The sequence below is a fragment of the Peromyscus eremicus genome, unplaced genomic scaffold, assembly GCF_949786415.1.
Source record: "Peromyscus eremicus unplaced genomic scaffold, PerEre_H2_v1 PerEre#2#chr22_unloc_1, whole genome shotgun sequence".
In the NCBI taxonomy this organism is placed as follows: Eukaryota; Metazoa; Chordata; class Mammalia; order Rodentia; family Cricetidae; genus Peromyscus; species Peromyscus eremicus.
The window spans coordinates 7712306-7856484 of NW_026734286.1; the positions used below are offsets into that span (position 1 = coordinate 7712306).

The 144179-nt window shown below is 40.8% G+C and overlaps 2 protein-coding genes and 2 long non-coding RNA genes across 4 annotated transcripts; all 4 read left to right on the top strand.

The window, feature by feature from the left end:
- The first annotated feature begins 6165 nt into the window (after positions 1–6165).
- Positions 6166–88467, top strand: LOC131900713 (uncharacterized). The gene is made up of 3 exons (XR_009376270.1): positions 6166–6243; positions 87223–87326; positions 87446–88467. It is a non-coding gene; the product is annotated as an uncharacterized LOC131900713 (long non-coding RNA).
- LOC131900712 (zinc finger protein 260-like) lies at positions 16079–19781 on the top strand. The gene is given in 4 exon segments (XM_059252029.1): positions 16079–16206; positions 16385–16445; positions 16998–17872; positions 17875–19781. Coding segments are annotated over 4 exon segments (2277 nt in total). The 5' UTR covers positions 16079–16172; the 3' UTR covers positions 19182–19781.
- LOC131900714 (uncharacterized) lies at positions 77103–85816 on the top strand. The gene is made up of 3 exons (XR_009376271.1): positions 77103–77144; positions 85094–85154; positions 85764–85816. It is a non-coding gene; the product is annotated as an uncharacterized LOC131900714 (long non-coding RNA).
- A 3107-nt stretch (positions 88468–91574) lies between the features above and the next one.
- LOC131900444 (gastrula zinc finger protein XlCGF57.1-like) lies at positions 91575–97116 on the top strand. Its single transcript, XM_059251656.1, has 4 exons — positions 91575–91595; positions 93662–93788; positions 93995–94055; positions 94809–97116. Exons 1-4 carry the CDS (start codon positions 91575–91577, stop codon positions 96433–96435), a joined length of 1836 nt encoding a protein of 611 aa, XP_059107639.1. The 3' UTR covers positions 96436–97116.
- The last annotated feature ends 47063 nt before the right edge of the window (positions 97117–144179 follow it).

The following is a 144179-nucleotide window of genomic DNA, read 5'->3' on the forward strand; positions in this document are numbered from 1 at the left end:
TAGCCCAGACCTGTTAGGTTTCCTTTGTCCTTTCTCAGTTTCATAGCAAAACCTCATTAGTGCCCCAGAAAAGATTCCTACTGAGTGCAGGAATAGTTCAGGGAAGACTTTGCAGTCCAGCTCCAAGTTCTGCTGCAATGCCAATCTCTGCAGGTCTGGGGCGGTTCTGTACCTGGGGTGGAAGCCGCCTGCCAATCATTGTGCTTCCTCACTTAGGGACAGCACTCTGTCCCTAAGGGAGCTGCTTATATGACTGAGGCCTCAGTAGCCAATCAGGACTGCCAGTCAGATGGGGAGGGCACTTCCGGTCTGCAATGCTGCCCGCTAAGCGGCTCTGCGACTGAGTGAGTGGGTACTGTTCTGTGTCCTACGCTGTGACCGGCTGCAGGAACTGTGAGGAGAGCGGGTGAGCTCCATATCCGCCATGGTGAGTGAGGGGCCACCGTCCCCATGTAGGGAGGAGTCACGGGAGCCGGTGCGGGGTTGTGGGAACTGGTTGCTGAATGCTGGATGCTGTTGCTTTGGTCCCCTGAGGTCCCTGCACATCCCAGGCAGAAGCGGGACCTCTAAATGACTTTGCTCTGCACCATGCACCTGCGGCAGAGTACGAGGGCTTCTCAGCCCTTGTGTGGAAACATCCTTGTCACCTTGCAGCGCATGCACATGCGCTGTTTTTACTGTCGTCAGGGAAGGCACATTTGCTACCTCGCAGAGCCCTGGTCACTTTAGTATCTTCTAGAGGTTCTGCACTTGGCACTGAACATTCTTAGAAGGGTTATGGAAGGTTATATTAAGGAGGCCTGTAATACAGCCAGAGGAGTTGGCTCCCCTTATTTGAAGGAAATAAATTTTCTCTGTCTTACCCTCTTCCTTTCCCTGTTTGCCTTAATATCATTCACACTTTTCCTTTAAAGCTCTTTCTTCTTAGATTGTATTCCTGTCGTGGTTTATATTTGCTCACAGCTCAGGCTCTAAGGTTTGGTCCCCAATTAGTGGAAGTAATTGTGTAAAATAAAGGAGGTATGCCCTTGTGGGAGTAGGTGTGTCAATGTGGGTTGGCTTTGAGGTTTCAAAAGCCCAGTGCAAGGCAAGTGTTTCTTTCTGCCTGCGTATATATCAGGATGTAACACTCAGCCCCATGCCTGCCCACTCTGATTCTTCCTTTCAAGATGATAACGGACTAACCCTCTGTCACTATGATCAATCCGCGAATTAAAAGCCTTCCATTATAAGAATTGCCTTAGTCATAGTGCGTCCTCACAGTAAGAGAAGAGTCCGTAAGACAGGTTGTGTAGTAATTTGTTGTATTATATGGTTTGGATTCTCTGTATGTCCTGGGAAATCAAATAAGGCTAAATGAAAGAGTAATGGACTGATCTTACTTTGGGGGATTCTTGGTTTCAAGAAACAGTTATTTCTTTATAGATTAGTTATTTATTTTATGCACATGAGTGCTCTATCTGCATGTATGCCTTTATTCTAGACCAGGGCATCAGATCTCACTCCAGATGATTGTGAATCACCATGGGGTTGCTGGGAATGGCACTCAGGATCTCTGGAAGAGCTGCCAGTGCTCTTAACTGTTGAGCCATCTCTCCAGCTCCATGGACTGATTCCTTGAGAAAGCTTTCAGTCTTTGGAATGGTTATAACTAGAGAGTCTTTTATTTCTTGATCCATTCTTCATCATTAGAGAGATGTTCAGAGTTTGTAAGCTTTGTGATGCTTCTGCTGTTGTTGATGTCCTGCTTTAATCTGTGGTGGTCTGATAGGATGCAGGGAGTTATTTCAATTTTCTTGTATCTGTTGAGATTTTTTTTTGTTTTGTTTTGTTTTGTTTTTCGAGACAGGGTTTCTCTGTGTAGCTTTGCGCCTTTCCTGGAACTCACTTGGTAGCCCAGGCTGGCCTTGAACTCACAGAGATCCGCCTGGCTCTGCCTCCTGAGTGCTGGGATTAAAGGCGTGCGCCACCACCGCCCGGCCTGTTGAGATTTTGTGTCTGAGCGTGTGGTCAATTATGGAGAAAGTTCTGTGAGGTGCTTGTTGTGGGGTATTGACCAGAGAAGACTGCTTAGACATGGGTTTAAGCCAATAGAAAGTCTTTATTATCTGTCTACAAGTACACTGGATGTTCTGGATCCCAGTGTAGCCCTGAGCCTATTTCACAATGAGCTTTTTTTTTGGAGCTGAGGCTTGAACCCAGGGCCTTGCACTTGCTAGACAAGCGCTCTACCACTGAGCTAAATCCTCAACCAAGATTTTTTTTTTTTGGTTTTTTTTTTTTTTGAGACAGGGTTTCTCTGTGTAGCTTTGTGCCTTTCCTGGCTCTCGCTCTGTATCTCAGGCTGGCCTCGAACTCACAGAGATCCGCCTGGCTCTGCCTCCTGACTGTACCACCACCGCCCGGCTCACAATGAGCTTTTAAGTGTGTTCTGGGTTGACATACTTCAGATAACAAAAACAGTTTGCCAGATGCAGAACTACAGTCTAAAAAGCAAGGTGAGTACCTTTAGAGACTTCCTTTTAATATGCACTTGATGGATTAGATACTATTTTCCTTTTAGCTGGTGGTACTTTCTACATGCTGAGTTTTACCATCCTGAATGGCACTTCCATCTTGGAGTCAGTTGTGCTAAAGACTTGAGCCTGTTACATTCCCCCTGGACTTAGTGAATGAGTCACATCATGGGCTCATGCTGTTTTAGTTAAGATGCAGGGCCCCACCATTAATCCAATCAGAATGAGAATTAATGGCTCAGTTAGTGCTGATAGCAGAGTAGTTAGGTAGTGGGACAAGGAGAACAGAAACTGGAATCAATTATTTCCCCAACCATGACAATAATTTTTTTAAAATTACTCCTGATAAATTAGCATATGACCAACAAGTTTTTTTCCCAAAGCCATACATAGTTTCTTTTATCTCATGAGAAGTAAGTCTGAGCCTTTTCAGTTTTGTAGGACATTTTTGTAAGGGAATCTAATTGTTGTTTTAATTCAGAAATGGAACATTTTATTACCATCAGGTCCTGATCAACCTGTCTGCCTAGTTTGGAAAGCATCAGAAGAGACACATTTAGTCAAACCATTGTTACATGCCCACCACATAGTCTCAGGGATTCAGAAATATTATTATTCTGATGAATTAACCCATAAAGCAGAACATTAATTTGGGCTGACCCCTAGTCACAGCAAGTTTTGTCAGTCAATAGGCTGACAGTCTGATTAGTGTAATATGACAGGGGGCAGGTGTTTAAACATAACCAGCAATCCTGGCCTATTTCTGGCTGGGAATAATTAAGTCCATCCTCAGTGTTCCTTCCTGTAGCATAGGGTCTGATTCTGCAAGGATTTCCTGTTTCCCATAGACCAGAATCTTTTTAATGAAGTTTTCTAGGAAGCCTCAGTTTCACAAACCCAGTTTTTGTAATGTAAAACTCCCTTGTTCCTGGCAACCAGGGGGCCCAGCCACAGGGTATACAGAGAATTGTAAACTCTGTATTTCTATATCAAAAGATAAATCTCCATACCTTTCCTGTCTCTAATACAATCAGACATTTAAAGTGGGCATCAGTGAGCAGAGGTCAAATGAATATGGGTTGCTGCTCTGTACTTACATTAGGTAATACCTTCCCTGTCTTGCTTAGTTCCCAGGTCCAGGCCTAAGGGAAGTGGGGGTTGCAGCATGACCCTGTATTCATACCAAATGTAAGGCTCAGGAGGAGGTAGAGGGAGAGCGAGTGGAAGGGCTTGGAGATCAATGAAACCTAATTTTAATGGGTCCATAGTCCAGAGACAGTCCCATTTCGCAGCAAATGTGGCTTCTGCTTTCTTGATCTGGGTATTGTGGATCCAGAGTGTACTGCTAGCTACCTTCACTGCTTTAAGAGTAGAGAGAGTCACCATTTAGGGTTCATTCCAGGGTGGTTCCCGTGTCCCTTGGCTACTTTTTTGACCCAGACAGTATCATTGGACTGGTAGAAAAGGAAACAGGTATTGGACTTGGAGGTCAGCTGGGTTTCTAAGATAGTCAAATGAGTAGCCATTATGAAGAACTGGAGTGTCTGGAGTGACTTGAAAAAGTAGTGATTGGACTGTTCTGCAAACTGTTGATTGTTGAGCATGGGAATCAGTGGGGGAGGTTTTTCAAACACAATCACATAATGGAGTAAATCTCTCCTTATGTTTTGTGCAGCTGGAATCAAAGCAAAGGAAAGAGGTCTGTCCATTCTTTGGTAGACTTTTTTGAGCATTTTGTTAAAGTTTTTTTTTTTTTTTTTTTTTTTTTTTATGTCCTGTTTATTCTTTTTTACTTGTCCAGAACGCTGAGGTTTGTATGCACAATGAAGTTTTCAATGTGTGTGTAAAGTTTTGTCTATTAATTGAGAGATTTTTGGCAATGAAAGCCAGGGCATTGTTGGTCCCCATTGCTAGGAGGGCCCAAATCATGGGACCAGTTCCTGGAGGAGGTTTTTAAGCTACTGCTTGAGTTGTTATAGTCTGGGTGGGAAACACTTTTACTGACCAGGAAGGGGTATCTATAAAAACTAGCAAGTACTGTTATCTTCCCTGGGCAGGGTGGATCTTGGTGAAGTCATTTTCCCAGAGTTCTTGCTCTGTTATTTGGATGCTTTCCTGGGTAAGGCCTCTCTGTTTTGGATTGACTTGAGTACAAACCTGGCATCTGGCTGAGACATCCCTTGCTAGGCTGTCCCATCTAGGTATAATATACCTTGGTCTGATTCAACTCTGAAAGTTTTGTGAACCCACATAAGTAGCCTTTGAAGTTAGTTACCAAGAGTCCAGTCAGTTGTTTTGGGGAGAATGATCTTTCCCTCTGGTGTCCTCCATCACCCTGTGGTTTTGAACTTGAACTGTCCATTTCATTTTACCATGGAGTGTCAGGCAGTAAAGGGTCACGGTATATCATCAGAATATCATACCCCCCCCCCAATGCCCCATTCCAGAATATTAAGTACCTCCAACTGGTTTGTTCGGCAGCCAGGTCAGAAGCCCAGTAGTCGAGGATGGCAATTTGTAGGGGAAGCCAAATAGCTTCTAGAATGGCCAAGATTTTTTAAAGTCCCTTTTTCTATGTGATGAAAAGCCCTCTTTCTCTACAGATCATACTGTAGACATGCCTGACAGTATAAACATAGTGACTGTCATGTGTATGGTGGAGGACTTTCCTTTTTTCCCACTTGAGAACTTAGGTCAGATCAATCAGTTCTGCTCTCTGGGCTGAGATACCTGGCATGGGTCCTAATGTTTTCAATTAATGGAACTGCTACAGCTCCCATGTACCTGGTTTCATCTTTCATCTCTTGACAGTCATGGATGAGCACCTGTGTCAACACAGAAAAGGGTAGCCTCAACCATGTCATGGCATGCCACGAATATAAGATCTTGACCCAAAGTTAACTTGTTTGTTTTCTTTCATTAAACTAGCATTAGCCTGGATTCCCATTAGACAGATGGGACAACCTGTAGCTACAGGGTCCCACCATGTAGAGAGGTACATCACAGGACATTTCCATGGCTCCAAAGCTTGGGTTGAAACCCATTTTGTCTTGTTTTTTTTTTTTTTTTTTTTTTTTTTTGGTTTTTCAAGACAGGGTTTCTCTGTGTAGCTTTGCGCCTTTCCTGGAACTCGCTTTGGAGACCAGGCTGGCCTCGAACTCACAGAAATCCGCCTGGCTCTGCCTCCCGAGTGCTGGGATTAAAGGCGTGCGCCACCACCGCCCGGCTTGTCTTGTGTTTTGTGGACAAACATTTGAAATTTTTTTGAGACATCTGGAAATTCTATGGCTGGAGCAGAAATCATAGCTGTTTTTAAAGCCTTAAATGGTTTTTGTTCAGTCTCAGTCCATATTAGGGGCTCAGGGCCCCCTTTGTGCTGGTGTATAGAGGGCTTGCCATTTCCAGAAAGACTGGTATTCAGTGATATCAATATCCAGCTGCACCCAGGAACTCTTGAACCTGTCTCTTTGTCTTTTGAGTTGGGATCTGAAGGATGGCAGCAATGTTATTCTGAGACAGGCTCCTTTGCCTCCCTTCAGCTGGTAGTTAAGATAGGTAGGCTTCTACACAGGTGGACTTTCTTAGCCCACAGTTTGTGGCCAAAGGTCTGTAAACTTCCAGGGGACCATCAGTGGTCCTTTTATAATCTGTTTTCTCAGGAAACCTGTGAAGGAAGGGCAGGAACTCTACATTTAATGTCTTTGACTCCTGGGGCAACCTGGTCCAGGTTAGTTGCCCACTGTAACCCCCCACTGGGTCTGTCCATTTAAAAGCAAAGGTGGTTGACTCACCACTGTCAGTGGGAGGCTGAAGAATGCATCTTTCATGTCCGGACAGTGCACACCTGTTTCTCTGGGAGAACCAGACTCATGAGAATTAGAGGTCCCAGGTTTCTTCACAGGCAGGAGAGGCATATTCCAGGGTGACTGGCAGGGCAGCAGGATGCCTGTCTCATTAAGCCAGGCAATATGAACTTCATCCCCCCCTTTCCCCAGGGTCATTTGGTATTATTTATCTTTTCATTGGAGGAATAACTTTCATATATTCTTCTGATAGAGGGTAAAATACCAAAATTTTTCTGTGTATCTGTAAGTCTGTGTCTCATTATCAGAGAAGATGAAGATGGATTTGAGTTTGTGCAGAAGTTCTTATCCCGATCAGTTTTTTGTTGTTAGCAAACACCTTTTTAACTACCTTCAGCAACTGGAAACTTCTTTTACCATTAAAATATTTTTAAACTTTTATAACAGTTTTCTAATACTCTGGCTGACTGGGTGACAAAGAAAATCTTTTTAGCAGCTGCCTTTAATCTTTCTAAAAAGTACTTAGTGAAATTCCTTAAAGTGCCCTTGGTCAGTGTTGGGCAGAAGGGAATATCTGTTCCTTCCTGGCTGCGTTGCCTGGCAGCAATTCCCTTGTCCAGCCAGGGGCAGTGTTTTCACATTTTCCAAAGAGATTGTTGAAGAGAGACACAAATTATGAAAGAGAAAGTAGTAGAACTTCCTCTTTTTCTTACAACTCAGTCTAGGGGATCTTTTCCATTTCCCTGGAACTGCTTAGAGCAGGCAAAAGTAGATGGAATGCTCACCTAAGGAAATTATTTCTCCTTGTCTTGTGTGCATTTTGCCTAGATGGCCTTGGGGTTCGGGCCTGGACTAGAGGCCTGCCTTCAAGGGTTGCAGCTCTGGAGGGAAAGATTTTCTGACTTTCCAGAAAGTCAGGCTATTCCTGCAGCTGTGAAGGGAAAGCATGCTGGATACTTACAGCTGTGAGGAGAAAGATATCCTGACTTCTCAGGGAAGTCAAGCTATACCTGAAGCTGGGGTCCGGTGGGTTATGGTCTCCTCTCAGCATGTAGCAATCCTGCTCCTCTCTGAGAGAGAGCCTGCTGAGTTCTGCTCTGCCCTCCCAAGGGAGTTTTGCATTAGAGGTATCCATTTCTTTTTCTATCTACCCCCCCAAGGGAGCTTCCCAGCAGAGGTATCCATTTCTTCTTAGCTACTACCTCTTTTGATTCACTCTGATGAGGGGAAAACCCTACAGAAATTTATCAATCTGCTCTGGTTCCAGCTAAAAGTTGTTACTTCTGGTCCAGCAGAGGTATCTGTTTCTTCTTCTGCTGTGCCCCCCTAAGGGAACTTCCTAGCAGAGACTCTGCTCCTTGCCAGTGAAAGATCTTCACCCAGAACTCTTTCAAGAAAGAGATGTACTTGGGAAGGAGGAATCCAGGAGAGTGGCTGCCTCTGCCAGTGTGGAGAAGGACAGCTGATAACTGAGCAGGCAGAGGGCCTTATAGGCTTCTTAGGGGCAGAGTTTTTCCAGGGAGAAGATTTTCAGGGAAGCAATTGGTCAGATTTTGATCCCCTTGAGCTTGGACAAGCTCAGATTGGATAGATTTTGTGCTCAGGTTGTTTTTCTGTTCAACGATTGGTTGGTTTTATGTTCAGTTGGTCGGGGCAGATTTGGCTCTGGTTTTAGGGCCAAAGTGTTTTTAGAGACCTGTGGGAGCCCATTTTCAGGTTCCTCGTGGCTTTATCTAGCAGGTCCTCATAGGGAGGATGATTAGGACCATGGGTCTGAGTGCAGGTGTCTGAGATCGTCTGTACTTGGGTGGGCTGGGGGGAAGTCTTTTGCTTCACCCCTTGGCATTTCTATAAATATCCTAGGACAGAGACAGTCAGGGCTCATTGGAATAGGTTCTAGGCCCTCTCAAGGCAATCCTTTATTTTCTATCTTTTTATCTCCACAATCTAAACCCTTCTATCTCATATTTCCTGCTGCTCACACTCAAGAAAACTCTGGGGAACTGTGGGGTTGGTGGGTAAACACCCCGCAGAATGGCGCCACAAACAGGGAATAAAAAAAAAAGGGGGTGGACTAAAGATAAATAAACAGGGACTAAAGACAAAGTAATAGGAACCAAAGACAAAGGAAAATAATAGTTTTATTACAGAGTTTTTGGTGAAAGTGTGTTGTCAGGTCCTGCCAGTGGGGAAAAAAAGGGGGACATGTCTGGTGTTGTAATGGAATATGAATATTAATAAGGGCAGGGGTTTTATCCTCAAGAGAAAAGGAAAAAATGGACTGGAAGGATGTCCGATGCTGCAGCGCAAAAATCTCTTCTATCAAATTTTCTATCTTCTATCTCTTTATCAATTTCTATCTGTGAAAAATAAGTATAAGGTGTAGTGTAGTAATATAGTGTAGGAAAAACTTAGAAGCGTAAGATTGTGTAGAAAAAATTTAAAATAACTAAAAGCAACTAGACAGGAAAACTCTTCAGTTTTCTAACTTTGGGGGCTATGAATGCAAACTGGGGGGGGGGATCTTTCTTTGAGCTTTACAGGTAGTAAAAAAGCTCTTCTTTGAGCTTATTGGGCAGAAAAAAGTTTCCTATGGAAGCTTTTGGCCTGGGGACAGCTGAAATGCTAAGTCCAAGTGGCAGGAGAAAGTGTTTTCTCCCTGAGGCAAAAATGGTGTAAGAAGCAAAAAAGTTTAAAGTTCAGAAGTTTTGGGAAAAGTTGATCTTTCTCTCTTGGGGAAAAAAAAAAATCTTTCTCTTAAACTAAAAAGCTTTTCTTGAAAAATTTGGGGGAAAAAATATCTCCGAAAAGCCTTAATCTTTCTCTCTCAAACTAAAAGCTCTCTTAAACTCAAAAACTAAAGCCTTTAACTTTCTCTCTCAGAAGGACAAAAATTAGAATCACCTGAAGATGTTAGTATGGGAATCACTTGTGATTAGCTCTAAGGGAAAACAAACCTCTTAAGAGAGCAAAACCTAAGTTCTTTTTTTCAAGCTTTAAAAATCCTCCCTGCAATGCAGGAGGCAGTGATGGAGTTCCTAAAAACCTCTTCTAAGCTCTGTTTCTTCAAGCTAGTAAAAGACAGTGGGTCAAAGTCCCCTGAGATAATTGCTTGGGAGAGTAAATGAGAGAAAGATCTATCAGGGGGAGAAAAATCTCTCTGAAGGAGCTGTGGGAAAGCTCTGTTGTAAATGCTTTTGTTTTTCACTGACTGGCCAAGGCAAACAAAAGCCCAAAGGAAAGTTGCAATAAGAAATGCCAGGCTCAATGCGTGCTAACGAGGCAGGTGCAGTTCTGATTCCGGGCTGGTGTCCGATAGAGCAGAGACACCTGTTGAAGCCAGCTCAGAACAGAAATCTCCTAATGTCCTGTAATTGAAAACATAAAACGCTTGGTTCAAACCTCCTGGCAAGAACTTTGAAAACCCAGTAAAAGAGAACCAGAAGTTGACTCTCAGACCCGAAAAGAACTATGGGAAATGAAGTCCATAAGGTAACTTACAACATATAAGAGAAATGCATTCTGGGAAAGGTAGTTTTTCCACTAAAGATGGTGACAGTGCCTGAAAAAAACTTTTCAGCTCAAAAAGACATCCATTAGTAAACTTTAAAGTACAGCTTTGAAAATGAAAAGGAAAATCATCTAAGAGTTTGTGAATGTCAGTTCCAATGAAAAATTGAAAGGATACGGAACTAGGAGCTTTGCAGTTTGGGGCTCCATTGATAAAATACTTATTTTCCCTAATAGCTGTACAAAGTTTTTGCGGTAGTTGGATGACAAAAAGCTACCTATAAGAGCAAACAAGCCACTTTAAAATCCTCAAGAAAGCAAGAGAAAGCAGTTTATAGACTGAACATTGTCTTAGATATGAAGAAACTTATGGGAAAATAAAAAAAGTTTTATTTTTATTTATTTATTATTAAGAAGCCTCTTAAACAAACAACCTGCAATGAATGATTCCTTTGCAAATCTAATCAGTAGATAAGAAAACAGACATTCAAAAAGAAATGACTGCTTTATAGATGGGAAACAAACTTCAGAAAATCTATCTCAAAAAAAGAGTTGCTTCACACCTGAAAGTTCCTTATAAGAAATCCATGCTAAATATCACAGCTCCTAACATCAGGGGTTAAAGCTAATGAAGTGAAAATACTAAATCCTGAAAATGCTTTTCCTCAGAGTAAGCTAATGAAGGATGTGTTTCATGAAAGAACATCTATGTTCTTGACTCCTTTGAATAGTAACAGTTTTGGTGAAAATATTTGGTTAATAAAAATCTATCAGAAACATCAGCATGGTTAAAGAACTCATGGCAAATACAGCTTTAAAAAATTAATAAGGGGGGAATTGTATCAGAGTTTGAGTGTAAAAAGCAGCTAAATCAATTTTCATGATATTAAGGTTCCATCTTGCAGTCTGGGGATAGTAGAATAAAGAGGCTTCCAGACTGCTGAGGAGTTTTATACAATTGTAACTAAGTTTCAGCAATGTTTTCAGACCTGCTGAAAGCTGCAGGTCTGAAACCCCACTCCAATTTAGATAACTATCTTCTCCTGTTGGAAAATTGTCTGTTGGAACAGCATATTCCTTACAAGGTGTTTCTTCTCTTCTCTTTTCTTTCTTTTTGGGTTTGCTGTAAACTGAGATAGCTCTTAATAGAGTTGTTATAAAACATCTGAATTGTTTAACAACACTCACTAAATCCCAGAGTTAAGAAAGCCATTAAAGAAATAGATTCTTGTTTCAAAAGAACTCTCAGAACTATCAAAGCTGATTGTGAGCTCTGAACTTTGGAAATACTTTGCGTACTTCCTGTCTAGTTAAGAGAATCTTTCTAATAGAGATAGTGATAATAATTAAGAGTAAGAAGTAGAAAATTGGGGCTGGAGAGATGGCTCAGTGCTTAAGAGCACCGACTGCTTTTCCAGAGGTCCTGAGTTCAATTCCCAGCAACCACATGGTGGCTCACAACCACTTGTAATGAGATCTGGTGCCCTATTCTGGCCTGCAGGGATATGTGCAGGCAGATCACTGTGTACATAATAAATAAATAAATAAATAAATCTTAAAAAAACAAAACAAAAAAAAAAAAGAAGTAGAAAATTATTCTGTCTTGTTAGAAAATGTTAAATCTCCTCTAAGTGTTAAGAAATCTTTAGGTGTTTGCTAATGGTAGCCCTATGTAAGTTTGTAAAATAGATCTGTAGAGTTTCTATAAGAATATAAGCTTGCAAGAAGTATCTAAGGTAGTCTTAAGACATGTAGTAATAAGCTTGTAAGAAGTAAAGATGCTAGTTGTAGATGTAAGTTTAAATAAGAAATAAGAAGTAAATAAGAAATAGATTTGCTAAAGTAGTTCTATAGTTTCCTTAAGGAGTATAAATAAGTAGATGTTAATATGTTATCTGTGAGTTTGTAAAAAGTGTAAATGTTGAATGTGAGTCTAAATGCTTTGTAAGATATGTTATATGTGAGTTTGTAAAAAAAAGTGTAAATGTTAAGCATGAGTCTATTCTTAATGTATATGGTGAAAAACCTGAAACACAGAAGATACTGTCATAGTTAGACTGCAAAGCAGGCAGTCTGAGTTGTTTTCAAAAGCTCCAGAAGCCGCTAAGAAGCTATGAATGGTGGACACCAGAACCAGCATAAGGCATCCACAGCTGAGATCCATGGAAAAATGAACGCAACACAGAAAAACCTGAGCTAACATAAAAAACGGTGCAGTTTAAAATATTACTGTAACTAAAAAGGTCTCTGACTTGAGAATGAAAATTGCAGAGACACTTGTTTGAGCTAAAATGGTTAACTGCAAAACGTTTTGGTTGTAAAACATCTTTTCATGTTTGGAAGTGAAAATCTGATACCAGAATTTAATTTCTTTGAACTTTTTGAACTTAAAGAGATAAAACTACAAAAAGATTTTGGTTATGGATTTATTCATATTTGGAAGGCTAGTACCAGAATTATTTGAATTTTGGGACTTAAGAAATGAACAATAGTGATTTCATTGCAATGGGACAATTTTGAATTTACCTATAGTAATGACCTAGAAACTGTTTTCTGGAATTATTTGTGTTAAAAATGAAACTGTTTAAATGAAGAAATTTATTGTTTCTACCTAGACCCAAGATGCAGTTTTGTGTATGCGTATATGCTGGTGATTCATGACTTGTTTTGTGTTAAAACAGAACTGTTTTATGGAACTGTTTATGTAAAAATGGAATTACTTATGTAACTGGTTTTGTGTTACAAATGGAACTGTTTAAACGGAAAAGTTTGGGTTTTCTAACTAGGCTTGAGATTTTGCTTAAAAAAAAATAAAGAAAAGGGAGAGTTAATATTCCTTAGTCTATTTAATTTAAAAATATTTTCTTGTTATTTGAGTGGATTAATGTTATGTTTTGTTAGTTAAGAACACCAAGAGATTCCTTTAAAGTGTAAAGAGTTTTATTAAGAAACTGCTTTTGGATGTTTTGTTAAAAGTTTTCCAAGTATTAATGGTTAGACTGAGAATATTGCTTTTCAATATGGGTTTGTAGGAATTTAAATTTGGGTTTTTCTAACTAGGTTCGAGGTTTTGTTTAAAAAAGTTTATAAAGAAAAAAAGGAATTATGAATGAATTAAGGTTGAATGTGTGTTTCCAGAAATTATGTTAACCTGCTGATAGTAATGCACCCTGGTTTTGTGAAGTTAAGGAAAGATTTAAGTTTGATGTGGAAACATCAGAAGTTTTTCCTATGTTTTGTTAGCAAGAAAATTCAAATGGTTCTATTAAGACGGAGAAAATTATTAACTATATATAGCACCATTTATGTTAATTCAAATGGTTCTGTTAAGAGTTTGCTTTGAGTTGTAAGACTGAGAGAATTGTGACTATGTATAGCAATATTTATGTTAACCTGTTAATGGTAATGATGAAGCTAAGGGATTCTTTAAGTTTGCAATTACATTAAGTTTTTTGGTTCAGAAAGGGCTTGATGCAGCTAAAGACTGCTATAGTCAGTCACCTTGGACCTAATCCAAAAGAGAAATGTCATCTTTATCATCTTCTACTCCCATACTGGGAAGTTTAACGGCTATGGAGATTGCTGTAAGCTATTAATAATGAGTTAATTTTTATATATTAAGAAAGGGGGACCTGTGGGAGCCCATTTTCAGATTCTTCGTGGCTTTACCCAACAGGTCTGCATAGAGAGGATGATTAGAACCATGGGCCTGAGTGCAGGTGTCTGAGATGGTCTGCACTTGGCTGGACTGGGGGGGGTCGTTTGCTTCACCCCTTGGCATTTCTATAAATATACCCTAGGGCAGAGACAGTCAGAGCTCATTGGAATAGGTTCCAGGCCCTCTCGAGGCAATCCTTTATTTTCTATCTTTTTATCTCCACAATCTAAATCCTTCTATCTAATATTTCCTGCTGCTTGCACTCAAGAAAACTCTGGGGAACTGTGGGGTTGGTGGGTAAATGCCCCTCAGGGACCAACACTGAATGTGAGCAGGAATCAAGCACAATTCAAGCAAGTGCTTCTGCTCCTAAAGTTGAACAGGTGGAGGATATTTTTTCACCTCTGGGAAACCGGGATGAGCCAAAAGCATTTGGGTCCACAACAGGAGGGAGCACATGGGTAGAGGAGTGTTTCACACCAGACAAAGCCACTGGTCAATACAGGGAAACAATACTAATAGAAACATATAGAAAGACATGTAGAGACACATATACAGAGAGACATACATACAATAAAATCAACCAAGGTGGCCATCACGTATTCATACACCTGAACAGAGATATCCAGTTGTGTATGATATAGTTCTCAGACACTGACCTCTGCTATGTGTCTAAACAGAAGGCACCTCAAAAAGGCTTACCTCCAGAAGTGACAGAACAGGTGATTTTGTAATATTTTCCTTTGGGATTGGAGGTGTCAGATCCCCTCTGAAGCACTAGGCAGTAAGTAGTCAAAGGTAGCCCTGGTGAGGTTTGAATAGGAATGGCCTTATAGACTCATGTGTTTGAAGACTTGGCCTATGGGAAGGGGCACTATTAGGAGTTATGGTCTTGTTGGAATATATGTGGCCTTTTGGAGGAAGTGAGTCCTGTGGCTGTGGGCTTTGGGGTCTCAAATGCTCAAGCTAGGACAAGTGTGCCTCAGTCTCCTTCTGCTGCCTGCTGGTCAAGATGTAGAACTCTCAGCTTCTCCAGCCTTACCTCTGCCTACTGGCTGCCATGCTTCTTCCCATGATGATCATGGACTGAAACATTATCATTAGATGTTTGGTGTTTGCCCTGCATGGTTTCAGACTTGCCTTGGTCCAATCTTTCCTTAATTCCTTGAAAGGAAAGTGTATATTCTGTGCCATTGTGTTTGAGTTGATATGACTCATGATTTGATATTGCATGAGGTCATAGTCAAAAGACTTCCTTGCATGTTAGAAGAAACTGTGAACATTCAAGCAGTATTGGGACCATTACATAAAATGGGAATCTTTGAAATCAGACTAAATACATTTTGCATCATGATTTGACTGTGAGCTTGTCATGACCTGTGTCAAAATGTTGAGGGTTGAATGAAAAATCTTCCAGGTAGTGTGCTGAGTTGGAGCATTTGTCTTTGGTGTGAGCCTTCATTGGTGACTTATAAAACCCTTAGGAGGAAGAAGTTTTCTGGAGGAATATAGTCTCACCACGTTTCTTTGTTTTGTTGAAAGTGAACAGCCCCTTTCCTTCTCATGTAGGCATGCCATCACCACCAGTAGAGACTCCAAATAATGTAAGATATAGTAAAAACAAGAATGCGTACATTCATTATATTAATAGTGATCTCCTGAATTACTTGATTGCAGGTGTGTAATATTGTCACTACCTTTGTGTTTTTACATTTTTTGTTTATATTGTTTTTAAATGTCTGAAAATTTTGACTCTGTGTGTGTGTGTGTGTGTGTGTGTGTGTGTGTACCACTTGTCTTCCTGGCCCTTACTGAAGCCAGAAGAGAGCATTGGATTCTCTTGACCTGGAATTGGTAATAGTTGCTAACCTCCAGTCAGTGTTGGGAACTGATCTAGAACCTCTTGAAAAGCAACAAGTGATTTTTTTATTTGATTTTTAGAGACAGGGTTTCTCTGTGTAACAGTCCTAGCTGTCCTGGAACTCGCTTTGTAGACCAGGCTGGCCTTAAACTCACAGAGATCCACCTACCTGCCTCTGTCTCCTAAGTTCTATGATTAAAAGCATGCACTACCACCAGACACAACAGATGATCTTGTCTGTTGACCCAAATTCACATACTCCCTCCCTTTTGTTATTGTTGTTTGTTTTACTGTTTTAGGATCAGCATTTACTTTACTAATGTTCTTGAGAATTCATTGATCTGTCAGTCAGTAACTTCTTAAAAATGCTTTCCTTCCTGGGAATTATTAGCCTTACAGTTCAATAGGGGTCATTCCAGTTTATGATAGACAGGTGCAGAACTGGAGTGAATATTTAACTCTATGAAGGAATTTTGAGTGAGCCCTGAATGCTTTCCATTTTTTTGTTAGAGACAGGGTCTCACTATGTACCTTCTGCACAGGAATAGAAGGTGTCATCCTCTTTTTCTGTTTCCTTTTAAAATGAGTTGGTGACTGCATTTGATATTTACTGACCTATGTCATAGAATGTTTTGAACACAGAATTGTATAAATATGTTCTCAATGAAGTGTATATTTGGAATTCAGTCAGTTTCATGATTTCAATTATGAACATATATGGGACATTTTAGGATGCAGTGACCTATGAGGATGTGCATGTGAACTTCACTCATGAAGAGTGGGCTTTGCTGGATCCTTCCCAGAAGAGTCTCTACAAAGATGTGATGCTGGAAACCTACTGGAACCTCACTTGTATAGGTAAGAATATGAGCTTTCTGTCACTTGTTAACTTAAGGGGACAAGCTTTTCTTGGAGATTGGTGCTCTTCTCTGGTGAATAAAGTAGGCATTGTACTAAGCTTCATGAAAGATAGTAATTTCAAGTGTGCCTAATTTCCAGTAATATACCATGTATATTTTCTGCTACTGTATTTTAGGGTACAAATGGGAAGACTGTAATATTGAAGAACATTGTCAGAGCTCTAGAAGAAATGGAAGGTAATTTTCATGTGCAAGCTGATATATATGTATGTTTAAAGAAATGTTAATGTACTCTGAACTTTTAATGAAATGCAACTGTGTAAAAAGCATAGCTTTGTGATAATTATTAAATTTACAGAACACCATGTTCTCCAATGTGAGGTAGCTGATCACTGTTTGCAAAGCATTCCATTAAGGACAAGACAAGGAAACAATGCCATGATAGATGTCATAGTTTCAATCACAGCCATGTGTGAGGCATCGTGTAGGACTGTCCATCCACTTACTGTCATGCCTTCCATTTATCACATAAGGTATACACATTGATGAGAGGATTAGAGAATGTCCAAGACCTTTTATAAGCAAAGCTTCCATACTAAAGCTCGTGTTCTCCATATATGTGAAATGAGTGATTTATTTAGCATAGTTTAGTAAGAGGAGCATTTTTATGAGAGACCAGGAGGTTGTCTTGGTGTAGAAACATGAAGCCCTATTCCACATCTGTATGACACACGTTCAACTATGGGAATGCAATGTGAAAACCCTTTATTTGTTATCTTCCTTTACCAGGTGTGTCATCTGTCACTCTGGATACAATCCATGTGAGCATAAGGGACATGGAAAGAAGCATTGTAGTTCTGTCTCTCTCAGAGCAACTGGAAGATATGTGGTAGTTCCCACTATGAGAAGACTTGATGACTGTGATACAAGTTTACAATTAATTGGTTTTCCAACTTCAGTGGGAATTTATCAGCAAACTCATATTGGAGAAAAACCTTATGAGTACCAGGAATATGGAAATCCATCTCTTTCAATTGGTTCACTGTGCACGTGTAGTGTGCCTCACAGTATAAGAAAATGTTATGAATGCAATCAGTGTGGTCAAACTCTTAGTTCTTCAAGTTCTCTTCAAAGATGTGAAAAAGTTCATGTGGGAAGAAAATATAATAAATGTGAGTCATCTACTAAAGGCTTTAGCCATTACAAGCATCATCAAACACATCAAACACCTGATAATGAAGAGGCTCTTTATGAATGTAATCAACATCATAAAGCCTTTACATATGATTCCTCATTAAAAGGACACCAAAGAACTCATTTAGAAGGAAAACCCTATGAGTCTAATCAGAGTTATAAAGTCTTTGCATGTCACAATCTTCATCAAGTACATAGAATACAAACTAGACAGAAAAGGTATGAATATCATCAATGTGATAAAGCATTTGCATGCCCCACTTATCTTCAGATACATAATAGAAATAATACTGTAGAGAAACCCTATGAATGTAAGCAATGTGGCAAAGCCTTTGCATATAACAGTTATCTTCTCATTCATCTAAGAAGTCATACTTTAGAGAAACCCTATGAATGTAATGAATGTGGTAAAGCCTTTGCACAGAAGAGAAGTCTTCACAGTCATGAAAGATTTCACAGTGGAGAGAAATCCTATGTGGCAAAACCTTTACACGTAACAGTCATCTTCTCACACATCTAAGATGTCACACTGGAGAGAAACCCTATGGATGTAATCAGTGTGGTAAAGCCTTTGCACAGAAAAGTAGTCTTCATAGTCATGAAAGAAGTCATAGTGGAGAGAAACCCTATGAATGTAATCAATGTGATAAAGCCTTTGCACGGAAGAATAATCTTCTCAGTCATGAAAGAATTCATACTGGAGAGAAACCCTATAAATGTAATGAATGTGGTAAAGCCTTTGCAGAGAAATATAAGCTATTCATTCATGAAAGAATTCATACAGGAGAGAGACCCTATGAATGTAATGAATGTGGGAAAGCTTTTGCAGAGAAGAGTCATCTTCTTGGTCATGAAAGAATTCATACTGGAGAGAAACCCTATGAATGTAATGAATGTGGTAAAGCCTTTGCAAGGAAGTGTCATCTTCTCAGTCATGAAAGAATTCATACCGGAGAGAAACCCTATGAATGTAATGAATGTGGTAAAGCCTTTGCACAGAAGAGTCATCTTCTCACTCATGAAAGAAGTCACAATGGAGAGAAACCCTATGAATGCAATGAATGTGGTAAAGCCTTTGCACAGAAGAGGAATCTTCTCAATCATGAAAGAAGTCATAATGGAGAGAAACCCTATGAATGTAATGAATGTGGTAAAGCTTTTACAGGGAAAAGTACTCTTCACAGTCATAAAAGAAGTCATAGTGGAGAGAAACCCTATGAATGTAATCAATGTGGTAAAGCCTTTGCACTGAGGAAGAATCTTCTCAGTCATGAAAGAATTCATGCTGGAGAGAAACCCTATGAATGTAAACAATGTGGTAAAGCCTTTACACGGAAGAGTCATCTTGAAAGTCATGAAAGAAGTCACAATGGTGAGAAACCTTATGAATGTAATGAATGTGGTAAAGCCTTTGCACAGAAGAAGTATCTTCTCAGTCATGAAAGAATTCATACTGGAGAGAAACCTTATGAATGTATTCAATGTGGTAAAACCTTTACACAAAAGAGTAGTCTTCATATTCATGAAAGAGTTCATAGTGGAGAGAAACCCTATGAATGTAATCAATGTGGCAAAGCCTTTACACAGAAGGGTAGTCTTCATAGTCATGAAAGAATTCATGCTGGACAGAAACCCTATGAATGTAGGCAGTGTGGCAAAGCCTTTGCAATGAAGAATCATCATCATAATCATGAAAGAATTAATTCTGGACAGTACCATAAGGATGTAATCAATGTGGTAGTTTCAGATGTGAGTGGCCATGTGGGTGCTGGAAACTGAACTGTGTTTTCTACAAGAGGTACTTGCTGGAGTTCAGCTTTATAGGTGTTCAGATCCCAAAGCGATTGAGTTATCAGCAAAGGAAGGAGACTGCTGTGATCTGAGAGTAAATGAGGATAGCTGTTGCTTTATTGAAAAAGGACTATACCCTTTATACTCTATAACTGAACATTAAACTCAAGCAAAATTGAAAACAGACTTAAAGATTCTTTGATGAAAGCAGCCATCAACCTCATCACAGCAATTTCCCTGAGGCAAAAAGCGATAAATTCAGCAAGTATCAAAATGCCTTTGTGGATGTGAGCCCATTGTTTCCTTTATCCTTGGGACCAGGTGTATCCAGTTAGTACATCTTTAAGTTCTTTATTCTTGGTGTAATCAGGAGACACAATGGGGATTCTTGTGTGGGATTAGGCATAATTATCACACTATGTAATTCCACGGTGTTGGAGATTTTTTTCCAAGAATTTTGTTTAAAGAGACTGCCATTGTATACATCCTCATCCTCCACTGAACCCACAAATTATTTCCCACAGGAAAAAGCATAAGGAAACTTCAAAACATGTAGTGAGAATTATTAACACTGTAAATAAAAAGATGCTGGAGAATTAAGATCTACAATGTCGAAAAGCTAGAACTTTGTCAATCAGCAGTAGTCATGGTGCAGTCCATGCCAGGTACTAAGCTGCTAAACCATCTCTCATCCCTTTGTATTTTTTTTAAAGATTTAACTTATTATTCTTGTGTTTGTGAGTACACATGCATAGCAGAGCTTGAAATCAGATGACAGCCTGTAGGACCCTTCCTCCCTTCTTACCATTTGGGTCCTGAAGACCAAATCATCTGTCTTGGCTTTAAGCACCTTTACCTGCTGAGCCATGCCATGAGGACCATTGAGCCATGATTTTTTTTTTAATCATTTTTTTTGTGTTTTTTTTTTTTTAAACAGGCTCATGAAATTCAGGCTGACCTTGAACTCATGACCTTTCTGCTTCCACCTCCAATTCCTGGGATGACAAGTTTCACGACCATGCCCTGTTTATGCAGAGCTTGTATATGCTGAGCCAACATTCTATCCAAAGAAAGCCATCTGATATGAAAACATTGATGTATCCAGGTTGTTCATACACAGGTCCACACTGAGACCCTGTCCCAAAAGTAAACAAAAAGTGCAGACAAAAACTCTTGTTAAAAGAAAAATTGTGTGTGTTTTGCGACAGAGTCTGTCTCAGTTGCCTAGACTGGTCTAGAACTCACACTGTAGCCCTTGAATCCTGCCCCTTGGCCTTAGTACCTGGGGAACTGGGCTTGACTAGTGATTGAGGAAGCCAGAGCACAGAGAGTCTTAACTATGTGTCTGGGGACATACAGCTAATAGCCGGAGGTGCATGAGAAGATCATAATGTTCCTGGGGTCAGGTTGGAGTCCAGAACCTTCGTTGAGGTAGAATGCCATCAGTTCAGCATGGAAGGATGGAACAAGGCCCAGGATCTAATCTGCTTTGGAGTCTAAATGTCCTGAGAGTCTTACATGGGCTAGGGTAACAAATTCAGTATGAGGCATTGTTTATGAAGAGATATATAGTACCAAGGCCCCTCTGTTCATGGCTAAACTGCAGTTTCAGTGGCCTCATATAGAGGGTAAGTGAGCACACCAGGGCCAGAGCTGTGCCCAGGAGTCCCTGGAACAGGACAAGGAGAATGACAAAAAAGAGGCTTCCCTGTTTACTGTGGAGGCACACTAAGCTGAGATTACACAAAACCAAAGAACCTCTTAGAAGGCAAGATTTTGCAAAGACCTTCCACTTCTCACATGGGAATCTGAGGCACAGACAAGAAAGACCATCTTGGCCAGAAAAATTCTGGATGTTGATGCTCCATCTGGTTATTGTATCCATGGTAACAAGTGTAGTGCATTTACATCTCTCTAAATAACAGGCACAGGGAGGTGAAGCCACTTAGAAAGTCACAAGGCAGTAAATGGATCATAAGCCAGGATTCCCATGTATACCCTTATAAACTTTTTAAGATTGCATGTATTTGTTAATGTAGGGGTGATGGCATGCATGTGTGGAGGTGAGAGGACAAACTTACCTGAATCCACTTTCTCCTTCAACCATGTGGGTCCCAGGGATGGAACTCAGGTTAAAAAAACAAAAAAAAAACAAACAAACCAGGCTTGGTAGCATGTGTCTTTACCACCAGAATCATCTCACTGGCCCCCAGTTGTATCATTTTGTGTGTGTACTCTGTGTGAATGTGCATGTATGGAGCTCACAGGTCACAGTTGGGCATCCCATAAATTGATATTATCCAAGTTGACTTTATGGGTTATCGAGCATGGCAAGGCAACTCCAGACTCTGGTGTTCTCCAAGATGTACCAACAGAGACCTAAGGACAGGGCAGGCATGGTGGCTTTCTGTGAATGGCCAAATAGACAAAATATTTGCTGACCTATAGGCCAGACAGTGTCTTGTTTCTCTGTGCTGTGAGTAGACAGGGCCTTGAGTCATTAAAACATAATCTGTGTTTTTCATTGCTGCAACAAATCACATCCCCATAAATTCATCATTATATTATCCACACACTGCTTTAATTTTCCTGTTTGTCATTCTGGCCCTATACACTTGTCCCCCTTTGCAGTTTATTTTACCCGAGATCAAGTTTGAATCCCTAGAAGCTGAATATTTCCCTCCTCAAGAGTCCAACCTGGATGTCAAGATTTGATGAACATCAAAATATGATCTGAAATCCTTTCAAGGGTCACAAAATAATTCTATCTTTGAATTTTTTTTCTTTCCAAACATTTTAATTTCTGAGGAACATTTTCAGCACCTGTGGTATACAAATACAAATTCTGTGTTGGGTCAGCTCCTGTCCTGAATCTAAGACCTGTACCAAGTGAAGAGGTCCTCCTGGTTTCTCCCTGGCTCAGGATGGCTGGTCATGAATCCCCTGCCCCCTCCAGATTACAGTACTTGCCAAAGAAGTCTTTATGTCAAAGGAGGGTTTGAAGGTGTAGCAGGTTATCCTGGCTACCTCTGAGGAGGAGGAGGCACTGAGATGCCAAATGACAGTCTTGCAGAGAATCTAGTTACTACTGGCTCTGTGGAACACGGTCAAGTGATGGGACATAGAGCAGGTACTGTACAGAGAGGGATAGCTTGCTGGATCCAGTGTCGGCATGGTGGCTCAGGGACATGTCCCTGCTTCAGCCATCTATGACCACAGAAGGTGTAGTTTGGTTTAGGTGCAGAGGTGTGTGGTTGTGTCTTGCTATAGATGCAGCTGATGTAAGCCCTCAGCTGTTGAGGACAGCGCAGCCATTCAGTCTCCATCATTCACCTCTGCAAGCTGAAGCTCAGGGACTACCTTCCATAGCCTGTAGGATGCTGACCTGGACTCACCATACACTGAGAAACCAGCCTGGACAGTACCAATGGTGCTCAGCCAACCCCATCACACCATGACTCTGTACACTCTTCCTGTGATTCCCATTACTCTGCAACACCTCACATGTTACAACTTCTGATATGCCACCTACCTCACAAGTATCCACCAGGGAGTGTAAGCTTGCTGTGAAAGGGAAACATAACTAGTGGGGAACATGGGGTGATGGGAGGAATGGGGCAGATGGGCTCAATATAGGTTGAGCTTCTGGACCCAAAATTAAGTTATGGCAATAAACACGAGTACAATGCAATATTTAAATAATCCCAGGAATGTGGCTCAGGGGTATAGCCCCTGCATAGAAAAGCCCATGGTTTTTTCTGGAGATAGTTCAAAAATAAGGTCTCAGCCTTCTGGAGTATGCAGAAGGTGTGGCCAAGGCTGGGATTGAACTGATGAATGTAGATTATCAAGGGACAGACAAGGTAACCCTTTGTCACTGGGAAATGCCCTGAGTGGCCCTGCCTGAGGCCCCAATATCAAATTTTTTTTTTTTTTTTTTTTTTTTTTGGTTTTTCGAGACAGGGTTTCTCTGTAGCTTTGCGCCTGTCCTGGAACTCACTCGGTAGCCCAGGCTGGCCTCGAACTCACAGAGATCCGCCTGGCTCTGCCTCCCGAGTGCTGGGACTAAAGGCGTGCGCCACCACCGCCCGGCCCCAATATCAAATTTAATACAGTCATTCCCTGTCAGCATCAAGACCCCCAGAGTTAGATTACACAATGCTTTATTAATTTAAATTTTAAATGCTAATGAGAATGAATAATAACTGCAGAGAGACATTGTATAGTACAAAAAACTCCTGAATTAAATCAGTTTGTATATTTTAAATGTGTTAACCTCAGAATGGAAACTAGGATATGTGTTCCATTGGGGAAGAGATTTTTGCCTCTGTTTTCACAGGAGAAGAAAAGCAGTGGATATCATTGAGATTGATAAAAGATTACATTTGAACAGGAGGGACCTGCTTATCAAGGAGAGGTGATCGTTCATCAGACAGCTTGGTCATTCAATCCAAACTAACCTATAAACACAAACAAATGTCTTTCAATTGATCTGGCAAGAAAAAAAGATAGTAAAAATTTTCTAAGAATTTACCAAAGGCACACTTGCCTTGCTAGCATGGAATGAAACGTTGGTTTTCTTATACCACAAGTCTTAATTCCACATTCCAGTGTTAGACTGTAGATTGTCATGTGGCCTACAACATTTTGGACACCAGCTTTTGAGTTTTCTTCTTAAATAAAAAGGATATTTTTATTGTTTGCTGTTAAAATCACAGTTAAGAGATTTAAATTTTTAAAAGTAAACTCAAGTGGTTACTACAGTTCAAACTTGTTTTCTAAATCTGTAAGAATTGGAGTGACTTGGAACAGAGTGATTGTAGCCATACTTTTCATCCCTGCTGAGACAGACTTCCATAACTTTCTAAATTCTATATGTGGTGGTGGTTCACACCTTTAATCCCATTACCCAGGGACAAAACACAGCTACCGCTCCTAATTGGTATGTTTGTACACTAGAGAAATCAGATACCATATTTACAGAATATTGTAATAAACCCTCTGTAGAATTACTGGAAAGGTAGCTAATTTCCAGTGGGGACAGGAGGAACAGCAGCTTTTGCAGCAGCCATTAAGCTCTTCTCTGTGCATGCAACTCTGACCTTTATTGAACCAGATGATGCCCTAATGATAGATATCATATTTATTGGTGAATTGGCATCTAGGGACTCTTCATAAAGCCTATATTTACCTTTTGGATTCTATTGCAAATACTTTCCGTATAAGTAGAGTAAATATCTTTTCTTTGAGAAACAAATCTGGACATTTTATGAGGCATGGAGAACCTGATAGTGAAGGCCAACTTTCCTATGGTGATCTGGGCACCCCTTACAATGATGGATTGGATCTCTTCAAAGACAGAGTCCTTAGCATGGATGGAAAGGCATTGCATTGGAACCGGTATATATCAGAATTCCTTAGTGACTGGGATATGGAGCACCAAGGGGTCTGTGTCTTCCCGCAGTGAAGAAATATTTCCATTGCCTAAAGTGCTCACCCCTCCTCCAAGAGAAGCAACTATTGAACTGCAGGGACCAACAGAATGGTCACATCACTTGGCTAAGTCATGGTTTACTGATGGTTCATCAATCATTGAGGGATTCCAAACTAATGGAAAAATGGCAGCCTCTAGTCTTGGGATGGAATGGCCAAGTCTGAGGAATGCACCACAAAATCAGTGAACCACAATTGGATATAAGACTAACAGCTGAGGAAGACAAAAGGAACATTTATCTTCTCCAATTCATGGTGCATGTGCAGTATATGGTAATAAAAATGGAAAACCACTAACTGGTCAGATAAATGGCAAAGAGATCAGGTCATGGGAGGCAGAATGGAAATGGCAACACCCAGCAAAACTTAGCAAAGACATGAAATTTTATGTATCCCATGCAGGCAAGACAGATAAAACATCTGAAAGTAATGAAATAGGGACAAATTGGCATAATGTTTAATTAAGACTAGAAAATTAAAATTTTCCAGGTAACAAATTCAGAATAAATAATCAAAAATGATAGATTACACATTTGAAAAAATTTGAACATTTACCCTTAACATTAAAATATAAGGAAAATGTAGGACCAAATTAAGCCAGTACAGCCCTATGAGAATAACTATTATAAGAAATCCATAGTGAGGTGGTGATTTACAACTTTAATCCTAACACTTGGGAGGCAAAGGCAGGCACATAAGAATTACAGTGATTTAAATGTAGAAGCTGCTTGCAAAATGCAGGCTGAAATTCAAAGTGAATGTTGTTGCAGAATATTCCTTTACTGTGAAGATGTGTCACCATGACTGGTTTAATAAAGAGCTGAATGGCCCTTAGATAGAAAGGAAGAAGTTAGGCAGGATGTCTGGGACAGAGAGGTCTCTAGGAAAAAGAAAGGTGGGATCACCAGCCTGTCAAAGAGGGAGCAAGACATGCAGGAGGAGAGGTAAAAGCCAGAAGTGGTGTGGTAGCAACACACAGATGAATAAATATGGGTTAAGGTAAGCTATAAGAGTTAGTTAGGAGCCTAAGAAGTCTCTATCAGTTTTTGTGAGCTAGTAGCCGAACAAAAAATCTGGCAACTGAACATCTTTTGTGATCTAAAAATAAATACACTTAAACTTTGAATTCATATAAAAAGAGAGATGAGAATATAGATAGGTATATTTATCCACACATACTAATAAGGTATATTAATTTCAAAAATATTTTCAATTGAAAGATAATACTTTTTTTTTTTTTTTTTTTGCCTGAAACCATTTTGCCCTAGGAACGATATAAGCTGTTGAAAAGGGAATCCCCCAGAGTTAGATTTGGGGCACGGCTTTGCTTTTATCTTTCCAGGAGAAGAAAAGCATCCAACTAGGGAAACCAGAGACCACTAGACAAGTGAAACATCTGAAGAAAAGATGTCCCATGCAAAAGAGTCAATTGTCCAAGTGATGGATGGACCAGGTGCCCTTTCCACCATGAGGCAGATGGATAACTCCGCATACACAGTAATGGTCTGTGCATGCTAGAGACAATGTTATCAGGAGGAAGAAGCTGAAGCATCTACTGAGTGCAGGAAAACTGCAGGGCTAACTTTTGGAGGCCAGGTACAAGATCTAGCACAATGCTGATCCCTGCAGGTCTGGGAGAGTCCTGTGGCTGGGGTGGAAGTGCTGTGTCCCTTCACAGCACTCTTGTCTCTAAGGAAGCTGCTCCTGTCACTTAGTTCTCACTAGCCAAGTAGAGCTTCCTGTCAGAATGTTGGAGGGCAATTTTGACCTGACATGCTATAGTCTGGGATCTCTGGTTGAGGGGGGCACTAGTGGTCCTTTGTGCAGCTCTATAACCACTGCAGGGAGCTGGAAGTATGGTTTCTTTTGCTGCAATGAAACTTGTAACCAAAAGCAAGTTGGGGAGGAAATGCTTTATTTGGCTTATACTTCCATATCACTGTTCCTCATCAAAAGAATCAGAACATGAGCTCAAATAGGGCAGGAACCTACAGAAAGGAGCTGATGCAGAGGCCATAGAGGGATACTTCTTACTGTACTGCTCCCCATGGTCTACAAAGCCTACTTTCATACAGAACCCAGACCACTGACCCTGAGATGGCTCCACTTGAATGGACTGAGTCTTCCCTCATCATTCACTAATAATGGAAATGTCTTCCAATCCTGCTTACAACCTGGTCATATTCAAGCATTTTTTCTCTATTGAGATTTCCTCTTCTCAGATGATTTCAGCCTGTATCAAGTTGACACCAAACAACCCAGCCCAATAGACTGGACATGCTTTATACTAAGTTATTGAGAATTGCTTCGAACACCTAAAACTGCCTGTGTCACTCAGTGCTGGGAACACAGGAATGCAGGTCAGCAAGGAGAATGAGATAAGGGAATGAATGTCCTCATAAAGCCCTGACTTTTGTTGTGAAGTTGCAAATGCATAGGGACTTGTGTAAAAATCAGAGTCCACTGGTAGAGTCAAGAAAATTAATTTTTGATGAAAAACTTTAAAATGATCCAATTTTATTGATTTTATTTTTGGCTTAACTCCTTTTGACATACCAGGAGATTTAAGACACACAGAATTATGCTTTCATTTTTTGACCCTCATATTAGCCAGAAGAACTTTCTTGATTCCTATTTAGTCCTATTTTTGAAATCCATCCTAAGCCTGTTTATGTTGTTATTATTAATTTTTGGTTATGTTTTAAAAAATATAAATTTTAAAACTATGTTTTATTAACAAAAGACATGATAAAATTTCTTTTTCTTAAGTATTTATTTAGATGACATTTGTTATTTTGGTAATGATCCCATGAATTATTGGATAGATGCATAATTTGATTAAGCAGTCAACTATTAAGTATACTTGATTTTAGGTAACCTTTTTGTGTTTTTAGTTAATTGCTTTAGGCTTAATTTTGACAGCATATATAGAAAGGCAAAACTTGTCTTTTAAAAATGAATCATAGTTGTATTCAGGATGACTGCAAACTTAATTTTGAGCATATTAGAGAATTTGATCATTTATATTGTAGAGAAAAGGGGCTAGCTAAAGAAACCCACTCTGACCCTGGAGCCCAGAACTAGGAAAAGATGGCTCAGATCAGGGCTGAGAGAAACACAGTTTGGCTCAGTCAGATCAGAGCCATCTCTGCCCCTGGCCAACTGACTTGTGAAACCAACCAATCACAGAGCAGGACAGTAGAACCCCGTCCCCAAGTCAACCCTTGGTTGACTCCACCCCTAAGACTTCCTGTGAAAACTGCCCTGCCTGGTCAGTTAGAAAAAAGGCTGTTCTCTCCACCCTGGTAGAGGCAGCTGCTCTCCTGTACTCCTCCTTCCCAAATAAATCTCTTTCTCAAGAGTTTTGGGTATGAAGATCTTCATTCACTGGCATAGAAAAGATCCTTGCTGAGACGTCTCAGTGGACAAAACAAAGGAGAGCTAAAAGAGCAGATCAAGGAGGAGCTGAACAGAACATCTTTGCTGAGAGGTCCCTCAGTGGACAGTGCAGAGTGAAGCAAAAGAAGCAACATCATTTGCTGGAGAAGCAAAGCTCTGCTAGGAAGCCCCCTTAAGTGGGGGCTGAGCAGAGCTCAGCTGTAGCAACCCTCCAGGATAGGAGCAGGATTGCTATATCCTGCAGGGAGACCATCCCCCATCACACCAGGTATACCCTGACGTTCCCGAACAGTCAGGATACCCTTCCCTGCTGAAGCAGTTCCATGCCTGACTTTCCCAAGAAGTCAGAAAAATTTCCCTCCTTGGGTTGGGCTGCTTCTTTGCAGTTCTAGCCATCAAAGCTGTGCTAAACAGCTCCAGGTGTCTGGGACACCTTCAGGGCAGAGCTGTTGTTCTGAGTAGCTGGAGGTGTCCAGGATACCTCGCCCTCCAGGGCTGAACTGTGTCCTTGCAGCTTCAGCCATCAAGAGCTGTCCCCAGAATTGTTGCAACAAATTTACTTACAATGTTGGTACTGAAACCCAGGACCAAACCCACAGAGTTGCAACCAATTTACTTACATATATCATGATTGGCCATTAATTTACATGTCTTAATTATCTTTAACAATTTATAATAAGCTAGTAGCTTTTAAAAGATTAGGATTTTACAGTTGTAGACATACAGCTCTAAGTTAATTTTTGTTAGCTTGAATATAACTTTGTTTTTTTTGTTTTTTTTTTTTGTTTTTGTTTGGTTTTTCGAGACAGGGTTTCTCTGTGTAGCTTTGCGCCTTTCCTGGGACTCACTTGGTAGTCCAGGCTGGCCTCGAACTCACAGAGATCCGCCTGGCTCTGCCTCCCGAGTGCTGGGATTAAAGGCGTGCGCCACCACCGCCCGGCGAATATAACTTTGTATCATTAGGAATTTACCTTTGTACAAAAATCCATTCTAATCTAAAATATTTTGGAGATTTGCTGTTGCTTCTAAAGCTTGAAAAGAAAATACAATAATAAACAGAGGATTCATTAGGACTAAGAAATGTCACAGGTACCACCCTTTACCAATGATAGTCATAGCTGCTCCTGGCTTTTCTCCTGTATAGGTTTCTCCTGCTAGTGTTTTCTGGAGATGGAGGTACCAGTGGTTTTATTGTCATGCTTCAATAAAGTTGGATTTATTTATTTATTTATCTATCTATTTATCTATTTATTTATTTGTTATTGTTTTGAAAGCAAGGGAATGAGGTGAAGGAGTGCATTAGGTTTACTTTTCCATTTCTTGTGAGTTATTCTTATTAGGGGAAAATAAAAATCATTTCCCATTAAGGGACCTTTAATATTGAGTTATTCCCACTATGAGGGCAAAACAACAGCAAACATTTAAACAAATATTCAGTGAACACACAAAAAAAATTCTAAGTTCTGGACCATTTGAGCTACTATTAATTCCACTAATTGAGAATAAGACCACTACCTCAATTTAAAGCCAAATTTGAAGCAAGCTTAATTTTTATTGGGGTGTACCCAAGAGCTGGCCAGTGACTGTCTGCTAAGTTGAGTTAAAGAGAGCAGTCATGAATCCACCTCTCAGGCCCCCTTTGAGTAGTTTTACAGAAGGGAGATAACGGGGCAATAGGGAAATTAAAAAAAAACAAAACTTTAAAAAAAATCATGTGGTCACCCACCATGTGATTATCGAGGGCTCAGGGAGAGTCTGGGAAAGTCAGGGTGTTCTGATGGAAGCTCCACCTCAGCTCCCACCATCCATATACCCAAACAGTCTGGAATGTTTTTGTGGAAACTCCACCTCAACACCCCTCTTTCATCTCTGTCTTCACAAACCTTACCTCATCTCAGAAAGCCCTCCAAACACAGCTCCTCCCCCAGAGATGCTCAAGACCACTCCCACAGGATACTTAACCTGACCCCCCCCCCAAAACAGACATGTGGTTTTTCAGTCTCTCTTCCCCATCTCCTCTCTGGGGGGGGGGGGCAGAAAATCATCCTGGAACATTTCGCCCATTAAATCTGGGCTTTTTCCTTAATTTGGTTTGATTCAGTCTGATTTGGATTGCTGCATCAGTGGAGAGGTTCATCAGGGGGTGGGAGCTTTTCATACAGTATTCTTAAAAACAAATCAAGGTCATGGGTTGGGGAAGGTTAGGTTCCAAGAAACAGAAAGCAATTCAACTCTCATTCAAATGGAGTCAGGCAGGTTCCTCACTAAGCTCATGCTGCAGCAGTGGGGCCCTCCATGCTCTGGTAGCCCTGGGCAGAAAGGGGTGACAGGCAGCTTACAGCCTGAGAGCTCTGAGTTCCAGTCAGATCCTATGTGAGGGCAAGTCCCAAACATGCATGACTGGCCTCGAAGCCTAAAGGCTCTGGAGTCCATTCTGCCAGCAGAAAATTCTCTCTTTTTATTAAGAAAAAACTATTTGACAAGAACTTTATCGCCAGAGTCCAGTTTCAGCAGAGTTCTGTTCCAAAAGAGGTGAATCAGATGGCTGCTGATTTATAATAGAAGGGTACACATTTTATACTCTACCACTGCACAAAGGAGTAAATGGGAGTGTGAGAAAGGGGGCTTGTGCACAGGGGTGGGGCTTGTGAGCAGAGATTGAGGGAGCCAGCATTGACAAGTTAATAGGCATCGCAGTCATATGTTAATGGAGGGGCCATAAGCTCTTCTTTCCAGAGATAAGGAGAATGATTGCCTTTTTTAGCAAGCAGGAAGCTTCTCAAAGCCCTTGTGGAAATGGGGGCTATTGTTTAAATGAATGATCATGGGAAAAGAACTTTCTTGAGGGACCAGACACTCCATTATAGAATATTGCTTAGTTTATCCAAATAGCTAATGCTTAAAGTGAGCAAAGAGGAAGCTAGAGAAATATTACTGTGAACCTGAGTAGACCTTAGGACTTTACAAATATTGATTATCATAAATTCATAAATATACCCTATATATGAAACAAATCTTTTGTAAATTTTCTAGCAGCTTGGTGTTAACTTGTGTGGGAGTAGTTAGAGTTTCATGGTATATGGTTGCACAGTGGCTGGGATTTATCCAAAGAATTATTTTGTTTAAAGTGGCTCCCATTGTATACATCTTCTTCCTCCACTCAATCCCACACAAAATTTCCCAAAGAAAAAGGCATAAGGGAACTCCCATAACACACAGTGAGAATTATTAAAAATAAAAGTCAAAAGGTGCTGGAGAATTGTGATCCACAATCAAAATGCTGGAACTCCATCAAGCAGCAGCAGCAGTGGCCATGCAGTCCATGCCACTTTATTACCCCCCACCCCCACCTTTTCTATCATTTTTTCTTTTGGTTTTTCAAGACAGGGTTTCTCTGTGTAGTTTTGGTGCCTGTCCTGGATCTCACTCTGTAGACCAGGTTGGCCTCATACTCACCGATATGGTGATATTTTAATTGTACTGAAATGTGATTTTATTTGTATGTTAATAAATAAAGTTGCCTGGGGGTCAGAGCTAATAGCAAGCCATAGCAGAAACTGGGCGGTGGAGGTGCATGCCTTTAATCCCAGCTCTTGGGAGGCAGAGCTAGGCAGATCTCTGCATGTTCAAGGATACAGCCAGCATGGAGACACACGCCTTTAATCTCAATACCAACCATAGAAGACCTGGAGGTCTGTACAGACAGGCAGTGATGAGGAAGCCATGTGGTTGGGTTTACAACCAATGAGAAGGCAGAATAGAAAGTCTATAAAAAAGACAAACAGACAGGAAGTAGGTCTCTTGCTGAGGAAGATAGCAGTGGAAGTGAAGGGTAAGGTTTTTAGCTCTTAGCTATCGCTCTGACCTCTTGGGCTTTCATCTTTGCATTGGCTCTGTGTTTCTTATTTAATAAGACAGTTACATCTACACATGGAGATCCACCTGGCTCTGCCTCCTAAGTGCTGGGATTAAAGGTGTGCACCACCACCACCACCCAGCTTTATTATCCCCCCTTTTGATGGGCTCTTATTGCTTTAGTTCCTATGCATTCTAAAGTTTGTAGACTTGTAGCTCTGAATATTTTGTTCCTCTGGACCCTAACAAATATTTCAATAATTGCACAAAATGCTTTGTCTCAGAAAACTGAGAAGAACCCATATTTAGTCCTACTCTCTCACTTAAAGGTCACGACTTCTTACCAGGGAAAGGACCCCTTATTTCTATTCATGGTAAACTCTTCTTACCTTTTCCAATGGTCATGTGCCCCACATTGGGCACCAGTTGTGGGGTTCCTTCAGGATGAGAAGGAAAACCTAGAGTGACTGACTTTGTCAACCTGGAATAGATGTTGGGAGACTATTACCAACTGGATCATTGTCAGCATATTTAAAACATAGTACAATTTAGGAAAAGGTTTCCAGGCAACAGTCTAATTTCAGGTACATAAAGCTTAAGGTGTGATTACATAGGGACTCCTTTACAAAGTACATGTGACCATGAGGGTGGGTTCTGTTGGGTTATTTGTGGCGCTCTTACCCTGTGAGGAAATGTCACAAAACATGACAGAATCCACTAACAAGAATTTTATTAGGATGAGGGAGAGAGACAGATGTGCACAGGCCTGTGGAAAGACATGTGAGTAAAGTGGGTCTGAGAATCATGGCGCCGGCTTATAAAAGCTGGGCAGCGCCTGTGCACATAGGCCAATATGGCTATTCCACACATGCGCATAGGTCACATGGTTACGCTGTGTGCTTTACACAACCACACAAAACCATGGGGTCCTGGTCACACGAGATGTTTTGACCCAGAAATGACTAGGTGGAAGTGACTAGGTCCCGATGGGCATGCATGACCATGCCCAACCATGGGGGTGTGTTGTGAATCCATATCATCCCAGACTTTTTTTTTTTTTAATGGCGGATGAGTGGGTATAGGGCGTTGTTTCTCTTGAAGACTGCTTCTGGCTGAATGGTGAATGTCGGTTGGCTCTTGGGAAATGGGGAGGGTAGGTTCTGAAGTCCTGAGATGATGGTGGGAGTCCTGGGATGAAGTTCTGCCATCCCTTGTTCTGCCGCTGTCCATCCTTTATGGTGTGGCTGGGAACCTTTTGTCTGACAAGATACTGGTGACATAGAAAAAGCTTAGAGAGAAAAGAATCAATATTATTTTATTTTTTGGAGTTGACATTTATCTGAGGTAGATCCGTCCTGTCCAGATGGAGACATGTTAAGAAGTGGCTGTGAGAGAATTAGTGATTATTATGGTGTTTTAGTACTCTGCTTAATTTTTTACTTGAGGCAAGCTTTATTAGAGGTAGTTCATTTAAGGCACCTGTTTCCTTCATTAGTTTAGCATTCAGGAAACACAGATGATCAGTTGCTGAGTATTTAACAATGGTAGACTGTTACATTACATTTTTTCCTTACCACCTGGATATTTTTGATGGTCCTTCTGCCTCCAGCTCTATGTGGCCCTAGTTGGGAAAGGAAGGGGTGATACCTTATTCCTCTGGAATTGGTGACAAGGCAGTGGATCCTGATGTCCTCTGGAGCTTGAGAGAACAAGGCCCTGTTTGTTTTACTGTATGTGAAGAGAGATTTTTCTGGAATGGAGGTGAGATAAAAAGTTTTAGATGAGATAGGTGGACCCAGTGGTGAAAGCCCTTGAGTTTAGCAGCTGTAGGAGTCACAAGAATTACCTTGAAGGGTCCTTGCCACTTAGGGCAAGGGGTGAAGGGTGATGGCCTGGAAGGGAAAGAAGAACCTGAACCCCAATGTGGATTGGAGGTGGGCAAGGATTGTCACATGGCTGCGGTAAGGAATGGTCTGCAAAGCTCCATAAGATAGACCTTAGGTCACATAGCAGGGGAGTTAACAGGCTATCTGGAACAGTTGGAGGGTTGGATAGAAGACCTGTTGTTAGAACTGGCCTTCCATACATTAGTTCAAATGGAGAAATTGAAAGAGGCTTTTAGGAAGAGCCCTGAGCCTGAGAAGAGCTAGAGGCAATAATCTTATCCAGTCAAGGTGAAGTTCCTTGACATCTTAGTAAGAATAGTTTTTAAAGACCGGTTGGTACACTCCACCTTTCCTGAGGATTGAGGATGGTATGGGATAAGAAAATGCCAAGGGATGTTAAGAGCCTTAGCAAGTGTCTGAGAAATATGAGAGGTGAATTCTGGGCCATTGTTAGACTGAAGAGAAGCAAGAAACCCAAACCAAATAATTTATCCAAGAAGGAGGTCTGCAACTGTCTGAGCCCACTTATTAGAAACCAGGTATGCCTCCACCCAATTTGAAAATGAGTCCACCATCATAAGGAGATATTTAACTTTCCTGATGGTGGGCATATGGGTAAAATCAAGCTGCCAGTTAGTCCCTGGAAGGGAACCTTTAGCCTGGTGGGTGGGAAAAGGCTGACTCCTGTACTTGGTATTGGGATCTGTTTTTTGGCAGATCTCATAAGAGGCAGTAATAGTTCTTAAGAACTGTAAGTCCTCAGAGGTGGGCTGCAGGTGGACTTTTACATATTGAGACAGAGCAAGATTATTAGAATGAAAGAGCTGGTGTAGATAGGAAAGAATTTGTCTAGTGTAAGGAGTTCCCTGTGAGGGTGTAAGCTATAACTGGATTCCCTGTGGTGGGTGAGGTGAGACTTGGCCCTGGAGGGCCACTGTTCTGGCTACCTAGTCAGCCTGGTTGTTTCCCTTAGAGATGATAGAGCTATCGGTCTGATGAGACCAGCAGTGGACAATTCCTATAGCCTTGGGGAGGTGGGAAGCCTCCAGCATGGCCATTATTTGGCCTCAGTTAGATATGGACCCCCCTTTTGCTGTGAGAAGGCCATGTTCCCTCCAAATAGCAGCATGAGACAGGAGGATATGAAAAGCATATTTGGAGTTTGTGTAAATATTTAGAGATTGTCCCTGTGCCAATTGGAAGGCACGGGTGAGAGCTATCAGCTCAGCCTGTTGGTTAGGGGTGTGTGTGGGTAATGCCTGTGCCTCTATTATCTCAGTATCTGACACTATGGCATAACCCGCTTTATGGGTCCCTTCATAGAAAAAGGAGCTGCCATCTGTGTACCAGGTATAAGTAGCCTGAGGTAATGTGCCCTCCTGTATGGGTGAAGAGTAACAGTTCCTCTAAGGTTTCAGTGCAGGAATGAGAAGGAGAGTTGTCAGCATTAGGTTGAGAGAGGAGGTCTGAAATATTAAGAGGTGGACAGGTCTAGATAGTAAGTGTGGCATCCTCTAGTAATGCCACCTGGAGAGAAAGAACCCAGGAAGGAGATAAAGTTTGTAAGCCTTTATAAGTTAAGACATGGGACAGATTATGGTGAGAGAAGACAGTAATGGGTGACTCAAAGCTTAGCTTCTTTGATTCCCGAATAAGGAGCTCTGCAGCTGCTAAGGCACGGATGCAAGGGACCCAGCCCTGACTGGTAAGGTCTAACTTCTTTGACAGCTATGCTACAGGTGCAAAGGAGGGTCCCAGCTGATGCCCTAAAGTTCCCAGGGCAAATCCCTCTTTCTCTGCTACATAGAGGGAGAAGGGACGGGTTAAGTCTGGAAGATGAAGCACTGGGGCCTGGAGAAGAGCCTGTTGGAGCTTTTGGAAAGGTTTAGTGACAGGATGGAGGAGGGGCTCATGTGGCAAGCCCTGAGCTGCCTTGTATAAGGGGTGAGCAAGGAGAGAAAAAGATGGAACCCAAGACTGTAGAAAGCCAGCTATTCCTAGGAAAGACAGAATCTCCTGTTTAGTAGAAGGGACTGTAAGAGACTGGATTAGATGCTTTCTGTCTACAGTAATAGCTTTGTGGGTTGGAGTAATAGTTAGACCCAAATAGGCAACCTGGGGAGTGGACAGCTGAAGTTTAGAAGGAGATACCCTGTAACCTCGGCTGGATAAGAAATTTAGGAGAGCAGAGGTGTTAGTTTGGCTAACCTGTAAGGATGGGCTACAGAGTAAAATGTCATCTACATACTGTATTAGTTTAGAGGCAGGGAGAGACAGAGAAAACAGGTTAGAGGCCAGAACCTGGCCAAATAGTTGTGGACTGTCCCTGAATCCCTGTGGCAGAACAATCCAGGTCAGCTGTGTGGACAGGTGAGTGTCAGGGTCAGTCCACGTGAAAGTACAGATATTTAGAGACTGAGGACTGAGAGAAATAGAAAAGAAGGCATCTTTGAGATCTAGAACTGAGAAGTGAGAGGTTCCTGAGGGGAGAGTGGACAGGAGAGTATAAAGGTTAGGCACTACAGGATGAAGGTGGACCACTGCAGAGTTAATGAGCCAGAGGTCTTGAACCAGGCAGTAGGTTCCATTAGACTTTTTAACTGCAAGTATGGGAGTGTTAAAAGGTGAAGAGGTTGGGTGGAGCAGCTTTTTCCTGAGAAGGTCAGAAATGAGGTTCTAGAGTGAGAGAGGGTACTGAGCTTGGGTGATATATCTGGTAGGGTCCTGTAGCTAGATAGTGATAGACTGATGGTGCCTAGTGTTAGAGGGGTTCTGGGTATCCCAGACTTTTGGATTTACCTGAGAGGGAAAAGAACTGATAGAGTCAGTAGAGTGAGTGGTTAGGAGAAGGAGAGGAGCTGCTGGCGTGTCTGGGGTGAGGCGAATGTGGGGAGCGAAGGAAATGGATGCTTCTACCTTAGCTAGAAGGTCCCTTCCCTTTAGAGGTACAGGGCAGCTTGACACTGTAGCGATAATGCCCGCACTACCACCACCCGTTCACCATATCCGAGCGAGGGGCTGTGGATCAAAGAACAGAGACAAAAGACAGCAGGTCATTCGCCTCAGCAGAATGCCAAATGCCGTTTATTGAAAGAGGGAGGAAACCTTAAATACAGGCTTACAGCACAATGGGAGAACCCCAGAGGGCAGAAGTTCGCTACTGATGTTTACAATCTTGCATCTAAGCTGTTAACACCCAATATGCAGGATACACAAACAAGGAACTTCCCTGAAGCACTCAGGAGGGTAGAAACCGGCAGGGAATTAGCATAGGGAGGACATCTGGTCAAGGTCGGCAAGCAGGTAACAGCTTATTCAAACAGGGGCCAGGGCCCTACAGGTCCCCCCTTTTTACTAAAAAATGAGCTTCTGACTTAGGTTGCATGGGATGTCAGCAGGTCACCTTACCCGTCATGGAGACACCTGCCCAGGCCACGCAAGTGCTCTGTCTTAGGTTGGTGAGCGCCCCCCAAGTACTACCTTTCTCTAAATATTCATTATCATACAGGCTCAACTACGTGAGCTCTAGAGTTAACTGCTGCCAAAGATCTCAAAGTGGCACTGGACTTGCAATCTGTGCGTTTGACACAGAAAAGACCAACAGAAGTCCTAACCTACCATAGCCAGCAGGCTAAAGGCAATTGAACCATTTCCTTCCTTCAAGCCCTACTGCAAATTGGAGTCCTCATAGGATGGTATCCCAAAAGCAAATGGAACTTGAGTTTTATAAATTTTATAACTTTCAAAGCCAATCGAAATGTATATAACTACTGAATTAAATTTATCATGCCCAATAGAATGAAAGAGTAATTAACTGTGGTAGCTACTTTTGCTGCTAATTATGAAATAGCAATCCCAGAAACAGTAGCAGCAGTGGCCACCACTGCTATAACAGCAACAAAGCAGCAGCAATGTCAAGTTCTCTTCTGGAGCATGTGAGCATCCACTGGCATGCACACAACTCCAGGAACACGAACCACCAAGGCCCATATTTCTTGATCCCAGCACAACTTAAGCTGGCAGCTCTGCAAAAGAACAACTAAGAACCATAAAGAAAAAACAGACAGCACACAAGGAGCAGAACTAATGGTTTCAATAATGGCTACATTCAGGCTCACAAATTTTAAAGGTATCTTCAAAGGAGGCTAGATGAATTTCGGGAGGCCAATAGATGTTGCACAGAGCCATTCCTGAAAAGTAGGTACTACACCAGCTTGAAGAGGGTTGCAAAATGTGAAAAGGCTTAGCTGGCATGCTACTGTTAACAAATGGAGGTCAGTGACCTTCAGGGTTATCCTTAATCTCCAAGGTGTCTGGGTGACACATTCTCAAACATACTTGAAAGAGCAGTTACTATACATTACCTTCTGGAGAATCCAACCACATGGCTACAGTTCCTAGGCTTACATTAATGCTTGCCAAGGCTAGCCGTATTGGGCTCTCAATCCCCATTGGCATCAGAAGGGGAGAGTTCTTCATGAAGGCCCAATAAGTCTCTGCCATGTTGGGATTCAGCAGCAGCCACAGGGCACACAGCACTCAGGAACCCAAAGAGGAACCTCATTGTCCTGTGGACAGACACAAACAGATACCCAGGCCCACACCAACACTAGATCGGGTCCCCTCCAAGTGCCAGTAGAAATATCCTTCCATCGCACCAGAGGATGATTTGCAACAGGAGCCCTCCAGTGTTTATCTGCAGCAGATACTCCAGCAGAATCCACCAAAAAACAATTTAAAATATATAAAACAAGGGAAAGAATAGAATGTGGAGAGGAGAGATGAACCCCTAGCTCCCCCTTTTTTACTTTAGCAAAATATGTTTTTAAGGTATGATAGCAGCATTCTACTATAGCCTGTCCTTGAGGATTATAAGGAATACCAGTCTTATTAACAATAGAGAAGTCTTGGCAGAATTTTGAAATCTCGTACTGCTGTAGGTGGGACTATTATCAGTCTTTATGCGTTTTGGCACTTCCATATAAGCAAAGGCATGAAGACAATGATTCTTTACATCTTTAACCTTTCCCCCTGAATGGGCAGAAGCAAAAATTAGAGAGGAATATGTATCCATAGACACATGGACATATTGTAATTTTCCAAAGAAAGGCACGTGTGTGATGTCCATTTGCCACACATGATTAGGTAAAAGTCCTCGGGGATTAACTTCCAAATGAGGAACAGGTTAAAAATTCAGCACAAATAGGACATGATTTAATTGTCTGGATGGCTTGTTCCTGGGTTATGGCCGTATGATGACGAAGAGATCCAGCATTAAGATGATAATGTTGATGCAACTAAGTAGCCTTTTCAAAGGCAGAACAAACTAATATGACAGCCATACGAGTGAGTAATGGTGTCAGCCCTCTGATTACCTTCACTTAGAGGTCCAGGCAATTGAGTATGAGCTCTAATATGGCCCACATAAAGGTTATGTGAGCGGGACCATATAAGTTCTTGCACTTGCAATAAATATTCATGAATGGGAGAAATGGATGGTATGTAGGCTGCTGTCTCCAAAGGCATAACTGCATGTGCCATATATTGGCTATCTGCAAAGCAAGCAACAGTGCCTGTACCTCTACCATCTGGGCAGAAGTGCCCTGGACTTTCATTCTCTTACCAGAAACTACCACAGCAAAACCACATGAAGTGCCATCAGTAAATACCACATGGGCCTGAGGAATAGGATTCATCTGTACTATCTTGGGAAATATAACAGGATGCAATTTAAAAAATTGACACACATCATTGGAGGGGTAGTGAGTATCAAACTGACCCTGCATGGAGCATGTCAATATGGCCCAATCATTATCATTAGCTTGCAACCATGCTATTTGAGACTGGGTGTATGGGGTCACCACAATATCTGGCTCCTTACCAAAATTTTGAACACTGATCTTGATTCCCTTAAATATAATCTGAGCAACAGCCTGAGGATAAGAAGTAATGGTTTTCGCTGGAGAAGCTGGGGAATGTACCCATAGAATAGGACCTGTTTGCCAAAACACTCCAGTAGGTGAATGAGAAAAACAAAATATCAAATACAATAAGGAAAAAGAAAGATCTATATATTGCACGTGAGCCTGCTCCAGGGCCTCTTGCACACATTGTAGGGCTGTACGCCCTTCAGTTGTTAATTCATGGGGAGATAAAGGGTCAGGGTTGCCCTTTAAGACTTTGTACAAAGGACGAAGTTGACCTGTTGGAATCTTTAAAGTGGACCGAAGTTATTGAATATCTCCCAGAAAGGTTTGGAAATCATGAAGCGTGTGTAGCTGATCTGTATGCAGAGTAATCTTTTGTGGACATATGCCTGTGCGTAACAATTCATGACCTAAATAATGATAGGGAAAGGATACCTATACTTTTCTGGGGGTATTTGTAAATTAGCCAGGCTAAGAAACTCTTATAATTTAGAAAAGGCATCAAAAACAAGTTTTTATCTTTAGCAGCCATAAAATATCATCCATAAGTCAATCACAATTAAATGCCAATGTTTAGAAATTGCCACAGGGGCAGGCAAGCCAGGCTGTGTTGCTCCCATGAGAAGCATGTTTTATTTACAGCTCTAAGATCCTGTAATAGCCTCCATGTTCCTGACTTCTAGTGGAGACCAGTTGGGATCTCAGGATTCTTGTGAAATTATACATATATCCAGCACCAGAATCTAGTAATCTTTCAATCTCAATCCCATATAATTCTATTTTTAATTTTGGCTGTTTATCATTGATAACTGTTTGTCAAACACCTTTTCTCCTATACTTCCAAAGCCTCCAGTTCTACATATAGGTGCCATTTTGCATTTAAAATATAAAAGCAATAATAATTGAGCAATTCTATCACCAGCTTCTATTTCTGTGGTCCTTTTTATATATGCCAATTATAAAAGCATTAAATACAATCTCTATAGGATTTGAAGAGGTAACTTTAGGTAATACTCTTGAGTATTTTTATAAAATCTTAAAAGAGGATCCTTTTCCATAGATCCCAAGTCTAGAAAGCAACTTAAAGAGCAGAACCAAATTTTCAGTAACGATCAACAGACAAGAGCACACCTAATATATAGTTCAAAATTATGAATTCTGTTCCTTTAGTTTATTTACCATGAAAATCAAACATTCATCTAAATATTTATTAAGACAATCAAAAGAACAGAACATCCTTTATACAATGAATGATTAATATCCCTGGAAATTCAAACAGCATTGACTTAGCATTCCATGTCCTGACCGAAACCATTTTCCACCAGAAGTTGGGCCTGTATAAACTTTTAGTGCTAGTCCCTCTCCTGGCCTCTGCTCACTTGCCCGCCCGCAAGTCTGTTCCCCTCATCGGCCTTGAGGCTATGCCGCCGCCCCCCCTCCCCTGCATGCCTGCCCGCCTGCTGCTCCGGGCTGTCTCTCACATGCCTTCGCCACCATGCTGGGCGCATGCCCTGCACACGTGCACTCACGTTTAAACTTTCTCTTACTCCCATGAAGGGTTATTCCCACCATTAAGGGAAAAACAGAAAAACATTTCCCATGAAGGGATCCTAAATATTGAATTATTCCCACTCTGAGGGAAAAATGAACATTTAAACCAAAATTAAGCAAACAGACAACGAAACTTGAACCTCTGGGCTTGCTTGCTAGCTTACCCAGCAGCAGTGAGGCCTACTTGCCGACTCTTTATAATTCAGATCCTGCTGCTCTTCACTGGCAGGCAGAAAAAGCTCAGAGTTTTAGCTATCCTGAAACTTTTTATATTGGAAAGAGCCTTTTCTTCCTCCATTACCACTGGGAAGAGGCTTTTATCTTTCCTTCATCCTTCCTCTACAGGGCCCCAACATCTTTAAGCCTACTTTCAAAAATTTTTTTTCCTCTTTTTACTGGGAAAATCCTTCTTGCTTGATTAAAATTTTCCTCCCTTTTCTAACGGGAAATTTCCTTTCCTTCCCTCTTCTCTATTGGGAAGAGTTCCTTTTTTATTTAAAATCTTTAGCTGTCTTGCCCTTCTTAACTGCGGTGGTGCCCTAATTGCACCCATGACAATTCACCCTTCTCTTTTCTTTTTTCTATAGCAAAAGGTGGGTGATGGCTGCTCCACAGATATCAAAAAAGGTTGCCAGGTCATTAACAAAATCCACATTTGGCCTTCTGGATGGAATGAGCTTACTTGATTTGTATCTCCTTCATTGAATAGACACCTCTGGATGATTAACATCCTATTACTGCTTCTCTGTGAATACAAGGACCTCTGTGTCCCCAACATCCATACATTCCATAATCAGCATTAGCATGTGACTCCACCTGCTATTTCCCAAGGTCAGGTAGAAATGAGTAGCCCTGGGAAACTAGATCACCTGAGCCAGAAATCACATAGTGACCCAGACTGAACCTGCCAGTCAAGTGTTAGTGTGGCTTTAAAGAACCCTCAGTGGAAGGCCTGCAGGCAGGACACAGGATAAATTCCTCCACAGAGCAGTGGAGCACAGCAGTAAAGCAGCTGGACAGGGATTCTTCATGCCATTGCCACTGCTGCTGGCTGCTGCTTCAGCACCGTCACAGGTTCCAGACAGGGTGTCAAAAAGGGGACCGTGGATTTGGTTACTGATCAAGGTGTCTTAGTCCCACGTGGACTCCAGGACAAAGACTGACACTAATGGTCCTAAAAGCTGGGGTGGCAGAGGCTGCATGTGCTTTGCCATTTGCTCTTTTGAGACAGGATCTCCCTTATAACCCAGGCTTACATCAATCTCACAGTGATCCTCCTGCCATAATATCCTCAGTGCAGAGTACAATTTTGTCACAAAGGAGCTCAGCAATGAGCAGATGGCCATAGAGCAGACTCAGTCTTCAGTCTGGATGCTGTGTAAGCACTGTCTGAGCAGGCCTAAGACAACGTCCACACCACAGAGACAGACCTTGGTGCATCCTGCTAAGGGATTGGTTTGACAGACCCTCCCTGTATTCATGATTCTTACTCACTTTATTACAAATTTCCTGTTTCTGTCTTTTCTTTGTTTCTCTTTTCTTTGCCAATTCAAAGAATAGTTATTTGTTTAACCCAAAAGAGAGTGCCTAAGAGATAAGAAGTTCCATGGAAAACGCTTCAGTTGTTCTTGTTTTCCCCTAAGTCAGCCATGCAGCGATAACTTGATAACATGGTGGGAAGTTAACTGTGAATGGTTTGCTTCCTGTTGTCATGCTGACAGTGTAGTGAAGGAGTTCTAGTGTGGTCAATGGTTGGACCAACACATAGCTAGCTAATCTGTTGGATTGTTTTAGTATTGGTGCTTTTTTTTTCTTATTATTTTGACTTTTCTTTTTAAAATTCTGAGTTTGGGCTATTGAGACATGTGTGAACACACATGCCACAGCACATGTGTGAAGGTCAGATGACAAGTTGGAGGCATGGGTTCTCTCCTGGGTATTGACCTCAGGCCCTCAGATTTGGTTGTAAGTGTCTACTCATTGAGCTACCTAGCTGGCCAATGTTAACCACCCCTACTTTTAATTTTTTTGGGTGTGTGTGTGTAGGGTTTCTCAGTGTAGCCTTGGCTTCCTGGAATTCACTATTTGGACTAAGCTGACCTCAAACCACAAAGATCCACCTGTTTCTACCTCCTAAGTGCTGGCATCATAGGCCAGTGCCACCATAGAAAGCTGGGGAAGTGTTATAGCTTTGGTTACCAATGTCCAGCTTAGAGATTCTTGAGCAATCCTAGATGTGTCTTTTTAAAATTGCTGATGCCTAGTGAATATCAACCGGATTGTTTAAATTTGACCTAGGTGGACTGGTTGTCCTTTCAGCTATGAGGCAGGGGGATCACACCACTGGACACGTTTAATGATATCTGTATGCAAGAGACCCTGTGCCCAGATGGAAGAGAATTGCTTAGTGAGTGCAAGAATAGTGCAGTGGTATATTCTTCAATTTCTTTCTTCAAACACTTAAAGTTCTTGTCACATAGGCCTTTCATTTGTTTGGTCAGAGTTACCCCTAGATATTCTATATTATTTGTGGCTATTGTAAAGGGTGATGTTTCTCTGATTTCTTTCTCAGTTAATTTTTTACTTATCTATAGGAGAGCTATTGATTTTTTTTTAAGTTAATGTTGTATCCCACCACATTACTGAAGGTGTTTATCAACTGTAGGAGTTCTCTGCTAGAGTTTTTGGGGTCACTTATGTAGACTATCATATTATCTGCAAATAGTGAAAGTTTGACTTCTTTCTTGATTGCCTTTTGTTGTCTTATTGCTCAAGCTAGAATGTCAAGCACTATATTGAATAAATATGGAAAGAATGGACAGCCTTGTCTTGTTCCTGATTTTAGTGGGATGGCTTTGAGTTTCTCTCCATTTAATTTGACGTTGGCTGTTGGCTTGGTGTAAATTGCCTTTATTATGTTTAGATGTAGCTAGAGTTTTCCTGCCTGGCCCACAGTCAGGACACATCTCTTTCACCCGCCAGTCCCACAGCTGCTCAGACCCAACCAAGTAAACACAGAGACTTATATTGCTTACAAACTGTATGGCCGTACCAGGCTTCTTGCTAACTGTTCTTATATCTTAAATTAATCCATTTCTATAAATCTATACCTTGCCACGTGGCTCGTGGCTTACCGGCATCTTCACATGCTGTTTCTCATCATGGCGGCTGACAGTGTCTCTGACTCAGTCTTCCACTTCCCAGAATTATTCTCTTCCTTGTCCTGCCTATACTTCCTCCTGCCTGACTACTGGCCAATCAGTGTTTTATTTACTAACCAATCAGAGCAACAAATTTGCCATACAGAACATCCCACAGCATTTAGCTATGTTCCTTGTATTACTGATCTCTCCAAGAGCTTTATCATGAATGGGTGTTGTATTTTGTTGAAGGCTTTTTCAGCATCTAATAAAATGATTATGCGTTTTTTTTTTCTTTCAGTTTGTTTATATGGTGGATTACATTGACAGATTTTCAATATATTGAAACATTCCTGCATCTCTGGGATGAAGCCTACTTGATCATGATGGATGATGTGAGTGAGTGTGTGTGTGTGTGTGTGTGTGTGTGTGTGTGTGTGTGTGTGTATGTGTATTCTTGGATAGGTAGGAACAACATAGCAAAATGGCAGTCTTACCAAAAGCAATTTACAGATTCAATGCAATCCCCATCAAAATCCAAACACAGACCTTGAAAGAACAATATTCAACTTCATATAGAAAAACAAAAAACCCAGGATAGCCAAAACAATCCAATTCAATAAAGGAACTTCAAGCTCTCCTATAGAGCTATAGCAATAAAAACAGCTTGGTATTGGCATAAAAATAGATATGTGGATCAATGGAATTGAATTGAAGATGCTGACATAAATTCACACACCTATGAACACCTGATTTTTGACAAAGAAGCCAAAATTGTACAATGGAAAAAAGAAAGCATCTACAACAAATGGTGCTGGCATAACTGGTTGTTGACATGTAGAAGCTTGCAAATAGATCCATATCTCCATCCATGCACAAAATTCAAATCCAAGTGGATCAAAGACCTCAACATAAATCCAGTTACACTGAACCTGATAGAAAAGAAAGTGGGAAATAGCCTTGAACACCTTGGCACAGGAGACTACTTCCTGAATATAACACTAGTAGTACAGACACTGAGTGTAACATTTTAAAAAATGGGACCTCCTGAAACTGAAAATCTTTTGTAAGGCAAAGGACATAGTCCATAAGACAAAACATCAGCCTATGGAATGGGAAAAGATCTTCACCAACCCCACATCTGAGAGAGGACTAATCTCCAAAATATATAAAAAACTCAGGAAACTAGATATCAAAATACCAAATAATCCAGTTAAAAATGGGACAAGAAGTAAACAGAGAATTCTCAACAGAAGAATCTCAAATGGCCCGAAAGAAATTTAAGGAATTGCTCAACCTCCTTAGTCATTAGGGAAATGCAAATCAAAATGAATCTGAGATACCATCTTATACTTGTCAAAAACACTGATGACAGCTTATGTGGAGAGGATGTGGAGTAAGGAGAACACTCTTTCACTGCTGGTGCGAGTGCAAACTTGTACAGCCACTTTGAAAATCAGTATGGCTGTTTCTCAGAAAATATGGAATCTTTCTACCTCAAGATCTCTTAGGCATATACCCCAAGGATGATTAATCATGCCACAGGGACACTTGCTCAACTATGTTCAGAGCAGTATTATTCATAATAGCCAGAACCTGGAAACAGCCTAGATACCCCTAACCCGAAGAATGGGTAAAGAAAATGTGGTGGTACATTTACACATGGAGTATTACTCAGCTGTAAACAACAATGACATCATGGAATTTGCAGGCAAATGGATGGAACTAGAAAAAAAAATCATCCTGAGCTATGTAACCCAGACTCAGAAAGACAAACATGGCATGAACTTACTCATATGTGGCTGTTAGATGTAAAGCAGAGGATAACCAGGCTACAATCCACAGCCCCAGAGAAGCTAGGTAACAAGGGGGACCCTAAGGGGATGCATGAATCGTCCTGGGGAAATAGATGAGATCTCCTGGGTAAACTGGGGGCAGGATGGGGGGTATAGGGGAGGAGATGGAGGATAGGAACATGGGTGAATGAGATGGTTGAGTTGGGAAAGGAACGGAGAGGGAGAGCAATGAAAGAGATATGTTGATAGAAGAAGCCATTATGGGGTTAAGGAGAAACCTGGTTCCAGGGAAATTCTCAGGAATCTGCGAGGATGAACCCAGCTAAGACTCCTAGCAATAGTGGAGAGGGTGCCTGAACTGGACTTCTCCTGTAATCTGATTGGTGACTACCCTAATTGTCATCACAGAACCTTCACTAATGGAAGTAGATGCAGAGATCGCCAGCCAAACACTGTGCTGAACTCTGGGAGTCCATTCAAGGAGAGGAAGGAGGGATTATATAAGCAACGAGTGTGGGGTGGGGTGGGTGTCAAGATCTTGACAGGGAAACCCATAGCGATAGATGATGACCCCAGCTCGTGGGAGCGCACAGATTCTGGACCAACAGGTGGGTAGCTTGCATGGGACAGTACTAGGCCCTCTGCATGTGGGTAATAATTGTGTGGCTTGGTTTGTTTGTGGGTCCCCTGACAGTGGGACCAGGATCTGTCCCTGGTGCATGAGCTGGCTTTTTGGAGCCCATTCCCTACAGTGGGATGCCTTGCTCAGCCTTGATGCAGGGGGAGGGGCTTGGTCCTGCCTCAACTTGATGTGCCAGGCTTTATTGACTCCCCATGGGAGGCTTTACTCTTTCTGTGGAGTGGATGGGGATGGAAAGGTAAGAGATAGGAGGGGGAGGAGGGGAGGGAGGGGACTCTGTTGTTGGTATGTAAAATGAATTAAAAAAAAAAAAAAAGAACAGTGCAGGGAGACTTTTCAGTACAGGCGCAAGTTCTACTGCAATGCCAATCTCTGCAGGTCTGGGACAGCTCTGTGTCTCTGGTAGATGTCAGGCCTGGGAAGCACACTGTGCTGTGTCCCTTCACAACACTCTGTAAGCGAGATGCTCCTGTCACTCAGGAGTCACTAGCCAATCAGGGCTTCCAGGTGGACTGCCGGTCAGAATGGGGCGAGCGCTTCCAGTCTGCCATGCTGCAGGCATCAGAAGCCCAGGCCTGAGGAAATCTCTGTGTTCCGTGTGCTGCGCTGTCACCTGCTGCTGGGAGCCGTGAGGAGAGCGGCTGAGCTCGGAATCCGCCATGGTGAGCGAGGGGCCACCTTTCCCTCGCGGGGAGGCGCCGTGGGAGCAGGTGTGGGGTCCTCCCGGGGCTGTGGGAACCGGCAGGTGGACTTGGGGGCCGGAGTGATTCCAAGGTTGTTCCCCTGAGATCCCTGCAAGTCCTGAACAGAAGCGGGACCTCTAAATGACTTGGCTTTGCAGGATACGCCTGCGCAGAGCATGGGGAGCTGTAGCCTTTGTGTGGAAACATCCTTGGCACTGCACTGTGCAGGGCGTTGGCATGCTGTGCTTTTACTGCCTCCCGGGAAAGCCAATTTGCTAACTCACAGAGCCCTGGTCTCTCGATTGTCTTCTAAAAGTTCTGCACTTGGCACTGAACATTCAGGTGTAGATACGTCTGCAGTTAATTCTGTGCAGGTGTAAATTCTGTGTCATAAACACATTTGCATGTAAATGCCAGGGTGGTCCAGTTATTTGTATCAGTAAGGCCCCACTTACTGGGTTTCCTGGCTTCGTGTGTCAAAATTGACTCTATATTAATTGTGGTGGATTTTGTTTTTGTTTTTGTTTTTTTTGTTTTTGTTTTTGTTTTTGTTTTTGTTTTTGTTTTTGTTTTGAGACAGGGTTTCACTGTTTAGTCCTTGCTGTCCTGGAACTCACTTTGTAGATAAGGCTGGCCTCGAACTCAGAGATCCTCCAGCCTCCCAAGTGCTGGGATTAAAGATGTGTGTCACCACCGCCCAACATTAACTGTCTTTTTATTTCTGAGTTTACACTCACGTTCTGTTGATCTCTTTATTCTTTCCCAGACAGTGCAGTCTTTTTTTTTTTTTTTTTTGAGACATGGTTTCTCTGTGTAGCTCTAGCTGGAACTCTAGCTGGAACTTACTTTTTAGACCAGGCTAGCCTTAAATTCACATAGATCCGCCTGCCTCTGCCTCCCAAGTGCTGGGTTTAAAGGTATGTGCCAAGACTTCCTCGTTCAGTACAATCTTTTTTTGCAGTTGTGTTCAATGTTTGAAGTCAGATGGTGTCACTGTGTATTTATTCATTTATTTATTGTATTTATTCAGTCGTGTGTTGATCAGTTTTTCATTCATGATAACCTTTTCTCATGCGATTTCTGTTGTTTGTAGCATAAATTGTTAGACTTGTATTGGACTTTTGCTCTATGGCTCAAATTCTGTATTGTTGTGATATACTAATAGACACGATGACAGCAAACCACTTGGTTGCTTTCTACTCAAGGTTAGTCCTGCTCCCTGCTAAGGAAGCCCCTCCTTCAGCAGGCACAGTTCCAGTGGCATCCCCATTCTCCAAGGTTAAATGTGCACTGTTACACCCTTTCCTTAAAAAGACTCTTTCATTAGGTTTGCATGTTTAGGAGGAGATGGTCCCTGTGTCCTAGGTAGGTAGGCCCCATGCAGCTAGGGAACAGAGGAAAGAATTCCATGACCCCAACCAGAGACAGTTGAGTCCATCCATGTGTTTCCCCAACTGACTGTAACTGTTGAAGCCAGTTGTTGTCATCCAGGTCTGTCACCTTCTCCTCAGTCCCCAGACACAAGATGTTGCTTGGCCCCTTTTTGTCCCACTTGAGTCTGTTCTAGGCTGTGATCAGACAGATTTGTGACTCTCCATGTTTGCTGGACTGAAGTCTTTTGGGTTTAATTTGTTAAAATGTTTAAATCAGTGGTAGTGTTGCTTGCTATTAATCCCAGCACTTGGGAGGCAGAGGCAGGAGGATCTCTGAGTTTGAGGCCTGCCTGGTGTATAGAGGGAGTTCCAGGGCAACCAGAGCTACACAGTAGCCAGTAGCTTTTTGTGTAGTTACAGTAGGTAATACCTTTCCAGTGTCCATCTTTCTTAGTTCCCCAGTCCAGGCCTAAGGGCAGTGCAGGTTGGAGCACGACCCTGTTCATATCATACCAAATGTAAGACTCAGTAGGAGGTAGAAGGACAGAGAGCAGAACGCTTTAGGAGCCAATGGAACCTAATTTTAATGGGTCCACAGTCCTGAGACAGTCCATTTGGCATCATCTTTGGCTTTTATTTTCTTGCCCTGACATGGTGGGATCATGATGTAATGCCAGCTCTCTTCACTGCCATATTAGTGGAGATAATCACCTGTTAGGGTCCTTTACAAGGTAGTTTCACTGTCCTGCTGTCTACTCGCTTGACCTAGACAGTATCATTGGACTGAAATAAGGGGAAACTCTTGGTGGACTTGGAGGTCAGCTGAGTGTCTAGGATAATCCAATGAATAGACTTTATGGAGGACTGGAGTTCCTATAGTGACTTGAGAAAGTAATAATTAGACTGTTCTACAAACTGTTGGTCTCTGAGCCTGGGAAGCAGTGGGGGTGCTTTTCAAATATAATCTCATAGTTGGGTAAATCCCTCCTTGCATGGCGTGTAGCTGGCAGAAGCAAAGCAAAGTCAGGAGGCCTGTCCATTCTTTGATAGACTATGAGAGTTTTGTTAATTTTTTTTAAAATTCAAGTCATGTTTTTTCTTTTTACCTGGCCAGAACTCTGAGGACTGTATGCACAATGAAAATTTCAATCTATGTGTAAAGCTTTGACTATTAATTGAGTGATTTTTGGCTATGAAATCCAGGACATTGTTGGACTCCATTGCTAGGGGGAGCCCAAATCATGTGACCAGTTCCTGGAGGAGCTTTTAAAGCTACTACTTGAGTTGTTTTAGTCTGGTTAGGAAACAGTTTTACCAACCAGGAAGGGGTAGCTATAAAAACTAGCAAGTACTGTTATCCTCCCTAGGCAGGGTGGGTCTTGGTGAAGTCATTTCCCCCAGAGATTTTGGGAGTCTTGCTCAGTCATTTGGACACTCTCCTTGGTAAGGGCTCTCTGTTTTGGATTCACTTGAGCACAAATCTGGCATCTGGCTGAGACATCTCTTGCTAAGCTGTCCATTCTAGGTATAATATACCTTAATCTGAGCAAGTCAGAAAGTTTTGTGAACCCCACATGAGTAGGCTGGTGAAGGTCAGTTACCAACAGTCCAGTCAGTTGTTTTTGGGAGAATGATCCTTCCCTCTGGTGTCCTCCGTCATCCTGTGGTTTTCAACTATTTTTCCCATGGAGTCTCAGAATGTAAAGGGTCATGGCATGTTATCAGAGTATCTATTGCCTCCCCTGGTTTTAGCAAGATTATCAGTAGGCCCCCCTGGTTTTAAGCAGAATTTCAAGAGGCCTCACTGGTTTGGTTGGCAGCCAGGTCAGAAGCCCAGCAGTGGAGGACAGCAATTTGTAGGAGAGGCTAAATAGCTTCTAGGAGGGCCAAGATTTTTCAGTGTTTCTTCCCCCTCAGGGGTGAGAAGCCCTCTTTCTCTGTAGATCAATCTCTGCACATGCCTGACAGAATAAGCATAGTGAATGTCTGTGTATATGATGGAAGACTTCCTTTCCCCCACCTGAAACACTTGGTAAGATCGATCAGTTCTGTTCTCTGAGGTACCTGGTATGGGTCTCAATTTTTTCAGTTAATGGAACTGCTACAGCTCCCACGTCCCTGATTTCATCTTTCATCTCTTGACAGTCATGGCTGAGCACCTGTGTCATCATGCAAGAGGGTAGCTGAATTTATGGTGGTGAGTTTGTCAAAATAGACTGGAGGGTGTGCCAGGAGTAGGGCCTGGGACTGGGTCACACAGCATTAGACAGCCAGTGTTTTAATGTTCCTCAGAGTTGGGCCTCAACCATGTTGTATTTCGCTTTGAGTATAAGATCTTGTGGCAGAGTTAACTTGTTTGTTTTCTTTCAATCAACTAGCATCAGCCTCCATTCCTCTTAGACAAATGGGCCAACCTGTGGCTACAGGGTCCAATCATTTGTATAGGTATATCAGAGGACATTTCCATGCCCAAATTTTGGGTTAATATTCCTTTTGTCTCGTGTTTCATGGAAAACAAAACAAAACAAAACAAAAACAGCTGAAAAGGTTTTGAGACTTCTGCATATTCTATGGCTGGAGCAGAAATCATAGCTGTTTTTAGTGCCTTAAATGAATAACCTTTGTTAAATCTCAGTCCAGATTAGGGGCTCAGTGTCCCTCTTTGTGCTAGTGTATAGAGGCCTTGCCATTCCCAGGAACACTGGTATCCAGAGGCATCAATATCCAGATGCAGCTAGGAACTTTTGAACCTGTTTCTTAGGCTTTGGAGTTGGGATCTGAAGGATGGCAGCAATGCTACTCTGAGACAGCTCCTTTGCCTCCCTCAGCTGGTAGCCAAGATAGGCCGGCTTCTGTTAATTTGAGCTTCCTTAGGCAATGATTTGTAGCCCAAGGTCTGTAACTCTTGCAGTAGTCCTCAGTGGCCCTTTACAATCTGTTTTCCTAGGAAACCTCTGGAGGAAGAGCAGGAACTCGACATTAAGTGTCTTTAACTCCTGGAGAAACCTGGTCCAGGTTAGTTGCCCACTGTAACCTCCCACTGGGTCTGTCCATTTAAAAGCAAAGATGGGTTGACTCACCTCTAAATTAGAGAGGCTGAGGAATGGATCTTTCAGGTCTAAGACAGTGCACACCTGTTTCTCTGGAAGAACCAGACTCATGAGAACTAGAGGTCCCAGGTTTCTTCACAGGCAGGAGAGGCATATTCCAGGGTGACTGGCAGGGCACCAGGATGCCTGTCTCTTCAATCCAGGCAATATGGACCTCAATTTCCCCTTTTGTTTCCAGGGTCATTTGGTATTTTTTTATCTTTTGATTGGAGGCATAAGTTTCAGCTAGGAGATATTCTTCTGACAGAGGGTAAGATAACTCAATTTTGCTTGGGTATCTGTAAGTTAATTTTTCTCATTGTCAGAGAAGGTGAAGGGCTTTCAGTTCATGCAAAAGTTCTTGTCTTTATCAGATTGTTGTTGTTAAACACCTTTTTGAACTACCTCCAGCAACTGGGAGTTACTTATACCTTTAAATTTTTTTCAATTTTTATAACATTTTTTTCAAATACCCTGGTTGACTGGGTGACAAAGGACATCTTTTTTAACATCTCTCTTTAATATTTCCAAAAAGTATCTAGTGAAATGGTATAAACTCTCCTTAATAAATGTTTCATAGATGGGAATATCTGTTCTTTCTTGGCTGCATTACCCAACCCAGGCATAGTGTTTTTACTTTTTTTTGAGAGATTGGTGAGTTTTACAGATCAGTCATTGATAAGGAGACATAAACTGTGAAAGAGAAAGTAGTTAAACTTTTTTCTTTTCCTTGGGCAGAGCCCAGGACAACTTTCCCCCTTTTCAGGACTGCTTAGCGCAGGCACAAAGTAAAGGGAATGCTTACCTGGGGGAACTATTTACCCCTACCCTGTGTGTATTTGCTTAGATGGCAGGGGAGCTGGGATCTGGAGGAGAAGCCCAGCAGCTCAGGGTGAGCAGGAGTCAAGCAACAAAAGAAGCAAGTGCTTCTGCTCCCAGAGTAGGACAGGTGCAGGATTTTCTCACCCCTCCAGGTGACCTGGCAGAGCCAGAAGGATTCAGGTCCCCAACAGGAGGGAGCACAGCTTTCCAGCTGGACGGAGGAGGGTTTCACAGTAGAGAAAACCACTAGTCAATACAGGGAAACAAAAGTGATAGAAACACATAGGAAGACTTACAGAGACACAGATTCAGAGAGTGACAGACGTACAAGAAAAACAACTAGGGTGGCCATCACGTTGTCATACACCTGAACAGACAGGGATCCAGTAACATGTCAAATGTTCCTCGACAGTCTATTAGAATCCACATCTGACCTCTTCTATGTGTTCAAAGAGAAGGCACCTCAACAAGATTTAACTTCCAGAGGTGACAGAACAAATGACTTTCTAATTTGTGTCCTTTTGTGGGTGGAAGGGTCAGACCCCTCTGAATTAGGCAGTAATTGATCAAAGGGTGCTGTGGTGTGGTGGTTTAAATAGGAATGGCCCTCATAGACCCATGTGTTTGAATGCTTTGCCCATAGGGTGTGGCACTACTAGGAGGTGTGGCCTTGTTCGAGTAGATGTGTTCTTGTTGTAGGAAGTCTGTCACTGTGGAAGCAGGCATTGAGGTCTCATATGCTCAAGCTAGGCCTAGTGTGTCTCCATCTTCTTCTGCTGACTGTTAATCAAGATGTAGTACTCTTAGATCCTTCTCCAGCACCATGTCTTACTGCATGCTGCCGTACTTTTCCTCATGACTATAATGGACTAAACATCTGAAGTTTAACCTAACCTATAAGAAGAAAATGTTTTCCTTTATAAGAGTTGCCATGGACAATATTAAATACAGACACTAAGTTATAGTATACCTGGACAAACCCACTTTTAAATACACCAGCATACTCCTGTTACTTTACCTAAGCAGATATAAATGGCTGGTTTTTAAGAATTTAAAAATTTCAGCCAGGCGGTGATGGTACACACTTTTAATCTCAGCATTTAGAAGGCAGAGGCAGGTGGATCTCTGTGAGTTCGAGGCCAGCCTGGTCTACATAGTGAGTTCCAGGACAGGCTCCAAAACTACACTACCCTGCCTTGAAAACCAAAAAACAAACAAACAAAAACCAAAACAACAACAACAACAAAACAAAAAAAAAAGAAAAAGAAAAAATTAAAACTTAAAAGAAAAAAAAAGTTGTCATGGTCATGGTATCTCTTCACAGTAATAAAATCCTAAGTCACCTGGGGACCTCAATATCTCTGCTTGCCCAACCCCTAGTAGTCCCCTAATTATTCCCAATTTCTCTGGTTTTCCAAACATTAATGCTATAACCCAGCAGTCAGAACTTTCTTTTTCTTAAAAATTATTGTTTGATGATACGTGTATGGGTGTTTTTCCTGCCTTTATGACCATGTATTATTTGCATGTCTGCAGTCTGAGAATGCCAGAAGAAGGCATGGAATCCTCTGGAACTGGAGTTACTGATCATTGAGTCTTCACTAGGTTGCAAAGAATCAAATCTGGATCCTCTAAAAGAGCTACCAGTGATCTTTAACCACTGAGCTGTCTGTAAACTGCCAGAGATCTGAAGAACAAATTAGGTCATGTTACTATACACATTATTTATTCTCAAAACTGTAGGCCTGACAGTAATGTTCCCTGTAAAGTCAACTCCTCCCAAGTCCATTTTCCCCCTAGTTTTCTGTTGATACTGTTTTAAGCATGCTTCAATGCTGTGGGTTGTTAAGCACATTATCACCTCAGGGCCTTTGCACCTTGTTGCACGAATCCTAAGTGGTCTTATAATAAAAAACCCAGATCCAGATATTGGGGTAAATGCTGAAAAATAAGAGAGACAAAGGAACAAGCCACAGCCACCTCTCACCTTGACAACTTTACGAATCCTCTGACTGAATGCCCCTGAGTCTTCAGTTGAAAGGTCTCTAGTTCCTGTCTCCTCACGCCTTATATGCCTTTCTCCACCCAGCCATTTTACTTCCTATCTCAACCTTCCTAGTGCTGGGATTAATGATGTGTGTGCTTCCCAAATACTGGGGTTAAATATGTGTGCCACCACTGCCTGGCTCTGTTTCTCTCCTAGACTGGATCAATCTCATGTAGCCCAATGTGACCTTGAACTCACAGAGATCCAGATGGATCTCTGCCTCCCGAGTGCTAGGATTAAAGGTGTGTGCCACCACTGCCTGACCTCTATGTTTAACTCTGTGGCTAGCTCTGTCCTCTGATCTTCAGACAAGCTTTATTTCTTAGATTACAAGTATCACCACATTTTCTTTGAAGTAAAAGCTTATAACTAGTATAAGAAAAACTATATACAATAAATACAGTCAAGAATTACATTAACAATGTCCAGTCCATTTACATTTGACAAATTCAGAGGAAATACTCCATTATTGATATCATAAAATTTGCAGGCAAATGGATGGAACTAGAAAATATTATCCTGAGTGAGGTAACCCAGAATCAGAAGGACAAATATGGTATGTACTCACTCATAAGTGGACACTAGATGTAAAGCAAAGGATAACTAGACTACAACCCACAGCTCTAGAGAAGCTAGCTAACAAGGAGGACCCTAAGAAGGATGCATAAATCACCTAGTGAAAGAGAAATAGATGAGATCTACATGAGCAAAATGGGAGTGAGGGGGGTAATGGAGGGCAAGGGATGGGGGATGAGAACATAAGGGAATGGGAGGTTTGAGCTGGACAGGGACAGAGTGGGAGATCAAGGAAAGAGATACAATGATAAATGAAGACATCATGGGAATAGGGAGAAAAAGGGTGCTAGGGAAGTTCCCAGGAATCCACAAGGATGACACCACCTTAGACTATTAGCAATAGTCGAGAAGGTGCCTGAACTGGCCTACTCCAGTAATCGGATTAGTAAATACTCTGTCATCATAGAGCCCTCATCCAGTAACTGATGGAAGCAGATGCAGAGATCCATGACTAGACACCTGGCTGAGCTCCAGGAGTCCAATCGATGAGAGAGAGGAGGGATTCTATGAGCAAGGAACATTGGGATCATGTTGGGAAAACATACAGAGATGGTCAACCAAACTAGTGGAAACGCATGAACTGTGGACCAATAGCTGTGGAGCCCCCATGCTATTGGACTAGGCACTCTTGATAGGTAAGACAGTTATTTAGCTTGAACTGTTTAGGGGGCCCCCAGGCTGTGGGATTGGAATCTGTCCCTGGTGAATGAGCCGGCTTTTTGGAGCCTGGTGCCTATGGTAGGACACTTTGTGCAGCTTTGGTGCAGGGAGGAGGGGCTTGGACTTGCCTCAACTGAATGTACCAGGCTCTGCTGACTCCCCATGGGAGACCTTGCCTTGGAGGAGGTGAGAATGGGGGCGTGGACTGGGTGGGGGAAGGCTGGAGGGTGGGAGGAGGGAGAAGAGAGGGATCTGTGGTTGGTATGTAAAATGAATAGAACATTTCTTCATAAAAAAAAAGGAAAAAATACTCAATTATTTATCCTATTTTAGTGAGTCCAAAGTGTACCTAATTCACTTTCTATCCTAACTTGTATTACCAACCAAAAACTATCTTTTGATATCTTTCAAACTTACACATTTTACACTTCTTTAGTGAGTTTCTTTTCTGAATTTGTTAAGAAGAAAAACTATAACTATAACCAACTAATCTTCAACTCCCTCAGAGTCCCAAGAGGGAAATATTACCTAAGTGAACAGGAAGTGCAAACAAGCAACTTCCAAACAATGTGAGAAATGACAGAAACAGCTGGCTGCCTGGACAGTCACCTAAGGTTCCTCTGCAACATTGAGACATCCATCTTCAACCTATAGGCCTAGCATATCTGACAGACTCATCTGTGAAGCAGGATTTCCTAAAGGGCTGTCCTACCTTGTCTTGGCAAAGTTCTGTAGTCCTTTCTTTTGTTTCCTGCTTGTCCATTTGGACAGCATACTGTAAGCAGTTGAGGAGAGGGCGCTTTTGCCCAGTGGCTAACTTTTGCCATGAAGAAAGTAAACTCCATATGGAGTTTCTTCAATGCCCATCATCTTCTCTGAAGTAGATTAGTTATGCCAGGAGCAGACATGTCTCATTGTCATAAAAAAATAATCTATGCTATTAAAACATCTTAAATGCCATATTCTGCTGATCTCTGAAGTGTTTGAAGACTATCTAAAATATATCTCTGTTTGACCGTGGAAACATACCTAACATGACTACAAGTTCTATTGTAATAGGTAACTAACTACTAACCTGCATTTCTTTATTACCCTAAATAGTTGGTAATAACTTTCAAGGACTAGAAAATTGCATTACGTTGTTAAATGAGATGTATAGGTACAATACCTTGAACAAGAGTAGAAATATATGTACAATATGTTCCAACAAAAATAATCTCAACTTTGTATCAACATACACAATTTATATATAATATACAAAAATCTAATCCAATGTAAAATATTTAAAACTAGTAGTTGCTTTTTAAAAGTAGATTCAATAATCTACCTTTTTATCTTATCATATCCATATTTTTCCATTTTTCTTTTCATAGTATATTTAATAATCCACCCTTTTATCCTCTCATTTCTTTCTCTCTTTTTTTCAGTGTAGATTCAATTATCCACCTCTTATCTTATATCTACATCTTCTTTTTTCTTTTTTAAACAAGAATCCTGAATCTAATCTCCTTTGTTTATCTTTTTTCCTATTACCAATAACAACTTGTAATTAAACACCCTAAACAATGACAAATATCCAAAACTCATTGAACAACCAAAACCACCCACCCCCACCTCTTGGGAATGTGGGTGTCATGTTCTTAAATTTACTTCCTGCTGTCTGGGGGTGAATGTGGAATACCTGCTCCCACTTTTACCCCAGGGTACCCTTGAGGAGAGAGAAATGAGAAATATTTAGATAGAAATATAGAAAGGAGAGAGACAGACAGACACAGGATAGCTCAGGAGGGCCTGGATCATTATCCACCAGCCCCTTCTGTCTTTTCAAAAGGGATATTTATAGGAGTGCCAAGGGGTGGAGCAAAGACCTCACCCTAGCTCAGCCAGGTATAGACCCTTCCAATCACTAGTAACCATGCACATGGTCAATCAATCCTCTAATGCAGCTCTGCTGGGTAAAGCAAGTTCAGATCTCACTAGGAAACCTTTGTGGGCCTCCACAGGTGAAGGCATCTTTAGGGGATCCTGAAAAGAAAACTTTGGGTTAATTGTCAAGTCCTGGGAGAGGTAGCTGTATCATTTGGTGTCCAGTCTCTGCATAATGGAAAAGTGCAGGGCTTGTCTCAAGTACTGGCTAGAGTAGTCTGTGAGGCTGGATCATCTCAGCTAGCCATCTTGAAATTGTCCTGAGCAGTTTGTAGTCCAAAGCCAATCTTTAGGTGGTGTGTGTCATCTTAATGGTATTATCATAGTCCATGTATTGTTGTGGGGCCCCATCATCCTTTTGGAGATTTCAAGGGTTGCTGTTAATAGGCATGGTCATGGTTCACTGCAGAAAATCTTTTTCTTGTGACATTTTTTTTTTCTGGATGATTAATCTTTTTTCTTCAGATGTCTCATTTGTCCAGTGTTCTTCAGATTCCTTAGCCTTCATTCTCCTAAAAGACAAAAACAAAACTCTTCCCAATCCCAACTTTGGGGAGGTTCCCTTTTGGCAAGTTATATCTAATCAATTTGTTAGTCATATAAGTTAGCTTAAATTGAATGGTTACACTGGTTGATGAACTATCACCTCTTCTAATTAAGAGGTCTCTCTTGTTCAAACTGAACCTTTATCAATTTTGTTAATATCCATAGCTTTTCTTCTGTAGAAACAAAAGCAAAATTTCATCCTCAGCGTAACATATATCCTGGTTTCCATTCTTAGGTCAGCATATCTTTAAAGTATACAGGCTGATTTAATTCTGTAGTTTTTTTATTATCCAATATTTCTCCATAGCTGTTGTTCCTTACTCATTAGCATTGAGAAAATTTAAAGTTAATGGAGCATTATGTAATCTATTTCTGGGGGTTTTTGTTACATCTTTCTGTTTATTTAGCATATCCTTTAGAGTTTGATTTGATCTTTCTCTGACTGCTTGGCCTGTAGGATTGTGTGGTATACCTGTAATATGCTTTATATTGTAATAAGCAAAAAAAGGTTTCATTTTACCAGAGATATATGCTGGAGCATTGTCAGTCTTAATTTGTACAGGCATACTCATGATGGCCATAACTTCTAGGAAATACGTAATTACAGAATCAGCCTTTTCAGAACTCAGAGTAGTTGTCTATTGAAATCCTGATACATATCAATGATGTGTACATATTTTAATTTTCCAAGTTCTACAAAATAAAACATATCCATCTGCCAGATTTCATTCCTTTGAGTACCCTTTGGGTTACTTCCTGCAGGTAGTGGAGTTTGATTGTATAAAGAAGTAGGACATTTCCTTATAATTTCCTTGGCTTGTTGCCAGGTTATGAAATGATCCTTTTTCAAACCCTTACTACTGACATGATTTTTTTTATGAAATTCTGAGACCTCCAGCACATTTCCTATCAATAGTTGATCAATCTCATCATTACCTTGTGCTAGAGGGCCTGGCAGACCCTATGGGATCAGATGTGTGTTATATGTAAGGGATGCTTCCTATTCCTGATTATTTTTTGTAACTGAATAAATAACAAAGTTAATTCTGACTCATTGGGGATAAATTCAGCAGTTTCAATGTGTAAAACGACTCTTTCTGCATACTGAGAGCCAGTAACTATGTTGAGAAGTTCTGTAACATCCATTAATACCATCAGAATGGCATATGCTGCAGGCAGCCATCAGGAAAAGCAAGATGTAAGAATACAGGTAATGCCATGTAGATTAATAGAAATGGATTGAATTAAGTTATATGAGCTAGTTAATAATGAGCTTGAGCCATAGGCCATACAGTTTGTAATTAGTATAAGCTTCCATGTGTTTACTTGGGACCTAGTGGCTGCGGAACTGGGCAGGACATAGGAAAACTTCTGTGTACAGCACCTGTTCTTCCCTTTGCCAGGAATGGTCAATTCTCATGTATCCCTTATTTCCTTTCTGTCATTGAATGAGGAAGTTCTGCTCTAACCACTTTAAAAACTGCAACCCTAAAGCCCAGAGTGGTGGATTGTGCCTATATTACTAACACATGGAAATAAAAGGCATCATGATGTAGTTAAAAAAAAATTTAAAAAAAAGATCTAGTACAATGCTATCTATATTACAAATGGCAGTCAAGGTCAGCTGGGGCTACAGAACACTCTTTTTCAATGATAATAATAACCTGCAGTCTTAGTATTGGGTCTAGAGCTTGTAGGTCTAGAACCTCTTCAAAAGCAACAGGTGATCTTGTCTGTTGACTAATCTTAATATACTTCATCATTTTTGTTATTGTTGTTTTATTGTTTTAGAATCAGCATTTACTTTACTAATTTTTGAGAACTCTTTAATCTGTCAATAGTAACTTCCTAAAAATGCATTCTTTCCTAGGAATTATTAAACTATGCCTTATAGTTTAAAAGGGGTCACTCTAGTTTATGATAGATAAATATAGAACTGGAATGAATGTTTAACTCTATGAAGAATTTTTGAGTGAGCCCTGAGTATTTTTTGTTTGTTTGTTTGTTAGAGACAATGTCTCACTATGTAGCTTTGCCTGTCCTGGTAATCTCTACATAGACCAGGCTTGCTTGGAAACCACAGAGTTCACCTATCGTTGCTTCCTGGTGTTTGGGATTAGAGGTGTGTACCACCATACCCTTATTGTCTATCCTTTTTTAAAGTTAATAATTTTGATAAAATTTTGCTGATACTGTGTTACTCTGTTTGCATGTCTCTCTGTATATATTACTAAGCATTTCTCCTGCTGTGCCATATTCTGTGGGCACTGGAATGGAAGGTGTCATTCTCTTTTTGTGTGTCCTTTTAAAATAATTTGGTGACTGCATTTGATATTTAGTGACCCATGTCATAGACTGTCTAGAGTGCACAGAATTATGTAAATATATTCTCAATCATGTGGATCCCAAGAATGGACCTTAGGTAGAAAAACAGCAAGTATCTTTACCATCAGAATCATCTCACTGGCCCCCAGGTGTTGTATTTGTGTGTACTCTTTGTGTGAATGTGCATGTCGCAGGTCAAAGTTGGGCATCCCATAAGTTGATATTATACTCCAAGTTGACTTTATGGGTTATTGAGCATGGCAAGGCAACTCCAGACTCTAGAGTTCCCCAAGGTGTGCCAACAGAGACCCTAAGAACAGAAAAAGCATGGTGGCTTTCTGTGAATGGCCAAATAGACAAAGTATTTGCTGACCTGTAGGCCAGTGTCTGATTTCTGTGTGCTGTAAGTAGACAGGGCCTTAAAATATAATCTGTTTTTCATTGCTGCAACAAATCACATCCCCATAAATTCATGGTTATATTATCCACACGCTGCTTTAATTTTCATATTTGTGATTCATGTATTGTACCCTATTATACACTTGACCCGTTTTGCAGTTTGTTTTGTCTGAGATCAAGTTCAAATATCAAGAAGCTGAATATTTCCCTCCTGAAGAGTCCAACCTGTATGCCAAGATTTGATGAACATCAAAATATGATCTGGAATACCTTCAAGCCTCACAAAATAATTCTACCTTTGGATTTTTTTCCTTCCCAAATATTTATATCTCTGAGGAACATTTTCAGCACCTGGGTTATACAAATACAAGTTCTGAGTCAGGTCAGCTCCTGTCCTGAGTCTGGGACCGTGTTCCAAGTGATCCAGTGAAGAGGTTCCTAGTTTCTCCCTGGCTCAGAGTAGTTGGTCATGAAGCCCTTGCCCACTCTAGATTACAGAATTTGCCAAAGATGCCTTTCTGCTAAAGGAGGTTTTGAAGGTGCAGCAGGCTATCCTGGCTAGCTGTGAGGAGGAGGAGGAGGTGCTGAGAGGCCAAATGACAGTCTTGCTGCAGAGAACGGAGGTACTACAGGCTCTGTGGAGCATGGGACATAGAGGAAGCAGTTGCTGAACAGAGAAGGATAGCTTGCTGGATCCAGCCTAGGCACGGTGCCTCAGGGACACATCCCTGCTTCAGCCATCTATGACCACTGAAGGTGGGGTTTTAATTTAGGTGCAGAGGTGTGTGGTTGTGTCTTGCTATAGATGCAGCTGATGCAGATTATCAAGGGACAGACAAGGTAAACCTTTGCCATTGAGAAATACCCTGAGTGGGCCTTCTGGAGGCCCCAATTTCAAATTCAATTCAATCATTCCCTGTCTGCATCAAAACTCCCAATGTTAGATTGCTTTATTAAGTTCAAATTTTTTAAATACCACTGAAAACAGATGATAGGTGCAGAGAGACATTATATAGTACAAAAAGCTGCTGAATTAAATCAATTTATATATTTTAAAGATGTGTTAACCTCAGAATGGAATTGGGATATGTGTTCCATTGGGGAAGAGATTTTGCCTGTGTTTACACAGAAGAAAAGCAGTGGATACCATCAAAATTGATAAAAGTTATGTTTGAACCGGAGGGACCTGCGTATAAGGAGAGGTGATAGTTCATCAGACAGGTGGGTCATTCAAACTAACTTATAAAAAATAACAAATGTCTTTCATTTGGCCAGGGAAAAGAATAAAAAAAATATTTTTGAATGATAATTTACCAAAGTCACACGTGCCTTACTGGCATAAAATGAAATATGGGTTTTTTTGTACCACATGTCTCAATTCCACATTATAATGCTAGAATATAGATTGTCACATGACTCATGTCATTTTGGAATCAGCTTTTGAGTTTTCTTCTTAAATAAAAAGGATATTTTTATTGTTTGCTGTTAAAATCACAGTTAAGAGATTTACATTTTTTGAAGTAAATTCAAATGGTTGCTACAGTTCAAACTTGTTTTCTAAATCTCTCAGAGTTGGAGTGATTGGGAACTAAAATATTTGAGCAGAGCAGTGATTGCCCATGCTTCTTATCCCTGCAGAGTCAGACAGATCTCTATAACTTACTTGTTTTCTAAATTCTAAATGTGGTGGTGGTTCACGCCTTTAATCCCACCACCTAGGGACAAAACTCAGACACAGCTCCTAATTGTTGTGTTTGCATAGCAGAGAAATCAGATACAGTATTTACAGGTTATTGTAGTAAACCCTCTACAGAGTTACTAGAAAGGCAGCTAATTTCCAAGGGGCATGGGAGCAAAGAGCAGCTTTTGCAGCAGCCATTAAGCTCTTCTCTGAGCATATAAACTGACCATTATTGAACCAGATGATACCCTAATGATGGATATCATATTTATTGGTGAATTGGCAACTAGGGATTCTTCATAAAGCAGAAGGGGAGTCCACCTACGTTTACCTTTTGGATTCTATTGCAAACAATTTCCATATAAGGAGAATAAATATCTTCTCTTTGAGAAACAAATCTGGACATTTTATGAGACATGGAGAAACTGACAGTGAATGGCATCTATCCTATGGTGATCTGGGCACCCCTTACAATGATGGATTGGATCTCTTCAAAGGCAGAGTCCTTAGCATGGAAGGAAAGGCATTATAGTGGAACTGATACATATCAGAATTCCTTAGTGGCCAGGATATGATATCAAGGGGCTCTGTGCCTTCCTGCACTGAGGAAATAGCTCAGTTGCCTAAAGCACTCACCCCTTCACCAAGAGAAGCAAATATTGAGCTGTAGGGAAAAAACAGAATGGTTACATCATTTGGCTAAGGCATGGTTTACTGATGGCTCATCAAGCGCTGGTGGATCCCAAACTAATGGAAACTGTCAACCTCTAGACTTGGGATGGAATGGTCAATACTGAGGAAGGCACCACAAAATCAGTGAACCACAATTGGCTGGAAGACAAACAGCTAAGGAAGGCAAAAGGAGTATCTTCTCCAATTCATGGTGCATGTGCAGTGGTATAGCTTTATTGTAATCAAAATGGAAAACCACTAACTTGCAGATAAATGACCAAGATATTAGGTCATGTGAGGCATAAATGAAAATGACAATACCCAGCAAAACTTAGCGAAGATATAAAATTTTGTATTCAGACAAAACATCTGAAAATAATGAAATAATGGGCAAATTGGCATCATGTTTAATTAAGACTAGAAAATTAAAACTTGCCAGGGAACAAATTCAGAATAAATCAGCAAAAATAACAGATTACAGTAAAAAAATAAAGAAAATGTAGAGCCAAATTAAACCTATGAGAATAACTATTATAAGGAATCCATAGTGAGGTAGTGGTTCACACCTTTAATCCCAGCACTAGGGAGGCATATACCTTTAATCTCAAAACTTGGGAGGCAGTGGTGGCAGGCACATAAGAATTAAAGCGATTTAAATTTAAAAGCTCCTTGCAAAAGGCAGGCTGAAATTGAAACTGAACGCTGTTGCAGAATATTCCTTTACACTGTGTGAAGACGCATCACTGTGATTGGTTTAATAAAGAGCGGAATGGCCCTTAGCTGGGCAGAAAGAAGTTAGGCAGGACTTACTGGGACAGAGAGGTTTTGAGGAAGAGGAAGGGCAGGGTCACCAGCCAGACAAAGAGGGACGAAAATATTCAAGAGGGGAGGTAAAAGCCAAGAGTCATGTGGCAACAACACGTAGATGAATGAAAGTAAGTTAACATAAGTTATAAGAGTTAGTTACAAACAAGCCTAAGCTATAGGCTGAGCTTTCATAATTAATAATAAGTCTCTATGTTGTTTTTTTTTTTTTTTGTGAGTTGGCGACCCGAGAAAAATCTGGCAACAGAATGTCCTTTGTGATCTAAAAGTAAATACATCTAAACCTTTAGTTTATGTATAAAGATAAAGGGGAATATAGGTATATTTACCCACATATCCTAAGGTATATTTAGTTTCAAAATTTCAAAAAGAATTTATTTTTAATTTAAAGATAATACTTTTTCTGTTGCCCAAAACCATTTGCCCTAGGACAGATATAACTTGCTGAAAAATGCACCCCACAGAGTTAGATTTGTGCAGCCTGTTCTTCTCAGATTTGGCCAACATTCCATCTTTTCATGTTACCACCTACAATGCCCCAATACCAGGAGAAGCTAGTCATAGATGATTACTGTGGTAGTTCAAAAGAGAATGGCCCCCAAAGAGTGGTACCATTAAGAGTTATGGCTTTGTTGGAGTAGGTGTGGTCTTGTTAGAGAAAATGCATCACTGTGGAGGTGGCCTTGAGGTCTCATGTGCTCAAGATATAGTCCAGTGTCTGAGACCATTTCCTGTTCCTTTTGATCAAGATTTAGACAGCACCATGTGTGCCTGAACAATGTCATGCTCTCCACCATGATGATAATGGATTGAACCTCTGAACCTCTAGGCAACCACCTCAATTAAATGTTTTCCTTTATGACTGGTGGGGTGGTCATGGTGTCTCTTCACAGAAATAGAAGCCCTAAGTAAGACAGTTATATCACCCTTTATCATTCATTTATTATCAACAAAAGATTAGGATGTTAAGATTCAAGTCTGGGACAAGTGGCTAAGGTGTCTATTTAGCATATCAAAGTTGCCCCAGTTACCATGTTCTCCCATCATTTCTCAGTCCTTACCTGTTACAGGGTATGGCTAGAATTCTCTGCCCTCTACCCTGAACTCTCCAGCCCAGGGACTGGGCTATACTTCCCCTAAAGGATCTTCCCTATATAATTCAGACATTTGGTCACACGCCCCTTTTGAACCTTTGGCTTCCTGGCTGCTCCACCTGGTTCCCCTATTTTCTTTCCCCCAGCACATGACCCAGGTCACTGTGCTAATGTCCACTCTGGTCTCTCCCAGATACCACTGCCTCTGACTATGCTGTCCCACATATTTACAATAAACTTGCTTCTCTACCATTCCTAGGAGCAGTCATGACCTTTCCTGTCTTTTTTATTTTTTTAATTCAAGCATTCCCAATGATACAGTTCAAAATTATGAACTTTGCCGTGTTAGTTTATTTACTATGAACATTAAGCATTCATTTAAGCATTAACTAAATGATCAGGGGAAGAGAACATTCTCCATATAATGAATGACTAATGCCTCTGGAAATTTAAACAGCATTGGCTTTGTATTTTAAGTCCTGGTTGTGATTGTTTTGTACTAGAAGTTGGGCTTACTTTCATTTTTTTCTCCCATGAAGGGACCATTAATATTGAGTTATTTGTGCTATTAAGGGAAAAGGAAAATCATTTCTCACCAAGGAATCTTTAATATTGAGTTATTCCCAGTATGTGTGAGAGGAGCAACAACAACAATGAAAACAAAACAAAACCAAACCATTTAATCAAAAATCAAATGAATGTAAAACAAGAAAATTCTAAGTTCTGGACCATCTGAGCTAGCTCATGCTGCAGCAGTGGAGCCCTGCTGGCTTTGGTGGCCCCTGGGCAGAAGGGGGTGACAGGCAGCTCATAGCCTGAGAGCTCTGAGTTCCAGGCAGATCCTGTATGAGTGTAAGTTCCAAACATACATGGCTGAACTAGAAGTCAAAAGGCTCTGTAGTCCATTCTCCCTGCCCTGCCATGATGTGTACAGCAGAAAATTCTCTCTCTATTAAAAAAAACCTATTTAACAGTACTTTATTTTCAGAGTCCAGTTCCAGCAGGGTTCAGGTCCAAAACAAGAGGTATGAAGGTGTTGAGGGAAGGAGACTGACAGGATCTGAGGGTGAATCAGGATGGCTCCTGCTTTATAACAGAAGGCTACACATTTTATACTCTACAATTGTACAAAGGAGTAAATGGGAATGGGAGGAAGGGGCTTCTGACCTGGGGTGAGCCTTGTGAGCAGGGATTGAGGGAGTTAGCATTGACAAGTTAATAGACACCACAGACTTATGTTAATGGAGGGGTCCCAAGTTTCTCTTTTCAGAGATAAGGAGAATGGCTCCCCTTTTAGCAAGCAGGAACTTTCTCCAAACCCTTGTGCAAATGGGGGCTTTTGTTTAAATGACTGACCTTGAGAAAAAAACTTTCTCAGGGGACCAGACATTCCATTATGCAACATAGTTTAGTTCATCCAAATAGGTAAAGCTTAATGTTAGCAAAGACAAAGCTAGACAAATATTAATGTGAACATGGGTAGACCTCAGGAATTTATAAATCTTGATTATCAAATATATCTTATTTATCAAAGAAATCTTATTTTCAAATAGACCTTATTTATCAAGCATATGTTACTCATTTAACTTTTCTAGCAGCTTGGAGTTAACTTTTGTAGGAGTAGGCAGAGTTATCATTCTATATGGTTTCACAGTGGCAGGGAGTTTTTCCAACGAATTAGTTTGTTTAAAGAGGCTTCCATTCATCCTCTGCGGAAGCCCTCACAAAGTTTCCCAAAGGAAAAGGCATAATCGAACTCCCATAACACACAGTGAGAATCATTAAAAATGAAAATCAAAAGGTACTAGATAATTGTGATCCACAGTGTTAAATGCTGGAACTCTGTTAAGCAGCAGTGCTCACCATGCAGTCCATGACACTTTATTATCTCCCTTTTCATGGGCTCTCTTTGCTTTAGTTCCCATGCATTCTAAAGTTTGTAGACCTGTAGCTCTGAATATTTTGTTCCTCTGGATCCTAACAAACATTTTAATAATTGTACAAAATGCTTTTTCTCAGATAACTGAAAAGAGCCCACTCTCACTTTAGGGTCACAATCCCTTATCAGTGAGAGGACCCTTAATTTCTATTTAAAGGAATCTGTTCTTACCATCTCCAAGGGTCATGTGTGCCACATTGGGCACCAGTTGTGGTGGTCTCAGCAAGATGAGAGTGAAAATCCAGTGAAGATTGACCTCATTTACCTGCATCAGACTTCGGGGAGACTATTAGCAAGTGTATCATTACCAACATATTTGAAACACAGAACAATTTGGGAAAAGGTTTCCAGGCAACAATCAGTTCAGTTCCAGGTGCACAATAAAGATTAAGGTGTGATTACATAGAGACTCCTTTACAAAGTACATTTGACCATGAGGGTGGCTTCTATACCTACAAGGCCTAGAGTCTAGTGTGATAACTGACAAAGAGAGCATAGAGGTCAGCAGACCATAGAGTACATGTGACATCTCCTCTCAAATGTTAATGGACTAGAGAAGGAAGACTCTGGGATAATCATTCTGGGGAATATTGGTGATGTCTGCTTCTGTAGCAAAAGATGGGTGAGCTCTGCTCCACAGATAGCAAAAAGTTTGCCAGGTCATTAACAAAATCCACTCTCAGCCTTCTGGACGGAATGCAGTTATTTGATTAGTATCTCCTCCATTGTGCAGACACTCCTGAATGATTAACTTCCTTGTTCTGTTATTATTTCTCTGGAAGTACAAGGACCTGCATGCCCCCAATATCTAGATATTACATAATCAGCATAAATATGTGACTCCACCCTCTATTTTCCAAGTTCAGGTACAAATGAGTAGCCCTGGGAAACTACATTCCCTGAGCCAGAAATCATACAGTGTGCTGTAGTAGGACAGGCCCTTAGGGTCAAGGAAATTGGCTCAAACCAGTTGCCAAGGAATGTACATAACGTACTTCCTTATGAGCCAACCTGGAGTCTGCCCAAGGGCCTAGCAACAGGCACTGTCAGAGTTCTTGATCATGTCGAGTCTACCTGAGGACCTAGCAACAAGCACTGTCAGAGGTCCTGATTGTATGGAGTCTGCCTGAGGGCCTAGCAACAGGCACTGTCAGAGGTATTGATCATGCCAAGCCAATGAGGGATGACCATGAAATGTCACCAGATTGAGACACAACCTGGGTGCTGGGAGGAGGGTATATAAGGCCTTTCCTGTTACTGAGTAAACAAGTCTGCTGTTTACTTTTTTTTTTTTTTTTTTTTTTTAAGATTTATTTATTTATTTTGTATACAGCATGTATGACCAGAAGAGGGCACCAGATCTCTTTACAGATGACTATGAGCCACCATGTGGTTGCTGGGAATTGAACTCAGGACCTCTGGAAGAGCAGTCAGTGCTCTTAACCTCTGAGCCATCTCTCTCCAGCCCCTGCTGTTTACTTTTTATCTGACTCCTAGTGTCTGTGCTGTTAACACCATGCCTTCTCACCTCCTCCCCGCAGGGAGCCCTTAGGACCCAGCAACATCTGGTGCCCAGCATGGTTTTGGCCATTCTAGCCACCTCCAGCCTGCAATGCCATGATCCCCAAAGACCCTTACTAGGAATGGCCCTTTGGAAACATAGGGGACTTTTGAGAGTATTATGGTGATCTGGGCCCCTTCTATGGATACATGAAGCACATTCTGACCTGTACAAGGTCACCTCTAAGTTTTACCAGTCCTTCCAACTCGGCCTTAAGGCACAGATGCTGGCATGGAGAACATACAAAGGAGAGACAGATAAATTTGTCTTCTCCTTTTTTTTTTTAAGGAATACCCAATTTCTCTGGGCAGATTCTATCTCATTCTAGGAAATGATTGCAGGATTCACAGGAACTATTGACAATCATTTGCCAAAAATCAAGATCTTAACAGTACTACCCACACTTCCAATAAAGATGCAGCCCCATGCAGTCCCCTGCTCCACTCCCATCCCTCATGTCACCCTGGCCTTTTCAGATTCTAATAGAAACAGATATATTGTTCTTATCCAGTGTCCTGGCTCCACAGGTGTTACGTATGTTATCCATAACCCTGGTTCTGTTCAATTGGGTGAGCTATTGGCCCTCCTAAAGTTCTAGTGGGGTGCCAGACCGAGTCTATTAATATATTTTTTCTGACAACCAGTATGCTGTAAAGGCATTTGCAAGCTGGCCCCTTCTCGACTCAAAGACTCACTGTCCCCCATTGCCAGCACCATACTGCTCATACAAAATGTCCTAAATCAGAAGACTGAGCATTGGTACCTGTCACATATTAGATTTCACTCCAAATTACCCAGAATACTGGCTCAAGGAAATGAGGTTACAGATACCATCATATTAACAGCCACTGTGGATCTCCTAGAGCAAGCCAGGGCTCTTCATCAGCAGTGCCATCTGTCTCCACACAATTTTCATAGACTTCTTCCAGAATTACCAATTTCTGAATGTAAACATTTCCCCTTGGGACCACTTCAATGTGCAGGGGTTAATTTCTGGGGCTTGTTGCCTAACAACATCTGGCAGATGGATGTCACATATCATACTCCCTTTGAAAATCTTAAATATGTTCATGTGATAATAGATACTTGTTCCTCCTTTGTTTATGCCCTCACCCTTTTTGGGGAAGAGTCTGTCAATGCTATCAAGGCCCTTAAGTCAGCCATGGCAGTCATGGGGTTACTTTGGCACTAAAGACTGACAGTGACCCTGCCTATGCCTTTCAACAATTCAGTGACTTTCTGGGGTCCTGGAAGATTTCCCATACAACTGTCATCCCCTACAATCCACAGGGACAAGCCATTGTGGAGAGGACCAACAGAGCTCTTAAGGAGCTGTTGGCAAGGACTATCTCACCATAGGCTAGGAGATCTTCATCTGACTTGAACAGAGGCTCTTTTCCTTATGAACTTTCTCACTTTTGATGACAAGGGGATCAGCCCAGCCTACAAGCACTGGGCATCTCTACCAAGGGTCATGCCTCTGCCCCTGGTGAGATGGAGAGATCCTATCTCCCTCCAATGGCAGCCGCCATCCCCCCTGCTGACCTGTGGGAGAGGATATGCTTGTGTCTTTCCTCAGAGTGCCACTACACCAATATGGGTCCCAGCAAGAGATGTATGCCTGGCCATGGATCAGCCTGCTTACACCAAAGAGGAAATAACCCAGGATGGGTAATGTGTATACTCCCCTTTCTTGCTCTCATTGCCCCTCTAAAAGCTGAAGACTTGTGGACCCTCATTTTTTTCTCATTTTGTATGATGTCTTTTGAGATGAGGCACATTTTTAGTCCACTGGGAGCTAGCTAAATATGTTGAGAGCCCATTATCAGCTGTTTCTATATCATTCACTACAGCTAACACACAACATTTTACAATTAAATCAAACAAGGGCAGAGGTTGTGGCCTTTGACTCTATTTTTTTTTAAAGGTTTGGCATAATAGAAAAAGGCTGTTTGCTCCTGGATTCTCACTTATGTATTGATTGGCAGAGTGGTGCTTTTAGTCTGTGTCCTTATTAAGAGTTTCCTACAGCACATCTAGCAACAATGGGCAGCCACTAAGATGATTCTACAGGTGTTAATGGCTCTTAGACATCCAATTCATAGCCCTCCATAGGAGATTATGCATGGCTGGCTTTCTGAAATTCAAAAGGCTACTGCCTGATCCTCCTCACCTGGGGTGATTCCCCAGGGATGGATGCTCTTTGAGGGCTGATAGTCAATAATGGGTAAGAGCTTGTTTGGCAAGCCAACCTAAGTCAGGCACAGTCCAGTTGCTGAGCCCCTCTGAGATGGGGTCAACAAGGCTGGAGCAAAGAACTCCGACTCCCACTGAGTGCCCACAGAATAAAATATAAGGGTGGATATATAGTAGGACAGGCTCATAGGATCTGAGGAAATTGGTTCAAACCAGTTGCCAAGGCATGCACATAATGTACTTCCTTATGAGCCAATCTGGAGTCTGCCTGAGGGCCTAGCAACAGGTGCTATACAGAGTTTCTGATCATGCCTAGCTAATGAGAGGAGACCACACAATGTCATCAGATTGCTGTCAGAGCTCCTGATCATGCCCAGTCAATGAGGGACAACCACGCCTCATGCCTGGTTATGCCTGTTACAGGCCTAGCCTTTCCATTGTCAAGAGTTAAAAGATTTTAAAACCAATCTGTCACTTTCACTTTATTTTTGTCCTTCTTTAAGAAGGTGCCATGTATCTCTGTATTATACTTTGAATTAATCAGTACATTTAATTAGCTGAGCATGAGATTTAAAAGTGCTTCTAATTATGCTTAAAATATCCAAATAATCTATATTCACCTAGTCTTCTGAATAAAGAAAGGGAAGAGGTCTTGCTTTTTTCATATTTAAAATCAAGATCTAGTGAGCTATTGCCCTTCTGCTCCACAGAATGTTTCTGTTCTGAGCTCACCTTAACAACTGTTCATACTTTTAACCCAGAACCATTTTTGGGTTCCCAAGCTTCTACTGTGACACAAAGGCATGAGTCTACTGCTCTTTCTACAATGTGTATTTCTACAATGTGTTTGTAGATTACAAACAGTGGTAATGCTAACATATCTAAAATTTTTACCTCTTTTTATAAAATTATAAATTGTTTTGTAAGCTTCAGGGCATCGACTTTGATCCATCTCTCACAGGTTAAAGGGACTCCAGATATAAAATCCTGTCAACCAACAGCCTGTTTCCCCACCTGACTATTCCTGAGGTTAGGATCTTCTCCTTTACTGGTCTTGGGACTCCCCTCCCAGAACAACCAGTATCATGGGAATAAAAGTTTCAGATGTACACCTAAGAAAAAAATTTCCCACTAAACTCCTCAACTTTATGTTCCACCCCTAATATATATCTCTCCCAGCAGATTTCCAAGCAACAGACTGCTCTAACTGCTGCCTACATATCTGTAGCCACAGATGGCACTACAGTGCCTGGACAATGTGTGAAACAGCCTGCTCCTCACAGATTCAGCCAACAACTGAATTCAAACCAGCTTTAGGTCCCCACCTACAATAACCCTATGCCAGGAGGAGGTGCTCATAAATGATAACTCTGGTGGTTTGAAAGAAAATGGCCCCCAAGGGAGTGGCACTATTTGGAGGTATTGCTTTGTTGAAGTAGGTATGGTCTTGTTGGAAGAAGTATGTAACTGTGGAAGCAGGCGTGAGGTCTCATATATACTCAAGATACAGCCCAGTGTCTGAGACCATTTCCATTGCCTTCTGATCAATTTTCAGCCAGCACCACACTGCCATGCTCCCCACCATGATGATAGTGGACTGAATCTCTGAAGTGTAGGCAACTACCTCAATTAAATGTTTTCCTTTATGAGAGGTGCTATGGTCATGGTGTCTCGTTAAAGAAATAGAAACTCTTACTAAGACCATTACTTCACCCCTTATTCATTATCAACAAAAGGATGGGATGTTAAGTTTCAAGTCTGGGGCAAATGGCTAAGGTGCACATTTAGCATACTAAGTCTGGACTTAGCCACCGTTTTCTCCCAGAATCCCTCAGTTCCTACCTGTTACAGGGAATGGCTGGCATACTGAACCCTCTACCCTAAACTCCCCTGCCCAGGGGCTGGGCTATCCTTACCCCAGAGGCTCTTCCATATGTACTTTAGACATTTTGGTCTCCTGCCCCTCTTGTATCTTTGGCCTCCTGACTGCTCCACCTGGTTCCCATCTCTTCCGCTCCCTTCCCATTCTCCCCACATGACCCAGCTCATTCTGGTCTTGTCTACTCTGGACTCCCCCAGATATCCCTGCTTCTGACTATGCTCTCCCACACATCTACAAAAAAACTTCTTCCTCCACCACACTTAGGAGCACTCATGTCCTTTACTTTTCTTTTTATGTCTTTTTTTTTAATTCAAACACACCCAATGATACAGTTTAAAATTATGAAATTTGCTCCATTAGTTTATTTACCATGAAAATCAAGCATTCATTTAAGCATTAACTAAAGGATCAGGAAAAGAGTTCTGAGTTCCAGTCAGATCCTGAGAGAGGACAAATCCCATGGCTGGCCAGGAAGCCTAAAGGCTCTGCAGTCCATTCGGCCTTCATGGTCAAGATGTGTTCAGCAGAAAATTCTCTCTCTCCACTTTTTAAAAACCATTCGACAGGGACTTTATTGCCAGAGGTTCAGTCCAAAAGTGGAGGTGTGGAGTTGTTGAGGGCAGGAGACTGACAGGATCTGAGGGGGAATCTGAACAGCTGCTGCTTTATTAAAGAAGGCTACACTTTCATACTCTACAATTGCACAAAGGAGTAAATGGGAATGGGAGGAAGGGGACTTGTGTGCTGGGTTGGGGCTTGTGAGCAGGGATTGAGGGAGCTAGCATGGACCATGAGGAGTTAATAGACACCACAGTCATGTGTTAATGGAAGGGCAGCTAGTTCCTCTTGCCAGAGATAAGGAGAATGGCTCCCTTTACAGCAAGCAGGAACTTTCTCCCAGCCCTTGTGGAAATGTCAGCTTTTGTTTAAATGTCTGATCTTGGGGAAAGGACTTTCTCAGGGAACCAGACCCTCTGTTATAGATTATTACTTAATTTATCCAAATAGCTAATGCTTAAAGTTAGCAAAAAAAAAAGCTAGATAAATATTACTGTGAATCAACAGACGTTAGCTATTTATAAATCTTGATTATCAAATATACATTATTTATCAGAAAATCTTCTTTGTCAAATAAATTTTATTTATCAAGCATATGTTACTCATCTAACTTTTCTACCAGCTTGATGTTAACTTGAGTAGGCGGAGTTATCATGGTATATGTGGCAGGGATTTTTTTCCAAAAATTATTTTGTTTAAAGATGCTCACATTGGGGCTGGAGCTATGGCTCAGAGGTTAAGAGCACTGAATGCTCTTCCAGAGGTCCCGAGTTCAATTCCCAGCATCCACATGTGGCTCACAACCATCTGCAATGAGATCTGGCGCCCTCTTCTGTATACATAATAAATAAATAAATCTTAAAAAAAAAAAAAAGATGCTCACATTGTATACATCTTCATTTTCTACTGATGCCCACCCAGAATTTCCCAAAGAAAAAAGCATAAGGGAACTCCCATAACACACAGTGAGAATTATTAAAAATGAAAACCAAAGGTGCTGGAGAACTGTGATCCACAATGTCAAAATGCTAGAAAATTGTCAAGCAGCAGTGGTCACTGTGCAGTCCATGCAACATTATTATCCCCCTTTTCATGGGTTCTCCTTTCTTTGGTTCCTATGCATTCTAAAATTTGTAGACCTGGAGCTCTGAATATTTTGTTCCTTGGATCTGAATAAGTATTTCAACTATTGTACAACATGCTTTGTCTCAGATAACTGAGAAGAGCCCATATTTATTTTAGTCCCACTCTCAGTTTAAGGTCACAATTGCTTATCAGTGAAAGGACCCCTTATTTTTAGTTATGGTAGACTCTTCTTAACTTCTCCAAGGGTCATGTTCCGCACATAGGGCACCAGTTTTGGGGGTCCCTGCAGGATAGACTGAATACCCAGTTCAGATTGACTTCATCAACGTGGATCAGAATTTGGGGAGAGGAAGATCAATGTCAGTATATTTAAAACACAGTACAATATGGGAAAAGGTTTCCAGGCAACAATCAATCCACTTCCAGGTGCACAATAAAGGTTAAGGTGTGATTACATAGAGACTCCTTTACAAAGTACGTGTGACCATGGCTTCTATACCTAAAAGGCCTAGAATCTAGTGTGATAACTGACCAAGAGAGTTTAGAGGTCAGCAGGCAATAGAGTACATGTGACATCTTCCCACAGATGCTTAGTGGACTAGGGAAGGAAGACTCTGGGATAATCGTTCTGGGGAAGAGTGGTGAGGTCTGTTTCTAGAGCAAAAGATGGGTGAGGTCTGCCTCACAAATAGCAAATAATTACCAGGTCATTAACAAAATCTACTCTCAGCCTTCTGGATGGAATGAACCTATTTGATTTGTATCTTCTCCATTGAGAAGACACCCCTGGGTGATTAACTTCCTGGTTCTGTTACTGCTTCTCCATGTATAAGTACCACTGTGCCCCCAACATCCATACATTCTATAATCAGCATTAGCACGTGACTCCACCTGCTGTTTCCCAAGGTCAGGTAGAAATGAGTAGCCCTGGGAAACTAGATCACCTGAGCCAAAATCATACAGTGAGCCAGACTGAACCTGCCAGTCAAGTGTTCGTGTGGCTTTAAAGAACCCTCAGTGGAAGGCCTGCAGGCAGGACACAGGATGAAATTCCTCCACAGAGCAGTGGAGCACAGCAGTAAAGCAGCTGGACAGGGATTCTTCATGCCATTGCCACTGCTGCTGGCTGCTGCTTCAGCACCGTCACAGATTCCAGACAGGGTGTCAAAAAGTGGACAGTGGACTGGGGGGCAAAGGCCAGGGTGCCATAGTCCCATGTGGACTCCAGGACAAAGACTGACACTAATGGTCCCAAAAGCTGGGGTGGCGGAGGCTGCATGTGCTTTGTCATTTGCTCTTTTGAGATAGGGTTGACTAAATCTCACAGTGGTCTCTCTGCAACAGTGTCCTCAGTTCGTAGTCCAATTACATACCACACCTAGCTTATGTTTATTTCATTAGTAAATGTGTAGATTTAATAGAAGTCAGGCATGGGGCAGGCCTTTAATCTTAGCACTCTGCAGCAGAGGCAAACTGATCTGTATGACTGTTAGGCTAGCCTGGTCTGCATAGTGAGTTCCTGTCCAGCCAGGGCTGCAGAGTGAGACCCTGACAAAGAAAATGAAACAATAGGAGCATGATGTAAAAATAAGTATTCTTAGTTTGGTTTACTTATTTTCACTAATGATGCCAAATTGAGAGGAAAACAAATCTGTAGACTTATATGGCAAGTAGGTAGTAAAATATGTATAATTTATTCATCAGAATATTGAGGTTCTATAGTAAATATGGAGTGATTAAGTAAAAAGCTCATTCTGAACCATAGGGTTTACTACTCTAAATCCTGTATTTACATTGATGGGCCTTTTAAACAGAATTAACAGTTTAAGAGAGTGCATGTTAGTCAGTAGTTTCATAAATTAAACTTTGTGTTTACGAAACTGAAAATCATAACACGTTTTTCCACAGCTCGCCTGATGTATGGCTAGCCCAGAAAGTGGCAGGTTTCTTTGTCCTTTCTCAGTTTCTTAGCATACCTCACTAATGCCCCAGAAAAGAGTCCTACTGAGTGCAGGAATAGTTCAGGGAAAATTTTGCTGTCCAGCCCCAAGTTCTGCAGCAATGCCAATCTCAGGTCAGGGGCCGCTTTGTGCCTGGAGTGGAAGCCAGGGATGCTAATTCACAGCACTGTCCCTAAGGGAGCTGGTTAGATCACTCAGGCCTCAGTAGCCAATCAGGACCTCGAGATGGACTGCCAGTCAGAGTGGGAGGGCACTTCCGGTCCTCCATGGGGCTTGGTCTCCTACAGCTGCTGAGGTAGAGTCCCGTGTTTCCTTAATCCGCTGGAGTCTCGAGGAGAACGGGTGAGCGCGGAGTCCACCATGGTGAGTGAGGGGCCCCTGTCCCCACGGGGAGGAGCCGCGGGACCCAGTGTGGGGTCCCCAGGGCTGTGGAAATGGCGTCATGACGCGGTGTCCGGAGTGATTCCCTTTGGTCCCCTGAGGTCACTGCAACTCCCAGGCAGAAGCAGGACCTCTGAGTGATTTAGCGTTGCGGTTTGCGCCTGCACAGAGCATGGGGGTGTGTGAGAGCATGGGGGTGTGTGAGCCTTTGTGTGGAACCATCCTCCTCACCATGCAGGGCCCACGCATGCGCTGTTTTTTTATTGCGGTCAGGGAAGGCAGATTTGCTAACTCAGAGAGCCCTGGTCTCTCTAGTGTCTTCTAGAAGTTGTGCACTTGGCACTGAACATTCAGGTGTGGGATCCTTCTGCAGTTAATTCTGTGCAGGGCGTAAAGTCTGTCATAAACCCATTTGCTTGTAGGGGTAGTCCGTTCTCATATGTCAGTAAGGCCATCCTTCCTGGGTTTCCTAGCCTCCTGTCACATTTGACTCTATATTTATTGTGTTTTTATTTCTAAGTTTGCGCTCATGATCAGTTTATCTCTTTATTTTCCAGATAGTACAGTTTTTTAAAAAATTTTATTTTATTTAATTTATTTGTGACAGAGGGTTTCTCTGTAGCCCTGGCTGTCCTGGATTTCACCCTGTAGACCAGGCTGGCCTCGAACTCCCAAGTGCTTTGTTTAAAGGCGTGTGCTGCCACCACTGCCCAGTTCAGTACAGTCTTTATTACAGTTTCATTCAAAGTTAGAAGTCAGATGGTGTCACAGTGTGTACTATTTATTCAATCATGTGGTGATCATTTTTTCATTCATGATGACCTTTTCTCATGACATCTGTTGTTTGTAGCATAAATTGTTAGAGTTTTTAATTGGAATTTTGCTGTATCCATAGCTCAAATTCTGTATTACCATAATATTACTGACATAATAGTCACATGGTTGCTTTCTATTCAAAGTTAGCCCAGCTCCCAGTGAAGAAAGCCCATCCTCCATCAGGCAGCCCATCCTCCATCAGGCACAGTTGCCAGTGGGGTCCACACCTCTCCTAGGTTAAAGGTGTGCTGTTATACCCTTTTCTTAAAAAGACTCTTTAATTAGGTTTGCATGAATATAGGAGGAGATGATTCCTATGGCCTAGGCATGTAGGCCCACACAGACAAGGAACAGAGGAAAGAATTCCATGACCCCAACCAGAGACAGTTGAGTCTATCCATAAATTTCACCAACTGATTATAACTGTTGAAGCCTATTGTTGTCATCCAGATCTTTCACTCTGTCCCCAGTCCCCAAACACAAGATGTTGCTTGGCCCCATTTTCTCCCAATTGAGTCTGGTCTGGGCTGTGATCAGACAAGATTAGTGACTCTCCATGTTTGCTGGACTTAAGACTTCAGGGTTTAATTTGTTAAAATAGTCAAATCAGTGGTGTTGGTCTATGCTTTTAAACCCAGAACTTGAGAAGCAGAGGCTAGCCTGGTCTATAGTGTGAGTTCCAGACCTGCCAGGGCTACACAGAGAAACTCTGTCGGGGAAAAATGAAAAAAAATATGAAAGTTAAATAAAATTTAAAACTTTTGTAGCCTTGTGTGGTACACCTACTCAGTTAGAAATGCAGCTTTCAGATGGCATCATCTACAGCAGTCACACTTCAGCACACCAAGAGACTGACTGCCTTCTATGTTTCCACCAGACCTGATCCAAGGTTTCCGAGGTTCTCTAAGAGAATTGGGTAAGGAGGGAAACAAGGGATAATTCAAAGAACACAGAGAAAAGATATGGACTTAAACCTCATTTGGAGGCCTTGAATTGTTTAATATTTTTGTAGATGGGGCAGGGAAGGTTTTTATTAAGGAAGACTAATCCAGTGAGAGGATGTGGCCCTCCTTATGTGGAGGAAATAATTTTTGCCTTCTCTATCTTTACCTTTCCCTTTCTTTCTGTATCTTTCTCTCTTTCCCTCTTTCTCTATCTCATTCTTTGTCACCCTTAATATCTTTCACTCCTTTACTTTAGAGCTCTTTCTTCTGAGGTTGTATTCCTGTCATGGTTTATGTTTGCTCACAGCATCAGGCTCTGTGGGTTTCCCCTTCATGATCTTGACCTTTGCTCATATAATCCCTCCTCCCTCTATTCAGCTGCATTCCAGGAGCTCAGGCAAGTGCTTGGCTGTGGGTCTTAGCATCTACTTAGTTACTGTATGAAGGTTCTATGATAATAATTAGCATAGTCACCAATCTGATTACAGGGTAAGGATAGTTCAGGTCCACTCTCCACTATTACTTGGAGTCTTAGCTGGGGTCATCCTTGTGGATTCCTAGGAATTTCCCTAGCACCAGGTTTCTCCATAATACCATAATTGCTCCCTCTATGAAGATAACTCATTGCGCTCTCTCGCTCTCTCTCTCTCTCTCTCTCTCTCTCTCTCTCTCTCTCTCTCTCTCTCTCTCTCTCAATCTCTCTCTCCCCTCCCTCCTTCCCTCCCTCCCTCCCTCCCTCAGGTCAACCATCACCATGCCCTCATGTTCACACCACCTATTTCCCTCCCTCCCCCTCCCCCACACTCGCAATTTACCCAGAAGATCATGTCTATTTCCCCTTCTCAGGGCTTTCCATTTCCATACGTCTCTCTTAGGGTCCTCCTTGTTACCTAGCTTCTCTGGGGTTGTGGATTGGAGCCTGGTTATCCTTTGCTTTTCATCTACTATCCCCTTATGAGTGAGTATATACTGTGTTTGTATTTCTGGATCTGGATTACCTCACTCCGGATGATTTTTTTCTAGTTCTATCCATTTGCCTGCAAATTTCATGATGCCATTGTTTTTTTACAGCTGAGTAATGCTCAATTGTGTAAATGTACCACATTTTCTTTATCCATTGTTTGGTTGAGGGACATCTTGGTTCGTTGTTTCCAGGTTCTAGCTATTATGAATAATGCTGCTCTGAACATAGTTGAGCAAGTGTCCCTGTGGCATGATTAATCATCCCTTGGGGTATATGCCCAAGAGTGGTATTGCTGGATCTTGAGGTAGATTGATTCCCAATTTTCTGGGAAGTCAACATACTGATTTCCAAAGTGGCTGTACAAGTTTGCACTCCCACCAACAGTAGAGGAGTGTTCCACTTGCTCCACATCCTCTCCATCATAAGCTGTCATTAGTGTTTTTGATCTTAGCCATTCTGACAAGTATAAGATGGTATCTCAGATTCGTTTTGATTTGCATTTCCCTGATTACTAAGAAAGTTGAGCAATTTCTTAAATATCTTTCAGCCATTTGAGATTCTTCTGTTGAGAATTCTCTGTTTAGATCTGTAGCCCATTTTTTAATTGGATTATTTGGAAGGTTGATTTCTAGTTTCTTGAGTTCTTTATATATTTTGGAGATTAGTCCTTTTTCAGATATTGGGGTGGTGAGGATCTTCTCCCATTCTGTAGGCTGCCATTTTGTCTTACTGACCATGTCCTTTGCCTTACAGAAGCTTCTCAGTTTAAGGAGGTGCCATTTATTAATTGTTGCTCTCAGTGTCTGTGCTACTGTTTTATATTTAGGAAGTGGTCTTCTGTGCTAATGCTTTCAAGGCTACTTCCCACTTTCTCTTCTATCAGGTTCAGTGTAACTGGATTTATGTTGAGGTCTTTGATCTCCTTGAACTTGAGTTTTGTACATGATGATAGATATGGATCTATTTGCAATCTACATGTGGACGTCTAGTTATGCCAGCACCATTTGTTGAAGATGCTTTTTTTCCCCCCACTGTACAGTTTTGGCTTCTTTGTCAAAAATCTGGTGTTCATAAGTGTGTGGATTAATGTCAGGATCTTCAGTTCAATTCCATTGATCCACATATCTGTTTTTATGCCATTACCAAGCTATTTTTATTACTATAGCTCTATAGTAGAGCTTGAAGTCAGGGATGGTGATACCTCCAGAAGTTCCTTTAATGAATAGGATTGTTTAGGCTATCCTGGATTTTTTGTTTTTCCATATGAAGTTGAATATTGTTCTTTTAAGGTCTGTGAAGAATTGTGTTGGAATTTTGATGGGGATTGCATTGAATCTGTAGTTTGCTTTTGGTAAGGTTGCCGTTTTTTAACTATGTTGATCCCACCTGTCTAAAAGCATGGGAAATCTTTTCATTTTCTGATATCGTCTTCAATTTCTTCAAAGGCTTAAAGTTCTTGTCATATAGGTCTATTGTTTAGAGTTATGATATTTTATGTTATTTGTGACTATTGTAAAGGGTGATGTTTCTCTGATTTTTTTTCAGCCCTTTTATCATTTGTATATAGGAGGGCTACTGATTTTTTTGAGTTAATCTTATATCCTGCCACATTACTGAAGGAGTTTATCAGCTGTAGGAGTACCCTGGTAGAATTTTTGGGGTCATTTATGTATACTATCATATCATCTGCAAATAGCGAAAGTTTGACTTCTTCTTTTCCAATATGTATCCCCTTGATCTCCTTTTGTTGTCTTATTGCTCTAGCTAGAACTTCAAGTACTATGTTGAATAGATGTGGAGAGAGTGGGCAGCCTTGTCTTGTTCCTAATTTTAGTGGAATCACTTTGAGTTTCTCTCCATTTAATTTGATGTTGGCTGTCGGCTTGCTGTATATTGCCTTTATTATGTTTAGGTATGTTCCTTGTATTCCTGATCTCTCCAAGACCTTTATCATGAAGGAGTGTTAAATTTTGTTTAAGGCTTTTTCAGCATCTAATGAGATAATCATGTCGTTTTTTTCTTTCAGTTTGTTTATATGGTAGATATAATTGACAGATTTTCAATGTGTTGAAACATTCCTGCATCTCTGGGATGAAGCCTACTTGATCATGGTGGATAATTTTTTTGATGTGTTCTTGGATTTGCTTTGCCAGTATTTTATTGAGTATTTTTGCATCAATGTTTGTGAGGGAGATTGGTCTGTAATTCTCTTTCTTTGTTGCATGTTTGTGTGGTTTGGGTATCAGGGTAACTGTAGCCTCGTAAAAAGAGTTTGGCTATGTTCCTTCTTATTCTATTTTGTTGAACAATTTGCGGAGTATTGGTATTAGCTCTTCTTTGAAGTTCTGGTAAAATTCTGTGCTGAAACCATTTGGCCCTGGGCTTTTTTTGGTTGGGAGACTTTTGATGACTGCTTCTATTTCCTTAGGGGTTGTAGTCTATTTAAATTGTTTATCTGGTCTTGATTTAATTTTGGTATGTGGTACCTATCCAGGAAATTGTCCATTTCTTTCAGATTTTTCCAATTTTTTTGGACTATAGGTTTTTTAAGTATGACCTAATGATTCTCTGTATTTCCTCATTGTCTGTTGTTATGTCTCCCTTTTCACTTCTGATTTTGTTAATTTGGATATTCTCTCTCTACCTTTTGGTTAGTTTGCATAAGGGTTTGTCTATCTTGTTGATTTTCTCGAAGAACCAACTCTCTTTCACTGATTATTTGTATTGTTCTTTTTATTTCTATTTTACTGGTTTCAGCCCTCAGTTTGATTTATTTCCTATCATCTATTTTTCCTGGGTGAGTCTGTTTCTTTTTGTTCTAGAGCTTTCAGGTGTGCTCTTAAGTCACTAGTGTGAGATTTCTCCAACTTCTTAGGCACTTAGTGCTATGAACTTTCCTCTTGGCACTGCTTTCATATTATCCCTTAAGTTTGGGTTTGTTGCACATTCATTTTTGTTGAATTCTAGGAAGTCTTTAATTTCTTTCTTTTTCTTCCTTGACCCAATGGTGATTCGGTTGAGTGTTGTTCAGTTTCCATGATTTTGTTGGCTTTCTGTAATTTGCATTGTTGTTAAATTCTAACTTTAGGTCATGGTGATCTGATAAGATACAGGGGCTATTCCAGTTTTTTTTTTTTTTTTTATCTATTCAGGTTTGCTTTGTGACTGAGTATTTGTGGTCAGTTTTAGAGAAGGTTCCATGAGGTGCTGAGAAGAAGGTATATTCTTTTGTGTTTGTGTGAAATGTTCTATTGATGTCCGTTAAGTCCACTTGATTCATAACATCTGTTAATTCCCTTATTTCTCTGTTAAGTTTCTGTCTGGCAGACCTGCCCATTGGTGAGAGTGGGGTGTTGAAGTCTCCCACTGTTAATGTGTGGGATTTGATGTTCAATTTAAGCTTTATTAATGTTTCTTTAACAAATGTGGATCCCCTTGTATTTGTGGCATAAATGTTCAGAATTGAGACTTCATCTTGATGGATTTTTTCCTGTGATTAATATGGAATGTTCTTCTCCATATCTTTTGATTAATTTAAGTTTGAAGTCTATTAGGTTAGATATTAGGATGGCCACGCCCACTTGTTTCTTAGGTCCATTTGATTGGAAAATTTTTCCAATCCTTTACTCTGAGGTAATGTTTGTCTTTGAAGTTGAGGTATGTTTCTTGTATGCAGCAGAAGGATGGATCCTATTTTTATACCAATTCTGTTAGCCTGTGTCTTTTTATAGGTGAACTGAGTCCATTGATATTAAGAAATATTAATGACAGTGGCTGTTAATTCTTGTTATTTTTTGTTTTTGTTGTTGTTGTTGTTAGTGGTGTGTGTGTGTGTGTGTGTTTTTCTTCTTTGAGATTTGCTGGTGTGAGGTTATCTATTACCTGTGTTTTTGTGGGTACAGCTAACTTCCTTGGGTTGGAGTTTTCCTTCTAGTGCTTTCTGTAGGGCTATATTTGTGGATAGATATTTGGTTTGTTTAAATTTGGTTTTGTCATAGAATATCTTATTTTCTACATCTATGGTGATTGGAATTTTTGCTGGGTATAGTAGTCTGGGGTGGCATCCATGGTCTCTTAGTGTCTGCAAAATGTCTTTTCAGGACCTTCTGGCTTTCAGAGTCTGTATGCACAATGATGTTTTCAACCTATATGTAAAGCTGTGGCTATTAATAGAGAGATTTTAGGCTATGAAAGCCGAGCCGTTGTTGGACCCCCGTTGCTAAGTGGAACCCAAATCGTATGACCAGTTCCTGGAGGAGCTTTTTCCACTTGAGTTGTTTTAGTTCCCACTTGAGTTGTTTTAATTCCCACTTGATTTGTTTCAGTCTGGTTAGGAAACACTTTTGCTGACCAGGAAGGTGTATCTATGAAAACTAGCAAGTACTGTTATCCTCCCTGGGGATCTTGGTGAAGTCATTTTCCCCAGACTTCTTGGGGGTCTTGCTCTGTTATTTGGATGCTTTTCTGGATAAGGGCTCTCTATTTTGGATTCACTTGAGCACAAACCTGGCATCTGGCTGAGACATCCCTTGCTAGGGTATACTAGTCTAGGTATACTAGGCTTTGGTCTGCTTCAACTCTGAAAGTTTTGTGAACACCACATGAGTAGTCTGGTGAAGGTTAATTACCAGCAGTCCTGTCAGTTGTTTTTGGGAGAATGAATCTTCCCTTGGGTGTCCTCCATCATCCTGTGGTTTCAAACTGTCCACTTTTTTTTCCTTTTAACCACCAAGTTTCAGGGTCATGGTATGCCATCAGAATATCATTTGGCTTCCCTGGTTTTAGCCAGATTATCAGTAAGCCCTATGGTTACAGAATATCAATAGGTCCCACTGGTTTTAGACAGAATATCCATGGGCCCTCTGGTTTGGTGGGCTGCCAGGTCAGAAGCCCAGCAGTGGAGAACAGCAATTTGTAGGGGAAGCCAAATGGCCCTCTAGGAGGGCCAAGGTATTTTAATGTCCTTTTTCCTATTGGTGAGAAGCTCTCTTTCTCTGCAGATCATAGCGTGGACATGCCTGACAAAAAAGCATAGTGACTGCCCATGTGTATGGTGGAGGACTTTCCTTTTCTCCACCTGAGACCCTAGATCAGATTAATCAGTTTCTCTCAGTGTGCTGTGGTACCTGGTGTGGCTCCATATTTTTTCAGTTAATGGAACTGCTACAGCTCCCATGTACTTGGTTTCATCTTTCATCTCTTGACAGTCATGGACAATCACCTGTGCCATCATACAAGAGGGTAGCCTCAACCATGTCGTGATATACTGTGAGTATTAGATCTTGACCCAAAGTTAAATTGTTTTCTTTCTTTAAACTAGTGCCATTGCTTTTAGACAGATGGGCCAACCTGTGGCTACAGAGTCCTATCATTTGGACAGGTATATCATAGGACATTTACATGGCCCCAAAATTTGGCTTAAAAACCCTTTCATTTTGTGTTCTGTGGACAAACAGGTGAAAAGTTTCTGTGATATCTGGAAATTCTATGGCTGGAGTGGAAATCATAGCTGTGTTTAAGACCTTAAATGGCTTTTGTTCAGTCTCAGTCCATATTAGGGGCTCAGGGCCCCATTCGTGCTGTTGTATATTTTCATTGCCATTTCCAGAGACATTAGTATCCAGAGACAGCAATACCCAGCTGCACTTAGAAACTCTTAAACCCATCTCTTAGTTTTTGGAGTTGGGATCTGAAGGATGGCAGCAATCCTACTCTGAGACAGCTCCTTTTGTCTCCCTTCAGCTGGTAGCCAAGATAGGTAGGTTTCCACAAAGTTGGGCTTTCTTAGCCAATAGTTTATAGCCCAAAGTCTGTAAACTTCCAGGGTCATTTTATAATTTATAAACTCAGTGGTTCTTTTATAATCTGTTTTCTCAGGAAACCTGTGAAGGAAGGGCAGGAACTCTACATTTAATGTCTTTGACTCCTGGCAATCTGGTCCAGGTTAGTTGCCCACTGTAAACCCCCCACTGGGTCTGTCCATTTAAAAGCAAAGGTGGTTGACTCACCACTGTCTGTGGGAGGCTGAAGAATGCATCTTTCATGTCCGGACAGTGCACACCTGTTTCTCTGGAAGAACCCGACTCATGAGAATTAGAGGCCCCAGGTTTCTTCATAGGCAGGAGAGGCATATTCCAGGGTGACTGGCAGGGCAGCAGGATGCCTGTCTCATCAAACCTGGCAATATGAACTTCATTTTCCTCTTTTTTCCCAAGGTCATTTGGTATTATTTATCTTTTGATTGGAGGCATAACTTTCATATATTCTCCTGACAGAGGGTAAGATACCAAAATTTTGCTGTGTATTTGTAGGTCTCATTATCAGAGAAGGTGAAGGTGGCTTTCAGTTTATGCAGAAGTTCTTGTCCCAATCAGTTTTTTTTTCCTTGTTAACAAACACCTTTTTAACTACCTCCAGCAACTGGGACCTAGTTTTACCTTTAATTTTTTTTTTTTTTTTTGGTTTTTCGAGACAAGGTTTCTCTGTGTAGCATTGCGCCTTTTCCTGGAACTCACTTGGTAGCCCAGGCTGGCCTTGAACTCACAGAGATCCGCCTGGCTCTGCCTCCCGAGTGCTGGGATTAAAGGCGTGCGCCACCACCGCCCGGCACCTTTAATTTTTTAAAACATTTTTCTAATACCATGTGTGACTGGGTGACAAAAAAATCTTTTTAGCTACTATCTTTAATCTTTCTAAAAAGTACTTAGTGAAATTCCTTAAAGTACCCTTGGTCAGTGTTAGGGTACAGGCCCATAGGAACAGAAGGGAATATCTGTTTTTTCCAGGTTTTGTTTCCTGGCAGCAATTCCCTAGCCCAGCCCAGGGGCAGTATTTTTACTTTTTGCAAAGAGAAGTGTGGGTTTTTCAGATCACTGGTTGAAAAAGAGACAAATTATGAAAGAAGTGGAATTTTGTTTTCCTTATGACTCAGCCCAAGAGAACTTTTCTCTTTCCCTGGAACTGCTTAGACCAGGCACAAAGTGGAGGAAATGTTCACCAGAAGAACCTATTTCCCTTAACTTTGTGTGCATTCATCTTAAATGGCCATGGGCCCCTCCCTCTTCCACACAGGACCCAACACTTAATGTAAGCAGTAGTCAAGTACAATACAAGCTTCAGCCACGTGGTTCTGGCTTTAGAATCAAAGTTAGAAGAAAGGGTTTATGGAATCTCCCTCCATTTCTAAGGAAAGCTGCTGAGGCCAGGCATGTTTCAGGGGTGCCTTGGTCCACTGTTTCCTTAGTATGCCTCTTTCCCGATTTTGGGATGGTAGCATATATGCTGTGCCATTGTATGTTAGAAGTATGTGATCTACTTTTTGATTTTGGTTTTACAGGGGATTACAGTTAAGAGAATATATAACTCTCAGAAGAGACTTTGAACTTTGGATTTTTAAACAAGTTTGAGACTGTTATGACTTTAGGGACTTTTGAAGTTGAAGTGAGTACATTTCTACATTATGGTATGGCTACAAGCCTGTGGGGGCCAAGGGGTAGAATGTGGTTGTTTGATGTTGAAAGGCCCTCATACTCTACTGTATTTGAATTCTTGGCCCATAGGAACTGGCACTATTAGGAGGTATGGCCTTGCTGGAATAGATGTGGCCTTGGTGGAGGAAGTGAGTCACTGTGGAAGTGGGCTTAGAGATCTGTGTGTCTCAGTGTCCTGCTGCTGCGTGTGGATCAAGATATAGAAGAAGTCTATGCTACTTCTCCATCACCCTGTCTGCTTGTATACCAGCATGCTTCTTGCCATGATGATAATGGACTAAACCTATGAACTATAAGACAGTTCCAATGAAATGTTTTCCTTTATGAGAGTTGAAATGGTTGTGGTATCTCACAGCAATAAAATCCTAACAAAGACACCTGTGGACCTGGAATATCTCAGTTTATGTACCCCCCTAGCAGTCACCTGACTACTGCACACATCTTTCCTCCAAGGAGCTCTAAAACCCCTGTTATCTATCCTTCAGTCTGGTCTCTGGCAACTCTGGGATCTCCAGAAATGTGAGTATTCACCAAAGAAGACTTCTCAGGCAGAGATTTAAGCAAATACAATGTCTTTATTAGCTAGCCTCGAACTACACTGGGTGTTCTGGATCCCCTTGTAGCCCTGTGCCTTTTTCAGGATGAGCTTTTAAGCACAAAAACCATGTTTTATGTTTACATACTTCAGTTAACAAGAACAGTTAGACTGAAACGGAACTGCAGGAAGTAAAAAGCAAGATTCATACATTTAGAGACTTTCCTATAACTATGGACTTTGATGAATTAGGCCTTTGTTTTTATTTTTGGCATGTGGTGCTGTTTATGTGCTGAGTTTTACATCCTGAATGGCACTTCCATCATGAAGTCAGTTGTGTTAAGGTCTGGGTCCCTGTTACAGTGCTGATATAAAGGTGTATTCTTTTGTGTTTGGGTGAAATATTCTATAAATATCACTTAGATCCATTTGGTTTATAATGTCTGGTAGCTTCGCTGGTTCTTTGTTTAGCTTTTTTCTGGATGGCCTGTGCATGAGTGAGAGTGAGGTACTGACATCTCCCACTATTAGTGTGTGAGTCAATATTTGATTTAAGCTGTAGTAGTATTTATTTTACAAATGAAATTGCCCTTGTGTTTTAAGAATGCATGTTAGAAATTAAAACATCATCATGGCAGATTTTACCAATGGTAAACATGTAGTGTCCTTCCTCATCTCTTTTGATTGATTTTTGTTAGAAGAGCCTTAGATGCATTTTATATACTTATGGGAGTATTAGATGAGCAGTGAGGCCACATTAGTTATTTTCCCCTGTGAGCTAGGGATCAAACCACATACTTCACATGTGATAGGCAAATAATATGCTACTATGTCAGCTTTTATATAGAATTTTCTTCAGCCATTCATGGTGATTTACACCTGTATTTCCAGCACTTGAAAAGCTGAGGCAGGGCACCACTAGCTTGAGGCCAGACCAGAGCACAGAATGAGACCTTTTTCCAAATACACAAAACAATTTCCTCATATAGGACAAGATCTCTCCAGGACATATGCTGTGCAGATTCTATAGGTTGTCATTTAGAAATAAAAGGCAAAGTTTTCCTAGGCCAATAGCAGAACAAGTGGTGATGCTGCTTACATGGTTAGATTTCCCCCTTGGCAAGAGTTAAAAGGTTTTAAAACTAGCTTGTCACTTTCACTTTATTTTTGCTTTTCTTCCAAACTTGCCGTATATCTCTCTATTATTCTTTGATTTAATCAGTACATTTATTCAGCTGAACATGAAGGCTCACACCTGTCATCCTAGTGTTTTGGAGGAAGTTGGAGAAAGTTGAAGACTAATCTGATCCAAATAGTGTTATTGCATAACTCAAGGTATGAATAGGTATTATTAAATAGATAATTCCTAGAATGAAAATGAAGTGCTTTTACTAGACACTATTTCTCCATTTCTCCTAGACCCGATTTTAATCAATTGGGACCTTTGTCCCTTAGAGACTCTTTTTTGAGATAGGATCTCACTGGGCTAAGACTGGCCATGAACTTCTAATTCTCTTGTTTCTACCTCCTAGTTAGTGAGATCACTGGTGTCAGGTGTCCATGCCTATGTGATAAAGACCTCTCACTAAAGGCTTAATTTAGTGAGAGCTCTGTTCTGCAGACTCTAGTTGTTAGCCTAATACTCAATATTTTATTTTTAGAGCCATACATATTTATATAGGGAATGACATGGATATAACTTGACAAGAAAGGACTGTAGACTCTTGCTTATGGCCAGTAAATTCCTGATTCCGTTAGGTACAGCCATTGCTGGGGCATTCTGAAAGACTTCTTACTCTAAGATATATGTGTATATATGTTCTGCTGGTAATAACACCCAGAAAGTGAAGCTATATTGTAGTTGAACTTAAAGTTCACAGAGCCTGGAAAAATGGCTATGTTAACGTGCATATGGAGTTTCCTGAAGACAGAGGTCAGTTTACAAGCCCTAGATGGTAGTTCTTTTGACTATGAAGGAAATCAATACCTATTCCAGACCTGTGGCCTTTCGTAACTCTTTTGTGATATGTATCCCAAATGCTTTGCTTTTCTTTCTCCTAGGATATTCTTGTGTGATTATTTTTGTGTTCTTGTTTCTTGAGGCAGGGCCTCATAGCACAGGTTGCCCAAAAGCTCTCTGTTTACCCACGAATGACCTTGAACTTCTTATCTTTCTACCTCCACTCTTAAGTGCTGGCATGACAGACATCCCAATCTGTCTTAGTTAGGATTTCTATTGCTATGAAGAGACACCATGACCACGACAAGTCTTATAAAGAGAACATTTGATTGGGGTTGCTCACTCACAGATCAGAGGTTTATTCTGTTATTATCATGGTGGGACATGGCAGCATGTAGGCAGCATTGTGTTGAAAAGTAGCTGAGAGTCCTACATCTTGCAGGAAACAAGAAGTGGTATCTTGAGCATACATGATACCTCAAAGCACACCTCCACAGTGACACACTTCCTCCAACAATGCCACACCAGTCCAACAGTGCTAACATCCTTATAGTGCTACTCCCTTTAGGGGACATTTTCTTTTTAAGCATCACACTATTCTTGTTCCCTTCATAAAATAGGAATTAAACTCAGGGATTCATGCATTCTGGACAAGTATGCTTCCACCTGAGCTACATCCTGAGATCCTGTAATCTTTTTCTTTTTAATAGGATTTTAATTATAATTTTACTATATATGAATGTTTTTTCTCCGTATATGCCTGTGTACAGAGTGTTTTCCTGGTGCCATGTAGACCAGAAAAGAGTCAGATTACCTTGAACTGGAGTTAGAGGTGGTCCTGAGCCACCATGTGCATGCTGGGAAACAAACCCAGGCCCTTTGGAGGAGCATCAAGTGCTGGTAACCACTGAGCCATGCAATGACCCTAAGTGATCTGATTCTACTCATACCCCAAATCTCTAGTTCTCCAACCATTTATGTTTTAAGCCAGATCTTTTATTTCATTTTTATTTAAATTATTTTATGGTATGCATATGGGTGTTTTGGCTGTATGTATATTTATGTACCATATGAAAGTGTACAGTCTGAGAATGCCAGAAGACAGCATTGAATCCTCTGGAATTGGAGTTACTCTGGTCATTGAGTCTCCATGGGGTTGCAAGGAATCAAACCTGAATTCTCTGGAAAAGCTGACAGTGCTCTTTAACCAGTTAGATATCTGTAAAGTGCCAGAGATCTAAAGAACAAAGTAGGTTATGTTGCTATACACATTATTTATTCTCAAAACTGAAGGCCTGACAGTAAAGTTCCTTGTAAAATCAAGTCCTCCCAAGTCCACTGTTTTCCCTGGTTCTCTTTTGACATTGCTTTAACCATGCTTCAGTGCTTTAGGTTGTCAAGTATGTTATCACTTCAGGGCATTTCATCTCATTTTCCCTTTGCCAAGAATGGTCAACTCCCATGTGTCCCTTATTTCCTTTGTGTCACTGAATGAGGAAGCCCTGCTCTCACCACTTTAAAAACTCCAGCCATAAAGCCCAGAGTGTTGGATTATATCTATAAACCTAGCATTTGGAAATTAAGGCAGAAATACTAAGTTCATGGCTATCTAGATTACAAATGGCAGTAAAGGTCACCTGGGGTTACAGGATACCCTGTTTTAAATATAATAACCTGCAGCCTTAGTGTTGGGTCTAGCATTCATGGGGCCCAATGAAGAGACTGTGAGACTTCCTTTCATGAAGATATGAGATAAAGCCTTAGTTTCATTTTGAGGTAACAATATGTTGAGCTACCCAGGCTCTGAGACACATGCCATGAATAGCTGCATGTAGGAAGTGGAAGTAGCCAAAGAGAGAGATGTATGAGAAGTTGCAGAGAGAAAGAGCCGTATAAACCTTTTGAAACTGAAGCTCTGGGTGCCTGACACAGCTGCAAGTGTTGGTGTTTGTCCTGTATAGTTTTACACTTGGCCTGGTGTAATCTTCCCTTAATTCTTTGAAAGGGAAATGTATATTCTATGCCATTGTGTTTTGAGTTGATATGATTCCTGTTTTGATGTTACTTGAGGTCATAGTCAAAGATTGTCTTCTGTGTCAGAAGAATCTGTTGTCATTCAAATAGTGTTGGGACTATTACATAATATGGGGATCTTTGAAATCAGACTAAATACATTTTGCATCATGGTTTGACTATGAGCCTGTCATGACCTGTGTCAAAATGTTGAGGGTTGAATGAAAAATCTTCCAAGTAGTATACTGAGTTTGAGCATTTGTCTTTGGTGTGGGTCTTCATTGGTGACTTACAAAACTTTTATGAGGAGGAGCCTTTCTGGAGGAATATAGTCTCACCACATTTCTTTGTTTTGTTGAAAGTGAGCAGCCCCCTTCCTTCTCATGTAGGCATGCCATCACCAACAGTAGAGATTCCATTCCTAAATAATATAAGGTAAAGTAGAAGCAATTACTTTTCCTCCCTAATCCATATTTCTTGCCTGATATTTTTATGTTTATATTTTTGGTGGATGGAATCTGGTTTTTGTACATGTAGCATTTGCTTTTGTGCTTAACAACCCACATCATGACTTTTAAACTTTGGCAGGTTTGTCATTTTTCAGAGCAAGAATGTATACATTCAAGAAATTGCCGGGTGGTGGTGGTGCACGCCTTTAATCCCAGCACTCGGGAGGCAGAGCCAGGCGGATCTCTGTGAGTTCGAGGCCAGCCTGGGCTACCAAGTGAGTCCCAGGAAAGGCGCAAAGCTACACAGAGAAACCCTGTCTCAAAAAACAAAAAAAAAAAAAAAAAAAAGAAAGAAATTAATAGTGATCTCCTGAATCACTGAATTGCAGGTGTGTAATATTGTCCCAACCTTTGTGTGTGTTTTTACGTTTTTAAATTGTTTTCAGTGGCTGAAATTTTTGCCTAGATAGACAGACAGATAGACAAATAGATATGTACCACTTGTCTTCCTGTTATTTGCTGAAGGCAGAAGAGAGTATTCTAATTTGACCTGGAGTTAGGAATAGTTGCTAACATCCATTGAGTGTTGGGAACTGAGCTAGGACCTCTTCAGAAGCAACAGGTGATCTTATCTGTTGACCCATCTTCACATACTCCATCCTTTTGGTTGTTTGTTTTCCTGTTTTAGGATCAATATTTACTTTACTAATGTTCTTGAGAATTCATTGATCTGTCAGTTAGTAACTTCTTAAAAATGCTTTCCTTCCTGGGAATTATTAGTCTTACAGTTCAATAGGGGTCACTCTAGGTTATGATAGACAAGTATAAAACTGAAGTGAATGTTTAACTCTTTGGAGGAATTTTTGTTTGAGACTGGGTCTTACTATGTACTTTTGGCTGTCCTGGCAATTTCTACATAAACCAGGCTTGGAAATCATAGAATTTCATCTACTTTGCCTCCTGAGGTTTGAGATTGGAGGTGTGCACCACCACACCTATATTTTCTATCCTTTCTTGAAGTTAATAATTTTGATAAAATTCTGCTGATGTATACTAAATAGTGTTACTCACATTGCATGTCTCTCTGCATATATTCCTAGGCATTTCTCTTGCTGTGCCGTGTTCTATTCTGTGGGCACTGGAATGGAAGGGTCATTCTCTTTTGATGTGTTCTTTTAAAATGAGTTGGTGACTGTATTTGATATATATTGACCCATGTCATAGAATGTTTTGAACATACAGAATTGTATAAATATATTCTCAATGAAGTGTACATTTGTAATTCAGTCAGTCTCATTTCAATTACAAACATGTATGGGACATTTTAGGATGTGGTGACCTATGAGGATGTGCATGTGAACTTCACTCCTGAAGAGTGGGCTTTGCTGGATCATTCCCAGAAGAGTCTCTACAAAAATGTGATGCTGGAAACCTATTGGAACCTCATTTCTATAGGTAAGAATGTGAGCTTTCTGTCAATTTTTAACTTAAGGGGACAAGCTTTTCTTGGAGATTGGTGCTCTTCTGTGATTTTGAACGTGAAAGGGGAAGAATGTGGTGAATAAATCAAGCATGGTACTAAGATTCATGCAAGATAGTAATTTCAAGTGTGCCTAATTTCCAGTAATATATCACATACATTTTCTCATACTGTGTTTTAGGGTTCAAATGGAAAGACCATAATATTGAAGAACATTGTCAGAGCTCTAGAAGAAATGGAAGGTAATTTTCACATGCAAGCTGATACATATGTATATTTGAAGAAATGTTAATGTACCCTGAACATTTAATGAAAAGCCACTGTGTAAATAAGCATAGCTTTGTGATGATTATAAAATTGTCACAACACCATGCACTCCAATGTCAGGTAGCTGACCACTGTTTACTCAACTTTCCTTTAAGTAGAAAACGAGAAAACAATGCCGTAATAGATGTCACAGTTTCAATTATAGCCATGTGAGAGGCATGTTGTAGAACTGTCCGTCCACTTACTGCCATACCATTCAGTTATCATATAAGGTATACACATTGATGAGGGGATTAGTTTATGTCCAAGATCTCTTATATGCAAAGCTTCCATATTTTTTTTAAGATTTATTTATTTATTATGTACACAGCATGTTTGCCTGCAGGCCAGAAGAGGGCACCAGATCTCATTACAGATGGTTGTGAGCCACCATGTGGTTGCTGGGAATTGAACTCAGGACCTCTGGAAAAGCAGCCAGTGCTCTTAACCTCTGAGCCATCTTTCCAGCCCCGTAAAGCTTCCATATTAAAGCTAGTGTTACTCATATGCTTGTAGTGAGTGATTTAGCATAGTTTAGTTAGAGGAGCACTTTATGAGAGACCAGGAAGTTGCTGTCGTGTGGAAACATTAATCCCTATTCCACATCTTTATGGCATACAAAACGTGAGACTATGTGACTGTAACGTGAAAACCTTTTTTTTTTTTTTTATTTTATTTTCCTTTACAAGGTATGTCATCTGTCATTCTGGATACAAGGCGTGTGAGCATAAGGGACATGCAAAGAAGCATTGTACTTCTGTCTTTCGCAGAAAAGTTGGAAGATGTGTAGTAGTCCCCTCTATGAGAAGACATGATGACTGTGATACAAGTTTACAATTAATTGGTTTTTCAACTTCAGGGGGAATTCATCAACAAACTCACATTGAAGAAAAACCTTATGAGTACCAGGAATATGGAAATTCATCTCTCTGTACTGGTTCACTGTGCACATGTAGTGTGGCTCACAGTATAAGAAAATGTTCTGAATGCAATCAGTGTGGTCACATCCTCAGTTCTTCAAGTTCTCTTCAAAGATGTGAAAAAACTCATGTGGGAAGAGAAAATAATAAATGTGAGTCATCTACTAAAGGCTTTAGGCCTGACAGGCATCGTCAAACACACCGAACAACCAATAACGAAGAGGCTCTCTATGAATGTAATCAACATGATAAAGCCTTTAGATCTGACTCCTCTTTAAAAGTACACCGAAGAACTCATTTAGAAGGAAAACTCTATGAATCTAATCAAAGTTATAAAGCCTTTGAATGTCACAGTCTTCATCAAGTACATAGAATTCAAGCTAAAGAGAAAAAGTATGAATACTCTCAATGTGATAAATCCTTTGAATGTCCCACTAACCTTCAAATATATAATAGAAGTCATACTGGAGAGAAATCTTATGAATGTAATCAATGTGGCAAAGCCTTTGCATATAACAGTCATCTTCTCACTCATCTAAGAAGTCATACTGGAGAGAAACCCTATGAATGTAATCACTGTGGTAAAGCCTTTGCACGGAAGAAGAATCTTCTCTGTCATGAAAAAAGTCATACTGGAGAGAAACCCTATAAATGTAATCAATGTGGTAAAACCTTTGCAGAGAAGTATATGCTTCTCAGTCATGAAAGAATTCATACTGGAGAGAAACCCTATAAATGTAGTCAATGTGATAAAGCCTTTTCAAGGAAGAGTAATCTTCTCAACCATGAAAGAATTCATGCTGGAGAGAAACCCTATGAATGTAATCACTGTGGTAAAGCCTTTGCACAGAAGAGTAATCTTCTCATTCATGAAAGAATTCATACTGGAGAGAGACCCTATGAATGTAATCTATGTGATAAAGCTTATGTATCGAAGAGTAGTCTTCACAGTCATGCAAGAAGTCATAATGGAGAGAGACCCTATGAATGTAAGCAATGTGGTAAAACTTTTGTACAGAAGAATAGTCTCCAAATTCATGAAAGAATTCATACTGGAGAGAAACCCTATGAATGTAATCAGTGTGGTAAAGCCTTTGTCCAGAAAAGTACTCTTCATAGTCATGAAATAATTCATACTGATAAGAAACCCTATGAATGCAGTGAATGTGGTAAAACCTTTGCAGAGAAGAAGAATCTTCTTGGTCATGAAAGAAATCATACTGGAGAGAAACCTTATGAATGCAATCAATGTGGTAAAGCCTTTGCACTGAAGAAATATCTTCTTAGCCATGAAAGAATTCATAGTGGACAGAAACCCTATGAATGTAATCAATGTGGTAAAGCATTTGCAACAAAGGGTTATCTTCTTAATCACAAAAGAATTCATACTAAATAGTACCATATGGATATAATCAATATGGTAATAAGATGTGAGCTGCCATGTGAGTGCTAGAAACTGAACTGTGTTTTCTACAAGAGGTACTTGCTGGAGTCCAATCCATAGGGGTTCAGGTCCTAAAGAGGAAATTGGTTGTCACCAAAAGGAGACTGCCATGATCTGAGCATGAGTCAGCATAGCTGCTGCTTTATTGAAAAAGGACTACACCTTTTCTATGCTATAACTGAATATTAGTTTAGACTCAAGCAAGATTGTAAGCAGACTTACTGATTCCAGGATAAAAGCAGGCATCAACTTCATCACAGCATTTTTCCTGAGACAAAAAGTGATAGTTCCACCAAGTATCTAAAGGCCTTTCTGGATGTGAGCCCATTATTTCCTTTTGTAGTGTGCTCTTATCCCTGGGACCAGGTGTATCCAGTTAGTGCATCTTTAAGTTCTCTGTTCTTGGTAATCAGGGGAACAAAATGAGCATTCTTGTGTGAGAGTAGGCATATTTATCATGCTATGTGATTCCATGGTGATGGGGATTATTCAATAATTTTTTTTTTTGAAGAGACTGCCTGTGTATACATTCCTATCCTCTACTGAAGCCCACAAAAAAAAAATATTTCCCACAGGAAAAATGCATAAGGAGACTTCATAATATATAATGGGAATTATTAAATAAATTATTAAATAAAGTAAAGGTGCTGGTGAATTAAAAGATCTGCAATGTCTATATGCTCGTACTTGGCCAAACAGCAATGGTTACCATGCAGTCCATGCCAGGTACTAAACTGCTAAACCATCTCTTGGCCCTTTATATTTCTTTTTAGATTCAGTTTATTCTTTGTGAGTGCACATGCATAGTGTAGTTTAAAATCAGATAACAGCCTATGGTACCCAGTCCTTCCTTTCAACCATTTGGATCCTAAGGACCAAACCAGGTCCATCAGTATTGGCTGCAAGCATCTTTACCTTCGGAGGCATGCCATGATTTCCATTGAGCCCTGATATTTTTTTGTTAATCATTGTTTTGTGGGGTTTTTTTTTTTTTAGAACAGTTTTGTGGCATCATTCCCGCTGGGCTATAGCTTACTCCAGACAGTTGGCACATACCCCAATCCATCTTTTGTTTCTTGTTTCTTGGTTACCTTTTCTCTTGTTGCCATCTACGTGAATCTTGTCTGAGAGTCTCCCAAGGGTACAAGCCTGTGGAAAAACTTGGTTCAGGAAAGCTGGAAAACTGATGAATCGAGGAATTTCCAGTTGGCATTGTATTGTTGTGAGCTTCTTTCAGGTTGTTTTGAACATACGGAAATCAACTGGCTAAAGTGTAAGTATTGAGAAAAATAAAAATGCCCTGGGTGAAGGGAAAGTGCTTTAGTCCTGAAAGGCTGGATCCCCTTGCAGCTGTGAAAGGCTAGATTAATTCTTTTTTTTTTTTTTTTTTTTTTTTTTTTTTTGGTTTCTCGAGACAGTGTTTCTCTGTGTAGCTTTGCGCCTTTTCCTGGAACTCACTTGGTAGCCCAGGTTGGCCTCGAACTCACAGAGATCCACCTGGGTCTGCCTCCCGAGTGCTGGGATTAAAGGTGTGCGCCACCACTGCCCGGCCAAGCTAGATTAATTCTTAAGTGCCTCTGAGTTTTCATTCAGTGGTCCAATCCCGGGTGCACCCACACACCCTCACCTTGACAATTGGTGCTCAACATGACATTGACCCCTTTTGTGTGGCTTGAAGAAGGACAAATGATCTGCTGAAGAAGGACAGAGGAGCTGGCCATCTTAACAGGAAGCGCCCTCAGGGTAAGGGGACTTAACAATCTGCAGGGTCATGGGGAATTTAAACTCCCCATCTCGGGAGCAACAAAATGTATAGTTGCTAAAGTGCTTGTCAAAAGAAAAAGTGGTAACTATACAATTTTTAAAGCTAGAAATAGAATGATTCCTAAGACAGGAAGTAAATCAGAGAAAAAGACTTTTATCAATAGAGAAAAGGGAAAGAAAAAAGAAAATCCTTCCCAGTAGAGAAGAGGGAAGGAAAGGAAATAAAAAGAAAGTTCGCAATAGAAAAGGGTGAAATGGTTAATCAAGAGAAAAGGATTTTCCCTGTAAAAAGATGAAAAATATTGAAACTAGACTTAAAGATTAAAAGGCCCCATAAAAGAAAAATAAAGTAAAAGCCTCTTCCCAGTAGAAAGAGAGGAAGAAATAGCTCTTTCCAATATAAGAAATTGAGGATAGCTAAAACTCTGAGCTCTTTCTGCCTGTCAGCTCTTTCACAGATCTGCCTGCCAGCACAGAGTGGCAGTATCTGAATTACAAAAAATCAACAGACGAGGCTTCACTGCTGCAGCCTGAACAAGCACAGCAAGCCCAGAGCTTAGAATTGTGTTGTCTGTTTGCTTAACTTTGGTTTATATGTTTGTTTTTTTTTAATTTTTCTCTCAGACCAGGAATAATTCACTATTAAAGATCCTTTCATGGGAAATGTTTTCTGTTTTTCCCTAATGGTGGGAATAACTCACTATTAGTAGTCCCTTCATGGGAGAAAGAGGAAGTTTAAACGGGCCCAACTTCTGGTGAGAACAGTTGTGGTCAGGACATGGAATGCTAAGTTGATGGTGTTTGAATTCCCAGAGATATTAATCATTCAGTGTATAGAGGATGTTCTCTTCTTTTGATTGTCTAATAAGTGTTTGGATGAATGTTTGATTTTCATGGTAGATAAACTAAAGGAACAGGATTCGTAATTTTAAACTATATATTGGATATGCACTTGTCTGTTTATCATTACTGAGAGTTTGGCTCTGCTCTTTAAGTTTCTTTCTAGAAATTCTTGGTTAAATTCTTTAAAATATTAAAACCTGAAACAGATTGAGTTGTTAGCTTATTAAATAATGTGGTTGCTAGGATAAAAACTCATAGAAAATAATCTCTTACTGATAAAGAGCTTTTAAAATTATTTATCCACTAAACAAAATACAGATAAATTGTTTGATCCACACTGTTAATTATTGGCAAGTTGCATTAATGTGTTACTTGGGATCTATAAAAAAAGGATCCTCTTTTTAAGATTTTATAAAAGTACTCCAGACTATTGCCTAAAATTACCTCTTTAAATTCTATAGAGATTGTCTTCAATGCTATTATAGATAGCTTATGTAAAAAAAAAAAAAGGACTATGCAGATAAAGACTGGTGATAGAATTGGTCAATTATTATTGCTTCCATATCTTAAAGGCAAAGTAGCAACTATATATAGAACTGGAGGCTTTGGAAGTACTGGAAAAAAAAGGTGTGTTGGCAAACAGTTATTAATGATAAAAGGTCTAAATTAAAAGTAAAATTAAATGGGATTGAAATTGAAGGATTATTGGATTCTGATACTGATGTGTCTGTAATTTCATAAGAATCCTGGGATCCCAACTGGCCTTTACAAGAAATCTCCACTCAATTTGTAGGCATTGCAACCTTATCTCAAGTAAAAAAGAGTGTAGAGTGGATTAAATGTATAGGACCTGAAGGACAAGTAGAAATGTTAAAGCTTTATGTGGCTGATATAGCCATGAATTTATGGGGGAGAGATTTGTTACAACAATGGGAAGCTTAAATTAATATTCCTACAATTTCTGAAGTAGCTTTTAAAGTGATGTTTAAAATCGGGGTATATTCCTGGGAAGAGTATTGGGGAGAATTATAAGTGAAAGTCACAGGCTAAGGAATTCATAAACTGTCCTGCTTGTTCTTTTTATAATCAAGTTCCTTTACCTGCACATCTCATCCTAAAGGTACACAAAGGAATGAAATTTGGCAAATGGATATATTCCATTTAGTAGATTTTTGAAAATTAAAATATGTTCATGATATCATTGACACTTATTCTGGGTTCCAATGGGCATCTCCCTTAAGTTCTGAAAAGGCAGATTCTATAATTACACATGTTTATTAGAAACAATGGTTGTAATAAACATACAGCACAAATTAAGACTGATAATGCCTAATATAAAACTTTTTTTTTTTTTGCATGTTACAACATAAACCATGTTACTGGGATACCATATAGGACAAGCAATTGTTGAAAGATCTAATCACACTATAAAATAGATGCTAAATAGAAGGGGAATATGAGGACCATCAGGAATAGACTGCATAATTAATGCCTTACTAACTTTAAATGTTTTTAAACGCTAATGAAACAGGAACAACAGTGAGTTATGAAAAGAATTGCTGAATCAAGTAGGCCCATGTATTATAAATGTTTTAACATCAAAATAGTTCAGCGAATGTGGAGGCAATATTAAGGCCTAGACTTGACTTTACAGACTCCATCTTAGGGAAGGACCACCATCTTAGACCACCTGGTGACTGGAGGCTGTACTCAGTTCCAGGAAGATTCTCAGGAATGTGCCATGACTACTTGAACAGAAATCCTAGGAGCATCCAATTAAGAAATTCATCAGTAAAGTTTAATAAGATCAAGATAGGCCTGCAGATATCCTGTCTGCAGATTATGGCCCTTACAGATATCCAGATAATCTTGTCAACAGATTGTGGTTCCACACCAAAAGTCTAACCCAATAGTTTCAAATGTAGTTTTTCATTGAACATCTAGACCAATAGTTTCAAAAAATCACCTTGTCCTATATCCCTCCTCCTCTGTCCCTGAATGCTCCCTCCCCTGGGGTAAGAGAGGGACCGGGTCATGGGATGCATAGTTGTAGGAGAGATACCCCTGATCCTGGCATGACAGTTCTTCACCTTAGGGCAGCAGAACCTCCCCACTAGGATGGGAATCAAATCACAAAATGCCAAGGCATGTAATTCCCAGCTTGTGGTTTTTTCCTTTAAAAACCCTCCTACCACTGAGCCCCTGGCTGCTGCCACATTTGCCTCCATCTGCTGAGTCAGAGCATAGAGTGATGGTCTGTGTTTGAACCTGAAATTAAAAAGACCCATGTGTGCTTGCATCAGAAACCAGCTCCTTGGTGGTCTCTAGGGGATGTGAGACATGGGCACAACATTTGGTTCGTTGTCTGGGAACCCTCCCCTCCCCTGACTCTGGACTGGAGGGTCTGCCTGTCTGTCTTGTCTGTCTGTGTTTAGTTTTGTGCATACCTAAGTCAGTGATTGTGGTTGGGAATGGTTAAGGTCAGACGAGCCAGAGAATTGTGATCACAAGGAGCTAGATGTTTCAGACTCCTACAGTGGGCATAGAGAGCCCCACATCTGTTTGATCTGTATGGCATTTGGACGCACAAGTATGTCGCTCCCACGTGGCAGCAAGCCATCATTCTGTTTGACCCTCTGCTTTCAGCCTCATTGGGGCAAGCGTTTCTCTTGTGTCCTTGGTCTCCTGTGGTGTGTGTTTCTATGTATTTGTGTTTCTGACTGTGACAAACGATATAGGACAGACACTTCTCTGGACTTATTCTTAACTTATTACTGAGATGTTAACACACATGCTCATAATCTTTCGGTTTTGATTAAAAAGTCTAAACTTGTCACCTCTTGCAGATCAGAATGGCTGACACTCAGTGTTTGCTGGTCTCCCAAGGGAACCTTCCACCTGGCCCTTATTGGGGCAGTGGACGAGATTGTCTTCAGACCACAAGTGGGGCATTCCAACCAAGTGCCCTACATAGTGGCCTGGAGGGACCTGCTAGAGGACCCCCCTACCTGGGTTAAACCATTCTTGCCCCTACAGGTTAAGGTCATGACTGCTGCTGAGAAAGACGTAGCCTCCAAGGCCCCTTCAGCTCCTAAGCCGGAGGTCCTTGAAGGAGACAACATAGAGGAAGAGATCTTTCCTCTGCCCCGCCTCCCGTTATACCCCCAATCCTGGTGCAGCCATCCCAATACCAGCCCCCCTGTCAATCCAGCTGGGTCCTCCTCCTCTGTCCCTGAATGCTCCCTCCCCTGGGGTAAGAGAGGGACTGGGTCATGGGATGCATAGTTGTAGGAGAGATACCCCTGATCCTAGCACAACAGTCCTTCACCTTAGGGCAGCAGATCCTCCCCACTAGGATGGGAATCAAATCACACCACTACTGACCTTTTGCCATGAGTGATCTTTATAATTGGAGAGTCCCAAATGCAATCTTCTCAGAAAATTCTAAGGAACTGATTACCTTCTTTGAAACAACTCTCTTCACCTACCTCCCCACATGGGACGACTGTAGGCCGTTTTTTCAGATCCACTTCATGACGGAGGAGAGAGACCGCATACAGACCAAGGCCCGGAAGCTACTGGAGAGTCTACAACTAACCAAGCTCTCATAGATGTGGCTTTCCCCTTGATTCGCCCGGTGTGGTCTATTGCCAGACTCTGTTGGCAGGTCTCAAGGCAGCCACAAGGCGACCTGCAAATTTGAGTAGGGTCTACAATGTTAGACAGGGAGCAGATGAAAGCCCAGCATCGTTCCTGGAGCGCCTTCAGAAGGCCTTAAGAAGGTATACGCCCTATGATTCTGAGTCCCAAGATGTAGCATGAATCTTAGAGAGTCTTATTAATAAAATCAAACCTGAGGCAAGTTATTGGGGTGAAATGCTGGATGGTCAGAGAGACAGAACAAGCCACAGTTATCTCACCTCACCAGATCCTCAGCTGGTCTTGTTTCCTCAGACTGGAAGCTTCTGTGTCCTCATCCCAATGGCTCTCAGCTGAACTGCTGCTAGAAACCTGAAAGCTTAACCAGCCAAATGCCTAACCAGCTAAATGCCTCTAGTTTCTGGTCCTCACACCTAATATATCTTTCTGCTTTCTACCACCACTCCCTGGGATTAAAGGCTTGCTTTCTGGGATTAAAGGCGTGAGTCACCATGCTTAGCTGTATCCTTGAACACATGGATTTCTGCCTCTGGAATGTTAGGATTAAAGGCATGTGCTACCACTGCCTAACTTCTATGTTTAATATTGTGGCTGCTCTGTCTCTGACCCCAGATAAGTTTATTAGCATGCACAATATTTGGGGGAATACAATACCACACCAGGAAAATGCCCCTGCAATGATCCTGGCCTTCATTAACCAGTCAACTCCAGATATCAAGAGAAAGCTACAGCGGCTGAAATGCCCCAGAGAAAAAAGCATTAGGGATTGAGTAGAGGTGGCTGAGGAAGTGTATAATTGAAGAGATAGTGAGGAGAAGAAGGAAATCAAAAGGGAGTGGTGCAAGAATTGGCACCTCACTGCTGTGCTGCTGGCTGCTACTGCAGAACCAGAAGAGTGCCAAAGGAGACTGCAGTGCCTTGTGCTGGAGAGGAGGATAAAAAAAAAAACAAAAAACAAAAAACAGAGAGGTAAGAAAGAAAGGCCCCAGGTGGGAAAGAATCAATGAGCATACTGTAAATAGGTAGGACACTGGGCCAAAGAATGCTGCCAAAAGTCAAATAGGGTAAAGTCCTTAGCCAGCAGAATATGGATAGTGATAGGGGAGACAGGGTTCGGCCCCCTTCCCTGAGCCTAGGTTAACACTTAAGAGTGGAGGGGAGACCAATTGACTTTATGGTGGACACGGGAGTTCAGAACTCAGTGCTACTGAGGGCTAATGACCCATGACTGTGGACAAAATTCTAAACAGTCTTATTAAATAAGAAACAGCCAAATACGGAGTTAAACCCCAAGAGATCAGAGCACTAGCCAAGAGCCAAGACTACCTTTAGCTTACCACTCACTGCCATCCTTCCCCTGAGAGAGAGACCTTCTTCCTTGTGATATTTTAATTGTGCTGAAATGTGATTTTATTTGTACGTTAATAAATAAAGTTTGCCTGGAGATCAGAGGTCATTAGCGAGCCAGGAATAGAAGTGAAGTGGTGGTAGCCCATGCCCTTAATTCAATCACATGGCAGGCAGAGTCTCTGTCTGGTCAAGGACACAGCCAAGCGTGGTGACCCTTGAGTCTCTAATCCCAGTACCAACCATAGAGACCAGGAGGTCTGTATAGACAGGCAGTGATGAGGAAGTTATGTGGCTGGGCTTAGAGCCAATGAGAAGGCAGAACAGGAAAGCAATAAAACAAGACACACAGTAAGAAAGTCTCTCAGGGGAAGGATGACAGTGAGTGGTAAGCTAAAGATTGTCTTGGCTCTTGGCTAGTGCTCTGATCTCTTGGGCTTTAACTCTGAAAAAAAAATTTCTGGGCTACATGCTGCTTTGATGGAAGCATAGACCCACTGCTTCCCAGAGTTGGTGGGAGTATGGTTCCCAGAGCTGGCTGTAAACATAGTTTTGTGATGTTGGGAAGCTAAGGTGGGCGGAAATGCTGCAGTTTAAAGCAATAGATTCACAATAAGATAAATTCAGATGGGATAAACCTCTAAATGGTTTACAATGTGTGTAAAAATGTACGTAGACTTGGAAGAGAAAAAAAGTAATATATGCAATTATATATAGAAATAGATAGTTTGAAAAAATAAAGTCTTTAAAGTGAAAGTAAAAGTAATATAAAAACTAAGCCACGTAAAGATGGATATCACACAGAGAATCTGGATTGTGTTGTCTTTGGGATTTTTAACTACAGAGAGACATTTGATTGTAAAGGCTGCTGAGTTAAACCAATATGTATATTTTAAAGATACCTTGGCTTCAAAATTTGGATGTAAGGATATGTTGCTTTGGAAAAGAGGCTCTGCTTTTGTTTCCACAGAAAGCAAGAGACTATGGATTTGTTCTTGATTAAGATACATCAGGTTTGACCAGCCAAGACCCCCTGAAAGGTCTCCGATGACACCATGGCCCAGATGATCCAACATCCAGAACAGTTTCAAGGCAACTGGCTCAGACAATACAGCCTCACAGACTACTTAAAATAAAATCCTAAAATTTTCTTTATGTCCCCATAAGAATACAGTGCCCTCATCCAGCAGGAAGTAGTATGAAAAGCTACGCCCAAATTCCCAAATATACCAAGCTGGCTTTGGAGATGGAATTGCCTCACTCCTTTTCTAAACCCAAGCATATTTGCTAAAAAAATAAAAAATAAAAAAAATAAAGTTGATCAGAAGGCCCTCTAGTGTGCGACAGAGAAAAAACAATATTTTTATTTAAAGCAGGGTGATTATAAATGCAATCTCTTTCTAAAGAAGAAAAGGGGATAGTGTAGACATGGAAGGATGAAAGGGTATATTAATGAACCTACATTTAGAGAACAGCAACTTGTTTAGAAATGTTTTACATTGCTATGGATTTTAGTTTATTGATACAAGTTTTAACTTAATTTTGTTATACTGTATATATATTTCTACTCTTGTTTGAGGTATTATGTTTATGTAATTCATTTAGATTGTAATGGATAATTAAAATACAGATTAATAACTAGTCTTCTACGATAGTCAAACTTACAGTCGTTAAGTTTTTTTAGGTATACATAGATATAATTCAATTAGGTAGGTAATCTTCAAACACTTCAAAGACCTACAGAATATGGCATTTAAAATGTTTTAAAAATTTAGACTTTCTGGACAGTGAGACATGTCTGCTCCTGGCTGCACTGATTTACTTCAGAGAGGAGGATGGGCATCGAAGACACTCTATATAGAGTTTATCTTCTTCTTGACAAAAATAGCCATTTGGGCAAGAAACTGTTTTTTCCTGGACTGCTTGATTGGACATGCAGGACTCATAGGAAGGTGACCACTGAACTTTGCTTGACAAAATGGTCCTTCAGGTTCCTGCTTCACAGAGGAAACTTCCAGACATTCTACAGGGCACAGAGAGAAGGGACTGAGAGACTCTAGGCCTGTGGGCTGAAGACAGATGCCCCAACTTTACAGAGGAACTTTGGATGACTGTCCAGGCTGCCAACTGTCTCTGTCTACTCTTGCAAGACTCCCAAAAGTTGCTTGTGTCCTTCTCCCATTTTGCAGGTAATAGTATATCCTTCTGAGATTTTTGATGTAGTTGAAGACTAGATAGTTATAATTTCCTTAGTTATGATAAAAGATAAATTAGATATAAAACCTTAGACTCACAAATATAAGATAGATAGGATATCTTCTTTAATTTTGCCAAATACAAATAGACTAGGTATAACTGTAATTCTTGCTTGATAATTGTTTTGTCATGTGTAATTTACTATGTTAAAGCCTTCCTTTTTGAAAAAAAGAAAAGGGGAAGTGCTGTGGGATGTCTGTCTGTATGCTCTGAATGTGTTACTCTGATTGATTGATAAATAAAATGCTGATTGGACAGTAGCCAGGCAGGAAGTATAGTGTAAGAGATATAAGGAGAGAGAAAAATTCTGGGAAGTAGAAGGCTGTCAGGAGTTGCCAACCAGACACAGAGGAAGCCAGATGTAGAAGTACCAGTAAGCCACAAGCCACGTGGCAACTTAGAGATGAATAGAAATGGGTTAATTTAAGATATAAGAACTAGATAACAAAAAACCTGCCACGGCCATATAGTTTATAAAGTAATATAAGTCTCTGTGTGTTTACTTGGGTCCAAGCACCTGCAGGACTGGCGGGTGAGAGAGATTTGTCCTGACTTCGGGCCTGAGCAGAACTGGAGAAAACTCCAGCTACACATGACAGACAAAAAGACTTGGGTTCAGAGTGCCACCAGAGTCGTACCTTATTCATGGACTACCCAAAGAACAGTGGACTTGGGAATGGGCCGGGTAAACCATTTATTCCTGGTAATTCCAGAATGCCTATACACCTTGTTAGGCCATGATTTACTGACCCAAATAAAAGCTCAGATATATTTCTCTAATGAAGGAGCTAAATTGCTTAATGAAAAGGGGAAGCCCATTCATGTACTGGTGACCAGTAGTTTGATTGAAGAGTACAGGCTACATCTGGTAGCCACTGAGCATGACTTGTAGCTGGACAAATGGCTACAGGAATTTTTATTGGCCTTGACTGGGTCTGCCCATACCCCATTCCCCTAGAGGCCAAAAAGGGCATCACACTACATATCAGGAGGCTACTGAACTTAGGTGTCCTTAGGCCTGTGCAGTGAGCCTGGAACGCACCCCTGTTGCCCATTAAGCAGCCTCATACCGATGATTACAGACAAGTCCAGGACTTGAGGGATCTCAACAAGAGGGTGATTGACATACACCCCACAGTGCCTAACCCATACAGCCTACTTGGCTCATTGCCCACAGACCAGCAATGTTATACTGTCCTGGACCTAAAAGATGCCTTTTTCAGTCTGCCTCTGGCCCCTAAAAGCCAACAGTTCTTCACCTTTGAATGGCATGACCCAGAGGTCGGGATCAGTGGCCAGCTGACATGGACTAGACTACCACAAGGATTCAAGAACTCTCCCACCATCTTTGATTAAGCTTTGCATGAAGACCTGGGTGAGTACAGGATACCCCATTGCCTGCCGCAGAAGTGACCTTGTATACTAACAACAGCAGCTTTATGAAGGATGGTCGGGGGTATGTGGGGGCGGCAGTCACCACTGCAGAGGAAGTGATATGGGTGGAGCCGATGCTAACTGGGATGTCTGCCCAGTGGGCAGAGCTGATAGCCCTAACTAAGGCATTAGAACTGGGGCAAGGGTGGAAAGTTAATGTCTATATTGACAGTCAGTACGCTTTTGTCACAGCACATGTCCCTGGGGCAATATACAAAGAAAGGGGACTACTAACCACGGAAGGAAAAAATTACTAAAAATATAGACAAGATCCTGGCCCTCCTTAAAGCCCTCCTTAAAACCCAAGAAACGGGCCATCATTCATTGCCCGGGGCACCAGAAAGGGGATGGACCTACTGCCAGGGGCAACAGTCTGGCTAACAAAATGGCCCAGCAGGTGGCACTCCAAACTGAGATAGTCTTTGCACATGTACTGGTGGACCCAGGGGCACCTAATCTGCTTGAAAATTCTGAGTATACTAAGGAAGACATTGTCTGGATTAAGACTTTCCCTATGATTCAGTGTCTACATGGGTGGTGGAGGACTGCAGACAGTAAAATCATCCTGCCTAAACATCTGAGAGAGAGACTGCTCAACACGATCCACTGATCCTCTCATATGGGAACATGGAGAATGCAGGACTTGGTTAGATAGTTGGGAATAAAAATCAGAGATGCACAACAAAAAATTGTAAATAATGTCACCAACTGCAAGTCTTGCCAGCTCACCAACACAGTAACCAACCCCCAAAATCCAGGAACCAGGCTCAGAGGCAAGAAACCAGGGGAAATAGACTTCACTGAGGTAAAATCTGGAAAGTATGGCTGCAGGTATTTATTAGTGTTTACAGATACATTTTTCTGGACGGACTGAAGCATACCCCACAAATTATGAAATAGCACAAGTGGTTGCCAAGAATCTCCTAGATATCTTACCCAGGTATGTTTTCCCAACTATAATAGGGTCAGACAATGGACTAGCTTTTGTGTCCCAGATACCAGGCATGGAATTGGGTATATGTGAAAAGGCACTGTCGGGGCCATTGCAGCTTACGTGGAAGGGACCCTACATTGTTCTGCTGATCATGCCCACTGCCATCATGGCTACCTGGATCCACTATACCCATGCCAGGCCAGCTGATCCTTTCACACCCAGGGAAGATTACTGGGGCGAAGGATGCAAAGCTTCAAGGGATCCAGACAACCCTCTCAAGCTCTGGGTGTGGCACAGGCAGTAACATGGCTCCTGATGATTCTACCCACCAGGACTGGTCTGTGGGAAATCCACATGTGCCTTGGAATCAGACCTGGATGATTGTGAATGCTGAGACAGGAGCCATTGCTAACAGCACCTCTTCAACACCCGCCCCCCCCCCCCCACACACACATGGTTCCTTGACTTCTTAGTGGATTTATGTGACCTAGTGGGGGAAAACTGAAACCCATCCAACCAGGAACCATTTTCGGGGTATAGTTGCAATTCCCTGAGTCTGCCTACTGTGCCACCTGGGGGTGCGAGTCCATGGGATGGATTAAATGGACACCTCTTATACGGGGAGATCTAATTATAGTAGCCTGTGCAGGAGACATGAGAGCACTGGGGACAAGAGTATGCACTGTGGGCCAGCAGCAAGTTGACTGTGGACGATGTTATGAGAAGGAGCACTTCCCCGAATACCCATAGGCCACCAGCAGGGGGCACTGCAACTCATTAGTCATCAAATTCACTGACCAAGGAAAGAAAACATACTGGACAACTGGTGAAACTTGGGGACTGAGGCTTTACTGCACATTCAAACACCGTTATGGGTGGTGATAGGGCCTAATCAGATAATAAACCCACCATCAGCCCCCAAACCCCAAACCCCTGGAAAGTACGGTAAGTCTTGATACCCCACAACCATCAAATGTGTCAGTGTTTTTGGCCTCCAGGACCCCAGTAACCAGTCCGACTGCAACCAAGGGAGGAGATCCGCTTTGGGAGCTCCTCAATCAGTCATTTCTGGTTCTAAAATCCACCTAATTTGACTGCATCTTGTTGGCTCTACTATGACACAGCCTCCCGCCCTCCCCCCATATTATGAAGGAATTGCCCTTGTGGTTAACTATACCGAAGTCACTGTTCCTAACCAATGCTGCTAGCAGTCCAAGGCATCGCTGATCCTTCAGCAAGTCATAGGCCAGGGCCTCTGTGTAGGGACAGTCCCCCAAGGGCAACAAACTCTCAGTAACCAAACCCTTGCACTCCCAAACTCCCAGAGTTATCTGAATCCCCACAATGATGCATGGTGGGCTTGTTCCATGGATTTAACACCCTGCATTTATACCCAGGTTCTCAAAAATACAAAAGGCTCTGTTTGATGGTACTGCTTGTCCCAAGGCTAATTTACCATACAGAAGAAGAGCTACTCTACAAGTTAGAAACTGCATCCCCAAAATGTATTAAGAGAGAGCCCATGGCAGCTCTCACTCTGAGTATCCTGCTGGGAGCCAGCCTGGCTAGTTTAGGAACTGGGACAGCACCCCTGATCACTCAGAGCCAGCACTATTCCAGCTTGCACTCTGCCATAGATATGGATATAGATATAGAAAGGTTAGAAAACTCCATCTCCCATCTCCAAGAGTCTCTGACATCCTTAGCTGAGGTTGTAATGCAGAATAGACAGGGCTTAGATTTGATCTTCCTTCAGCAAGGAGTACTGTGTGCAGCTCTGGGCAAGGAATGCTGCTTCTATGTAGACCACTTAGGAGTAGTCAAGGAATCTATGGCAAAAGTAAGAGAAGGACTGGCTAAGAGAAAGGGAGAGAGTGAGGCCAGCTAAGGACGGTTTGAGTCCTGGTTTAATTCATCCCCATGGTTAACTACCTTGATTTCTATCCAGTTGAGACCCCTCCTCATATTAGTTTTGCTTCTCACCTTTGGGTCTTGCATATTGAACAAATTAGTACAATTCATGAAAGAAAGTCTAGGAGCTATTCAATTAATGTTAATGAGGTCCCAATACTAACTGCTGTTAGTAGAAACCAGAGAGGCCTTGATGGAGTTACAGGACATGACAGTCCCATGATTGGGACCTTCAGGGTCCAGTCAGAGGGAAGAATATGAAGGCAATATGAAGGCCTAGACTTGACTTTACAGACTCCATCTTAGGGAAGGACCACCATCTTAGATCTCCTGGTGACTGGGTGGTGTACTCAGTTCCAGGAAGATTCTCAGGAATGTGCCATAACTACTCGAACAGATACCCTAGAAGCAGCCAATTAAGAAATAGGGTAATAAAGTTTAACAAGATCCAGACGTTCCTCCAGATATCCTGTCTGTGGTTTGTGGCCCTTGCAGATATCCAGATAATCCTGTCAGCAGGTTGCATTTCCACACCGAAAGTCTAACCCAATAGTTTCAAAAAATCACCTTGCCCCATATCCCTTTTACCCAATCTCAAACTGCCAAGGAATGTAATTCCCAGCTTGTGGGTTTTTTTTCCCTTTAGAAACTCTCCTACCCCTGAGCCCCTGGCCACTACTACATTTCCCTCCATCTACTTAGTTGGAGCATAGGGTGGTGGTCCAGGTTCAAACCTGAAAATAAAAAGACCCTTGCATGGGAAACTGGCTCCTTGGTAGTCTCTGGGTGATTTGAGACATGGATATAACAGGAAAGTGTTAAGTTAGGGTTGACGTTATGATTATGTTTCCACAGGAGATTATAATAAATTGTGGATCCCATCAAACTTGATAAAAATCCACATGAGCAAGTGACATCTCCAAGATACTGCAGAAGCAGAGATATCTCTGTCAAAGTTGATGCACAGGAGACTTTTGGTGCAAACAACTAATCCTCTCATCTGGGGATAGCTGTAGCTTGAGTTTTCCTGCCTGGCCCACAGTCAGGACAAATCTCTGACACCCGCCAGTCCCACAGCCACTCCAACCCAACCAAGTAAACACAGAGACTTATATTGGTTATAAACTGTACGGCCGTAGCAGGCTTCTTGCTAACTGTTCTTACAGCTTAAATTAATCCATTTCTATAAATCTATACCTTGCCACGTGGCTTGTGGCTTACCGGTACTTTATATCTTCCTTGTCCTGACGGCTGGCAGTGTCTCTCTCTCTCAGCCTTCCACTTCCCAGAATTCTTTTCCTTGTCCCGCCTATACTTCCTGCCTAGCCAATGGCCAATCAGTGATTTATTTACTGACCAATCAGCAACACACTTGACATACAGACCATCCCACAGCAGATAGCTTATGAGTTTGTGTGACAAAGGAGAGACAATACTTCACATGATTCATAAGCCTCTAAATGCTACAAACTTATTTCTTGCCATGCTGTCCATGGTAATGGTGCAGGTGAAAGGGATGGATCATAATTATTGGGCTTTTATCCCCAGTCCTCCAATTAACATAGCAGTAAGTTGGGGAGATAAGAATATTCCTGTAGTGGTTAATGAATCTTCTTGGCTACTTGGGCCTTATGACAACTGAGGTCCTCCTCAGCCAAGGGAGGAGGGTATAATGATTGACAATTAGACTGTTGGAGTATATTTGCATGAGAAATAGAATTCAGTGCTTAAATATAACCTCTCAAGTATGGCTATCCATAGTCAGTACTACCTAAGATTATCCTAATAATCTTATATGCTTTGTGCATCTCATTTTAAAGGACAGGAGATTAATGCTACTAGTTCTATATAAGTCTACTGTTCTGTGAGATGAGGGTTACCAACAAGGTATCTGACTGGGTACATTGGTGACAATGTAAGAGTGAGAAACCTTGAAACCTTGAATGCTAATTAATATCTTCTGAGGAGACATCATTGACTGGAGTTCTTACGGCTCCCCTCAAGGAAAATATTCCCACACAGAACTAAGATGGAAACCATATAATTTGAATGGAACTGTGGAAATCAGTGCTTCTGCTAATGAACCTATTTGGTGGCATAGAGTTGGAATGGCAAGTCCTCTTCTGCAGTTTGGCAATACAATTCAGACTAACCTGTGGAAATTGGCAAGTGCCTTCTACCCTCTTAAGGCGTGAGAAAGAAAATGAAATATTAAGGATGATAAGTACACTCTGTCTTTTAGACTAAATCAAAGCCATCCTTTTATGGCATATGTACCATTATCTTAGATGCTAACATGGACCATGAGAGACTAGTTCCCATGATCAGCTTAGAGTAATACAAGGAATGCCTCAGAGTAGTGAGGGATAGGAAACTCTTTTATCTGAGGGTAATTAGGAATAAGTTTTAATCTATCTATGACTAGTGAAATAAGGAAACATACATGCTTTCTGATGTTAACTTTCTCTTTTACTTGATATTACAAATGGTCTCTGACTCTGTCTCCACACTGCTAAATATATTCACTGTTGAATATAGCTACATATCTTTACATACATACATCTTTTCACATGGCTACACATCTTTCTTTTACATGCATTTCTCTTCTACACCTTTTCCATACAGCTTCATTTTCCTTGCCTCCACACAGTTACAAATCTCTACACAGCCACAGATAAACATCTCATTTATGTGGATCTGTCACCATACAGAGCTTTACACAATTCCTAGGCATAGCTTCTCTACCTAGCAGCAGCTCTTACACACAGCTCTCTCACACTCATATATCTCTCTTTTACATTATTCACTCATTCTACTCACTCACTCACTCTTTCACCCATTCATTCCTTCACACTTCTCTTATGCTTTTTCATCTCTCACTTAGCACATACACACTTCACTCAGGTTCAGCAGCAGCTCTCACATAGCTCTACATTGCCATCTCTCTCCACACCACCACTGCTGCTCTCTCACAGCCAAACTCTGGACAATTATAAGTTACATTTTCAGGGTTCTACCCATTCTCCCAACACAAGATAACATCATGTAGTTTCTCTTAGACTAGTAATGTCACATTGACCCATGCAGGTAGCTCTAAGTTGGTGAGGGATCCCAGACAGTAAGTAAACATTTGGCCGAACATTGAGTCTGTAGCATTAACTGAGGCTGGGACTATGTGCAAAAGTCAATTACTGAGAAAGTTATGTCTGAAGTTGCTTCAACCTCTGAACTTGAATAAGCAAAATAACAACTGGAAAAATGACCTTGTATAAATGTCTGTAAAGGGAACCAGCCTGCTTTGAATCTGCTCTGAAGTCTAAAAGCTGTCTATGTAAAAGGCTGTCCTAGTAACTGAAAATCCTATGTCAGTCTGAGTAATGTAAAATATCCTAGTATTGTTTCTACACATCAAAATTATACAGCTTAGACAGAATTCATAACCTTATCATCCACAACTATAAGTGTGCCCAATGATGGAATATATTCTTAAGATAAACACACAAGCAAGGAGAAAACACCCATAGCTGTTTTTAGGAAAGAAATGCAGTTGCACATGAGAAGAATTACAGACAGGAGCAATAGGTCAATAACATTCAGTAACTCCATGGCTTTGTCAAGTGGGGCTTCCCACCAGGGAGTTATATGTCTGGTGGTTCAACTTGTCAAACAGTAGTTGTCATCTGTTCTATACTCCCATGGTAGTTGTAAGTTGCTACTGAAAAGGCCTGTACAATGGTATCCTAATAATTACAGCATCACTTGTGAATGCTGCACCCTTCATACTTGTGTTAATTCTAGTATGCTTTTAAATTTGACCTTTGAAAGTTTATATATTCTTAGAGCAAGGCCAGCAATCTGGATACCAGTGGAGTTGTCAAGGCGATGGCAAGACTCTCCTGTGATGATCCTGGTACAGAGGCTTGCTGAAAGTGTTAGAATTCTGCCCTCACTTCAGCTGCATGACTGCACATGCGCAGTTCAGGAGTTAAGCAAAGGGTCTTGCATCTTACATCACCAGTGTATGCTGGTGACTACATGAGTGGTCACGCAATCAGCGCATGCATGGTGTAGCTCTGTAGGCCCACCTGTGCCTTAAAGAGCCATGACTCAGAACCCACCCTCTCTCTCTCTCTCTGTTCTGTTCCCTCTTCCCCCCACCATCTTTCCCTCTCTCTGCACGTGCTCCTTTCCCAGGCCTGGTTCTTTTGTCTCCCCCTGCTTCCTCCTAATAAAGCTCTGCTACTAGGTAGTCATGGGCATGGCTCGTGACCTTCTTGCACAGTAACCAGTGCCATTTATCATTCATTTCAGAAAGAATATTAAAGAACATGTTGAATGGTTGGACTGGTTGTTGGAATTATTATTGGAATCATTTCATTGATGGCTACAGTAGCAACAGCTGGAGTGCCACTTCATAAAGAAATCCAAACCACTGAATTCATTAGAGACTGGCATAAACATTCAGAAGAACTTCAGACTGAAACAAAATAATTTTGACAATGAGATAGTAAATGAATTAGCTGGGTTAAAGCAAACTGTTGTTTTGTTAGGGGATCAATTAGAAATTTTGAAGGAGCAGATAAAATTAAAATGTGATTGTAATGTTTCTTCTTATTGTATCACACACTTAAGATTAAATGAAAGCAAGAATGATTGGGATAAGGTTAAGATGCATTTGTTGGGTCACCCTAATTCTTCTCTAATGGTTTATGATTTACAGAAAGAAATTAAAAAAACTTGCAAAAAAGTTACATGATACAATAAACGGACACTATGGAAAGTGTAGCAGATACCAATGCCTCATTCAATCCTATGAATCACTTTAATAGATTTCTTATCCTAGCAGGTGTTGCTCTTGTTCTAGCAATAGTAACTTTATTGGCCTTAATGTGTGTTTTGGTCTACTTATGTAAGGTTGTAAGACAAATAGTTTTAAAAATGGCTGTATTTACTTTGAGGCTACATAACCTCCCAAATAATTTTTATAAAGAAAGGAGAATCTGTGACAGCATTCCTGCTGGGCTATACCTGGCTTGACTCCAGAGAGTTAGCACCTACCTCTAATTCATATTCTCATTCTCTTGTTGCCTTCTTTGTGAATCTTGTCTGAGAGTCTTGCCTGTGCAAAAACTTGGTTCAGGAAAGCCGGAAAACTGGTACCTGATGAATTGAGAAATTTGCACTTGGCATTGTATTGTTGTGAGCTTCTTTCAGGTTGTTTTGAACATATGGAAATCAACTGGCTGAAGTGTAAGTATTGAGAAAAATAAAAATGCCCTGGGTGAAGGGAAAGTGCTTCAGTCCTGAGAGTCAGGATCCCCCTGCAGCTATGAAAGGCTGGATTCATTCTTAAGGTCTCTGAGTTTTCATTCAGTGGTCCAGTTTCATGTGAACCCATACAACTTTGTCCCAACACAGGCTCATGAAGTTTAGGTTGACCTTGAACTCATAACCTTTCTGCTTCCACCTCCAATTACTGGGATGACAAGTTTCACTACCATGCTCTGTTTATGCAGAGGCCTTGTGTGTGCTAAGAAAGCATATCCAATGACTGCCATCTGATATGAAAACATTGATGTAGCTGAGTTGTTCATATGCAGGTCTACACTGAGACCTTGTCCCAAAAACAAACAAAAAGTGCCGATAAATAAAAAAAAAATCATTAGAAGAAATTGTGTGTGTGTGTGTGTGTGTTGAGACTGAATCTGTCTCAGTTGCCTAGGCTGGCCTAGAACTCACAGTGTAGCCCTTGAATCCTGCCCCTTGGCTTGGCTTCCTAAGTACCTGGAGAACAGGGCTGGACTAGGGAGTGAGCAAGCCAGAGCACAGAGAGACTTAACTATGTGTTTGGGGACACAGAGATATATGACAAGATCAGATTGTTTGTAGGGTTAGCTTGGAATCCAGAACCTTCCTTGAAATGTAATATTATCAGTTCAGTGCTGAAGGATGGGAAGAGGCCCAGGATCTAATCCTTTTTGGAGTCTAAATTTCCTGAGAATCTTATGTGAGCTAGGGCCACAAATGCAGTGTGAGGCATTGTTTATGAAGAGAGAAAGAAAGAGAGATACACTACCAAGGCCCACCTAGTCATGGCTCAGCTGCAGCTTCAGTGTCCTCACATAGAGGGTGAGTGAGCATGTCAGGGCCAGAGCTGTGCCCAGGAGTCCCTGGACAAGGACAAGGAGAATGATGAAAAGGAGGTTTCCCTCCTGCTCACTGTCGGGGCACACCAAGCTGAGATTACACAAAACTCAAAAACCTCCCAGATAGCAAGGTATTGTAAAAATCCTTCCACTTCTCACATGAAAAGCTGAGGCACAGAGGAAAGGAGGAGAGTCTCACCTAGAGCAATTCTGGGTATTTGTGCTCCAACTGGTTATTGTAACCATGGTAACAAGTGTGTTGTGCTTACATCTCTCTTAATAGACACAGGGAGGTGAAACCACACTCACAAAGTCACAAGGCAGTGATTGGATTATAAGGCAGTATTTGAAGCCAAGTTTCCCATATGTACCCTTATAAAGTATTTAAGATTGCATGTATTTGTTAATGTAGGGTTAAGGGCATGCATGTGTGGAGGCCTGAAGACACCTTACATGAATCCATTTTCTCCTTTAATCATGTGGATCCCAGGGATGGATCTCAGGTAATAAACAGGTTTGGCAGCGAGTGTCTTTACCACCAGAATCATCTCACTGGCCCCCAGGTATTGTGTTTGTGTGTACTCTGTGTGAATGTGCATATGTGCAGGTCACAGGTCAAGGTTGGGCATCCTATAAATTGATATAATCCAAGTTGACTTTGTGGGTTATTGGTCATGACAAGGCTACTCCAGACTCCAGTGCTCCAGAAGATGTGCCAACAGAGACCCTGAGAACAGAGGAGGCGTGGTGGCTGTCTATGAATGGCCAAATAGACAAAGTATTTGCTGACAGTGTCTGGTTTCTCTGTGCTGTGGGTAGACAGGGCCTTGGGTCATTAAAACATAATCCTTGTTTTTCATTGATGCAAAAAATCACATCCCCATAAGTTCATGGCTGTATTATCCACACACTGCTTTAATTTTTCTATTTGTCACTCTGGCCCTATACACTTGACCCCTTTTGCAGTTTGTTTTACCTGAGATCTAGTTTGACTCCTCAGAAGCTGAATATCTCTCTACTGAAGTGCAAGTGTGGATGCCAAGATTTGATGAACATCAAAATATTATCTGCAGTCCCTTCAAGGGAAAATAATTCTTTCTCTGTATTTTTCCCTTTCCAAACACTGAATTTTCTGAGGAACAATTTCAGCACCTAGAGTATACAAATAGAAGTTCTGAGTTGGGACTGCTTCTATAGATGAAAATTTCTCTTGTCCTCCTTTCCCGGCAATCCAGATGAATCTCTCCCACCCATGGTCCCACAGTCTCTTATAAAACAATTACTCAGAGGCTTATATTAACTATAAACTGTATGGCCTATGGCTTTAGCTTCTTGCTAGCTAGCCCTTTCATCTTAAATTAACCCATTCCTATTAATCTGTATGTTGCCACATGGTCATGGCATTACAGGACTGCTGGCATCTTGTTGCTTCTTGGGTGGTGGCTGGCATCTCTTCCAACTCTGTCCTTCTTCTCTCTGTATCTCTGCCTGGATTTCCCACCTGGCTGTAAGCCTTCTTGCCATAGGCCAAAGAGCTTTATTTATTATCCAATGGGAGCCACACATATTCACAGCATACAGAAAGACATCCCACAGCAAGCTCCTGTTTTGAATCTGGGTCCCTGGACCATGTTGCTCAGTGAAGAGGTCCCTGGTTTCTCCCTGACTCAGGATGGCCTCTCAAGAAGCCCCTGCCCTTTCCAGATTACAGAACTGTTGCAGGATATTTGATCACATTGTGAGCCTTGAGATTTTATTATTTACTCGAAAACCTTTTTCAAGAGGTGGTGTGGTTCAGCCCTACCAGACATCTTTAATCCAAGTGCTTTTTGCTTATTGTAAACAAGGTTAAATAAAGTTAACAGGAGGTCAAGTCACTGAGTAAGCAACCCGTTGAAAGGAAGTGAACAAGAAAAAAACATAGAGAGGGAGTCAGGAGGATAGATAGATGCACAGAAGGTAGAAGGGAGGGACATTCAGTTTGATGTATTTTGTTTGAGATATTGGGGCTTTGTGGGTAGAGCTAGTTTTTTTTTCCTGAAGAGGAAGGTCAGCTGGGTATTTTCTCTGTATCTGAGCTATCAGGCTTTCACCCCTGCATCTGACTCCAGACTCTTTATTGGTAAAATAGAACAATTGCTATTTAGTTAAACAACATAACTGTTGGTGTTTTGTGTCATAGACCAATATGGTTTCAAGTTTTTATGCCTTCCCTCTACCTCCCAAATTCTGGCATGATATGCCTGTGCTACCACAGGAGGCTGGGAAAGTGTTCATGTTTTGGTTATCAATGTGTAACTGAGAGAGGTGTGAGCAGTCTTTGATGTACCTTATCTAAATTGCCTATGCCTCTTGAGTATCAATCAGGTGGTTTAGATTTGACTTGGATGCACTGGGTGCCCTTTCTGCAATGAAGTAGATGGATAATTTCACATGTGCAATAATGGTCTGTGCATGCTAGAGACAATGTACTCAGGAGGAAGAATCTGAAGTGTCTACTGAGTGTAGGAAAACTGCAGGGCTGACTTTTGGAGGCCAGGTGCAAGATCTAGCACCAATGCGAATCCCTGCATGTCTGGTAGAGTTCTGTGGCTGGGGTGGAAGTGCTGTGTCCCTTCACAGCACTCTTGTCTCTAAGGAAGCTGCTCCTGTCACTTAGGTCTCACTAGTCAAGCAGGCCTCTCAAGTAGAACTTCCTGTCAGAGTGTTGGAGGGCAATGGTCTGCATGCTGTAGTCTGGTCACTTGGGCTGAAAGGGTGCTAGTGATCCTTGTGCAGCTCTGTAATGCACTCAGAGAGGTATAAGTATAGTGTCACCAAGTTTAAAAGCCACTTGATGGTGAGGAAGGCTCCAGAGTTCCCTCAGAGGAAGTAGCCTCTAGAGACAGTGTAAGTATATAAACATGGTTTGTAGTAAGCAGCAGGCACAGTCAAAATCAATGAATTAATGTGAGTTCCAATGAGGACTTATGAGGTCCAGTGAGAGTTTCCATGATAATCCAGAAGGTCCTAAGAGGTTCCTTGAGGTCCGCTGAGGTCCTGTGATGACCAGTGAGGTCCTATGGGTTCCCCTGAGGTAACATAAAGTCCTTTGAGGTAGGTTTCATGTCCTCAATTTGTCAACACTGACTGTATTTTAATTGTGTCTTTATTTCTAAGTTTTCTCTGGGATTCTTTTGATCTCTTTATTCTTTCCCAAATGGTAGTCTTTATTGTAGAAATATGGGAAATTTTGAAGCTAGTTGATGTCACTTAGTGTGCTATTTATTCAATTTTGTGTGGATCATTTGTTCTTTTATGGTGATCTTTTGAAATCACTTTTTGATTAATGTTAGACATTTTGCTGGACTTCTGTTGAATCTATAGCTCAAATGTGTACTGACATAGTATTGAGGCTTCCCGTCTAGAGTAACAGAATTCTATCCTTTTATCTAATTTCTTGATTCTTTTAATTATGAATTTATAGCTTTGCCTACAGATATTTGTCACATTTCTATGTGTTTCTGGCTGTTTTATCCAGGGTGATATATAAGAGATATAGGAGTTGTGTATTTAATTTACTGTATTTACTTATTTTATTTCAACTCTATGAGTGTTTTGCATCCCTGTATGTATGTTCTCCATGCCATTAATCCAAACCTCTTCTATTTAGTCTCCTTCAGAAAGCAGGTCCCAAAGCAGCCACATTCTTCACCAAAATACCACAGGAATGGATGGTCTCTATGCCATTTACTAATATTCTCTTCTAAAACCTCTTAAACAGAACTCTTATTATCTACATTTCTCTCAACAACACTGCCTTCCATGCTCTACTAGTATGGCCCATTAAGCCTCTCTTAAAGCATTCAGCCAGTTTTATAATCCAAAGTCCAGAATCCACCAACAAGCAGCATGATCTGGCCTGTCACAGCTGTACCCTGCTCCCTGGCACCAGTTTCTGTCTCAGTCAGTGTTCTCTTCCTATGAAGAGACAGCATGACTAAGGCAAGTATTTTAAAGGAAAGCATTTAATTACAGTTTCGTATGTTTACTCTATTATCATCATGGTGGAGAGTGTGGCAGGACCAAGGCAGACAAGGTAACTGATAGTTCTACATCGAGATCCACATGCAGCAGGAAGACAGAAAGGCATTGGGCCTGGCTTGGGCCCTTGAAACCTCAATGTCCACCCACTGTGATATATTTGCTCCACCAAGCCCACACCTACTCCAACAACACCTCACCCCATAATTTCTCCTTAGTAGCATCACTCCCTGTTGAGTAAGCTTTCAAACATATGGGTAATGGAGGCTATTCTCATTCAAAGCACCACATTATCTCATTTTTTATTTCATTTTTGTACATAGGTCACTAATGTTTTTTTTCCTTCCACTTCTGAATATCTCCCAGTCATTAAGAACTTTTTAAAAGTTTTCCACAAATGGTTACTATTTCTTTTTAGAGCAATTGTCAGGTAGGTGTCTTAGTTTTGGTTTCTTTTGCTGTGGTGAAACACCTTGACATAAAAACAAGTTATGAAGGAAACAGTTTATTTGGCTTACACTTCCTTATCACTGTTCATCGTCAAAGGAAGTCAGAACAGGAACTTACACAGGGCAGAGACCTGGAGGAAGGAGCTGATGCAGAGGCCATGAGGGGTGCTGCTTACTGTATTGCTCCCCATGACCTACCCAGGCTACTTTTGAGAGAGCAAGACAAACTCCATTTTTTTAAAAAAACTTCATTTCTAGCAATACTAAGATAAAAGCTGAACTAAGTCCCAGAGACATGAACAAACAGATAAGACTCCAGTCAAGGTAACCCTCCCCCCAGGGTGGGTAGGCTGCTGGCCAAGAAATAGCTACAACAAAGGCTTAATCCATCAAAGTCTCCAATTGTACTGGGAGAGTCTCCAAATATATTTTGTCTTCTGTAGTTCTCTTGGCTAAATGTTCCTGTTAGCTGAAGCACGACCCTGAAATGCAAAGGCTTGTAGCCCTTAGCATGCAGTTTTTGCCTTTAAAACCCTTCACTCTGAGAGGTCAGGCCCATCCTCCTTTACCTGGCTAGCCAGTGTGTTGGCCGCGGATCAAGCCCAGGCTTGCTTGTTTTATTAAACCCCTTTGTATTTGCATTAGATATTGGCTCTGTGGTGGTCTTGCTTGGGGGTCTCTTGACACAGGCACAACACTTTCATATAGAACCCAGGAACTATATGAAATGGCCCCACTGAATGAATTTGGCTGTTCCCAATCAACCATTAATTAAGAAAATGTCTTATAATCCAGCTTATTACTTGATCATTTAGAGGCACCTTTTCAGTTGAGGTTCCCTCAGATGATTTCAGCCTGTATCAAGTTGTCACCAAACAACCCAGCCCATTAGGCCAGAATTGCCTTGTACTATTTCATTGAGAATTGCTTTGAACATCTATAACTACTTGTGCCACTCAGTGCTAGGAACACAGGAATGCAAGTCAGCGAGAAGGAGAATGAGACAAAGGAATGAATGTCCTCATAGAGCCCTGGCTTTTATTGTGGAGTTGCAAATGCATAGGGACCTATGTAAGAATCACAGTCCATTGTCTACTCCAGGCTGGTATAGTGAACAAAATTAATTTTTGATGAAAAACTTCAACATAATCTAATTTTTTAATTGAATTTTTGGTTTAACTCCTTTTGGCCTCCCAGGAGATTTAAGAAACATATAATTATGTTTGCAGTTTTTTGGCCATCATATTATCCAGAAGAAATATTTAAAATTTTTCTTGATTTTTATTTACTCCTATTTTTAGAAATATATCCTAAACTTGTTTAAGTTGCTATCACTCATTTTTGTTATGTTGTACAAAAATGCAAACTTCAAAACAATGTTTGAATAATAAAAGACAAGATAAAAATGTCTTTTTAAAAAAGATTATTTATTTAGATAAAATTTCTTATTTCCTATTGAATTATTTAATAGATACATAATTTGATCAAGCAACTAGCTATTAAATATATCTTATTTAGAGCAAACTTTTGTTTTTAGTTAATTTCTTTAGGCTTAAATTTGTCAACAGATATAGAAGAGCAAATCTTGTCTTTTAAAATGAAATATATTTGTACTCAATGTGACTCCAAACTTAGTTTTGAGCATATTAAAGGATTGGATTTTTTGTTGTTGTTGTTTTGTTTTTTTGAGTCAGGGTTTCTCTGTGCAGCTTTGCACTTTTCCTGGAACTCACTTTGTAGACCAGGCTGTCTTCAAAATCAGAGATCTGACTGCCTCTGCCTCCCGAGTGCTGGGATTAAAGGCGTGCGCCACCACCGCCTGGCAAGGATTTGATCTTTATATGTTGATTGGCCATTAATTTACATGTCTTAATTGTCTCTAACTGTTTACAAGTTAGTTGCTTTTATGGGATTAGGATTTTACAGTTTTAGACATACATCTCTAAGTTAATTTTTGTTAGCTTGAGTATCACTTTGTAACCTTAGGAATTTATCTTTGTACAAAAATCCATTCTAATCTGAAATATTTTGGAGATTTGCTGTTGCTTCATTAATTTAAAAAGAAGATAGAACATTAAGCAGAGGATTCAGCTGGGCAATGGTGGCGCATGCCTTTAATCCCAGCACTCAGGGGGCAGAGACAGGCGGATCTCTGTAGCGAGATCCAGGACAGGCACCAAAACTACACAGAGCAACCCTGTCTTGAAAAACTAAAAACCAAAAACCAACCAAACAAACAAACAAGCAAAAACAGAGGATTCATTAGGACTAAGAAATTTCATAGGTGCTGCTCTTTACTATTAACTCCTGGCTTTCCTCCTAGCAGGTTTCTCCTGCTAGTGTTTTCTAGAGATGGAGGCACCAGTGGTTCAGTATTATTGTCATGCCTCAATAATACTGGATTTATTCATTTATTGATTTATTATTTTTAAAGCAAGGAAACTGAGTTGAAGCAGCACATTAAGTCTTTTTTCTACTTTTTGTCTCCTTTCCATTGTCTCCAAACAACTAATGTTTCATCCATTCCAACTTTCTGTTAACTAGACTCTATACTCAAGTACCTCATTTCAAATGTTTCCTCCTGCTATATCCTTTCTACATTCACAGTCCTTCTGCAACATTTTTTTCTTTCATGTTAGGTCTCTCTTTTTTGTAATAAATAGCTATCTGTATTAATTACCTGACTTGATAATTCTACAAATTCTTGCTTATATGGAAATATCATATTACCCTCCATATGTAAACTATTTTATTATTTAATTAACATTTTTAAATTTATTTTAAATACTAACTACTGTTTTCCCTCCCTCTTCTCCTCCTCTTCCCTCTCCACCACCTCCCATTTACATCCTTCTCCATCCACTTCTCCTCTGTTTCCATTCAGAAAGTGGCAGCCCTCCCATAGGCTTGAACAAAGCATGGAACATCAAATTGAGGCAGGTCTGAGCTCCTCCCCCTGCATCAAGGCTGGGTGAGGTAATCCAGCATGGGGATCAGGTTCCCAAAAGCTAGCTAAGTGCCAGGGATAGGTCCTGATGTCACTGCTAGAAGCCTTACAAATAGATGAAGCTACATAACTGTCACATGCAGAGGGCCTAGGTTGCTCCTCATGCAGGCTTTCTAATTTTTGGTCCAGAGTCCATGAGCTCCCAGGAACTCATGTCAGCTGTCTCTGTAGGTTTCCCCAATATGACCTCAACCACCCATGGCTCATACAATCCCTCCTTCCTTTCTGCAGCAGGACTCCTGGAGCTTGGCTTAGTGCTTGGCTGTGGATCTCTGCATCTTCTTCATCAGTTACTAGATAAAGGCTCTCTTATGACAATTAGGGTAGTCACCAATCTGATCACAGTAGATGACAAGTTCAGGCTCCTTCTCCACTATTGCTAGGGGTCTTAGCTGGGGTTATCCTTTGTGGATTCTTGGTAAACTTCAAGTCCAAGTGGAACAAAGAGCTCAACACAAGTCCCATTAAACTGAACCTGATAGAAGAGAAAGTGGGAAGTAGCCTTGAACACATTGGCACAGGAGACTCCTTTCTGAATATAATACCAGTAGCACAGACACTGAATTTGACAAGTAATAAATGGGTGTTTCTGAAACTTAAAAGTTTCTGTAAGGCAAAGGACACTGCCAATGAGACAAACCAACAGTTTACAGAATGGGAAAAGATCTTCACTAAGCCCAAGTCTCAGGGACCCCTTATAAGACCCCTATGGAGATAGAATCCATATGCAAAAGCAAAGAGCCTTTATTCAAGCTTGAGCTTGGACCGTTCATATGTACGATGCAGTGGTACAATCAGAGATTGCCTTACCCAGGCGGGGTTGGGTTTTTTCGTAGTAGAGGTTGGGGTTGAGGGGATTTCCAAGGTTCAAGACTAGAACGGACTAACCCTCTGTCACTATAATCAATCCCCAAATGAAAAGTCTTCCATTATAAGAATTGCCTTGCTCATAATGCTTCTTCACAGCAAGAGAAGAGTCAGTAAGATAGGTTGTATAATGTTTTGTTATATTATCTCTCTGTCTTCTGTATATGTCCTGGGAAATCAAATAAGGCTAGATGAAAGAGTAATGGACTGTTTTAATATGGGAGAGACTCTTGGTTTCAAGAAAGTGATTTTTGCTGGGCGCTGGTGGCGCACACCTTTAATCCCAGCACTTGGGAGGCAGAGGCAGGCAGATTTCTGCAAGTTTGAGGCCAGCCTGGTCTACAGAGCGAGATCCAGCAAAGGCACAAAGCTACACAGAGAAAGCCTATCTCGAAAACACCAAGAGAGAGAGAGAGAGAGAGAGAGAGAGAGAGAGAGAGAGAGAGAGAGTTTTTTAGTGATTTGTTATTTATATGTATATGAATGCTCTATTTACATGTATACCTTTATTCCAGAAGAGGGCATCAGAATCCACTACACTACAGATGTTTTTGAGTCACCATTTGGTTTCTGGAAATGGAACTTAGGACAATGGGAAGAGCTGCCAATGCTCTTAACTGCTGAGCTACCTCTCCAGCCCCATAAACTGATTTCCTTGATAATACAGTCTGTGGCAAGGTTATCACTAGAAAGTCTTTCCTTCCTTTATTTCTGTCTTGACCCACTATTTATCACTAGAGAGGTGTTAGGTTCCATGAGTTTGCCAGCTTTCTGATGCTTCTGCTCTTGTTGATGTCCTGCTTTAATCTGTGGTGGTCTGATAGGATGCAGGGAGTTATTTCAATTTTCTTGTATCTCTTGAGATGTACTTTGTGTCTGAGCGTGTGGTCAGTTTTGGAAAAAGTTCTGTGAGGTGCCTCTTGTGGGGTGTTCACCAGAGAAGACTACTTAGACTTGGGTTTAAGCCACTTGAAAGTCTTTACTATATATCTGAAACTACACTGGATGTTCTGGATCCCAGAGTAGCCCTGAGCCTTTTTCAGGATGGGTTTTTTAAGCAAAAAACCATGTTCTGGTTTGACAGACTTCAGTTAACAAGAACAATATGGTTAGTACAATTAAAGACTTCTTTTAAATATGCAGTTTGATGGATTAGACCTTGTTTTCTTTTTGGCTGGTGGTACTTTCTATGTCATGAGTTTTACAGCCTGAATGGCACTTCCGTCTTGGAGTCAGTTGTGCTAAGGTCTGGGGGCCTACTAAGGACTTAGGCCTTTTACCTTCCCCACTGGATTTAGTGAATGAGTCACAACATGGGCTCATGCTGTTTTAGTTAAGATGCAGGGTCTCACCACTAATATAATCAGAATGAGAATTAAAGGCCCAGTCAGTACTATAGTAAAGAAGTTAGCCAGTGGGACAAGGAGAACAGAGACTGGTATCAATTATATCCCCATGAAAATATTTTTTAATTAGTCCTCATCAATTAACATAGGAACAACAAGTTTTTTCCAAAGCCATATGCAGTTTCCTTTTTCTCAAGAGAGGTAAGTCTAAGTCTTTCAGTTTTGTAGGATCTTTTGGGTAAGGGAATCTAACTGTTGTTTTAATTCAGAAAAGGAAGCATTTTAATATCAGATGGTCCTGATCAACCTGTCTGTTTAGGTTTGAAAGCATCGGAAGAGGTACATTTAACCAAACCATTGGTACATGCCCACCAAGTAGGCTCAGGGCTTGGTAGTATTGTTATCCAGATGAATTAACCCATGGAGCAGAACATTAATTTGGATTTCCCCTGGGCACAGCAAGTTTTGTCAATCAATGGGTTGACAGTCTAGTTAATTTCCATCCCTATGTAGTATGACAGGGGCCAGATGTCTAAACATAACCAGCAATCCTGGCCTATTTCTGGCTGGGAATGATTAAGTCCATCCTCAGTGTCCCTTCTTGTTGCATACAGTCTGATTCTGCAAGAACTTCCTGTTTCGCATAGGCCAGATTCTTTTTAATGAGGTTTTCAGAAGCTGCAGTTTCATAAACCCAGTTTTCACAATTGAAACTCTGTTTCCTGCAATGAGGGGACCCAGCCACAGGGCATGCACAGAATTGTAAACTCTATATTTCTATCTCAAAAGCTAGCCCCCCATATTTTTTGTTTCTCTAAAACAAACAGATATTTAAAGTGGGCAGAGGCCAAAATGAATATGGGTTGCAGGTCTGCAGTTACTGTTGATCTGACCGACAGGTAGGGCAGAGGTAGGACTGGTCCAGCCAGTCTCTCCCTGGGGCTGAGTGGGATGGTGAATATTGATAGCCCAGACCTCCCCATTCCACTGGAGAGAAGCACATTGAGCCAGGAGCCTTGTCAAAGCAGGAAATCACTTTATTGCATCAGAAGTGGACTTTTATAGGTTGGGGTGAAGGGGCGGGTGAGGATAGTGGGCCAATGAGATGATGCTGTCTCAGCAGTTACTAGTCAGAGGCAACTCTAGGTTGGATAGAGCTGAGTCACTTGTATGCAGAAGTCTTGTCTGAATACAGGTTGCCAAACTCGAGCTAGGCTCAAGAAGTTACACTGGGTCTCATGCCCGGGCCTTATGGGACCCAACAGTTACTTAACTGACATGACTGTAAGTTTGATTATCATAGATGACTAATTATTAATATGTATTTCTTAATTTTCCATTACAACTTAAATGAGTTACATAAATATAATACCTTAAATGAGAGAATATATATATATATATATATATATATATATAACAAAATTAACTTTAAATTTGTAGTAAACTAAAATCTATAGCAATTTAAAACAAGTTGCTCTTTAAAAGTAGATTCAATAATCTACCCTTTTATCCTATCATATTAATATCCTATATTTCTATATCATATCCTTCTTTCTTCTTTTAGAAAGAGATTGACTATGACCAATAACAATTTGTAACCAACAACCTAAACAAAGACAAACATCCATAGTCCAGTTTTTGGGAATGTGGGTATAGTTTTCTAGGCTACTTCCTGCTGATAGGGGGCTCTGGTAATCTTATGGGGATCCTGAGAAAATTTGAGATAATGTTAAGTCCTGGGAAGACCAGGTATAGCCTTTGTTGATAGGTACTATCTGTTAAGGTTCAGGAGGTCTGGCTTGATCAAATCTGATCCATCTTAACCTGGAACAAATCCATAGCTTCTTGCTTCCTGTGGAAACAAAACCAGAGCTTTCTTTCCAAAGCAACATATCCTTAGATCCAAATTTTGAAGTCAAGATACCTTTAAAATATACATATTGGTTTAACTGAGGAGCTCTTACAATCAAATGTCTCTCTGTAGTTAAAAATCCCAAAGACAATATAATCTAGACTCTCTCTGTGATTTCCTTCTTTACATGGCTTATTTTTTATATTACTTTTACTTTCTCTTTAAAGATTTTATTTTTTAAAACTTTCTATTTCTGTATATAACTGTTTATCCTTTTTCTCTCTCTCTTTCAAGCTTACGTACATTTTTACACATAATGTAAACCATTCAGAGGTTTATTTCATCTGAATCTATCTTTTTGTGAATCTATTACTTTAAACTGCAGCATGACTAGGACTGAAATATCAGCTTTGGCTGCTGGCTCCACCCACCTCAGCTTCCCAACATGGCGGAACTATGGTTACCACCAACTCTGGGGGAACCATGCTCTCCACTGATCTGGGAGGCAGTGGGTCTATGCTTCCATTAAAGCAGTGTATAGCCCAGAAACCTCCTTTTTTTTTTCTTTTTTTTTTGGTACTAGCAAAAGCTAAATCTGCCACGCAGTGCACTGTGCAGCTTGGAGACACAACTATGTACTGTGGCAGAAATACCACGCTGTACTCAAGCCCATATGCTGTGAATCTGCCATACTGTAGCTCAAGCCTGCATGCCATGGTGTCTCTGTATCACAGCTTTCCTGAAAGACACAACTAGGAAGCTGCTCTTGGCTCCATTTTAGAATCTTTTTTTAAAGCTTTCTCAGGTTTTGGGTGGAAATTCTTGCCCCACGTTTTGGCACCACATAACTGAAGTTTTCTCTGATCCTGCCCAGCCCCATGGACTGCAGAGCCACTTACAAAATAGTCACTCAGAAGCATATATTAATTAAAACTTCTCTGCCATTAGCTCAGGCCTACCACTGACTAGCTCTTACATTTAAACTCACACATTTCTGTTAATCTATATGTTGCCACATGTTCTGTGGCTTTACCTGTGTGCCATTACATGCTGTTCCCTGGACAGTGGGCTGGTATCTCCTGTCTCAGCCTTCCTCTTCCCAGAATTCTTCTTGTCTGCTTGCCCCACCTATACTTCCTGCCTGGCTACTGGCCAATCAGTGTTTTATTAAACCAGTGTACAAGGGCATTATCCCACAGCAATTACCAATGTATGGTTTTGTCTACAGATATTTTTCATATTTCTCTGTATTTCTGGCTGTTTTATCCATGGTGAGATATAAGAGATATGGGGAGGTGTGTTTTTAATTGACTATATTTATTTGTTTTATTTCAACCGTATAAGTGTTTTGCATTCATGAATTTATGTTCCCCATGAGTGTGTTTGGTCCCTATAGAAGACAGAAGCATGCATCAGATTCCCTGAAGCAGGATCTAGGCACAATTGTGCAAAACAATGTTATATCAGGGGATGAAACTCATGTCTTCTTCAAGAGCAATTGTAGACAACTTTCTAAACAGTCTTATTAATAGAAAACACAGAGCCAGATATAGGGGTGAAAACCTGAGAGAGATCAGAAGAATAGGAATAGCCACATACTAACTTCACCTTACCCACTCCACAGCTTCCAAAAGCAAGATACTTCCTGTTTACCCATCCCTATATGCCTTGCTGTTCTGCCATCTGATTTGCTTTCTCTGTCTAGCTACATCACTTCCTCTTCCTGCCCAGCTTTGTCACTTCCTGTCTGTCTGTACAGACCCCCAGACATTCATAGTTAACTAGTGTTGGAATTTAAGGCATGTGTCACCACACCTGGCTCACATAGATCCAGACAGATCCCTGCCTCCCAAGTGACAGGATTAAAGGCATGTGCTAACATTGCATGACTTTTGTGTTTACTTATAATGGCTGGCTTTTTTCTCTGATCTCCAGGCAAGCTTTATTTATTAGAGCACAAATAAAATATCACATTTCCCCTTTTTTTGTCTAATAAAAAATAAAAAAGCTATAACTAATATAAGAAAAACTATATAAAATAAGTACCACAACTATATAAAATATATAAAAGCAATAAACACATCAACAATGTCTAGTCCATTTGCATCTGACAAAATCAGATAAAATATTCCATTATCTATTGTGGTGGGCCGCAGAAATATATCATAAGAACTCAGCTGGTTATGGCAAAATCACTACTTGTGGGGATCAAGGATTTCCTCCAGAGGAAGCCAAATTCCAAGGAGCTTTTGGTGTTACTTGGCTTGTTATATATCAGCTGTATTCTGTTATGAAAATCATGTGTGCCTTCATAGTTTTCCCAATTGACTTTTCCCTAAGAAAGGCTAACAGTGTGGACTGATCACTCTCTGGACATACCCATTCCAGGTATTTGGAGAACAGCCTCAGGAAAGGCTTTCTCTGGAATCAGATATCTCCCTTAGCCACTCTCAAGGACTAACAGTAATAACAAGTCTCCTGATTTAAGGTAACTTTCACAAGGAGACACCGCCTAGGTCAGGTGGACCTTAAGTAATAGCTTTACACAATTTAGCTCAGACACTCCTTTTCTTACATCCTTACTAACTTTATAGACCTTTAACTCCTTTCCTAACCACTTCTAGGAATATTTAGATAACTTTCTGTGCTGACAGCTATGCTCAGCGAGAACCCCAGTTCAAGCATACCCTGTAATTATCATCATTGGCAGCATCTGGCCAAGTCCATCCCCAGATGGAGGGAAGTACCTTATCAGAGACACTTCTGTACTCTCTAAGAACAGACTTAAGCATCCAGGCTACCTGTTTAAGAAGGCCTGGTGGATGTGCCAATTAAGCTTTACTTCCTTCTTTCCCAAACCTTACCTCTAGTTCCAGATCTCCCTTTAACTATCACCAGAGGCATCTAGCTGTACACAGGTTGCCTAGCGACTGAGCACACTTCCCCCCACCTTGCAGAAAAATGGCAGATAGCTTGGACAGATAGGAGCCACAGGAAAAAAGAAGGCAGTTTTATTTTCTCCCATTTACCTAGCAACTTATAGATTCTTAACATTTTCTACTAATCATGTTTAAGATTATAGTTGAGCACATAAGAGCCCTCTTCTTAGATATTACCTAAATCTAGCCTTTAGTTAATTCATTTTCCCATTGGTCACTTCCCTTTGGGGTTGCAAATGATAATTAATGGTTATTGCCTCTCAATGTGATTCTTATCACCCCTCCATTTGACCCTGGAAGCCTGGCTTTATATACCAGGACTTCCAGGGCACGTGAGGGGAGAAGAGAAAAGAGAATGGAAGAACTAGACAGATAAGAACTTGAGAGGAACAAACTGAAAGGGGAAGAACTAGATTGAAGGGCTAGAAGAGAGTACTAGAAGAATGAGATGGAAGATGAGGAAGAGCCAGATGGGGAAGTACTAGCTGGGTAAGAACAAGCTGAAAAGGACCTAGATGAGGCAGAATTAAAATGAGAGAATTAAGATAGAACTTAGATAAGTATAGAGAGATATCAGGCAAGAAAGGAGCTAGGCATGAGAACAGAACTGAAGCTGTGTATAAAGGATGTTATGGCAGAGGAATTAAAGCAAGTGGACTATAGAGCTCAGTGTGCTGAGATTTTATTTCCTGAAAATAATCCTCGCCATTCGTAGTTCTCTCCTGAGCCCCTGGGATGTATAATATTAAGACTAATATTGTACAAGAATCTGTCGTATTTTGGTGAGTACAAAATCTACCTAATTCACTTTCTATCCTAACTTATATTACCAACAGAAACTATCTTATGATGTCTTTCAGTTTTACACACTTAACACCTCTTAGTGAGTATCTTTTCCGAATTTCTTTTTTTTAAAGATTTATTTATTTATTATGTATACAGTGTTCTGCTTGTATGTATTCATGTGTACCAGAAGAGGACACCACATCTCATTACAGATGGTTGTGAGCCACTACATGGTTGCTGGGAACTGAACTCAAGACCTCTGGAAGAGCAGCCAGTGCTCTTAAACTCTGAGCCATCTCTCCTGCCCAAACACTTATTTGTTTTTCTTTTTCTTTTATTTAACTTTATTTTATGTGAATTGGTGTGAAGACATCAGATCCCATGCAACTGGGGTTACAGACAGTTGTAAGCTGCCATGTGTATTGGGAATTGAACCCAGGTCCTTTTGAAGAACAACCAGTGCTCTTAACCATTGAGCAATGTCTCCAGCCCCTCTTTTTTGAATTTCTTTTTTTTTATATAATTTATTTATTTTTATGTGCATTTGTGTTCTGCCTAAATGCATGTCTGTGTGAGGGTGTCAGATCTTGTAGTTACAGACAGATATTAGCTGCCATGTGGGTGCTGGGAATTGAACTCATGACATCTGGAAGAGCAGTCAGTGCTCTTAACCACTGAGCCATCTCTCCAGTCCCCTGAATTTCTTAACAACGAAAATTGTACTACAACTATCTAATCTTCAACTCCCTCAGAGACCAAACAAGAAAATAATATTACCTAGAAAACAGGAAGTCCAAACAAGTGACTTCTAAAAAATGTGAGTTATGACAGAAAAACAGCCAGCTTCCTGGACAGTCACCCAAGGTTTTTCTGCAACATTGAGGCATCATCTTTGGGCTACAGGCTTAGCATATCTGACAGACTCATTTGTGAAGCAGGATGTATGCAAGGCCTACAGCTCAACCCCACATTCAGTGCAAGTATTCCATGTACCAGATAAACTTGAATCCTGCCAGTGTTATGTCATGATTCAGGATTTTAAATTCTGGAAATTGCTGCTATTTTTGGAATTTGGCTTCCCATTCTTCTCAGCTTGTGGGTGGCTTCATCTCCTTTATTAAAGGCCAGTCTGTCATTGAGAAGCCAGACTCCATCAGCCTAGTTGCTCCCAGTTATGCCAAGAATAACTACTCCAGCTACTGTTCCACTGCACACCAGGAGCCATCGGCTCACTGCCTGTCCTGCTGCCTTCAAAGAAAGGGGCACTGTATCCTTTTCAGATTGCAAAGCCACTTCAGCAATGATGCCATATTGCCCTGGTCTCAGAGGACCCCTGTTGCCAAAGCTGCTACCACACTTGTCTTGGCAAGGATCAGTAGTCCTTTGTTTTGTGTCCTGCTTGTCCATTTTGTACAGCATACTGTCAGCAGTCAATGCAAGGGCACTTTCTTGCCCAGTGGCTAACTTTTGCCACAGTGAAAGTTAACTCCATGTGGAGGTTCTTCTATGCCCATATCTTCTTTGAAGTAGATTGGTGCTGCCAGGAGCAGATATGTCCCATAGCCATAAAAACAATCTATGTTATTAAAAATATCTTAGATACCAAATTCTTTAGATCTCTGAAGGGTTTAAAGATGACCTTTCTATCTAAAATATATCTCTGCTTGACCTTGAAAACATATCTAATATGATTACAAATTTGGTTGTAATGACTAACTACTAACTTTCATTTCTTTATATCCTAATATTTGGTAATAATAACTTTCAAGGATTAGCAAATTGTACTATGTTGTTAAATGAATTGTATAGGTACAATATTTGAACAAGATTAGAAATATATGTACAGAATTTTCTAACAAAATCAATCTCAAATTTGAATTAATATATATAATTTGTATACAATGTATAAAAATCCAATCTGATATAAAATATTTAAAACTACTATTGCCTTTTAAAAGTAGATTTAAGCTGGGCGGTGGTGGCGCATGCCTTTAATCCCAGCCCTCATGAGGCAGAGGCAGGTGGATCTTTGTGAGTTCGAGGCCAGCCTGGTCTACAGAGCGAGATCCAGGAAAGGCATAAAGCTACACAGAGAAACCCTGTCTCGAAAAACAAAAAAAAAAAGTAGATTTAATTATTTACCTTTTTATCTATATCATATCTATATCCTCTCTTTTTCTTTTCAGAGTAGATTCAATAATCTACCCTTTATTCTATCATTTCTATATCCTTTTTTTCTAGAGGAGAATCAGTGATCTACCTCTTATCTATATCCTCTTTTTTCTTTTTCTTTTTTTCCAAACAAGAACCTTAAATATAATCTCCTTTGTTTAGTCTTTTTCCTAACCATTAATAATAACAACTTATTACCAACAATACTAAACAATGACAATTTTCCAAAATCCATTGAAAACCAAAAACCACCCACCCAACATCTTAGGAATGTGGGCATCATGTTCTTAAAATTGCTTCCTGCTGTTTGTAGACAAAGGCATCTTTAGGAGATCCTGAAAAGAAAACTTTTGGGTTAATTGTCAAGTTCTGTGAGAGGTAGCTGTATCATTTGTTGTCCAGTCTCTGCATAATGCAAAAGTGATGGGCTTACCTCAAGTCCTAGTTCAAATAGTCTGTGAGGCTGGATCATCTCAGCTAGCCATCTTGAAATTGTCTTGAGAAGTTTGTAGTGATCTTGGGTGATGTTTGTCAGTTTACTGGTATTATTATTGACCACATGGAATCATTGTTGTGGGAACCCATCATCCTATTGGAGACTTCAAAGATGCTGTGAGGCATGGACATGATTCCCTGCAGAAAACTGATATAGACCCCAACACAAAAACATGTATAGGTGGGTGATGGTGACACATGTCTTTAATCCCAGCACTTGGGAGGCAGAGGCAGGTGAATCTCAAGGCCAGACTGGTCTACAGAGCGAGTTCCAGGAAAGGTTCCAAAGCTACACAGAGAAACCCTGTCTCAATAAACAAAAGTAAATAAATAAATGAAGCTAGAGTTTTCCTGCCTGGCCCACAGTCAGGACAAATCTCTATCACCTGCCAGTCCCACAGCCACTCAGACCCAACCAAGTAAACACAGAGACTTATATATTGGTTACAAACTGTATGACCGTGGCAGGCTTCTTGCTAACTGTTCTTACAGCTTAAATTAATCCATTTCCATTAATCTATACCTTGCCACATGGCTTGTGGCTTACCGGCATCTTCACATGCTGTTTGTCATCGTGGTGGCTGGCAGTGTCTCTCTGACTCAACCTTCCACTTCTCAGCTTTATTCTCCTCCTTGTCCCGCCTATACTTCCTGCCTGGCCACTGGCCAATCAGTGATTTATTTATTGACCAATCAGCAACACACTTGACATACAAACCATCCCACAGCAAATAAATAAATAAATAAATAAATAAATAAATAAATAAATAAATAAATAAATAAATAAATTTTTAAAAAGTCCCACCATCTTTTTGCCGGGCATTGTTGGCGCACACCTTTAATCCCAGCACTTAGGCGGCAGAGCCAGGCAGATCTCTGTGAATTCGAGGCCAGCCTGGTCTACAGAGTGAGACCCAGGATAGGCACCAAAACTACACAGAGAAACCCTTTCTCAAAAAGCCAAGAAAACAAACAAACAAACAAACAAATAAACAAAAAACATGTATAGGCAGCTAAATGAAGCCTTTTTCTAGAATTAGTACTCTATATGACCATTAGTATCATAACAAACATTTAAACTTTATATATGAATCTTATGAATTTTGATATAAAATTCATACCTTAAGAAAAGTTTAAAGAATCAAAATAGAACCAAAAAATTGGGATTAGTGACAATAGAATAGTCCCTTAATTTTGGTTTTCTTCTGTCCCATATCAGATGGCTCTTTTGGCATGATACAGAGATTTTGCATATTCCTTTTAACAAACATGCTTGGGTTTAGAGAAGAAGAGAGCCATTCTCCAACTATAGAGCCAGCTTTAATTTTTAATTGAACTGGGACTATATAAAGACCATTTGTGTTAAGTGTATGTAGAGAAGAGCAGAAACAAACATTTAGGAGGACTTGTGAAATTTTATATGTGATATACCAATAGGCCAATTTACTCTTTTTCTTGGGACTTTTTTTTTCTGGATGATTTTGTCCTTTTTCTTCAGATGACTCATTTGTCCAGTGTTCTTTAGATTCCTTAGCCTTTATTCTCCTGAAACATAAAACCAAAAACCCTTCTCAAAGCCTAACTTTGGGGAGGTTCCCTTTTGGCAAGTTATATCTGATTAAATGAAAAACATTTGTTAGTGGTATAGGTTAGTTTGAAATTGGATGGTCATGCTGGTTAATGAACTATCACCTCTTCTAATTAAGAGGTCTCTCTTGTTCAAATCAAGCCTTTATTAATTTTAATGGTATCCATAGATTTTTTTCTCCTGTAGAAACAAAAGCAAAACCTTGTCCCCAATGTAACACATATCCTGGTTTCCATTCTGAGGTCAGCACATCTTTAAGGTATATAGGCTGATTTAATTCTGTAGTTATTATTATTTTTTTTATAATATTGTCCAATGTCTCTCCGCAGCTGTTGTTCCTTTCTCATTAGCATGGAGAAAATTTAAAGTTAATACAGCATTATGTAATCTATTTCTAGGGGTTTTGTTACCCTTTTCTGTTTATTTAGCATATCTTTTAGAGTTTGATTTGATCTTTTTATGACTGATGGCCTGTAGGGTTATATGGTATACCTGTAATATACTTTATATTGTAATAAGCATAAAACTGTTTCATTTTACCAGAGACATATACTGGAGTATTGTCAATTTAAATTTGGCAAGTATATCTATGACGGCCATAACTTCTAGCAAATGCGTAATTACCAAATCAGCTTTTTCAGAACTCAGAGTGTGTGCCCATTGAAATCCTGAATAGGTATCAATGGTATGGTGTACACATTTCAATTTTCCAAATGATGCAAAATGAAACACATCCATCTTCCAGATTTCATTCCTCTGAGTGCCCTTTGGGTTACATCCTGCTGGTAGTGAAGTCTGATTGTAATAAGAACAAGTAGGACATTTCCTTATAATTTCCTTGATTGTTAACAGGTTATGAAAAAATCCTTTTTTAAACCTTTACTAGTGACATGATTTTTTATGAAATTCTGAGGCCTCCAGCACATTTCCTAGTTTATTGATCTTGTCATTACCTTGTGTTAGAGGGCCTGGCAGACCCCTATGGGATTGGATGTGAATGATATATAGGGATGCTTCTTATTCTTGATTATATCTTGTAACTGAATAATGAAGTCAATTCTGACTCATCAGGGATAAATTCTGCAGTCTCAATATGTAATACCACTCCTTCAGCATACTAAGAGTCAGTAACTATGTTGAGAGGTACTACAATTTCTGGTGGATCTATTCCTGCTAATTGACGAAGTCTCAATTTTTCTTTTAAAATCACGTCAGAGATCTTTTCTACACAAGTTTTTAATTTTTTACTCTGTTTATTTGGTAGAAATATCCATTCCAATATAATATCTTCCCTCTGCATTAAAATTCCTGTAGGAGAAAGCTTAGAGGGTAAAATACCCAAAACGCAATCAAACTTAGAATCCACATGATCCATATGTCCTTCTTGTATTTTCTTTTCTACCAAGGCCAATTCTTTCTCAGCTTCAGCTGATAATTCTCTTGAACTATTTAAGTCCCTGTCACCTTCTAAGCGTTTGAACAAATTACTCAGTTTATAAATTTTTACCCCAGCAATAGTCTGTAGAAAGGAAATGTCTCTGAATAATCTTTGAAAGTCATTAAGAGTCCATAATTGATCTCTCCTAATTTGCACCTTTTAGGGTCTAATTTTTTGTAGACCTATTTTATATACTAATTAACTAGTAGAATCTCCTCTTTGTATCTTTTCAGGAACAATTTGTAATCCTCAACAAGGCAAAATTTTCTTTGCTGCTTCAAACATTCTAAGTTATTTTCATTTGAATCAGCTAGTAAAATACCATCCATGTAATGATAAATTATAGATTTAGGAAATTATTTACATATTACTTCCAATGGCTGTCATACAAAATATTGGCACAGGGTTGGGCTATTTAACATTTCTTATGGGAGAACCCTCCATTGATATCTCTTAACTGACTGAGAATTATTGTAAGTAGGTGCCATGAAGGAAAATTTTTCTCTGTCTTTTTTCTTGTAAAGATATTGAGAAGAAACAGTCTTTTAAATTGATAAGTATAAGAAGCCATCCTTTAGGTAACAGAGTAGGCAAAGCAATTCCAGATTGTAGAGAGCCCACTGGCTGAATTACCTTGTTAATTGCTCTTAGGTCTGTTACCATTCTCCATTTATGAGACTTATTTTTAATAACAAATAGGAGAATTCCAAGGGCTGGTTGATTCTTCAATATGCTGAGCTTTTAACTACTCTTGTATCAGCTATTCTAAAGCCTACAGTTTCTCTTTTGTTAACAGCCATTGCTGAACCCATACAGGCTTGTCTGTTAACCATTTTAAAGGTAAAGCTGTTGGTGTCCTTGGAAGATCAGCTGTTGTTGTGCCCTGTTCTTGTACAATTTGGATGTCTGGTGACTGCTCTTTATAATAATACCTTCTAATATTTCTCTCAGAAACATGTGTTAATTTATGCTTTGTTTCTGTGGTTGGTGGAATTGTTAATCTGGGTATTCCATTGTTGTAATTGATCGCAGCCCCATAAATTCATAGCTATATTAGCCACATATCACTTTAATTTTCCTCTCTGTCCTTCTGGCACTATATATTCGAGCCATCTTGTGCTCTGTTTCACTTGAGATAATGTTCCATTCTAACAGCTAAAGATTTACCTCCTGAAGAGGCCAATTTGGATGCAAAAATTCTGGTGCAATTATTGTAACATCCACACCTGTGTCTACCAGACCTTCTAAGAGTATGTCATTTATTTGTATTTTTAATTTTGGTCTTTGTTCATTTGTAGAAGTTTGTTAGAATATTTGCTTTATGGTTTTTTCTGAATTTCCTGTTCTCTCTGCTAACAGCTGTTCTATCACCCCAAGCAGTATGGTTTGTTCCAATAGGTATTTTGTTATTTAATTGCTCTGTGAAGGGGTTTCTTCTATGATGGCAGGAAAAGTCTGAACTGAATTTTCTGTGGGGACCTGCATAAGGCCCCTCAGGGTGTTTCTCGATGGCAGAGGCAAAGGATTACCTTGTTGGTCCCTTGTCGATCTACATTCACTAGTCCAATATTTACCTTTACCACATGTTTTACATGTTCCAGAAGGGAGGGGTGTTCTCTTGGGATTATTCCTTGAACAAATATTGTTTCTAGGAATGACCTATTTACAATCCCTTTTTGGTGACCTTGTTTAAATCATTTGAAACATCTGACATTACTATTTTTCTTCAAAGCTTTTGATATCACCTCTCCCATCCACATATCATCATGGTCATGAGACTCAATAATAATTGTGTACCTGATCCAATCCTCCAAGGGTGCTGATCTGGCCTCTAACAGCCTGATCAACCTCCTGCATGGTGCATTAGTGTTCTTAAAAGCCAAAGATTCAATTATTATCTGTCTAGCTTCTGAATTTGGTATCATTCTATTTACTGCTGAAGACAGCCTTTGTGAGAGATCCATGATGGCTTCTCTCAGGCCTTGTATAACTTTTGGGAATGATTCAATTTTCTTCCCTGCTTCCTCAGTTCTGTACCATGCATTCATGGCTGCCATGTGGCATAGAATTAGGGTTTGGTTATCATATAAACATTGTCTTTGTATATATATCAGTGTAATCGCCTTCTCCAAGAAGCTGATCCTGGGACATTTCCACACCTTTAGTCCTACATCATTGTTCTATAGTTTTAGCCTCCTCTTTAAACTATGTTCTCCAATGTAATTGTGCATGGCCTCTAGGACAGCTGTAATTAATTCTTTCAAGTCCTGAGGTATAAGTCTATTACAAATTGACCATGAGTTTAATATCTGCTTTACAACTAGAGAATGCATGCCATATGATACTATAGCATCTTTGAATCTCCTTAAATCTAACATTTCCACTGGAGTCCAGTTAGCTTGTACATGCCCTTGAGCATTTGGCAGTTCCTGTAAGGTTACCAGGTAGATTAAAGTTTTCTCTCTGGTAACCTGAAGCAGTTTCTATGTAACCATATAATTCAATCCTGAGATAAGTTCACCTTTAAATTGTTCTGTCTGGGTCTGAATTTCTGTATGATTCATTTTAACACATTTTTCTAAAGCTTTTGTCTTGGCACTTAAATTGACCAACCTTTTAATGCTAAAATAAAAATGATCAAACAAATAATATTCATAATTGATGCTACATACATCCTATCAACATTAATTATCCTCTCATTTAATGTTTCATTTCAGACTGCCTAATGTGTTATCAAACAGAGACCAAATTCCTTCCATTGCAAAATTGTTTTCCATTTTTTATATGGGGAAAAATTCTCTTTTAACTAATTTCTCCCTTTAAGACATCTTAATTGACTTACCAAGTCTGTTGACTGGGTAGAACAGTAGAAGTCTCAGGGAATTTTAAAGCATCTACCTAGTGTTGTGGTAGTCCAAGATGGGAATCTAGAGAGAGCCCACCAGTCACCAGGAGAGAAAAAGCCAAAGAGACTCTGGCCATGTGCTCCAGCCTGAGCCATGCAACTGAGCCTGGGCCAGGGGCCCTGTAAGCCCACAAGTGGCTTTTTAATGAATTTTTGTCACTTTGGAGAGCCAATTGTAGATGAATTTCTAAACAGCCTTATTAATAGAAAACACAGAGCCAGATATAGGGGTGAAAACCTGAGAGAGAGCAGAGGAATAGGAACAGCCACATGCTAACCTCACCTCACCCACAAGCTCCAGATTTTAAATTTTCCTTGGTTGTTTTCTGAGTATAAATTTAAAAGTGCTTCTCATTGTGGTAAAACAGCCATATAATCTATATACACACAGTCTTCTGGATATAGGAAAGAGGCCTTGCTCTCATCACCTGTATTCATACTTAAAATCAAGATCAAGCGAGCTGTTGCCTTTCTGCTCCATAGAAGATTTCTGTCCTCTCTGAGATGGCCTTAAAGAGCATTCATGCCATTTAGTATGACACAGAGTCATGAATGTACTGCTCTTTCTACAATGTGGATTTTAGTACAGATTATAAACAATGGTAATGCTAACATATCTAAAACTTATACCTCTTTTATAAACTTAAAACAAATCTTATAAGCTTTAGGGAATGGAATTGTATCCACTGCTCACATGTCAAATGGACTTCAAATATATACTCCTGCCAATCAACAAGCTGTTTCCCCACTTGCCTGTTTTTGAGGGAGGAATTTCTTCCCCTTTCCCTGGTCTTAGGACTCCCTGCCCCCAGCTACCAGGACCATGGGCCTAAATGTTTCAAATGTACACCTATGAAAAAAATCTCCCCCTCAACTCCTTATCTTTATGTTCTGCTCTCTCTCTCTCTATATATATATCTTTGAGCATATTTCCAATCAATTAAAGACTGCAATGTCCTCCAACTGATGCCTGCATGCCCATAGCTACAGATGGTCATGCAGAGCCTGTACAGTAAATGAAACAGCCTGCTTTTCTCAGATTCAGCCAACATTCCAGGTTTTGGGGTCTCTAACTATGATGCCCCAATGCCAGGAGTGGGTAATCATAGATGATTACTCTGATGGTTTGAAAGAAAATGGGACTATTAGGAGGTATGGCTTTGTTGGATTAGGTGTGGTCTTATTGGAGCTAGTGTATTACTGGAGAGCCAGGATTGAGGTCTCATATACTCAAGATACAGCCCAGTGTCTGAGACCATTTCTTGTTTCCTTCTGATCTAGATGTAGCCAGCACCATGTGAACCCACATGTTGCCAGGCTCTTCGCCATGAAGATAATGGAAGGAATCTTTGAATTGTAAATAGCCACCTCAATTAAATGCTTTCCTTTATGACAGGTTCCATGGTCATGGTGTCTCTTCACAGAAATAGACAATTACATCACCACTTATCATTAATTTATTATCAAGCCTGGGACAAATGTCTGAGGTACCTATTTATAAACATATTAAAGCTGGATCTGGTGGCCAGGTTCTCCCAGCATCCCTTAGTCATTACCTGTTACAGGGTATAGCTGCCATACCCTACCCTCTACCTGGAACTTCTCCAGCCCAGAGGCTCAGCTGCCCTTCCCCCAGAAGGCCTTCCCTATATAATAAAGACATTTTGATCACCTGCCCCTTTTGTGCCTTTGGCCTTCTTTCTGGCTGCTGCACCTGGTTTCCCACTATCCTCTCTTCCTTCCTCCTGCAACATGACTCAGGTCAGTCTGTTTATGTCCACTCTGTACTCTCCCAGATGTCCCTGCTTCTGACTATGCCCTATAACATATATACAATAAACTTTCTTCTCTACCATATCTACCTACGAGCAGTCCTATCCTTTCCTGTCCTTCTTGTTTATTTTTTTTACTCAAGCATACCCAATGCTACAGTTCAAAATTATGAATTTTTCTCTGTTAGTTTATTTACTATGAAAATTAAGCATTCATTTAAGCATTAGCTAAAGGATCAGGAAAAGACATCATTCACCATATAATGAATGACTAATACCTCTGGAAATTTAAATTGCATTGGCTTAGTATTTTAAGTCCTGGTTGTGATTGTTTTATACTAAAAATTGGGCTTGTTTTCATTTTTTTCCTCCTATTTAGCTATTCCTGATATTAGGGGAAATCATTTTCCATCAAGGGACCTTAATTTCTGAGTTATTTCCACTATGAGGGAAACATGAAAACAACAACAAACATTTGAATGAAAAATCAAGTGAATATACAACAAGAAAATTCTAAGTTCTGGACCATATGAGCTAGTTCATGCGGTAGCAGTGGAGCCTTGCCAGCTTTGGTGGGCCGTGAGCAGACTGGGTGAGGTGGTTGGGTGTGTGTGTGTGAGGTGGGTGACAGGCAGTTCATAGCCTGAGGGCTCTGAGTTCCAGGCAGATCCTGTGTAAGGGTAAGTCCCAAACATACATGGCTGGACTAGAAGCCTGAAGGCTCTGGAGTCCATTCTGCCTGCCCTGCCATGATGTGTACAGCAGAAAATTCTCTCTCTCTTTCCATTAAAAACAAACAAACAAAAAAACAAAAACAAACAAACAAAAAACCCCAACAATTTGACAGGAACTTTATTGGTAGATGTCCAGCTCCAGCATGGTTCAGTTCTAAAACAGGTGTGGAGTTGAGGAGGAAGGTGACTGACAGGATCTGAGTTTGAATCAGGATGGCTGCTGCTTTATAACAGAAGGCTACACATTTTATATTCTTCAATTTCACAAAGGAGTAAATGGGAATGGAAGGAAGGGGGCTCCTGAGCTGGTTTGGGGCTTGCAAGCAGGGATTGAGGGAGCTAGCATTGACATGTTAATAGTTACCACAGTCATATGCTAATGGAGAAGCCACTTGTTCCTCTTGCCAGAGATAAGAATGGCTCCCCTTTTAGCTAGCAGGAACTTCCTCTAAGCTCTTGAGGAAATGGGGGCTTTTGTTTGAATGATTGACCTTGGGAAAAAAAAATTCTCAGGGGACCAGACACTCCATTATAGAATATTGTGTAGTTTATTCAAGTAGCTAAAACTTAAAGTGAGCAAAAATGAAGCTAACCAAACATTACTGTGAACCTAAATAGACCTTAGGAAATTATAAATCATGATTGTCAAATATACCTTACTTATCAAAACAATCCTTTTTATCAAACATTGTAGGGCCCTGGTCTCCTCCCATATTGAGTAAAGCCGTTGCCTGCTTGCCGACCTTGACCAGATGTCCTCCCTATTCTAATTCCCTGCCGGTATCCACCCTCCTGAATGCTTTAGGGAAGTTCCTTGTTTGTGTATCCTGCATATTGGGCGTTAACAGCTTAGATGCAAGAATGTAGAACATTCAGTAGCAAACTTCTGCCCTCCGGGGATCCGCCATTGTGCTGTAAGCCTGTATTTAAGGTTTCCTCCCTCTTTCAATAAACGGCATTCGGCTGGCACCCGGCTTACAGCCGTGGCGAATGACTCGCTGTTTCTTGTCTCTATTTTTTATCCGCAG

Excerpts from the sequence above, each read along its gene's own strand:
- LOC131900444 (XM_059251656.1), top strand. The coding sequence starts at position 91,575 with ATGGGGCCCAATGAAGAGACT. Across the intron at positions 91,596-93,661 it reads TGGGGCCCAATGAAGAGACT|GATGTGGTGACCTATGAGGA; the intron begins GTGAGACTTCCT and ends GGGACATTTTAG. Across the intron at positions 93,789-93,994 it reads TTGGAACCTCATTTCTATAG|GGTTCAAATGGAAAGACCAT; the intron begins GTAAGAATGTGA and ends ACTGTGTTTTAG.